Here is a 144,179-nt window from a genome sequence, read left to right on the forward strand (position 1 = left end):
AACTGTATTTTGTCTGTACTTTGTAAACTGTTCATATTTTTTTGGAACCATTGTGATACTATGAGAGCTTTGAATGATGTATTTGGTATGGGATAATGATTTTTAAAGTACGTTTGAGGTAGATGACACTTTTGACATGAGCAGGGAATTTTTTTAGGTTTTGAAATTATTGAAGGAAGCTACGACGATTTTGAGATTTGGCTGAGGTTTTATGATGTTATGATAACGATGTGTATTACGCTGTTGCGGTATGTTTATGATCAATAAGCTGATGCTGTATGAGTTATTTGATTATGCTACATATCTGTGATGATGAAATATTGAAGAAGTGTCGACGAATAAGGTAAGAAATAATGAGTAGTGGTTAGGGACGCTGATTTGTGAAAAAGGTTGTTGGAAACCAAGAATCGTACTTTAAGAGTTATGAAATGTGTGTAAATGCATGAATGTATCACAATGCCGACGAAAACGTTTTGAACACTGTTATATTCATAGGATTTTGTATCTACACATTTGCAACGAAAATTCTCGACCTCTGAAATTTTTTATATGAGACTCCCACTGTAGCGGAAACTGCTGTCGTAAATATTTCCGTAAGAAAGTTAAGTGATCACCTGCACGTAATGCGTTTTGGGCGCCCAGCTGAGAGGTAGACGTCTGACAAAAGAAAGCCATTAGGTGCAAAAAAAAAAAAAAAAAGGGAGGCCATTTCCTCGCTATTGACATTCCTTTGTAGAAAGCATCGCAAATACGACACTCTCAAACTTGAAAACATACGATTATACTGTGGAGCTCTTAATTTATGATATTTACTAAAATGCCTAATGAAACGATGAGAAACATTTCATGGCTATTGTCTTGCTTCTTGAGAGAAATGCCATATGGCTTGCTTTATGTATTTATTTACTCATTTTGTTTAATATCTAGTTTCTAGCGGCACTGCAGCATTGGTTAAAATAAAATTTTATAGATGTACTAATATAAATATTTTCTGTCTACAGATCGAGTAAATAATAATTTTTTCAAAAAAATGAGGGAGCACAAAATGACATTTACCTTCACAGGAACTGCATTCATAATTTTCTTTTCAAGTACTTGGTAACGTTTTGGTAGAATAACTTCTTGTGGTGCACCACTTTAATTACATAGACATTAAGATGTGCATATACATTTCCCTTGTCTGCATTGTTGTCTTTAGTGTACTATTTTTTCTGCTTGAGCTATGTCATATTTAGGTATTTCATTTTCTGCAGCTGTTTGCCAGGCATAGTGCTACTGAATTTTAATTTGTGTTACTCTGCTAAGCCAGTTTACTACCGATTTATTTTTCTTGTTTGTTGCTCATTGCCTCATATTAGTTGTAATATTTCAATTGCTCTGCTAATTTATGCTGCTTGCTTTGGCATTTGTATTTTTGTCATTGCTGTTTGTGTTAATTGTTTTGTGCTGCTGCATTGCCTCGTCCCTTAGTTTAGCATCTGAGCTCAGCAGATTTAAGTTAGCTTAAGAGGGGGTAGACTATATAAGAGAATGAGTTGCGATGAATTGGAAGAAACACATTGAGAAGATATAAGAAACAGATTTGGCAAAAATGAGTATTGTGCACTGAGAAATAATTATTTTGAAAGAAATATGAATAGAATACAGAAAGCAGGTATAGATAGGACTTTTTGGGAATAATGATGAATGAAGGGAGATCTCCAAGAAGAAAGTTTTGTTTGCAAAATACTGCAGTAAAACAAACCCTGTCCTTTTCTTTTGTATTATTCCGCTATATGTTTGTGTACCCTTGTGTATTTGTATTCATCCTGTCTTTATGTGTTTATCTGATACGATTTAGGTTGTAGAATTTTCCTAATACTAAGCTACATTCACTATGATGAGGAATACTATTATCCTCAAATACAATTTGCATTAATAATATGTTATTTACTTTGTAAAGATGTTTAGGCATTATTTATTCTGTTTTGTTTTAATGCTCGTGTGTGAAGTTGATGTTTCAATAATTACTCTAATCTTTTATGTATGTACTCATGTCATAATTCCTGTAACACTGATGCATAAGTTATTTCGATTCTTTTGTAAAGCCCATATTACTACAAATGTTATCTGTACTATTATGTTCTTTAATGATGTATTTTGCACCTTTGTTATTGTATTCTTATGTTATAAAATTGTAATTGACACCAGTTCATCAAATTAAGTAACTTGTAAGTTACATTTCACTGCACACGTTTCTGTTGGTCAGAGTATATGGACAATATGTGAGAAGTAGGGACTGATAGTGTTTTCACGTGTGTTAATGATTCAGCAAGGGACTGGATAACAGCATTGCTGGTTCTAAGGACAATTCCAGAAACTTCGTTAGTGCACAAGTGGTGGTTTATGGACTTGCTATATTGTCCGCAAGACTCTTCGAGGGTGATTGTGCACCTGCACATTTGCAACAGATGGCTGCTGGCTGTCTCTACAAGGACTACAGTGGGTCTGCGTCTTTGCTGACTCACCAGTACCATTATTTCTACAAGGACTACAGTGGGTCTGCACCTCTGGTGGCCCACCAATACCGTAATCTCTACCAGGTCTACAGTGGGTCTGCTCTGTGATGACCTACCTACCAATATTCTTCAAAACGTCGAATGACTCTGCTGTGGGTTTGCTATGTTGTGGCCCATTACCTGTCAGCATGTCAATAGTCAGCACTGTCTTCCCGATGGAAGGACAATACTTCTTCAAGACTGCATGGAAATCCACTACTTCTGTGTGCATTCTCTTTTACTGTTCAGACTTTGAAAAAAAAGAAAAACACTGTAATTTTACTGTGATGAATCAGGACTGTCTTTATAGACTGTGAGAAAATTTTAGCTTTTGACCAACATTGTATCAATAAGTGAGTGCATTTGATATCTTTGTTATTGTAATTATGAAAAATTTTATCAAATTATTATTGGCCACTGCCCAAAACAATTTGTAAAATTTTTTGTGGGGAGCATGGGGGCTATGTAAGTAGGCTGTTTAGGTTTTTTTATTGGTATCGCCACCTCTGTATGAAAATCACTGGCTGTGCTGTGTGGAGTCTGTGGCTGCTTTGCGTTGTTGTAATACTCGCCATTGTAGTGTTGGGCAGCTGGGCTGTTAACAGGGTGTAGCGTTGCGCAGTTGGAGGTGAGCCGCCAGCAGTGGTAGATGTGGGGAGAGAGATGGCGGAGTTTTGTAATTTGTCATGAACTGCTATATATATTATGACTATTAAGGTAAATACATTGTTTGTTCTCTATTAAAATCTTTCATTTGCTAACTATGCCTGTCAGTAGTTAGTGCCTTCCGTAGTTTGAATCTTTTATTTAGCTGGCAGTAGTGGCGCTCGCTGTATTGCTGTAGTTCCAGTAACGAAGATTTTTGTGAGGTAAGTGACTTGTGAAAGGTATAGGTTAATGTTAGTCAGGGCCATTCTTTCGTAGGGATTTTTTGAAAGTCAGATTGCGTTGCGCTAAAAATATTGTGTGTCAGGTTAAGCACAGTCATGTATAATTGTTTTAAGGGGACGTTTCAACCGTACTTAGTTCTACACGAAAAATATAATTTTAACTCAGACTAATTGTATGAAGTAATTGTTTGATAATGATAGAAGCTGAAGAAATGAACTGAACCGCTAACTAAGCAGGTGTACTAGCCATTACAACACCGCAGCAGAATGGTTAACACAGCTGCACACACCAATCTAGTGCACAAATTTCAATTTATGCTGTTAGCCCGTTTCCCACACGTCATCGGGGAATGAGAGGGTGAGGGACGGAAACATTGCTGAAGTACGGGATTTTTTTTCCTCCATAGTGGAACACAGTAGACAGATGGGGTTTGTTACAATAAATAAAGCGTACATGTAAGTTCTTACTGGTACTTTGATATTGAAAAATACTAATGTCTTCACTGTGTAACTGGTGTTGCCCCGAGGCAGCTCTGAAAGGACCTAGAACGACGGTTGTTGCTGTAACTCCAGTTGTGATTATCTGAAACATGGAATTGACATATCACACGAATACTTTCACATGTCACTTTAGTTCATGTTAGGGATTTGCAACAAAACAAGTCGAAATTATAGATAATTGAAAAAATGACCATTTTTGGACCCCACTTTTTTGACTAAATATCAATATAAAAAAAGTCGTCTACGATCAACTCATTAGAATTCGATTTGCTTAAAAGGAGACCAAAAATAGTTAAAATCGGATGAAAATTGTAGCGTGGGCGGCGACAATCGTGCGCAAAAACATGGTTTTGAGAAAAACGCGTTTAAAGTATTTATCATATAAAAAAAGGGACAAAGCTTGAAAATCACGGGATATCAGCGATGCCTGGTCCATAGGAACTATCGCCCCTGCTAGTGGATGGCCGCTTTCTGCTACTTTGACCTGATAAGACAACATTTTCGTCCTAAAAGCCCTTTTCGTCGCTGAGAGCATCGCCGCTGGCGCCTCTGTCTCCACAGAATCGTCCATTTCATCGACGTTTTTGATCTGAAGGGCATTTTCCACGTGCATTAATTCCGTGTGGCCTACAATGAATATATGCATACGCCCAAATTTGGAGCAATGTTGGCAAATTCGCTTCGGCTAAATGGTATTTTTGGAGCGTACCTTCAAATGAGAATATTGACACATACTTCCATATTTTGTGTAAAACTGTCCGAACAACGCTTCAGCAAATCAGTTTTACTCAAACCGCTAGTAATGGGGACCGTAATAAGGAAGATGAGCGAGGAACCGGTTGTCTAACGCCGGGACGTGCCGTGCGCGCTCGGCTTCAAACGCTCATAGAGTCGTTACTTTTTGGAGCTCATGCATAATATTTTGGGGAATAATTATTCAGTGTACAGGGTTATTCTAAATGATTGACCCATTTTCAAAACTTCGTATTCATTCAAGTACTAATCCAATATGAACATGTTTTATACCAATGAAAAGAAGAAGTTTCGAAGTTTTTTTAATAACGTTTGATATCAGATGGCAACCCAGTTCTAAGCGAAGAAGGGAAAACAGAAAGGTGGAAGGAGTATATAGAGGGTTTATACAAGGGCGATGTGCTTGAGGACAATGTTATGGAAATGGAAGAGGATGTAGATGAAGACGAAATGGGAGGGAAGATACTGCGTGAAGAGTTTGACAGAGCACTAAAAGACCTCAATCGAAACAAGGCCCCGGGAGTAGACAACATTCCATTAGAACTACTGATGGCCTTGGGAGAGCCAGTCATGACAAAACTCTACCATCTCGTCAGCAAGATGTATGAGACAGGCGAAATACCCTCAGACTTCAAGAAGAATATAATAATTCCAATCCCAAAGAAAGCAGACGTTGACAGATGTGAAAATTACCGAACTATCAGTTTAATAAGTCACAGCTGCAAAATACTAACGCGAATTCTTTACAGACAAATGTAAAAACTGGTAGAAGCGGACCTCGGGGAAGATCAGTTTGGATTCCGTAGAAATGTTGGAACACGTGAGGCAATACTAACCTTACGACTTATCTTAGAAGAAAGATTAAGAAAAGGCAAACCTACGTTTCTAGCATTTGTAGACTTAGAGAAAGCTTTTGACATTGTTTACTGGAATACTCTCTTTCAAATTCTGAAGGTGGCAGGGGTAAAATACAGGGAGCGAAAGGCTATTTACAATTTGTACAGAAACCAGATGGCAGTTATAAGAGTCGATGGGCATGAAAGGGAAGCAGTGGTTGGGAAGGGAGTGAGACAGGGTTGTAGCCTCTCCCCGATGTTATTCAATCTGTATATTGAGCAAGCAGTAAAGGAAACAAAAGAAAAATTCGGAGTAGGTATTAAAATTCATGGAGAAGAAGTAAAAACTTTGAGGTTCGCCGATGACATTGTAATTCTGTCAGAGACAGCAAAGGACTTGGAAGAGCAGTTGAACGGAATGGACAGTGTCTTGAAAGGAGGATATAAGATGAACATCAACAAAAGCAAAACGAGGATAATGGACTGTAGTCAAATTAAATCGGGTGATGCTGAGGGAATTAGATTAGGAAACGAGACACTTAAAGTAGTAAAGGAGTTTTGCTATTTAGGGAGTAAAATAACTGATGATGGTCGAAGTAGAGAGGATAAAAATGTAGACTGGCAATGGCAAGTAAATCGTTACTGAAGAAGAGAAATTTGTTAACGTCGAGTATAGATTTAAGTGTCAGGAAGTCGTTTCTGAAAGTATTTGTATGGAGTGTAGCCATGTATGGAAGTGAAACATGGACGATAACTAGTTTGGACAAGAAGAGAATAGAAGCTTTCGAAATGTGGTGCTACAGAAGAATGCTGAAGATACGGTGGGTAGATCACGTAACTAATGAGGAGGTATTGAATAGGATTGGGGAGAAGGGAAGTTTGTGGCACAACTTGACTAGAAGAAGGGATCGGTTGGTACGACATGTTTTGAGGCATCAAGGGATCACAAATTGAGCATTGGAGGGCAGCGTGTAGGGTAAAAATCGTAGAGGGAGACCAAGAGATGAATACACTAAGCAGATTCAGAAGGATGTAGGTTGCAGTAGGTACTGGGAGATGAAAAAGCTTGCACAGGATAGAGCAGCATGGAGAGCTGCATCAAACCAGTCTCAGGACTGAAGACCACAACAACAACATCAATTTAGTAACTTTAATAATTTGTAATTGATGAGTTTTTATTAATTATTTCATAATTAGGAATGTGATAAATGCTATAAATTTTCAATGTGCCCACCGTTGGCTGCACGGCAAACGGTAGCCAAACTCGTCCCCCCCACGCAAAAGCGTATCTGCTGTTACTGAGTGCACGGCAGCAGTGAACCGTTTCCGCAGATCGTTCAGAGTGGTTGGTAGAGGCGGGACGTAAACAGCTTCCTTCACATAACCCCACAAGATATAGTCGCAAGGTGTGAGATCAGGAGACCTCGGTGGCCAGAAGTGCAGAGCCTGGTCGTCAAGTCCCTTGCGACCGATCCAGCCCTGAGGACAGGAGTCATTCAAAAAGCCTCGTACATCACGGTTCCAATGGGGTGGAGCTGCAACCTGTTGGAAAATGAGGTCCTGTGAATCTTGCATAACTTCAGGGAACAGCCATTGTTCCAACCTGTCCAAGTACGTGGTTCCCGTTACAGTTCTTTCCGCAAAAAAAATGGTCCGTATACTTTTGTACGGCATACGGCACAGAAAATGTTGATATTCGGTGAGTCTCTTTCGTGTTTCAATGGTGAATGTGGATTTTCCAAACGCCATATGCGAACATCCTGTATGTTGACTTATCCACTAAGGTCGAACGCTGGTTCATCGCTAAAAATTACACGCTGTAGAAATACGTCATCCTCCATCTTTGCTAGCACATAACCACAAAATGCGAGACGCTTCTCTCTGTCGTTGGGATTGAGAGCCTCCACAAGTTGTAATCGGTAGGGCGTTTGAAGCAAACGGTGTCTCACAACTTTCCACGCAGTTGGTTGGGGTATTCCAGATTCCCGTCTGGATGATCTGTTAGTAGACTTACTGGGACTGCACACAAAACTTTCTCGAATCCGCCGGACTTCATCATCTGACAAAAGCGGTCGGCGTGCGCTTTTTCCTTTGCACACACACCCAGTCTCTTCAAGTTGCTTAAACCAACGGCTAAATGCTTTTGCGAACTGGTGGCTGAATACCGAAATTGGTATGAAATGCCCGCTGCACTGCAATTTGCGACTCATTTTTTGCGAACTCAAAAAGGCAAAACACCTTGTACTCCGCAGTCGCCATCTCACTCACAACTGACAGTGAAACGGAAATGACGGCGTTATTGCCGCGCGAACTCTACCTGCCGCTTCTGAAACCATCACCGCCAGTCCACCGCGGCTCGCCAAAAACTTGGAAACTTTCTCTTTTCATTGGTATAAAGATTGATCATTTCGGATTTGTACTGGAATACATAAAAATTTTTGAAAATATGGCCATCATTTAGAATAATCCTGTATCCACAGAGTGGTCCATTGATCGCGACCGGGCCAAATATCTCACGAAATAAGCGTCAAACAAAACAACTAAAAAGAAAGAAACTTGTCCAGCTTGAAGGGGGAATCCTATTTTTTAAATAGGAAACCACATTTCTTATTTCATATTCGCGTATTACGTAAAGAAATATGAATGTTTTAGTTGAACCACTTTTTTAGCTTTGTCGCTTTCTGATAGATGAGCTGTAACAGTCACAAACATATGGCTCACAATATTAGACGAACAGTTGGTAACAGGTAGGCTTTTTAAATTGAAATTCAGGACGTAGGAACGTTTGAATATTTTATTTCGGTTGTTCCAATGTGATACATGTACCTTTGTGAAAGTATCATTTCTGAGAATGCATGCTATTACAGCGTGATTACCTGTAAATACCACACTAATGCAATAAATGCTCAAAATGATGTCCGTCAACCTGAATGCATTTGGCAATACGTGTAACGACATTCCTCTCAAGACCAAGTAGTTCGCCTTCCGTAATGTTCGCACATGCATTGACAATGCGCTGACGCATGTTGTCAGGCGTTGCCGGTGGATCACGATAGCAAATATCCTTCTACTTTCCCCACAGAAAGAAATCCGGGGACGTCAGATACGGTGAACGTGTGGGCCATGGTATGGTGCTTCGGCGACCAATCCACCTGTCATGAAATATGCTATTCAATACCGCCTCAACAGCACGCGAGCTATGTGCCGGACACCCATCATATTGTAGGTATATCACCATTCTGTCATGCAGTGAAACATCTTGTAGTAACATCGGAAGAACATTACGTAGGGAATCAGCAAACGCTGCACCGTTTAGATTGTCATCGATAAAATGGGGACCAATTATCCTTCCTCCCACAATGCTGCACCATACATTAACCCGCCAAGGTCGCTGATGTTCCACTTGTCGCAGTCATCGTGGATTTTACGTTACCCAATAGTGCATATTATGCCGGTTTACATTACCGCTGTTGGTTAGTGACGCTTCGCCGCTAAATAGAACGCGCGTAAAAAATCTGTCATCGTCTCGTAATTTCTCTTGTGCCCAGTGGCAGAACTGTACACGACGTTCAAAGTCGTGCCACGCAATTCCTGGTGCATAGAAACATGGTACGGGTGCAATCGATGTTGATGTAGCATTCTCAACAGCGACGTTTTTGAGATTCCCGATTCTCGCGCAATTTGTCTGCTGCTAATGTGCGGATTAGCCGCGACAGCAGCTAAAACACCTATTTGGGTATCATAATTTGTTGCAGATCGTGGTTGACGTTTCACATGGGGCTGAACACTTCCTGTTTCCTTAAATAACGTAACTATACGGCGAACGGTCCGGACACTTGGATGATGTCGTCCAGAATACCGAGCAGCATACATAGCACACTCCCGTTGGGCATTTTCATCACAATAGCCATACATCAACATCGACCCTTTCCGCAGTTGGTAAACGGTCCATTTTAACACGGGTAATGTATCACGAAGCAAATACCGTCCTCACTGGCGGAATGTTACGTGACACCACGTACTTATACGTTTGTGACTATTACAGCATCATCTATCACAAAGCGAAAAAAGTGGTCCAACTAAAACATTCATATCTCTTTACGTACTACACGAATATGTGGTAAAAAATCGGGGTTCCTGATTTAAAAAACGCAGTTGATATCCGTTTGACCTATGACAGCGCCATCTAGCGGTCCAACCATAGCTCCATCTGGTTTGCCCCTTCAAGCTAGGCAAGTTTCGTTCTGTGTAGCTTTCTCGTTTGATGCTTATTTCATGAGATATTTGGACCACCCTGTATATTCGAATTCTGTGATAAAAAGATTTCAAGTGTTTCCGATCGTGACACTGTCGTTTACCCTGAAATTGTCAAAATAAAATAATTCGTGGTTGAAAGTGATGTGTCGACAGAAGCGCCGACACAGTGTGATTTGAGGGGACCGCAATGCCGCTCTAAGCTCACGAAGGATGGCGTGAGGTCTGAAACAGGATACGTAATGAATGCTATAAAGAAAAGTACGTAGCTGCTGGAATACTTAACTTTAATCCATCCTTGTTGTACATCGCTATTGACGATACAAGTGAGACTCTGTAGATTCAGGCAATAAACTACTAATGGCGCCTTGCTAGGTCGTAGCCATTGACTTAGCTGAAGGCTATTCTAACTATCTGCTCAGCAAATGAGCGAGGCTTCGTCAATGTGCATCGCTAGCTACGTCGTCCGTACAACTGGGGGGAGTGCTAGTCCGTCTCTCGAGACCTGCCGTGTGGTGGCGCTCGGTCTGCGATCACTGACAGTGGCGACACGCGGGTCCGACATGTAGTAATGGACCGCGGCCGATTTAAAGCTACCACCTAGCAAGTGTGGTGTCTGGCGGTGACACCACAGAAAGGGTTAAAGCCACCAAAGAACTATTAATTTTTAAAATCCCTGATTTCGTTCAGGATTTTAGTTTTCCCTTGTAATCCACTGTGAAGTCCATTTTCCCCGAGTTTACTAGAGTAAGTCGACGATGGCGTCAGCTACAGTCTACGGGTAAGGTTGCGTTCAGGTCTGTGGCAAACTGCAGAGACAGAAATCGAGGTTAAATGCTATTACGATACCGAATACGAGATAAAATTATTGTGCCACAGCGGAGAGACATAAAAATAGTGGAGAGGCGCGACGGCGTCTACAGAATGACGGCGGCGGCCGGAATGCGCTCCCGGGGTCGGCATGTGCCCCGGCTGCACAAAGCGCGCCCTGTCCTCGCGCTTTCATTAAGGAGCCGCGGTATCGTTATTTACGACGTCCTCCTGGCTATCTGCGAGGTTCGCCGGCGGAGGTCGCCTGGAAGGCTATTTCGGGCCGCGCGGAGCGCAGCTGGCGCCCGGCAGTGAGCAGTGAGCAGTGAGCGATAGCCTGCCTCAGCCACAGCAGATAAACGGTCGCGCACTGCCGCTCCACTAGTCCTCATGCGACGCTTCGTGGATGGAGGCAATGGGCGCAGGCGCGAGTGTGTGTGTGTGTGTGTGTGTGTGTGTCTGTCCTTATCTGCGCGTCCGAGGAGCATTTCGCACAGTGTGGACACCAGTAGACTACAGTGTTGCTCACAGACTGTGTCGAAAGACCAGGGATACATTGTGCTAGTCACCCACTGCCCTGGTTGTCTGTTTTGCGTAATATTTCACTACACTGTCGTATAACACCTGACACAGGACACAGTCTCAGACACTAATCGAATCACTACTTGGTCAGTTGGTTTGTTGGTTGATACTTTTTTTTTGAGGGGGGGGGGGGGGACAACAAACAGCTAGATCATCGATCCCATCGGATGCGGGTTCAAATGGTTCAATTGGCTCTAAGCACTATGGGACTTAACATCTAAGGTCATCAGTCCCCTAGACTTAGAGCTACTTAAACCTTGTAAGGTGGCGTGATCTCCTGACCTTCATTACTTACATATTACGTCCTCACAATCGTATTCTGCACATCAAGACGCTTCATTTGAACCCAAACTCGATAAGGTAGAGTCAATTTTGTAGGAATTTATGTAAGTGATATGCAAATCTAATAAGTAAATCGCAAGTGCGCACCGAGGTTGAAGAAGTCAAGGCTGGCATACACAACATGATGGCCACAGGAATTTTCATTCTAAAGAGGCAACCAGCCCGTTGGGAGGCCCATCCCTTCAGAGGGCTGAGTCAACACACGCCTACTTCAGCTGGAGCGACTGCCCAGAGAGAGGATAGCTTTTGCCAGAGTGAAGGGATAACGACCCCCAGGTTCTAGTTAAAAGCAAATTACACTACATTTTGTGGGAGTGCCCAGAAGACGCATTTTTTGAAGGACCGACTGCCTAGTTACGGAGTTCTCACAGGAGGACAGTATATGCCTAATGGAGATGCAACATATTTCCGCACTGGTCGGCTTAAACGAAACGTCATTCTCCCATTCAAAAGAGCGACGCTGACTGCTGGAATATTTCTGACGCAAAGAGCCAGAGGAGTGAATGATATACCCTTACAACTTTTCCAGAAAAAGGGGCCGTTCCATTGTCGCTGAAACGTCCCCTTTCAACAATTATACACGACTGTGCTTGAACTGACACACAATATTTTTAGCGTGACGCAATCTGACTTTCAAAATTCCCTACAAAAGAATGGCCCTGACTAACATTAAACTATACCTTTCACAAATCACTTACCTCACAAAAATCTTCGCTGCTCAAGCTACTGCAATACAGCGAGAGCCACTACTGCCAGCTAAATAAAATATTCAAACTATGGAAGGCACTAACTACTGATAGGGATAGTTAGCAAATGAAAGATATTAATAGAGAACAAACAATGTATTTACCTTGATATCATCATATATAAATATAGCAGTTCATGACAAATTTCAAAACTCCGCCATCTCTCTCCCCACATCCACCACTGCTGGCGGCTCACCTCCAACTGCGCAACGCTACGCGCTGTTCACAGCCAGCTGCCTAACACTACAATGGCGAGTATTACAACAATGCAAAGCAGCCACAGACTGCACACAGCACAGCCAGTGATTTTCATACACAGGTGGCGTTACCAATAAAAAAACCTAAACAGCCTACTTACATAGCCCCCATGCTCCCCACAAAAATTTTACAAATTGGATTGGGCAGTGGCCAATACAGATTTGAAAAAAAATTTTCATAATTACAATAACAAAGAAATCAAATGCACACACTTATTGATACAATGTTGGTCAAAAGCTAAAAATTTCTCACAGTCCATAAAGACAGTCCAGATTGTTCATCACAGTAAAAATGCAGAGTTTTTCTCAAAGTTTGAGCAGTAAAAGAAAATGCACACAGAAGTAGTGGATTTCCATGCAGTCTTGAAGAAGTAGTGTTGTCCTTCCAACGGAAAGACAGCGCTGACTCTCGACATGCACACAGGTAATGGGCTACAACAGAGCAAACCCACAGCAGAGTCATTCGACGTTTTGAAGAATATTGGTAGGTAGGTCATCACAGAGCAGACCCACTGTAGTCCTGGTAGAGAGTATGGTATTGGTGAGTCATCAAAGGTGCAGATCCAGTGCAGTCCTTGTAGAGATTGTGGTATTGGTGGGCCACCAGAGGTGCAGACCCACTGTAGTCTTTGTAGAAATAATGGTATTGGTGAGTCAGCAAAGGTGTAGACCCACTGTAGTCATTGTAGAAATAGCCAGCAGCCATCTGTTGTGACTGTGCAGGTGCACAATCACCATTGAAGAGTCTTGCGGATAATATAGCAAGTCCATAAACCACCACTTGTGCACTCATAAAGTTTTTGAAATTGTCCTTAGAACCAACAATGCTGTTATCCAGTCCCTTGCTGAATTATTAACACACGTGCAAACACTAACAGTCCCTACTTCTCACATATTGTCCATATACTATGACCAACAGAAACGTGTGCAGTGAAATGTAACTTACAAGTTAATAATATCATGAACTGGTGACAATTAGAATTTTATAACATAAGAATACAATTACAAAGGCACAAAATACATCATTAAAGAACATAACAGTACAGATAACATTTGTAGTAACACTGGCTTTACAAAAGACTAGAAATAAACAGATACATAAGTGTTACAGGAATTATGACATAAGTAAAAATATAAAATAACGAGAATAGTTTACGAAACATTAATTTCACACATGAGCATTAAAACAGAACTGAATAAATAATGCCTAAACATCTTTGCAAACAAAATAACATAGTATTTGAAAAATTCTACAACATAAATCTTCTAAGCTAAACACATAAAGACAGGAAAAAGACAAATACACAAGGGTACATAAACACATAGCGGAATAATACAAAAGGAAAGACAGGGTTCGTTTTCAGTGTAACATTTGGTACTGCAGTCCAACCCAAAACTTCATTCCATAGATCTTTCGTCTTATTTCAACATTTGTTTCCACCAAAAAAATCCAATCCAAGCATGCTTTCTGTATTCATATGTTCACATATTTCTTACCTCATTATTTATTTTCCATTATCTTACCTCATGATTTATTTCCAAGAAAATCCTACCTAAACCTGTAGTCCCTAAACCCTACTTTTTTGTTCATATCCTCTTTCAAAATACTTTTTTGGCCAAACCATTTTCTCATAGCTTCTCAATACATTTTTTCCAATTCATCACAACTCGTTCTCTTATCCAGCTTACCCCATCTTAAGCTAACTTAATTCTACTGAGCTCAGATGCATAAACTAAGGGACGAGGCAATGCAGCAGCACAAAACAATTAACACCAACAGCAATGACAAAATATTCACATTGGCCAAGCAAGCAGCAATATTACAACTAATATAACGCAATGAGCAGCAAACAATAAAAATAACTCAGTAGTAAACTGGCTTAGAAGAGTAACACAAAGTCAAATTCAGTAACACTATGCCTGGCAAACAGCAGTAACTTATACCTAAACATGACATAGCTCAAGCAGAAAAAATATTACACTAAAGATAACAATGCAGATAAGGGAAATGTATAATCACATCTTAATGTCTATGTAATTAAAGTGGTGCACCACAGCAACTTATTGTAAAAAAAAATATTACCATGAACTTGAAAAGAAAATTATGTGTCCAGTTACTGTTACTAGTCCCTTCTTATTGTTCTTTCCTTTCCAAGTGCTCCTTTTTTTAAAGAATGTGGATTACAAAATTATCATTTAATAGATCTGTTGACAGAAAGTGTTCACATTAGCAAAAGCATCTAAGTTTATTTTATAAAACTAATGCTGTAACACAGCTGGAAAACAGGTATCAAATGAAATAAGCAATTACACAAACCAAAGCATAAAAATATCATTCAATAGTCATGTGACATTTCATAAGTTAGTAGAAATTCTCTCAACTCTCTTAGAAAGACGCTTGTCATAATCAGGTGTGCAGATGTAAAAATATTTCTTGTCATTTTATTAGGCATTTCAGTAAATATCATAAATTACGAGCTCCACAGTATGCTTTCAACAAGGAAATGTCAGTAGCACGGACAATGGCCTCCCCTTTTTTTTTTTTTCTACCTGTGCCGCTGAAAGGCTAATGGCTTTTTTTCGGGCGGCTGTCGCCCAGGTGGGTGCCCGCGACGCATTACATGCAGGTGGTCACTTAACTTTCTTACGGTAATATTTACGACAGCAGTTTCTGCTACAGTGACAGTCTCACATAAAAATATTTCACAGGTCAAGAATTAGCGTTGTAAATCTGTAGAAACAAAATCCTATAAGTATAAGTGTCCAAATAAATTTTCGCCGGCATTGTGATACATTCACGCATTTACACACATTTCATAACTCTTAAAGTACGATTCTTGGTTTCCAACATCCTGTTTCACAAGTCAAGAAGCCCTACCCACTATTCATTACTCCTTACCTTATTACACATATACGTATCCATCGACACTCGTCAATATTTCGTCATTATAAATATGAAGCATAATCAAATAACTCATATAGCCTCAGCCTATTAATCATAAACATACCTCAGCAGCATAATACACATCGTCGACGTAAAAATAACATCATAACACCTCAGTCAAATCTCAAAATCGTCGTAGCTTCCTCCAATAATTAAAAAAATTCTCTGCTCGTGTCAAAAGTGTCATCTGCCTCAAACGTACTTTAAAAATCATGAATCCATACCAAATACATCATTCAAAGCTCTCCTAGTATCACAATGGTTCCGAAAAAATATGAAGAGTTCACACAGTACAGACAAAATACAGTTTCATAAGTGTGAAGTTACCCAACTGTGTATTGCGTAAACATGTGTCACTGATGTAGTAAAAAGATGTTTATCTCTCAGTTAAATGATCAGATAGCTGTGTAATTTGTGTGTTAGAGAAATATGGTACCGATGTGTAAAGTTGTATAAGCAAATACCATATTAGCTAGGGTTCCTTGTGGTTGCCACACACATGGTACACAAAGTAAGTGTGTACCCCCCTGAGGATTAATGTAATTATACCCTCAGGTGTTACAGATTACAGCAATGGAATGAAATGTATCACCGAAAACTTTCTTTGTAATTCGAAAATCTTTAAAAATAAATGTTTTAAGTACAAAATTAATCACCGAATGTGTGTCCTGTAGCACTAAATGTGAGGCTTGCTGTAAGATAATCTCTGTGGAAACATCATAGTTATCGTCCTCTGTAAGCAAAGTTCTGCTGAAGTCAATGTACTTACCTCATCATAAACAAAAGTAAAATGCTTTGGGTATAGATATCATAGTTATTATCCTTATTGTCGTGATGAGGAAAGTACTGTACTGTAACGTTTTGTTGTGCTACGGAAAAGGCTGTCTCATTGTAGCTATACCACAAAAGTTACTACTAAAACGTGTTTTACTTTCCAGAATAATACATAAAAACTGTGCAGATATAAAACAGATACACTGCAAAAGCAACAATGTAAATTGTGTCACACATTAGTAGCGTCGTGATATAATCGTGTAGCTGTCAAAGAAACCAAATAGTAAGTCATCTTTAATCTCACAGAAAGTACTTCAAATAAAGAATGTCTTTTCAACTAAACCAAAATGTTGCACTAAAATCTTGTCAGCAGTACTGGTATATGCTCTAAGTATGTGAGCCTTATAGTTGTTACGTAATCGTGCAATTAACTAGCAAGAATGCACACACACAATAACACCATGTCCTCTGTTCACTATAACAATGCATTCACAATTTCTGTTTAATTAAGTTCTCTTGGTTCTTGACTGGATATTTAACTTCAAACATTGTTGCATGTTAACAGATTCTAAGTCTGACAAAGCATACTAGTAATGTAAAGTGAAAAATTTTATAGCAAAGACTAAGTTAAAAAAACAGATTATCTCTCAATAAATGGTTTTACATGTGAAATGTGGTGCAATCTTTTACTCTTTCTAGTGCACAGAGTTTCAGCTTCAACAGAATTATCATGTGGTATATGGTACATCGGTAAAGAATGCTCAAATTTTTCTCAAGGTTAGTGTTTATGTTATTTTCCTCTGAGGCAGCCGGCGCTCGTGGCTGCCTGCGGTGGGAGTCATTGTCTGCTATCTCTTTGTTGGCGTGCGTCATTATTGGGATTAGGAGACCTAACTTCTACAAATTCACCTTGTCGAGAGGGCCCAGCCCAGTTTGAATCCCGCCACTTCTGATGAAATTCAGGTCTCTCGTTATGATTATATCGTTTGTCGTCATGTCGGTAGTTCCTGTAGTTTCTTTCTTGTCGGTTAAGTGATGGAGAATTTCTCCCTGAATTATCACTGCACGGTGGACCGTTGCGTCTGAAGTTATTCTGTCTCCCATGATAATAATAGTTCTGGTTGCCATATTGTCTGTTTCTATGAATGTCTCTGTCATATTCATTACTACGGAAATGCGACCTTTCTCTGTAACTATTACTCTGCCAGTGGTTGTCATATGGGTAGTGTCTGTTTTGGTCACGATTTACGTTGTAAGAATAGCCTTGTCGTGTCCAATTATTGTTTCTTTCCTCGCGGAATTGTGACGGATGGGACCTGTAATTGTTGTGCTACTGTTTTCGCGTTCCGCAATTGTCAGTGTCAACTTCCAATTCTTGTAACAGTCCCTGAAAAGCTTCAGTGTCGTCTTTGCAACGTCCTGCCAAAATAATATGTCGTAAATGTTCAGGCAATTTGATTAAGCAAATGCGGATGAGTTCTGAAGTGCTGTAAGGGTTTGACAGGTACTGATTCTTGTGCAACATGTCTTCAAAATATTTCACAAGACTGGAAAATTCAGATTGTTCGAAATGTTTCATCATTATGATGATATGTTGTACTCGGTCTTGTGTGGCTTGAGACCAATATGCTGAGAGGAAGGCATGGTAAAATTCTCCTTCACTGTGGCAATCGTGAATGACCGATCGCATTCTTACAGCTGGTTCATTCTCTACGTAGCCACACATAAATTCTAACCTGTGCTCCAATGACCAGTTGGGAGGAAAACAATGAGAGAATTGATGAAGCCACGCTTGTGGATGAATGTCGTTGCTGGAATTCTGAAATGTTTTGAATTTACGTGTAGTAATGAACAGCTTATAGTCGAAATCATCATGTCGGCAAGTCGCATGTCGGTCATTGTTACGTCGTTTCGGCGGTTCCATCTCAAAATTCGGCGTACCTTGCCAACTTCCTTCACAATTTCCGAAGTGCCCTGTGTTGTTATTTTGTGTCTGTTCCGTATTTCTATGTCCCTCTTCCCGTATTGGGGCGCGAGTGTCCTCTGAAACACGTAATTCTTGTACTACTTGTGCCAACTGATCTTGCACTTCCCGGATTTCTCTTTTGTACTGTGTATTGATTTGATTTTGATTTTGATTTTGTTTGAATTTTATAATTTGTTCATACTCTTCAGTGTCCGTGAAGGCTACAGGTGTTGTGTCATTCAGATCATCATCTACCTTTGTAGATAAATTAGTGAACTGATCCGAAAGTTCGGCTACTTTCTCCGATAGTGTACTTATTTCCTCAGTGTGTTTTTCTGAACCAAGTTTCAGAGTATCTACTGTGTCCTTTAAGTTTTCCTGAGTTTTTGCAAGTTGCGTAACCGAATCGATAGATGCAACTGAGTCAAATTTTGCTTGCAAGGTCTCATGATTTTCATGAACAATAGTTTGCAGTTTTTTTATGGCTGCTTCGTGATTCTGTAATGCATTTTCATGCCGCGAAAAAATAGGTTGAAAATGCTCACAAATTTGTGTTTTTACGTCATTACAGACTTTTTGACATTTCGATTCAATGTTATGTAACTCAGTAGTTAAATCTTCACGTGTTTGTTCAAGAGTTTGTTCCAATGAGTCTAACTTTTTAAGATTTTGTTCCATTGTGTCTAACTTTTGAAGCTTTTGCTGTGTTTGTCCCATTTGTTGTATTAATTGTAATAACAATGCATTGGTGTCTGAAACATGTTCCTCAGTGCTTTTTGGCAGTGAATTTGCACCGGAAACATTCACATTTTGACCAGCAGAAAATGTGTCTTGACTTATTTGAGAAAACGGTGAGGATCCAAAACCTGAATCTACAGTATTTGCGAGATCGTGTCATGTCATTTCGGCTTCCTGAGGCTGACTATTGCCGACCGATCGATCGATAATGCTTCCCTCTTCACTAATTGTTTCACTGTCCACGCCATTGTTTGACGCCCGCTCCATTTCCCTGTGCACAGTTACCAAATTACTACTTTGAACATTAGTAAATTCATTACTCGGCGGCGCTGATAATCTACGCTCGTCGTCACTATTATTTCTCAGTTTAGTTTGGAGCCTAGTGTTACGTTTTTCACACGCCATAATTGTCACAATATTTCACACGATAACACAGAAAAGCTCAATTTGAAGTGCAAAAATAGGAGAACACATTAACATAGCACTGAAAATAATATCTAGTTAATTGCAAGCGTAGCTGCGAAATACTTGGTGCAAATCTATATGCATGCCACAACTGTTTTACTGTACAACAATGAAAGGCTACAACTACAAAGGAGATTCTCTCTACAATTACGTGCTAGCAATAAATAAAAGCTACACTAAATACACAAACTACAAGAAAAAATCAGAAGATTCCAGTGAGGTATCCTGGCAGGGTCGCCATATGAAACGTCCCCTTTCAACAATTATACACGACTGTGCTTGAACTGACACACAATATTTTTAGCGCAACGCAATCTGACTTTCAAAATTCCCTACAAAAGAATGGCCCTGACTAACATTAAACTATACCTTTCACAAATCACTTACCTCACAAAAATCTTCGCTGTTCAAGCTACTGCAATACAGCGAGAGCCACTACTGCCAGCTAAATAAAAGATTCAAACTATGGAAGGCACTAACTACTGATAGGGATAGTTAGCAAATGAAATATATTAATAGAGAACAAACAATGTATTTACCTTGATATCATCATATATAAATATAGCAGTTCATGACAAATTTCAAAACTCCGCCATCTCTCTCCCCACATCCACCACTGCTGGCGGCTCACCTCCAACTGCGCAATGCTACGCGCTGTTCACAGCCAGTTGCCTAACACTACTATGGCGAGTATTACAACAATGCAAAGCAGCCACAAACTGCACACAGCACAGCCAGTGATTTTCATACAGAGGTGGCGTTACCAATAAAAAAACCTAAACAGCCTACTTACATCGCTCTTGGAGCGGGAAGACATAACGAGAGCAAGTGCACTCGTACGTGTACACAAAGAGCGAGGAACAAAGTCTCTCCTCAGTACTTCACTGGGAGAGCATCTCTGTCATTAGTGAATGAGAGTGATACTCTATATTGAGTCCCTTGCGATTAAGCGTTTGTTCACTGTGTTGGCCGCGACATTAATTGTGCGGTGTGAACACGGACAGAATACTAGTTAAATGCCTGCGAGCGAATATTGAGTGGCATTGCGGTGGACTGGTTATCTGACCAGTGTACCACGCCAATAGTTAGACTAGGGGCAGATAGGAGTTGTTGACTTCATCAAGGTGTAGGGAGAGTTTGATTGGCGAAGGTCAATCCAGATAGAAAGAGATAGTTGTGTTATTTGTCAGCAGCAAGCAATGCAGGCAGCAGTTGTCGCAGCTCACGGTATTGTGCGCTACAGCGTAAGCGAGACCCATCTCTCCTTAATAACAGTACAGTCCATTACATTTCTCATATGACAGTCTTGACTGTACCTAGAAAATTTATTCAAGTTGTGCAGGCGTGGCTCTCAGCCATTCTGCTGAGTAAATAACATTCTTAAAGAAAAGGGAGAAAAGAACCTTCCCATACTTTGTAAAATAATAGCATTTCTACCCATAAGAGGCAATCTACTGTTCCAAAAAGAACCCGGAAATTTATTAATTTATAAGAAAGAGTTTCACTTGATTTCTCAGAATTTTTTGCAATAAATAATATTTTCTGTTTGCTTAATGTTTTTCTTACACTAACTAGCAATAATCCAGTACCCAAGTATTCCACTAGTTATATAAGAATATAGAATATTTTTGTGTCTTTTCCTTAAAGTGGATGACTGCAGAAGATATTTGCTGCTGAATGTTTTTCAAGCAGTTATTGTTGGTACATTAAGAGCATCTGTCTGACTTCTGTAGTAGTGTGAGGTGGAAATTGTTTCTTGCAGGAGCCAAAGGGTACTTGTTGGATCAATCCATTGTGCAACTTGACAAAATAAAACCCACACACTCATAACCCAACTAACCCAAGCATATCACACACATCCATGCTCGAGGCAGGATTCGGACCTGCGACCATAGCAGCAGCACGGCTCCGGACTGAAACGCCTAGAACTGCACAGCACGGACTGGGGAAGGATGGGGAAGGAGGTCGACCATGCCCTTTCAAAGGAATCCTCCCGGCATTTGCCTGAAGCGTTTCACGGAAACCACAGAAAACCTAAATCAGGATGGCCGGTTGCGGGGTTTGAACCATCGTCGTCCCGTATGCGACTCCAGTGTGTTAACCGCTGTGCCATCTCGCTCGGTACTTGATCAGTAGCATTCGGACAGTCTACATCTACAATGACATCACGAAAGACATGGGATACAGGATATGCGCATATGCAGATGGCGGTAGCATTGCGTACACAGTGTATAAAAGGAGCTGCAATATGTAATGAGGTGATTCATGTGGAAAGGTTTCCTACACGATTATGGATGCAGGACGGGAATTAACAGACTTTAAATGCGGAATGTTAGTTGGAATTAAACGAGTGGGCTATTTCACATCGGAAATTGTTAGGGAATCCAACATTCCGAGACCCACAGTGTCTTGAGTGTGACGAGGACATCAAACTCCAGACATGGCGTCTGACCATGGACAACGCAGCGGCGGACGGCCGTTCACTTACCGACCGAGAACAGCGGCGATTGCGCAAAGTTGTCAACGGTAACAGGCAAGCAACACTGCGCGAAGTAATTGCAGAAATCAGTCTGGAACCTACGACGAACGTATACGTTACGGCAGTGTGGCAAAGTTTGGCGTTAATGGCGTATAGCAGCAAACAACCGAAAAGAGTGCCCTTGCTAAAAGTACGACATCGGCTGCAGCGCTTCTCCTGGGCACGTGACCATTCACTTGGGCCCGAGATGGCTGGAAAATCGTGGTCTAATCAGATGAGTCGCCGGCCGGAGTGCCCGTGCGGATCTAGGCGCTACAGTCTGGAGCCGAGCGACCGCTACGGTCGCAGGTTCGAATCCTCCCTCGGGCATGGATGTGTGTGGTGTCCTTAGGTTAGTTAGGTTTAATTAGTTCTAAGTTCTAGGTGGCTGATGACCTCAGAAGTTAAGTCGCTTAGTGGTCAGAGCCATTTGAACCATTTGAAAAGCTAGCACCGTGGTAACCTGCTTGGAGCAGGAATTGAAAGGAAAACGATGCACGTTCACGCTTGGCTATAACTTGGCAATACTTCCGCAGATACGGACGGCTGTAGAGGCAGCATGGCGCAATATTTTTGCTGGGGACTTTTGGCGACTTGGTGAGTCCATGCCACGTAGAGTTGGCTGCACTACGCCATCCAAAAGGATGTGAGACACGATGTTAGAAGGCATCGCTTGACCTTTGTCATCTATACACAGCAGAAGGCAGTTATTACAGAATTTTCCCCGTCCATTCACACGCAGAGCGCTGGGAGGACAATTACTTAAATGCCTCTGTGCTTGCTATAACTAACATGATCCTATCCTCATGATCTCTATGGGAGCGGCATGTATAGTCCAATTCTTTTATCTTGGCGGCTCGCGCATGCCCGCCCAGAAGCGGGAGATTGCTGCATTGCCAGTTGCACACGACGCACACGGCAAGAGAAGCAGCACCATAGTATAGCCTAGTTCGCAAGCTTACGTTGAGGGGGGAGCGCGCAGTTCAACAAGTAAAGCCACCACGGCCGCATTAACCCTTTCGCTGCTACAAAGACGTGCTCCCCGCATTCCGCGCTGTGCGCGGTTTTGTCACTGCACTGCTCGCCTGTGCAGACACATGGTGTTCCGACTGCTTTGACACTCTTATCATTCAATTCCACAAAAACTATTTGGCCCTAGAATTAGATTTTTACACATCTTCTTGACTGATACCTTCCCCCCATTAAATGACTTAATTTTGTTTCGATGTTCAACGCAGTTATTATGCAGCATTAAATATAGTAAACCATTGCACGAAATTTTGAAGAGTTTGCAAAGGTAAAAGTCCATAGAGTATACTTTCCAAATGGTCGATTTTAGTTGCCACAATGTTGAGAATGAAATGTGGACAAGATACCTAAATTTCATATAAAATTTACTGTATAAGAATATCTCATTTAATTTAAGTACCACATAGGTGTCGTATGTAATATTGACAAATATTCCATCTTTCGCGACTGTAACAAAAGTTTTATTTACACAGAGCACGTTTCGCTTTATTTTAAAGCACTTCAATCAATGAAATGTATGGCACATACACAATGGTACCATGTTCTCTTTCTTGTTTTTGTTCCACAGTTGCAGCAGCGAAAGGGTTGATGAAGAGACAAAGCCCTAGAAATTTCAAAAAATTGCATTGAAACGAATATAATTCGTGAAGTAAGGCACTTCGATATTCTTTTTAAATTTTTTTTAAATAATGAAAATGTTAAGCACCGCACAAGGTTTGAACTCATAACTTTTCGCGTAGACGGCAAACACCTTAACCGTTCCGCTAACACAGCAGGTGTGGCTACAGAATGTCATGAAGACTGTAACACTTTACGCAAAATACTGAGAAACACTGTTGGTATGGCTATGAATTACTCACGCTTTGTCGAAGTACAATAGGAAATAAACAATTACCACTGTTCTTTATTGCAAAAAAGCGGTTCGTGAGATTGATACACTTTTCCTTGCTATCGCCTGAATTAGGAGTCTTATTGCTTGTTTGGTTTAATCAATTAATAGAATATGAAGCAATTGGTATAAAGAATGCTTTTTCCAAACTTTCCATAAAAGGAAGTCTGCTACCAAGACATTGCTTTTGTTCTATTACTTTATTTATGACTGAACATTTCTAAAACTGAAGACACTCATCCATGCTCTGCACTGCAGTCGAGATCTGGCAACGTCGTTCTCTGTTCATTGGCTGACTGTGTTTTGTGACGTCAGATGCGCAGAAAGAACCTAAACTCGGCCGCCAACATAAATGACGCGCACTTTAGTATATTCCTAGAGTCATAATTTAAATCCGGTTCTTAAAACTTTGTAATTATTCTCCAGACAGTTTCCGTATATCTTGAAAAGACAGCCAATTCACTTCTTTAACACCTCTGTTATACTCTGCCGCGGGTCAAACAAATGTATGACCAATCGCGGTGCCGTTCTCCATATACTCGTACTCGTGTGTTCAAAATCTTCTGTCATTTTCTGGGCCCACACACTTGAATAACATTCTAGGATGGATCGCATGAGAGATTTGTAAGCAATCTCCTTTGTATATTGATTTAACTTCCACAGTATTCCACCGATATACGGAAGTCTGCCACCTGCTATATCCATGACTGACCCTATATGGTCATTCTGTTTAATGTCCCCACCAATTGTTGCACCCTGGTATTTCTATGAGTTTAGCGATTACAACTGTGACTCACAGTTATTCTGTTAAAAGAATACTAGGATTCGTCGTTTTGAAAAGTGAACAGTGTTACATTTCTAAGCATTTAAAGTAAATCGTCAATCTTTCAGTTTTATCAAGATCCCACTCAATACTTTTGCAGCTTCGTTCAAATTGTACTTCACTGTAGATAAGTACATGATTTATAAAAAGTATTACGTTATCCGCAAGGTCATTAATGTACAACATGAACATCACTAGACTCAACAATTCTACCGGGAGAACACACGAAGTTACTTCTACGTCTTCCGATCACTCTTCATCCAAGATGACTTACTGCGTTCTGTCTACCAAGAAATCCTGAATCCAGTTACAAATTTCGTCTGATACCCTATCCCATCGTAGTTTTGATAAGAAGCGTAGGTGTGATACCTAGTCAAATGCATTTCGGAAATCGGGAAGTACTGCACGAACCTGCCTGCCTTACCCATGGTTTTCAGACACCATGTGCTAAAAGTGAGAGTTTCGTTTCCCATGTTTTGTGTTCTCATGCTCGTTGGCATGGAGGATTTGATCCAAATATCTCACTATGTTTCTCCTGGCATTCTTGCTGCCAACACTACTCAAGAGCAGGGCTTTCTAAAGTGATGTTTACAGCGCTACAAATATTTTCGGAATTTCCAAATTTTTCATCCAATAAACGATCCAGAGACAAACAATAGGACCATACGTAAAGAGTGTTTGATCAGCGATCTGAAACTGAAGATGACTGATGCATTCCAAATCATATTTTCAATTCCGTTCTCTATGAGACGTCAAACCACAGTTTTCCCTCCTTCCTTTAGCCTCGTAGGAAAGGTGCTACTTCAGCAGCTAATTCTGTCCCACCGACTGCGTCCTGACAGTGTCAGCTAGAGATTCCCATAAATTTGGCACTCCACACGACCGTTCGTGATCGGCCTGTATCAACGTGTACCGCAACCTATAACCCCACGTAATATTTGGAGGGTGCTGTGGAGATATTGCTGCAGTAACAGTAATCGCCGTGCACCGTGACTTGCGCAGAGCGGAGGTGCACCTGTGGGCAACGGATCTTGTACCCCATAGCGTTGGCGTACTTCTACACGATAAGGTTGTTCGACAGTTCTTCTTGTCCGTTATTCAGTGATTGGCAATTTTTTGCACTGAGTTAGCCCACCGCTGTTAACAGTGACACTCTGCGACGGGCGATCGTTACCCACTTTCGCCCCTACAGCAGTTCATTACGGCGGTGGCTGTTTTCCCAGCAATGAGACTGTTAACGAAGGCGCTTTCATTCGGAATAGGTTTTCTGATATGTGAGTGGCTCGATGGCTTATTGAATAATGGTACCAAACACGTTGTCCTCGACGGCGGATGTTCATCAGAGACACCAGATGTACACCATGAGAGTTTTATAGCACGATCTGACGAATAGGGTGAGTAGCAATCGTCGAATGTTTGCTGATGATCTAAACTGCACAGTGATCCGTTGTCTTTGTTCCACTGTAAGGAGACACAACATGACTTGGACAGAAGGTGTGTTTGCTCTAAATGTAGGGAAATGTAAGTTAATAAGTGTGAGCAGGAAAACAGATCTGTAATGATGCAAGACCTGTCCTATACATCTTCCTACCACCACCTACTCCAGTCCGGTCATCTATCAACTATCCCATCAAAGGCAAGACTACCTGTGAAACCAGTCATGTGTTTTACAAGCTAAGCTGCAACCACTGTGCTGCATTCTACGTAAGCATGACAACCGACAAGCCGTCTGTCTGCATGAACGGCCACTGACAAACTGTGGCCAAGAAACAAGTGGACCACCCTGTAGCTGAACACGCTGTCAAACATGATACCCCTCATCTCAATGACTCCTTCACAGCTTGTGCCATATGGATCCTTCCCACCAACACAAGCTTTTCTGAGCTGCGCAGGTGGTAACTTTCCCTGCAATACATCCTACGTTCCCGTAACCCTCCTGGCCTCAACCTTCGTTAGTCACTGTCCTCACCCATCCAGCCCCTCCCTGTTCCCATTCCAGCACAACACAGCCATCATTTCACCACCACATGCAGTCATTTAATTTATTATTGTTTCTCTCCTTTCCGCTATGTACCCCCTCCCCCTTCCGCACTTTCTCTCCTGCCCTCCGTCTAAACTGGAGCACTTTACTGTCCGCCACTCCCACCATACTATCCATCCACCTCCCTGCCCCAGCCTCTTCCTTACCCCCACCCAGTCGCCACTCCCATCATGCACTGGTGCTGCTGCTCGCAGTGTGGTTTCAGCTCTCTGCGGACGTGTGTGCGGGTTGCTTTTGTCTGTGTGTGTGTGTGTGTGTGTGAGTGTGTGTGTGTGTGTGTGTGTGTGTGTGTGTGTGTGTGTCTGTGTGTGTGTCTACTGCTGACAAAGCTGGCTGTAAGCTATAATTGTGTGAATCTTTTTGTTGAGCTATCACGACTGAGCATCTCTGCTATATGGTGAGTGGCAACATTAATTCTCTGGTATTGTTACAGACCTGTAATTTTGGAATACATTATTAGCAGTGCACTGCTTGTCTTAGTCATGTAGACTACATATCTAGGAGTAAAGGTACAAATCGATATGAAACGGAAGGCCCACATAAGAACGGTATTGAAATGAAATGCGCCTGTGGCTCAGGCCTTTTAGATGAAGCCAATTGGGTGATCTGCATGCTGATGAAGGTGAAGACAACGCAACAATGAGTCTCGAGTGGAGAAATTCCCAAGCCAGCCAGGAACCGAACCTGAATCCCTTGCAAGACATACTGCACACTGGACACTCAGCCACGGGTGCGTGCAGAACGGTAGCTGGGCAGGTGAATCGTCGACTTCGGTTAATTGTGAAAACTTTAGGAAACTATAGTCCGGATTGCAGGTAAAATTTTTGGGGAGGCCGCATGCAGAAGACTATTGAGAGCCATTGCTAAGTACTGCTCGAATGTTTAGGACCCCCACCAGGATGGACTAAAGGAGGATATTGAAGGAATGCAGAGGTTTCATGCTACGAGGACTATTCAGAAAGAAGGGAACGTTTTGGCATTAGGAAAACCTAAGTACAAGAAATAATTTTATTACATACATCTGAAAGAGCGACTGGCATACTACTTTTCTACATAGTCACCAAACACATTGAGTTACTTATCATAGCGATGGACAAGCTTTGTGTGGTGTCACCGCCGGACACCACACTTGCTAGGTGGTAGCCTTTAAATCGGCCGCGGTCCGTCAGTATACGCCGGACCCGCGTGTCGCAACTATCAGTGATTGCAGACCGAGCGCCGCAACACGGCAGGTCTAGAGAGACTTCCTAGCACTCGCCCCAGTTCTACAGCCGACTTTGCTAGCGATGGTTCACTGACAAAATACGCTCTCATTTGCCGAGACGATAGTTAGCATAGCCATCAGCTACCTCATTTGCTACGACCTAGCAAGGCGCCATTACCAGTTACTATTGATGCTGTAAAACATGTACTGTCAAGAGCGATATTCACCATTTATGGATTAAAGTTAAGTATTCCACAGCTACGTACCTTTCTTGCTAGTCTAATTTCCTTGTCCTGTTCCAGACCTCACGCCAGCCTGCGTGAGCTAAAAAGCGTGCCTTTCGGTTTCCTCTCAAAACCGGGTTGGCTCTCTTGCCAATCCACAACATTTGCCGACGAGGCCACACCGCGTTCTTAACTATACTGCCCTGATTTACTTGTGTAATGGCTTCGCCACCATCTCCAGATGTACTGTCCGAATTTTATCGCTTACAGAATCAGCAGACGCAGGCCTTACTGGATGGCCTTGGACAGCTCATCCAGGGTCAACGTGCAATGCAAAACGGTGTGGCAGCCGCTGCTCCACCGCTAACACAGCCACAACATGCAGTGCACCAACTTGTCATCCTTTTGATGCGGCACTGGAAAGCTGGACGGAGTGGTCACGCCAATTTGGATTCCATCTCGCCGCCTACGGAATTCAAGGTAACGAGCGGCAGCCTTTTTATTATCTTCCGTCGGGGTGACCACGTACCATGTGATAGTCAAATTATTTCCCTGACGCGATGTAGCAACTCTGTCCTACGACGAAATTTTGTCTGCATTAGATGCATATTTCAAAGAATCAGTCAATGTAGTTGCCAAACGGTATACCTTCTTTCGTACAAAACGTATGGCAGGTCAGACTAATAGGGAGTGGGTTGCAACCTTGCAAGGCCTTACTAGGGATTGTGCTTTTGAGTGTCAATGTGGACTCCCTTATTCAGATACTATGGTGCGTGATGCAACTGCACAGAATGTTTCTGATGTTTGTATACGGGAACAGATTTTGAAACTAGTCAATCCCTCCCTTCAACAAGTGATGGACATATTGGATCGGCAGGACACACTTGACTTGCTCAGGCATCATTTGAACCTTCGCCACCCGTGTCAGGTTAACCAGACCGCCGGGCGAGCTGCACGGAACAGTAAACAGTCCTCACGCCCGGCCGCGACAAAGCCGCCTGGCTCTCAGCCACGTGTACCGTGGCGGCAAGCAAATGCAGTGCTAAAATCATGCCCACAGTGTGCTACTAGACATAGGCGTGAGAATTGTCTGTCACGCCAAGCTATTTGCTTTTACTGTAATAAAAAACGACATGTTCAAAGTGTTTACCAGAAAAAGCTCTGATCGGAAGCTCAAAACCATTCCAGGCCCTTTGCTTCGTGCCGTAATCGGAATCGAACCAAGGCTATTCAGGCTCGCGACACTTCGCCCATGGACATTCATATAGTTCATGCCACTCCGCCCAGTGCCACTCTCTCTAACAGTCACTATGTTCGTCCCACAAATATTGTGCGTCGACATCGTAGGAACTCCCGTCAAGTCGCAAGTGCTTTTGTATCAGTGTCAGTTCATGTTGCACAAGACAGTCGCTCTTGTCGTCAGCAGGACAATAAACTTTTTGTGGACTTGGAGATTAACGGCAAAGTGATACCATTCCAGCTCGATACCAGGGCTGCAGTTTCACTGCTCAATCAAGACACATTACAAACTGTTGGGCACATGTCCGTTGCGTGCCGCAAATGTTAAGTATCTATTTAGGTCATGAGCTCCCTGTGTTAGGACAGTGCAGCCTTCTTGCAACATATAAGGGACAAACAAAACTTCTTGCATTGAAACGTCCCCTTTGAACAATTATACAAGACTGTCCTTAAACTGACACACAATATTTTTAGCGCAACGCAATCTGACTTTCAAAAATCCCTACAAAAGAATGGCCCTGACTAACATTAAACTATACCTTTCAGAAATCACTTACCTCACAAAAATCTTCATTACTCGAACTATTGCAATACAGCGAGTGCCACTACTGCCAGCTAAATAAATGATTCAAACTACGGAAGGCACTAACTACTGATAGGGACAGTTAGCAAATGAAAGATATTAATAGAGAACAAACGATGTATTCACCTTAATAGTCATAATATATATAGCAGTTCATGACAAATTACAAAACTCCGCCATCTCTCTCCCCACATCCACCACTGCTAGCGGCTCACCTCCAAGTGCGCAACGATACGCACTGTTCGCAGCCAGCTGCCTAACACTACAATGGCGAGTATTACAACAATGCAAAGCAGCCACAGACTGCACACAGCACAGCCAGTGATTTTCATACAGAGGTGGCGTTACCAATAAGAAAACCTAAACAGCCTACTTACATAGCCCCCATGTTCCCCACAAAAAATTTTACAAATTGTTTTGGGCAGTGGCCAACAATGATTTGATAAAATTGTTTATAATTACAATAACAAAGATATCAAATGCACACACTTATTCATACAATGTTGGTCAAAAGCTAAAATTTTCTCACAGTCCATAAAGACAGTCCAGATTGTTCATCACAGTAAAATTCCAGTGTTTTTCTCAAAGTCTGAGCAGTAAAATAAATTGCACATGGACGTAGTAGATTTCCATGCAGTCTTGAAGAAGTAGTGTTGTCCTTCCAATGGAAAGACAGTGCTGACTCTTGACATGCAGACAAGTAATGGGCCACAACAGAGCAAACCCACAGCAGAGTCAATCGAAGTTTTGAAGAGTATTGGTAGGTCATCACAGAGCAGACCCACTGTAGTCCTGGTAGAGATTACGATATTGGTGGGCCACCAGAGGCGCAGACCCACTGCAGTCCTTGTAGAAATAATGGTACTGGTGAGTCAGCAAAGACCCAGACCCACTGTAGTCCTTGTAGAGACGGCCAGCAGCCATCTGTTGCGAATGTGCAGGTGCACAATCACCATCGAAGAGTCTTGCGGAGAATATAGCAAGTCCATAAACCACCACTTGTCCACTCACAAAAAATTTGTTTGAAATGTCCATAGAACCAGCAATGCTGTTATCCAGTCCCTTGCTGAATTATTAACACACGTGCAAACACTATCAGTCCCTACTTCTCACATATTGTCCATATACTATGACCAACAGAAAGGTGTGCAGTGAAATGTAACTTACAAGTTGCTTAATTTGATGAATTAGTGTCAATTACAATTTTATAACATAAGAATACAATTACAAAGGTACAAAGTACATCATTAAAGAACATAACAATACAGATAACAATTGTAGTACAGGCTTTACAAAAGAATCGAAATAACATATCCATCAGAGTTACAGGAATTATGACATAAGTAAATATATAAAATAATGAGAATAGTTTTCGAAACATTAATTTCACACATGAACATTGAAATAGAACAGAATTGTAAACAACTTTACAAAGAAAATAACATATTATTAATGCAATTTATATTTGAGGATAACAGTATTCCTCCTCATAGTGAATATAGCTTAGTACTAGAAAAGTTCTACAACATAAATCGTATTAGCTAAACACATAAAGACAGGAAAAACACAAATACACAAGAGTACACACACATATAGCGGAATAATACAAAAGGAAAGGACAGGGTTTGTTTTACTGCAGTATTTTGCAAACAAAACTTCCTTTACTTCTTGGAGATCTCCCTTCATTCATCATTATTCCCAAAAAGTCCTATCTATACCTGCTTTCTGTATTCTATTCATATTTCTTTCAATATAATTATTTCTCAGTGTACAATACTCATTTTGGCCCAAATCTTTTTCATATAACTTCACAACGCATTCTTTACCTATTCTCCATAGTCAGTTTCTTATATAGTCTACCCCTCTTAAGCTAACTTAAATCTACTGAGCTCAGATGCTAAACTAAGGGACGAGGCAATGCAGCAGCACAAAACAATTAACGCAAACAGCAATGAAAAAAATGGAAATTTGCAAAGCAAGCTACAGTAAATCTAAATTACCAAGCAATTCAACATTACAACTAATATGAGGCAATGCGCAGCAAACAAGAAAAATAAATCTGACTTAGCAGAGTAACACAAATTGAAATTCAGTAGCACTATGCCTGGCAACCAACAACAGAAAATGAAATAACTTATACCTAAACATAACAAAGCTCAAGCAGAAAAAATAGTACACTAAAAATGGCCATGTCTAATACCTATGTCACATCTTAATACTAGAGTGATGCATCACAATTTATTCTACAAAAGAAATTACCAAGTACTTGAAAAGAAAATTATGAATGCAGTTCCTGTGAAGGTAAATGTCGTTTTGTGCTCCCTAATTTTTTTGAAAAAAATTATTATTTACTCGACCTGTAGACAGAAAATATTTATATTAGTACATCTATAAAATTTTATTTTAACCAATGCTGCAGTGCACCTAGAAACTAGATATCAAATGAAATAAGCAACTATGTACAAAGTAAAGCATAAGAACATCATTCAGTAGTCATTAGGCATTTAATAAGTTAGTAGAAAAATCTCTCACCTGGAGAGACAGTAGTCATAATCAGGTGTATAGACACAAAAATATTTCTCGTCATTTCATTAGGCGTTTCAGTAAATCATAAATTAAGAGCTCCACAGTGTAATTACATGTTATCAAGTTCGACCGTGTCGTTTTTCCGATGCTTTCTACAAAAGAACGTCAATAGCAAGGATAATGGCCTCCCTTTTTTTTCCACCTGTGTCTCTGGAAGGCACACGCTAATGGCTTTTTTTAAGGTGACTGTCGCCCAGCTGGGTGCCCACAACGCATTACGTGCAGGTGGTCACTTAACTTTCTTACCGAAATATTTACGACACCAGTTTCCGCTACAGTGACAGTCTCATATAAAAATATTTCACAGGACAAGAATTTGGGTTACAAATCTGTAGAAACAAAATCCTATAAATATAACAGCGTCCAAAAAATTTTCGCCAGCATTGTGATACATTCATGCATATACACACATTTCGTAACTCTTAAAGTACGATTCTTGGTTTCCAACATCCTTTTTCACAAACCAGAGTCCCTAACCACTACTCATTATTCCTTACCTTATTACACATATACATATTCGTCGTCGTAAAAATAACTTCAAAACACCTCAGTCAAATCTCAAAAACGTCGTAGCTTTATGCAATAATTTCAAAACCTACAGAAAATTCTCTGCTCATTTCAATAGTGTCATCTACCTCAAACGTACTTTAAAATCATGCTCCCTTACCAAATACATCATTCAAAGCTCTCATAGTATCACAATGGTTCCGAAAAAATATGAACAGTTCACAAAGTACAGACAAAATACAATTTCATAAGTGTGAAGTTACCCAACTGTGTAATTGCGTAAACATGTGTCACAGATGTAGTAAAAAAAGTTTCTTTCTCTGTTAAATGATCAGATACCTGTGTAATTCTGTGTTAGAGAAATATGGTACCGATGTGTAAAGTTGTATAAACAAATACCATATTAGCTAGGGCTCCTTGTGCTTGCCAAACACATGATACACAAAGTAAGCATGTACCCCCCTGAGGATTAATGTAATTGTACCCTCAGGTGTTACAGATTACAGCAATGGAATGAAATGTATCACGGAAAACTTTCCTTGTAATTCAAAAATCTTGAAAAATAAATGGCTTAAGTACAAAATTAATCCCTCAGATGCGTCTCCTGTAGCGCTAAATGTGCGTCTTGCTGTAAGATAATTCTGTGGAAGTGTCGTAGTTATCGTCCTCTGTAAGCAAAGTTCTGCTAAAGTCAATATACATACCTCATCATAAACGAAAGTGAAATGCTTTGCGTATGGATACCGTAGTTATTACGTACCTTACCGTGATCAAGAAAGCACTATAATGTAACGTATTGTTGTGCTACGAAAAAGGCTGTCTCATTGTAGCTATACCACCAAAGTTACTACTAAAACATGTTTTACTTTCCAGAAGAATTCAGAAAAACTGTGCAGATATAAAACAGAAACTCCGCAATAGCAACATTGTAAATTGTCACTCATTAGTAGCGTCGTGATAAAATCGTGTAGCTGTCACATAAACTAACCACTGTCTCATCTGGTATCTCACTGAAAGTACTTTAAATCCAGAATGTATTTTCAAGTAAACCAAAATGTTGCATTAAAACCTCATTAGCAGTACCAGTATATGTTCTAAGTATGTGATCCTTATAGTCGTTACGTAATCGTGGAACTAACAAGCAAGAATGTACAAATAACAACACTGTGTCGTCTGTTCACTATAACAATGCATTCGTAATTTCTGTTTAAATAAGTTCTCTTGGTTCTTGACTGGATATTTAACTTCAAACATTGTTGCATGTTAACAGATTCTAAGTCTGACAAAGCATACTAGAAATGTGAAGTGAAAAGTTTTATGGCAAAGACTAAGTTAAACAGCAGATTATCATTCAATAAACGGTTTTACATGTGAAATGTGGTGTAAACCTTTACTCATCCTAGTACGCAGACTTTCAACTGAAAAGCAATTGTCATATTTTATACGTCGGTAAGGAATGCTAAATCTTTTCTCAAGGTTAGCGTCTGTGTTATTTTTCTCTGAGCCAGCCGGCGCAGGTGGCTGTCTGCGGTGCGAGTCTTTGTCGGTTCCTTTGTTGGTGCGCGTCGTTATTGGAATTAGGAGACCTAGCTTCTACAAATTCACGTTGTCGAAAGTGCCCTGCTCTGTTTGAATCCCGCCAGTTCTGATAAAATTCAGGTCTGTCGTTATGTCGGTAGTTTACATAGTTTCTTGTTTGTCGGTCATGTGGTGGAGAATTTCTCCCGGAATCGTAACTGCGCGCTGGACCGTTGCGTCTAAAGTTATTCTGTCTCCCTTGATAGTAATTGCTTTGGTTCCCATATTGTCCGTTTCTAAGGTAATCTCTGTCATATTCATTACTACGCAGAGGTGATCTTTCCCTGTAATTATTACTACTCTGCCAGTGGTTGTCATATGGGTGGTGTCTGTTTTGGTCACGATTTGCGTTGTAAGAATAGACTTGTCGTGTCCAGTTATTGTTTCTGTCATCACGGAATTGTGTCGGATGTGACCTGCAATTGTTGTGCTCCTGTTTCCGTGTTCCCCGATTGTCAGTGTCAATTTCCAGTTCTTGTAACAGTCCCTGAAAAGCCTCAATGTCTTCTTTGCAACATCCTGCTAAAATAATATGTCGTAAATGTTCAGGTAATTTGATTAAGCAAATGTGGATGAGTTCTGAGGGGCTGTATGGGTTTGACAGGTACTGATTCTTGTGCAACATGTCTTCAAAATATTTCACAAGACTGGAAAATTCAGATTGTTCGAAATGTTTCATCATTATGATGCCATGTTTTACTCGGTCTTGTGTAGCTTGAGACCAATATGCTGAGAGGAAGGCATGATAAAAATCTCCTTCACTGTGACAATCGTGAATGACCGATCACATTCTTACAGCTGGCTCATTCTCTAAGTAGCCACACATAAATTCTAATCTGTGTTCTAACGACCAGTTGGGAAGAAAACAATGAGAGAATTGATGGAGCCATGCTTGTGGATGAATGTCGTTGCCAGAATTCTTAAATGTCTTGAATTTACGTGTAGTAATGAACAGCTTATAGTCAAAATCATCATGTCGGCGAGTCGCATATCGGTCATTGTTAGGTCGTGTCGGCCGTTCCATCTCACATTGCCAATTTCTTTCATAACTTCCGAAATGGCCTGTGTTATTATTTTGCGGCTTTTCCGTATTTCTAAGTCCCTCTTCCCGTGTTGGAGCGCGAGTGTCCTCTGAAATACGTAATTCTTGTATTACCTGCGTCAACTGATCTTGTACTTCCAGGATTTCTCTTTTGTACTGTGTATTGATTTGATTTTGATTTTGTTTGAATTTTCTAATTTGTTCATACTCTTCTGTGTCAGTGAAGGCTACAGGTCTTGTGTCATTCAGATCATCATCTACCTTTCTAGATAAGTTAGTGACCTGATCCGAAAGTTCGGCTACTTTCTCCGATAGTGAACACATTTCCTCAGTGTGTTTTTCTGAACCAAGTTTCAGAGTGTCCATTTGTGTTGAAATCGAATCTACTGTGTCCTTCAAGTTTTCCTGAGTTTTTGCAAGTTGCGTAACCGAATCGGTAGATGCAACTGAGTCAATTTTAGCCCACAAGGTCTCATGATTTTCATGAACAATGGTTTGCAGTTCTTTTATGGCTGCTTCGTGAGTCTGTAATGCATTTTCATGCCGCGAAAAAATAGGTTGAAAATGCCCACAAATTTGTGTTTTTACGTCATTACAGACTTTTTGACATTTCGATTCAATGTTACGTAACTCAGTAGTTAAGTCTTCACGTGTTTGTTCAAGAGTTTGTTCCAATGAGTCTAACTTTTTAAGATTTTGTTCCACTGTGTCTAACTTTTTGATATTTTGTTCCACTGAGTCTAACTGTTGCTGTGTTTGTCTCTGGTGTTGTTCCATTGTGTCTAACTTTTCAAGCTTTTGTCCCATTTGTTGCATTAATTGTATTAACAATGCACTGGTGTCTGAAACATGTTCCTCAGTGCTTTTCGGCAGTGAATTTGCACCGGCAACATTCACATTTTGACAAGCGGAAAATGTGTCTTGACTCATTTGAAAGAACGGTGAGGACGCAAAACCTGAATCTACAGTATTTGCAAAATTGTGTCCTGGCATTTCGGATTCCTGAGGCGAACTGTTACCGAGCGATCGACCGATAATGCTTCCCTGTTCACTACCTGTTTCACTGTCTACGCCATTGTTTGCAGCCCGCTCCATTTCCCTGTGCACAGTTACCAAATTACTACTTTGAATGTCTGTTAATTCATTACACAGTGGTGCTGATAAGCTACGCTCGTCGTCACTATTGTTTCTCAGTTTACTTTGGAGCCTAGTGTTACGTTTTTCACACGCCATTATTGTCACAATATTTCACATGATAACACAGAAAAGCACAATTTGAAGAGCAAAAATAAGAGAACACATTAACATAACACTGAAAATAATATCTAGTTAATTGCAAGCGCAGCTGCGAAATACTTGGTGCAAATCTAAATGCATGCCACAACTGTGTACAACAATGAAAAACTACAACTACAAAGGAAATTCTCTCTATAATTAAGCGCTAGCAATAAACAAAAGCTACACTAATTACGCAAACTACAAGAAAAAATCAGAAGATTCCAGTGAGGTATCCTCGGCTAAGGGTCGACATATGAAACGTCCCCTTTGAAAAATTATACAAGACTGTCCTTAAACTGACACACAATATTTTTAGCGCAACGCAATCTGACTTTCAAAAATCCCTACAAAAGAATGGCCCTGACTAACATTAAACTATACCTTTCAGAAATCACTTACCTCACAAAAATCTTCATTACTCGAACTACTGCAATACAGCGAGTGCCACTACTGCCAGCTAAATAAAAGATTCAAACTACGGAAGGCACTAACTACTGATAGGGATAGTTAGCAAATGAAATATATTAATAGAGAACAAACAATGTATTTACCTTAATAGTCATAATATATATAGCAGTTCATGACAAATTACAAAACTCCGCCATCTCTCCCCCCACATCCACCACTGCTGGGGGCTCACCTCCAACTGCGCAACGCTACGCGCTGTTCGCAGCGAGCTGCCTAACACTACAATGGCGAGTATTACAACAATGCAAAGCAGCCACAGACTGCACACAGCACAGCCAGTGATTTTCATACAGAGGTGGCGTTACCAATAAGAAAACCTAAACAGCCTACTTACAGCATTTTACGTCCTTTGTTCTTCTTCTGCAGTGAACTTGTTTGGTTTCGATTTATTTCAGTTGTTTAACTTGTCTATAGTAAATCAGGTCCTGTCAGTGAACCAGACTGTGCCTTCAGACAGTGTTTCTCGTCTATGTGTCGAATTTGCAGACATTTTTGCACAGGGCCTCGGTTGCGCTAAGAACTATAAAGCAGATTTGGAACTGAAAGTAAACGCGCAAGCGAAATTTTTCAGAGCGCGCAATGATCCCCACGCATTGCGTGATGAGTTCGCAGAAACATTACACGATTTGGAATCACAAGGTGGAATTGAACGTGTGCAGGCTTCTCTCTGGGGTGATTTTGCAAAAACCTTCCGAAAAATTGAGACTTTGTGTGGACTTCAAGGCAACAGTGAATCCACAACTAGTGACTGCAACTTTTCCTTTAGCCCGCCCGGAATATCTTTTTGACAAACTGTGCCCGGGTAAATATTTTTCGAAGTTGGACCTAGCAGATGCGTACTTGCAAATACCGGTGGACGAAGAATCCCAGTGCGTTTTCGTGGTGAACACGCATCTTGGTTTGTATCGCTTTAAACGACTGCCATTCGGGTGTGCATCCGCCCCTGCATTGTTTCAGCAATATCTGCAAACTGTTTGTGCGTCGGTCCCTACTGCAGCAAACTATCTGGACGATATTGTGATCTCGGGAAAGACGGAAGAAGAACATTTAGCCAATCTCAGAACATTATTTCAGGTCTTGCGACAAAATGGTCTTCGCTTGCGGAAGGACAAATGTGTGTTTTTTGCTCGTGACTTACCCTATCTGGGACATGTACTCAATGCCCAAGGCATACATCCCAGTCCAGAGCACCTACATGCCATACAAGACTTGCCTTCGCCGCAGAATTTGAAGCAGCTACAGAGTGTGCTGGGAAATTAGGATTCGTATGCAGGCATCCAGACAGTCGTTTTTCTCTCGTTCCGTTTGTGAGTGGAAGAGGAAAAGGTATGACTGCTAGTGGTACAATGTACCCTCCGCCATGCACCTTCCGGTAGCTTGTGGGGTATCTACGTAGATGTTGATTTACTCCCTGTACATTACTGACAGCATGCTACATGAAGAGCTTGCACCATCTCTGATATGGAGTGTTCTGTGCTAAGGAAACTCGTATGCTTCCTTTAGCGCCACAGTCTTGACACGAAGGTTTCAGCCCTATTAATTCTGAGGTTATTTGGGACCAAAAATCCTAATGCATGCCAGAGTCCAGAGTTAACTTTTTCTTTTTCTCTGTCTATGATACGCCCGCTAGACCCGCGGGACAGAACAGGTAACAGGATTGTGGAAAGGGCCGAAGGTTGAGGTCAGTTTCTCCTTCTAATTGTCATTTATTGTGATTTAATAACCTTTGCAACCAAAGCAGCACATAGCCAGATCTTTACCGAATGCAACTCTTTCACGGCTGAAGGCTTCCAAACAATAAATCTTAACAAATCAAGATAAAAATCTAATTAAGATAGCAATAAAATAATTTTAAAAAACACCAAACATATGCAAAGTTCAATACAAATGGCTGAGGGCCACAATTAATTTTCAAAATTTTAAAATATATTACCATAATCTTTTAAAGGCAGAAAGCCGCAATGTTTAAGCTTGAAAGTTAAATTTAAAAATTAATTTTGACAAATTTTTAAGAAAAAAAGTAACCATAAGCCTTTAATTTAAAGTAGCTGACAACAGATGATTAAACACCGTTGGCAGTCAGAAGCCTCGAGGGAGGTCGGTCTGCCCTCTTTCACTCAGGGGAGGCAGGTGGTGAGCCCAACTATACTCGATCAGGAGGAACCCAACCAGGGGACAGCCACGGACCGACCGACACAACAACTTGCTTCCCATCAATCAGTACATGTGAACTCAAACCGGAAAGGTTACAAACGTGATAATCCACAATGGAGTACGTATTAGCTGTCAAAATTCCACACCATGTTGGACAGCGACAACAGGTGAGGAAAGGACGCTTCCTGAAATTACGGTAGCGACCAGGGTAGGTAACCGGAACACTAACGGCCTGTAGGCAGAAAATTCCGCTGGTACACTTGAATTTGAAACACAGTAATATAGTTAACTTCACTCAAAAAAACACTGCCTGAATTTTACGTCAGTGCCCAGGGCAGGTAACCAGAACACTAACGGGCACAAGACAGAAAATTCCACTGGTGCACTCAAATTGTAGTCAACCAAAATAGTTAATTGCATGGCATGACGGCTAAATTTCAGCAGTAGAAACACTCAGTGTTGCTCTCAGGAAAACCTCCCCGGCAGCAAACCACCGAAAAGAATCACCACAAAATGAATGGACGTGGCTTGTGTGGTTGAAACCACTAATTAACTTTGACGTCCTGGGTCGGTGAACCACGAAGCTCGTAGCGATCGGACAGCTCCACACACGCTCCGACACTGTGCAGGGGCTGCCAGCGGCCCCAGCCGACTGCACCGCACGGAGATAACTTCCCTCATCCGCAACAACCAACCGACTCCTCCAGACCCCCTAGCCGCAAACTATATGCACCAAACCAAAGACGGTACACAGCGCAAACATCGATATACATCACTGCTGCCACACGTAGAAGGAAGAAGGACCACAATGTAACCGCAACAAGGGTGGGAAACCAAACGCAGATAGACAGCGAAGTTCACGAAAACGCGTAGTTGGGAATAAGCACGGCTCAGTCTGAGTATGCTGAAATCGTAAGTAGCATAACTGGGTTATGAAAATCAATTGAATGCCAAAGTAACAGGAATTTCTCTATTAAGAATTAGCTGGAGTCTGTCGAGGATTGAAAGCTTTGTCGAGATTCTTGCCTATCTACCACGCTTTCACCCCTGCTAGCTCCTAAGAGTGATCTACCCCTGACACACGATTATTTATTTAACAATCACACACACACCTCCAGATTCGTTATTATTCTGGGGCTTGCTACGCAGCTACTGAAATATCTGCATTCTCCATCTGACTGACGTCGTTTCATTCATTTAAAACACCGTGTTTCTTGCTTACCGGGGGATGTTTCTTGTGGTCGCATATTTTACGAAACTTTTGACCTTAGGTACTGGCTACCTTTGTCCTGTTTCCTATTTATGGCATTACACACATGACACACATTTTTAATTTTGAATTCTTTCACATGTATACGATGGTGTTCTTCATACGATATATATTCGAATGAACCGCCAGACATCTTTACACCAGCGCAATGATTTTTATGGGAAACAAAGAGATCCAATCTATTCCGGTAATCGAAATGGAAACGTAGTTCGGAAAAGCAGAGTTCGTTCTAGCGACCCGGTACGGTATGCACTTTGAACCTGCTAGGAATTTGGAAAAGAGGGCGCACTATACTGCAGAGGGAAGTCTTCATTCTGGGTGTCACATACTACAAGCGCAGGGCTGTTTTCACGCGCTGGAGCTGGTTTTCGCCAATCAGAGCGCTCAACGTCACACATGAACTGTTCGCCGTTGCCAAAGTGCCACAACAACAGCTCATTTCGCTTCCAGTTCCTTGTCCAGCTTTCTTTCTTCATGTGTTTGGATACCCCTTTATTTCGTATTTCATCACACATGATAACCGCACCAAAAAGGACACACAAACACACACAACGATGCTAACGAAACAGAAATTTCTTGCACAGCACTAAGCAAACACTACAAGACGCTATTCTCCGTCTCATACATAGTTATTTTACTCACAGAGATCTGCTTACTTTAGATGAGCTTCACACGACCGTGAATGAAACCTAATTTTTGAAGGCTACAATAATCACTGTCGCATGTGCGTGATAAAAGTCATAAAGACAATATACTCGTCCGCCGTACAGGTACACCGTTGTGTAGTGGTTAGCGTATGCAGACCTGACGTGTAGATCATAGGTTGGAAACTCGTGACTCTATTATATTTACTCAGTTAAATAGTTTAAATGTAATTCTTTTATTTTCAATACTTTGCCGCATCATTTCCATCATCTTATTGACCTTTCTATTTGTCCTTATTCTTCTTCCTATCGTTTTTCTCTCTCCGAATCTGCCCGTATCGCCTATAATCTGCAGCCAAGCGCCAACCAGGACTGCTTATCGGTTCGCAACGCGGCAGCTAGTTCCAGGTAGCTAATGATTGCGAGAAATTACAGTTTGCTTTTACCACTGAAACTGAAATATTTCTGTCTCAGTTTGCTCGTAGACGTTAGCTTTAATCGCCGTAAACAAAGGAATCGTGATTTTTTTGTTCTGTCGAATATATTTGACTGCCGTTTTCGCAAATATAATGCACATTCCGAGGTTGTAGTTAGGTTAGGACACGAATCTTAGTTCAGGGCTACAAAACGTGTCGCCTGACGTAGTTCACTTAACATTACTGCCGACATAGTGTATCACATTTCCATTCGTAGCTCGCGACAGCCACTTACATCATTGCTCCGAGTTACACGTCAACAGCATTTGTGAAGCGAACCGCCGTTGCTTTTGTGTCGCCTATAAACGAGCCGTAACCGGCGGCTGATGTGGCAACACTGCAGCGCCAAGTGACAGACGTCAACTGTCAGGTAATTTTAATCGGACTGTAGGTATGTCATTCTCCTTGATACACTACTGGCCATTAAAATTGCTACACCAAGAAGAAATGCAGATGATAAACGGGTATTCATCGGACAAATATATTATACTAGAACTGACATGTGATTACATTTTCACGCAATTTGGGTGCATAGATCCTGAGAAATCAGTACCCAAAACAACCACCTCTGGCCGTAATAACGGCCTTGATACGCCTGGGCATTGAGTCAAACAGAGATTGGATGGCGAGTACAGGTACAGCTGCCCATGCAGCTTCAACACAATACCACAGTTCATCAAGAGTTGTGACTGGCGTATTTTGACGTGCCAGTTGCTAGGCCACAAAAGACCAGGCCTTTTCAATTGGTGAGAGATCTGGAGAATATGCTGGCCAGGGTAGTAGTCGAACATTTTCTGTATCCAGAAAGGCCAGTACAGGACCTGCAACATGCGGTCGTGCATTATGCTACTGAAATGTTGGGTTTCGCAGGGATCGAATGAAGGATAGAGCCACGGGTCGTAACACATGTGAAATGTAACGTCCACTGTTCAAAGTGCCGTCAATACGAACAAGAGGTGACCGAGACGTGTAACCAATGGCACCCCATATCATCACGCCGGGTTATACGCCAGTATGGCGATGACGAATACACGCTTCCAATGTGCCTTCACCGCGATGTCACCATACACGGATGCGACCATCATGATGCTGTAAACAGAATCTGGATTCATCCGAAAGACTGACGTTTCGCCATTCGTGCATCCAGGTTCGTCGTTGAGTACACCATCGCAGAAGCTCCTGCCTGTGATGCAGTGTCAAGGGTAACCGCAACCATGGTCTCCGAGCTGATAGTCCATGCTGCCGCAAACGTCGAACTGTTCGTGCAGATGGTTTTTGTCTTGCAAACGTCCCCATCTGTTGACTAAGGGATCGAGACGTGGCTGCACGGTCCGTTACAGCCGTGCGGATAAGATGCCTGTCATCTCGACTGATAGTGAAACGAGGCCGTTGGGATCCAGCACGGCGTTCCGTATTACCCTCCTGAACCCACCGATTCCATGTTCCGCTAACAGTCATTAGATCTCGACCAACGCGAGCAGCAATGTCGCCATACGATAAACCGCAATCGCGATAGGCTACAATCCGACCTTTATCGAAGTCGGAAACGTGATGGTACGCATTTCTCCTCCTTACACGAGGCATCACAACAACGTTTCACCAGGCAACGCCGGTCAACTGCTGTTTGTGTATGAGAAATCGGTTGGAAACTTTCCTCATGTCAGCACGTTGTAGGTGTCGCCACCGGCGCCAGCCTTGTGTGAATGCTCTGAAAAGCTAATAATTTGCATATCACAGCCTCTTCTTCCTGTCGCTTAATTTTCGCGTCTGTAACACGTGGTGTAGAAATTTTAATGGCCAGTAGTGTAGAAAAACAATGGTTTGTGTTTGCCTCACGATATAGCACATGCATCCTACCGTAATAAAGTGCGTTTATAGATTTTATTGTTCTTCTGAATAACGAGCCCACTTTACCTTTTATGTTTTAGTAAACGTTCTTGTGATTTATGATTCCAATTATAGTCACGCTGTAATTAAAAATACCATGCAAACGGACAAGTGAATTAGACTCAATATGCTGCAACTGCACATGGAAACGAGAGACTCAAATTTTATATATCTGTTCACTATGGATTGGGTGTTACCATACTGGTGGACTGGAATATATGAGCAAACATGATGTGTTTATTGTTGTGGTGTGGTTTGATGCAGCTCTCCACGGTATATATCCCACCATTACCAATTTAACTATCAACGATGACTCAGATTGAGCCCTGTCATCCGAATCGTACTTGTATTCTAGTTTTGCCTTAATTTTCTTTTCTCCCCAGTTCGATGAAGTATCTCTTCACTAGTTATCTAATCTACCCATCTAACCTACAATATTCTTCTGCAGCACCACAACGAAAGAGCTTCTGTTCTCTCTATATGTGCTGTATATCTTCGACTTTTTCCATTCTCCATCTGCGTATAAAGCTTATCTCGAGGCAAATACTTCCAACTACAGACTACAAAGGAGTTAACCAGATTTGACAGAAATCGGTAAATGTGTTGCACAGACAAACAAATCATTTAAGTTTCGGAAAAATTCTATGATTCATTCAAGGAAGAGAGGTTCACAAGTTGAGCAAGTCAATAACGTGCTGTGCCATCTCTGGCTCTTGTGGAGGAAGTTATTCGGCGTGGCATTGACTGACAGAGTTGCTGCGTGTCCTCGTGAGGGATGTCGTGCCAAATTATGTCCAATGTGAGTGTTATATCGTCAAAATACCGAAATGGGTGGAGGGTCCTATCCGTAATGCTGCAAATGTTCTGAATTGGGGAGAAATTGGCGATCTTGCTGGACAAGGTAGTGTTTGGCAAGCCGAAGACAAATATAGAAACCCTCGCCCTGTTCGGGCAGTTATCATTTTACTGAAATACAGGACCAAGATAGCTTGCCACGAAGGAAGGAGTTCTGCTGTGAGAAGAAATGGCACACCGGACCATAACTACTCGTTCTCTTTGCCGTGTGGCGGGCGACACGCAATAGGTATTTCCGCACACATCTTCAACCTGAAATCTCATGGACTGAAGTAGATCTGTTTTCAGTGATGAGTGTCGCTTCGAATTGAGCCCGAGTGACTACAGAAGACATGTCTGGAGACGCCCCAGTGGCTCGACAACCAGGAATGATGGTCTGGGATGTCATTTCTTTTCATAGCAGGACCCATTTGGTTGCCATCCGCTTCACCCTTACAGCACACCGGTACGTCAAAGGTATTCTACGCCTCGGTTTTTTGCTCTTCACGGCAAGCCATCCTGGGCTTACACTTAAGCAAAATAACGGCCACCCGCATATGGTGAGGGTTTCTACTCCTTGTCTTCATACTTGACGAACCCTACCTTGGCCAGCAAAATCGCCGGGCCTTAACCCAATTGAGAACGTTTGGAGAATTATGGGCGGGGCCCTCAAACCATCTCGGGATTTTGACGACCTAATTCTCCAATTGCACAGATTTGGCACCATATTCATCAGGAAGACATCCAACGGCTCTATGAATCAATGCCAGTATTTTAGAATATTGCTACGCGGTGTGGGATCCTTACCAGGTAGAACTGACAGAGTACATCGAAAAATTTCAAAGAAAGGCAGCACGTTTTATACTATCGCGAAATATGGGAGAGAGGTCACAGAAATGATACAGGATTTGGGCTGGACATCATTAAAAGAAAGGCGTTTTTCGTTGCGACGGAACCTTCTCGCGAAATTTCAATCACCATCTTTCTCCTCCGAATGCGAAAATGTTTTGTTGACACCGACCTACATAGGTAGAAACGATCACCACGACAAAATAAGGGAAATGAGAGCTCGCACAGAGAGATATAGGTGTTCATTCTTTCCACGCGGTATACGAGATTGGAATAATAGAGAATTGTGAAGGTGGTTCGATAAACCCTCTGCCAGGCACTTAAATGTGATTTTCAAAGTATCCATGTATATGTAGATGCGAAATAGTTGCTTGCATAAGGGTCGGAGGTGCATTAAGGCGTTACTGATACGCAAAATTTCTGAAGCCCTTACTCTTAAATAGATCGTAAATTTTCTGATAATATTATCATTTGTTTGGTTGTACATGTACATCACACGTACCGATATCCATCCCATTCGGATAATTCCTACGTGGGACGCCTTTTGTTTTGTCTTGGAGTGTGTGATACAGTAAATAAAAGTGGGGCCCTCGTAATTACGGTACATCTTCTTACAGGAAAACGTCGCGTTTCACCACGTCTCCCACTGTTACTGAGCGTGTAGTATTTAACTGTCGATGCGAATTATTTCCTTTGTCTGAGCCCTTTGTGCTGCGCCTCGGCCTACTCACCGCTCTTAGAGGTTCTCCACAAACAGCGCTCTCGCATTCCGAGAAGCTGACTACCGCGCGGTCCTTCTGCAGAAACGTATCCGCTCTATTTTGGGCCGAAGTCAACCGCAAAACGTGGCGCCTGGCGAAATCCGGTTCCTCTGGCGACTTGCTTAAGCGTCTCAGAATCGACAAAAGAAATGACACTCTGGCACGTGACGTGTTCCTTCGCTAGAGTTCATACATGTACATCCATATATACAGCAAGGAAGCCGCTGTGCAGTACATATCGGGAAGTACTTTGTACGTAATGGGGTATTTTATGTCCCATTCTGTACGCCTGTGGATTGAGTGAAAAATTATAGTGTTTCGCGTTAGAACGGGCGGTCCTAGACAGGGGCTTCCGATTCGTTTCATATTTGTCAGGTCGCTTGTGTGCAACTTGAAACCTAAAATTAAAGAGTGTAAGATAATTTGGCTCAATACTCCACCCCTCCGTATTTGAAAAATCAACCCCTAAACTTCATTGCGCGTAGTCGACTCGAAACTGACGGGCTCGATAGATACCTGAAAACCGGACATTTTCGTCATAAATATCTAGCGACTGAAAACGCATAGTTTCCTAAAACTCGAAAAATGATCCTGTTACGACTGTCTCTTACGGACCCATCAGATAAACTTCCTTCAATGAAAGCGCCGCTGGTGTGACGACAAGGAATATTTACTGCGCAAGAAACGACATGTGTTTGATTCCCAAGTACATTCTGGCCTTGTTTTTGATTTATACTTTTTTCGTGTCGAAAGCGGTATGTATAGTAGGGTTAATAAGGTAATCAATAAGGAATAATAACAAGGTAGGCAAATAAATTTTTCAGACCACTTGCGTTAGCAAAGAATTACATTATTAGTCCTGGCTGTCTTAACGTGCCTTTCCGCTTTCTCTATTATACGCCCTCACTTTCCTTCGGAAGACTACGTGAATATTAAATTACAGTGCTTCAAAAGATAAATGCCTTTCATAAGCTGCAAATTAAGCTTTTCTATTATCTTGCGCGCCCAGACACGTTTCGGCTTAGTTACAAGGCAACTTCAGTGGAAGTTCTGAAACATGACACGATTTTTCGTTTGCAGTTATAGGCTACCGTTTGCACATATACGTTATAGAATAAAAACACTTCACTGAAGTTTTCGTATTAAAATGGAAAAGCACTTACGGTCAGTCTCTAATTCATTATTTTTAAGTCAAACAGCTTTCTCTCGTGTGACAAACTGGTTAGTTTGCAGTTTTCATTTGGCCACTGTTTTAAAAGTGTAGCTCTTTAACTAGCATTTTCTGTGTGTAGAATGTCATTCCTTCCTCTGAGTGTTGCCAACTTTCTCTGGTTTTGCTTTCAATTGTTTTTCCTCCGAATATATGCGTGCTAATGTAAGTTCTGTGCGTGTGTGTACCTTTTTCCACACACACGCATTCATATAATTGGGTCAAAAATAGAGTTTGCGATAATTTTTTAGAATTACTCTTTGTTGCACGACCCATCAGGGTAAACAGTGAATAGTTAGTCATATTCACTTGGTCATTTAATAGTATCTTTCTTTCAGTCTTCTTTTCTAGTACATGTGGTAAATTTCTTGTAAGATGAGGAGGTATCTTTCATTATTTATTCTAACTACTTTCATGTCTTTCTCTCTTGTAGCAAGTTTGTGATTATTTTCTCTTAAATCTGCAAGCTGTCACTTGCTTTAGTCATAAATATATGTCTGAGTGAAGCTACTCATACACCACAACAAAAAATTAAAAATGTGAATAGCAGATGGAGTATGACTGAGACCAGTGGCGTATTTAAGTTTACAAAATAATGACTAGTTTTAGAAAACCTTCTGTAACTACAACTAGGTGATAAATCTTCTACAAAATGACAAACACAAATCAGATAAGGCAAGTTAATTGATAGGCAAAGCATACAGTGAGGTGGAAGCTACTCAAATTTTTCCTGTGGATCCTCAGGTCTTTGACATACACCCCTGACTCTGAATACAATATTTGAATTGTTAAAAGGTCATGCAGACATTTGATTAACCCATTCACACCGAACCTGAGGTCAGAGAAGATTTGTTTCCCTAACCACAATACATTTTCGTTGAGCATTGGTCATTCTCTGCCTCAGAGACTTGTAACCCCTGCTCAAGCATTCACAGCGATTCAGTCCTCTATGGAGACGAATAACACGAAATTCCATCCAAGCATTCAGAAAATTTAGGCAAATCAAGTGGGTGTTCTGGTGACATGTGCCATCTGTTACCCTTATTTCATAGTAAGGTGTCTTTCCGTTCTTTTAATACAATGGTATAGATGGCGTTACAGGAAACTATATTTAAATAACACATGAAACATGGTGAGACTTTATGCAAATGGCGAAGAACAAAATAAAATTGTTTGAATATTAGTGTGCTTGATGTGTGTAATCTTTTGCCAATCTTAAATTTTCGGTGAGGGTACTGAGGTAAGTACTGAGGTAAGTACATATCTGAAAATAGTGTCCCTCACGACAAAACATAGTAAGACAGAAAAGTGAAAAATTACATTTTAACCTAAAGAAATAAATACAGCATGGCACGAAAAATTAAGAATTTTAGAAAAAAACACAAAATATATTTTAAGTCTCTTACTGCTCCCTTCTCAAGGGTCTTTAGGGTGTCCAGAAATTAACTTCACATTAGTCATATGTTGGTCATGGCAGCTGTAGGGGCTAGTGGGTGCTAAGAGAAGGGTTGCCTCTGTACGTAACGTCATCAGCAGTGGCAGGAGTGACTTTGGCAAGACCAGTCTCCTGTTTGCGGCAGCAACAGGTAGGCATCTGGGCTATTGGCAGTCAAGAGATGGGGCAGCAGTTGGCAAACAGTCACTCTTGGTGAAGACGGTCCTCCAGCAGCAGTTGTCTGTGTTGTGGCGAGTGCTCTTTAGTCTGCCTTTTTCTTTGTTCTTTTTTTTTTTTTTTTTTTTAGGCAGCAGCGTTGCCTTCAGTGCCTTCAGGTCTGCTCTCTCGATACTCTTGTGTCAAACAGCAGTGGTCGCATGACTCCGTTGGATGCTGGCTGCAGGTGAGGCTCCCCTGCTGACACTCTTGAGCGCCTGAAATTGCTTTCTCTCTTCATTGGCATGAGTGAAAGGGATGAGCGTGGCTTTGTGTGCATGCCTCTATCGCCTGTGAGCCACCTCAATGTAGTCACATCCGTCGGCTGCCTGCCCTAGCGCCTCAGGGGAGAGAAATGGGCGATGGGTCGCCTAGAGCTGGCAACTGCTCACTTGGCCGTGTGGTGACATCACATCAGCTGATCGCTTATGAGGCGGATGGTCATGTGGTGATGTCACACCATTACCTGCGTGCTCTGCAGCTCGCCCATCAGGCGAGGTCATGCCACATCATAACAGCCCCACAACATGCGTTGTGATGTCTGCCGCCAGCCCAGTCTCCAGCCATGGCCAGCCAAGGGTCTGCTTCTCGTTCACTGTTCGGAATGCCATAGCCTTGTGCGCAAATTTTAGTGTCGTATTCTTGCAATGAATGCTTACAAGAACAAGAAAATATGAACTGTTTGTAGCTGCAACTTTACAATCTTATTAACGCGAAAACATGGAACTTGCCTTGCTGCTACCTTTTACACTACTGGCCATTAAAATTGCTATACCACGAAGATGACGTGCTACAGACGCGAAATTTAAGCGACAGGAAGAAGATGTGGTGATATGCAAATGATTAGCTTTTCAGAGCATTCACACTAGATTGGCGCCGGTGGCGACACCTACAACGTGCTCACATGAGCAAAGATTCCAACCGATTTCTCATACACAAACAGCAGTTGACTGGCGTTGCCTGGTGAAACGTTGTTGTGGTGTCTCGTGTAAGGAGGACAAATGCGTACCATCACGTTCCCGTCTTTGATAAAGGTCGGATTGTAGCCCATCGCGATTGCGGTTTATCGTATCGAGACATTGCTGCTCGCATTGGCCGAGATCCAATGACTGTTAGCAGAACATGGAATCGGTGGGTTCAGGGGGGTAATACGGAACGCCGTGCTGGATCCGAACGGCCTCGTATCACTAGCAGTCGAGATGACAGGCATCTTATCAGGATGGCTGTATCGGATCGTGCAGCTACAACTCGATCCCTGAGTCAATAGATGGGGACTTTTGCAAGGCAACAACTATTTGCACGAACAGTTCGACGACGTTTTCAGCAGCATGGACTATCACCTCGGAGACCGTGGCTGCGGTTACCCTTGACGCTGCATCACAGACAGGAGCGCCTGCGATGCTGTACTCGACGAGGAAACTGATTGCACGAATGGCAAAACGTCATATTTTCGGATGAAACCAGGTGCTGTTTACAGAATCATGATGGTCGCATCCGAGTTTGGCGACATCGCGGTGAACGCACATTTGAATCGTGTATTCCTCATCGCCATACTGGCGTAACACCCGGCGTGATGGTATGGTGTGCCATTGGTTACACGTACCCTTTATTCAATCCCTGCGAAACCCTACATTTCAGCAGGATAATGCACGACCGCATGTTGCAGGTCCTGTACGGGCCTTTCTGGATACAGAAAATGTCCCACTGCTGCCCTGGCCAGCACATTCTCCAGATCTCTCACCAACTGAAAACGTCTGGTCAATGGTGGCCGAGAAACTGGCTCGTCACAATACGCCAGTCACTACTTTTATGGTATCGTGTTGAAGCTGCATGGGCAGCTGTACCTGTACACGCCATCCAAGCTCTGTTTGACTCAAAGCCCAAGCGTATCACGGCCGTTAATACGATCAGACGTGGTTGTTCTGAGTACTGATTTCTCAGGATCTATGCACTCAAATTGCGTGAAAATGTGATGACATGTCAGTTGTAGTAAAATATATTTGTCCAATAAATACCCGTTTATCATCTGCATTTCTTTTTGGTGTAGCAATTTTAATGGTCAGTAGTGTATATAAACTATGTTACCACTAATGCTCTTTAAAAATGCAATGCCTTACAGATCCTTTGGATTTTAATAAACGTCGATAATTAACTGCTCATCTAAAAGACATAAACGAGTCATTTTCTAGGGGTGAAGTCATCTAGCTGTAGCGTATGTCAGTGTTTGTTAGTTTCGAAACGCAACTCTTGCACCCCAATGGACTAAGCCGGCACAGCTTCCACATTCATAAATTAAGCACTCTCCTTTGCACCATGAAACATTTACTTCTAATTATCCATTACCAAGTCCAGCTACCTCTGAATCTTTCTATTTTACGGTAATCTGGCTTTTGGTACTTCTCCTGATGCCAGCTTATTGGATGGTGACGCTGATACGGCCAGCTGGCGCAGAATCTGGGTCAAACCCCACTCGCCGCTATCTGTACAATCCTTACTGCGCTGTCAGGATGTATCAGATTTCGGCACGAATGCACCTTTCCCTCTGAAACTGAACTACAGCTCTCTCAAAAATCTACACACAGATATCATCAAATGCCAGCTGCTGTAAAGACATAGCCGGCAGTGTGGCCGAGCGTTTCTAGGCGCTTCAGTCTGGGACCGCGTGACCGCTATGGTCGCAGGTTCGAATTCTGCCTCGTGCATGGATGTGTGTCATAGGTTAGTTGGGTTTAAGTAGTTCTAGGGGCTGATGACCTCAGATGTTAAGTCACATAGTGCTCAGAGCCATTTTGTAAAGATATAAAATGTCGGTTTTTATAATTTATAGCGCATAAGGATTTGTGATTATCTTCCGTTTTTATCCGGTCCCATTCACCATATCTTTCCTCTTCCTCTAAAAACAATCAAAAGACCACAATGCAAATATCATCATATTATTAGTGTGACGATCCATAAGCCATAAACACGCTCGTAAAAGTACCACCTGCGAAAAAATATCGCACCATAGGCAACTATCCATAAGCGTAATCGCGACTCGGAAACCACCAATAATGGATAACCCTAATATAGCCACACCGAAGAGAAAAAAGAAACCATAAACAAATTAACCATACACGAACGCGAACAAGCCTCGAGCGTGGACAACCTATGCCCATCTCGCAAGACACCCCCATTGGTGTCGGTGGAGTGATAAAACTAACGCCAAGACCCGCTACTGGATCGCAAATCAACTTTTCTGGAATCACCATTTCCTCCTAGCTACAAATGGTGCAACAGACTGAGCATTCGCCCCACTGGTATTGCCCAAGATATCAACAGAAGAAACGAAACCGTTACTACATCCCAACATGAATACTGAGTAGAATTGTGTCTCCAAGATTTGGCCAATTATTTCTCAATAAAAAATTCAGTTTTCACGCTGTTCCAACACATACCTTTTCAGAGACTTGAAGAACTAATAGTATGGCAACGCAGAGTTCTAAACAACCCAAGCTCTCCTGTGAACTTTGTAGAGCATCTGTGAAGTTTGGAAAGTAGGAGACGAGGTTCTGGCAGAAGCAGAGCTGTGAGGACGGGGTGTGAGTCGTACTTGGGTAGCTCAGTTGGTAGAGTTGCCCGCGAAAGGCAAAGGTCCCGAGTTCGAGTCTCGGTCCGGCAGACAGTTTTAATCTGCCATGAAGTTTCATATCAGCACACACTCCGCTGCAGAGTGAAAATCTCATTCTTGAATCATCCCCGGTGTGTTTCGAATTACATCACACGCAGCCACAACTCTGGCAGCTAGTTCCTTCTCTGTATCCACTAGGATCTCATACACAAGTGACTTTAGAAATGGTTCAAATGGCTCTAAGCACAAGGGACTTAACATCTGGGGTCATCAGTCCCCTAGACTACTTAAACCTAAGTAACCTAAGGGCATCACACACATCCATGCCCGAGGCAGGATTCGAACCTGCGACCGTAGCAGCAGCGCGGTTCCGGACTGAAGGGCCTAGAACCGCTCGGCCACAGCGGCCGGCTGACTTTAGAGATCCCTATGGGAAATAATGAACAGGATTCAGGTCAGGTGACCCCCGCACTCCTTGGAATAGGACCTCCCCTTCCCATTCAGCGACCAGGGAATGTAGTACCGGTGCTGCTCCATCGTCTTGTACTGTATCTCTCTTAATGGCACTGAGTAACGAATGAATGGGTCTGTCGTTGATTCGTAGCATATTCTGTCATGGGACAATGTAAATACGATACAACAGAGCCGCCTTATGGACAAGTAAACAAAAAAACCTGCATCATACAGGTAAACAGACTCTTCCTCCTCGTTTCCTTGCAGGATATAAAGAACGCACATGTAAATAAACAGCACAGTACGTGTAAACTTCTACGAATGTTAATTGTAAATAAGCTGGAAAGCAGTAATGCTATAGAAAGCGGTAGACAAGTTTACTTCAATGAAACTTCCTAGCAGATTAGTTTACTTCTATGTTCCTTAAGCTGGTTTATCCGTCCCCACTTTCCCTATCTCAAGTTGTTCAGTGGAGGAGCATTCCCTATGTCCTGTTACAATTTTGCACGTTGTTACGGAAACACCCTGTATGTATATTCTGATGGTATACGCCCTTATAGTACAAAAAATGAGCTCTCAACACCCGAAAATTAGATTCACTATGGATTTTGAAGAAGACAACCGTATAGATTACTTAGATTTAACACTAATAAAGAAAGATGGGAAGCATGAATTTAGCATATTCAGAAAACATACGTGTACAGATTTAGTTATCAATGAGCGCTCTTGTGACCCACCGCGATACAGATGGGCATATTTTACTTCGATGGTATACAGGCTACTAGGATTTACGCTAATAAGGGGAGGTCGCCAATTGTGAAATTCAGATTCGATTCATACTGCGCATAATAAAAGCTCATGGCCTGAGGTGTAGTGTGGCAAAGCACCAAGATGCACTTCTCAGCCTTTGTCGAGAAAATCGACAGTTAAAAGAAACCGTTGCCGTGAAATACTCTCTACGATTAATACTTTTCTACAGCGTCGTGGCGCAGCGGTAAGCGCTCGGGTTCGTAATCCGAAGGTCGCCGGATCGAATCTCGCGCCACGCAACTTTTTTTTATTATTTGTTTTTTGTAATACAAATGTACACACACACACACACACACACACACACACACACACACACACACAAACAAAGGCTGTCCTGGGACGTATTCGTATACGGCACAATATTCAATCACGACGTCTGGACGAGTCTTGCCACTTGTTTTCGTATGCCTCCAAGAGTCCACAGGTACGTTTGGACCCAGAGTACAGAAGACAGTCGACGAGTACGCCAAGAAGTATACCAACGTTGTTATTACATCCTCCAAATCCGGTAAACTAAGAACGGGTTCGTTTATGGACTTCTTGCGTAATGCTTTGCAACCATACGTACAAAAGAAAGAATTTCTCCTTCTGATCGACTCTTGGGATGGGCAAATGAACCGGCATTATACGATGAGATGTTCCAGGACGGTAAGAAGTTACCAACGTGCACTATAAAAGTCATTCCTGCAAAGTGCACTCCTCTCGTCCAACCGTGTGACGTGTATTTTTACCGGCAGGTAAAAGATTTGATCAAGCGCCTTGAAAATTGTACTTTTTTAATCGAGCGAAACCGTGACCAACTCCAGAGACGATTGTATAAAAATCCAATCCATCGTCCACCACCAATTGTCTTCTCCGATTTTTGCCGATATGATACGATACGCGTGGTGTGCATCAAACCTGACGAACGATGGAACAACTTTTCAGACTGTCAATCAGGTGTGTTTCCCAACAGATAATCTAAAAAACAATTGTTCTTGTAAAAACGCATCGTTTATCAGATGTGCTCGATGTCGTTTTCTGCTTTCCATGTTTCTATGGTAACTATCACTCTGGTCCGTGCGATACTCCAGCTCCTTCTGATCACTAATTGTTAATTATGTGCGAGTGTATACCAAACTTTTCAATAAACTGCATCCACTTGAATATTATTTGTGATATTATGTTTTATTTCAAGTATTATTTTTCCACGACAAACGACTTTCAACAACTTATTATATGCATAATTGTTGCAACTGATTGCCGGGAATTATATATATATATATATATATATATATATATATATATGCGGGTGTGTGTACATTTGAATTACAAAAAAAGAAATAATAAAAAAAGGTTGCATGCCGCGAGACTCGATCCGGCGACATTCAGATTACGAACCCGAGCGCTTACCGCTGCGCCACGACGCTGTAGGAAATAAGTAATCGTAGAGAGTATATCACCGCAACGGTTTCTTTTAACTGTCGATTTTCTCGGCAACGGCTGAGAAGTGCATCTTGGTGCTTTGCCACATTACACCTCTGGCCATGAGCTTTTATTATGCGCAGTATGAAGGGAATCTGAATTTCACAATTGGCGGCCTCCCCTTGTAAGTCAACAGGAAATAGAAAAGGAACCAAGTTTTTTAAAACAAGTGGCCGTAGCGAACGGATATACGTGTAAGCAGGTGATGCATATTTATAATAAGATAAAGAAGAGACAAATGAAACAAACAGAATGCAGTCAAGTTGCAGTTAAGAGGAACAACAAGAAAAAATACGTGGCTCTCACTTACAGTGGAAGAATTACAGATAAGACTGAAAGATGCTTTTGCAAATCCGACTTTAAAATAGGGTTCCGAACAAACAACACGCTAAAATTGAAGCTCCGGCACAAAATATGTAATAGTAGGAATAAATTTCAGAATTCAGGTGCATATAAGATCAAATCTGATGACTGCAGTAAACAATATATAGGGCAGACTGGTAGGAACTTTGAGACCAGATTCAGGGAGCACACCTGCTCTCAAAACAAAACAGCGTTTGGGGCGCATATATCAGCCTTGAAGCACTCATTCTCGAACATTGAACAAAATTTAGACATCCTGCATAGGGCTCATAAGGGACGGTTTCTTAACGCTTTGGAAGAAATTGAAATACACGCCCACAAAAAGAAAGATCCGGATTTAATCCTCAGCGAGCAAAGAGAGTTCAATCATAACGCCTATTTTAGTATTTATGACGTCTTCCTGAGACGACAACTGTTGCGTGTGGGGGTCCAAGCCGAGGGATGAGAGATGGTGCAGGGTGGGGAAGCTGGAAGACGCGTGCAGCGCCTGGCGTCGTTGACGGGGCCCTCCTGCGCTGCCCTCTTGCCCACGGCGATGGACGTCAGACGACTGGGCGGATCGCGACATAACACCGAAATGGCGGGAACCACGGAAGCAGACCATGGAGGAAAACAAGTCTACACCAGCGCCATGAATATAGAAATCGCCCTTTGTTTTTATATGGTATAAAAATGATAATTTTACTGCGTATTTTAATATTGACAAGCACAGATTTTAACCTTGACATCTACAGATTTTAATTAAGTATTTTCAGAGATAAAAGTAAATTACAAAAATCTCTTAATACAGTATGTGCGTATGTAATGTAACAAATGCACCAGATGCCACCTGTCGGTAATAGTTTTATAATTAATATAAATGACGTGCATTCTGCCAACCAAATTTATGTGACGCAGCCTGTGAAGGCTGCTGCGTATGGACTGGTTACCCCTGTAACCGAAATTGAAGATACGTTCTGGTACATTTGATACTGACTGGATAGGATGAAAACGGTTTGCATTTGTGAAACAGTAAATTAGTGTCGTTATCGTTACCGTTCTGAAGATGGTTCTAGAGGAACCGAAACCGGTCATGTGAATAAACATTTTTTTGCAAAAGACGAATTATAAATAACAATGGCTTATACTTGTTGTTTGCACTAATGACGTTAGCTTGGGACACGTGTCAGTTGTGGATCCTTAATTTCATCGATAAAAATCTTAACAAAAGCCGCACAGGCTGTACTTTTATACGTTTGGGCAGGCAAGAGAGGAAAAAGTTGGGCGTGTCTGGCTAAAGTCGGACACCTGGCAACCCTATGTCTGTAAGTTTTCTGCGGAAACTGTGTGAGACGCGACAGTTTACCAGTCGAGTAGGATGTCAGAGAAGAGACACGTGATCAGATAATGAAAAGTATGTGGAACCTCTGTGCTCACCCAGTGGACAATAAAAACTCTCGCTTCCCCTTCGCGTTTAAACCGCTTTAACGCCGGTGACCGGCTGCTTTCGCGAGCGGGGTGTACACGTTGTGTAGCGGCGAGAGAGGGTAGGTCAAACAAGTCAGCAGCGGTCCCCTCCACCTCCCCAGCGGTGAGTCAGGGAGCTGATGCGGTGCTGTTTGCGCATTATGGCCCGACATCTGTCGAGCGGTGGCCCGCCGGCTGCTGTAAGAGGCTGCTGAGGTTCCCACGGGGCCACAATGGACATTCCCCGGACACCTGGCATTCCAGCCTCCACAAACGCTGCCGCCCAGACAGATGGCGCAGCCTCGCACCCCGACCACGACCGCAGTCCCGCATTCTGTGGCCGAGGCCTCTCTGACGTCCTGAGAGACTTCCCACGTCTAGGAACGCACTTCTTCACGATATCGACTGACCAGTATCGCCTATGCAAGACTTCTTGTTTCAATTTTTTTCTGGAACTATCGCACTTTCTACGAAAAGGAATGTAACGAAACGCAAACGCAAATAATGACATTTGTTGTTGCTTCAGAGCGAAGTAGTTTCTTCTAGGTGCGTGCCGAAACACTTCTCCTCGTGGCCAGGATACATTGTGGTTGTGGTCTTCAGTTCTAAGACTGGTTTGATGCAGCTCCCCATACCACTCTGCCTTGTGTAGGCCTGTTCATCTCCAAATAACTGCAGCAGCCAGCACCCATTGGAATCTTTTTGTTTTTACTGTACTCATCTCTTGTTCTCTCTCTGCAAATTTGTATCACCAAGACTTCCCTTCAACACTAAACTGACGATTCTTGATGTTTCAGAATGTGTCGAAACAACTGATCCCTTGTTTTAGTCCCGTTATGCCACAAATTCCTTTTTTCCCCGTTCTCATCAGTACCTCTTCATTAGTTATGTGATCTACATAACTAATCTTTAGCATTCTTTTCTCGCGGTTCCCCCTACTTCTTCGACCTTATGACTGCCGACTGGTTTTTGTATAAGTTATATATATCCTATCGCCCCCTCTACTTTACCTCTGATACATTCAGCATTTCAAATACTATATTCCAGTCAGTATTGTCAAAAGCTTTCTCTAGGTCTACCAAGCTATAAACATAAATTTGCCTTCTATATTTGTAACGTAAGTCGTACAGTCAGTATTACCTCGTCCGTTCCAAGATTTCTCCTTGACATTCCTCCTCTTGTTACACCTTGCGACTGAAAATGATACACGGATAAGCTTACTTTTTGAGGAGGAAAGAAGGGGAAAGAAAGTAAATGCTTGGAAGAGCAGATTAGCTCTTTCAGAAATGTGTGTTACATCAGTCCAGAACAGTCATGAATACATTGTCTGCAGAAATATGAAACACATAATTGAAAACTGGCTATCCTCACGTTATGGGCAATGGAAGGAGTGGCAACACAAACAGAACATGAAGATTCGAGTGGTATTGTGTTTCTACATGATCTAATGTTGTCGGAGAATGGGAATGGAGGGGTACAAGGAAGATTAAATGAATAAAAAGCAGTTGTGGGACACCCCACACATTGAAACTGAATGTAAAGAAGTGGAAAGGAATCGTGACTATGTGGAATAAGTTGTGAGTAGTAATGCATGTAAGTATCAGAAGCCAAGCCCCAAACAATTTTTAGTACCAGGAGAGCATAACAGAAGACAGCAGCCGGAATTATAGGGAGATTACTGAGAGGGAAGGCAAGCACATGGGTTCCTGCAAAGTGTAAGAAGAATGATCTAAGGCAAATATGTATCACGAGTAGTCATGGAGATTTTATACTCAACATATTACCCTTCAAAACTGATCTGTGGGCAATGAAAAAAAGGCAGGTTGAGCAAGATACAGACTTCCAAGACTAAAGTTTTGGGAAGCAGGATAGGAGGGGTGCAGACAGAAAGAAATGAGACTATAAGAGAAATAACGAAAAAGAAGTTCAACCAACAGGCCATAGAAAAGACAACATTAAGGTGGTACAGGCTTGGTAACAGGAATCGGAGTTGGCAAGATACCGAGACTGAATTAAAGATAGAAGGCAAAAGGCGTAGAGGAAGACCGAGAGACGGATGACTCGCTGGAGCGAAGGAATTTGTGATGAAGAAAGGAGAAGACTGGAACAGTGTGGAGAGTGTGATAAACCTTTTGCATTTCTTTAATGTTTTCGTCTTCTTTAAAGGCAAAGAGAGAAAATGAAGCGGTAGCCCATCATAGAGCCTATACCTACCATCATGTATTTTTGATTTTCAGTTGTTAAAAAAGAGGGGAGATTTTCTTGTACCAGTAGGGGGAAGGAAGGATCCGCGCTCAGCTAGTGAACGAGTGAAAAGCACGCCATTTTGGGGTCGCTATGAATAAGTGAGGAGTATGTATTTCATATGTGGACCGTTTAGAAAAATACAGTATTGTTTTTGTTGTGTACATAGTTCCGCGTAGTCAGCGTGTACACAACTTTCCCACTAGAGTGCGCCCTGCTAAGCACAACAGCGCAGGCGCAGCGCTCGTCCGTCTCTGCACTACGAGATGGCGCTGCCTTAGAGACGGACCAAATCCTGCTTCCGCCGATCTGCGTATTAATATGTAACGCAGCCAATGAGATTCCTGCTAACGTAGAACCTTTTCTCCTCCCGAATCACACTCGCGCAGTGAAACCTGAACGCGCGAGGTATTATAACGAGTGTACAGACCTCCGATTAGTCAGTCTGCATTTTTCTGCACCGGTCTGTACCAGTCTGCATCAGTCTGTACCAGTCTATAGTCAAGTTTCACTCTGCATCTAATAAGATTATCATATTCCTGTACATAGCCATGAAGAGAAATGTATAGACACTTTGTCAAGTATCATATGTGAGAATATGATTAATGTACCAAGACCAAAGGATCTTCAGATTGTCAGTTGTAAATAGCATCCAGAATCAAGTTACGTAAGGTTTATGCTTGTTACTATTTTAATAAATGTGTGTGAAAATTAATCAAGTTCTGTTTAAAGTCAAATAATCTGTTGGTGTGTGTACTGAAGGTCTTACAGTACGCTCACCACAGTTTTATTAACAGAAAGGTCATGTGAGTTGTTATTTCAAATAGTACGATAGTTACAAGAACTGAAGGCCACCTGTGTACTTTGGAACATTACGAAGATGCGATAAGCTCAATGGGAACACGGTCAAGACTCCTAAGGTGAACACAGCGACCAAACGTAGCATTATAAAGAAGGGTAAGCACAAAGCTACAGCAGAGAAAGAAACTACTTCCCCCTGCAAAATAATATGAACTAATACGAACATATTTCCAGGCATATCTCAGCTTATTGTGCTTGTCATTAATGCCAAAGAATTAATCTCATTAATTCAATAAATTTTAAAAAGCCACGCATTCCAACATTTTATCATCATTTATTCCATTATTTTATTATATTACAAAATGGCGACCGTGACAGGACGTTGTTCGGTCGGAAATAAGTCTCTTTATTTAGGGAGACAGTATAAGAGGGAAGATCAGTGGGAGGACAGGGGAAGATGGAGAGGCTTATGTTTCAACCAGACTTGCCAACAGCGCGCGGCAGACCCAGACCGTCACCCACATACGTGCTAGCTAAGTCCGACAGCATTTAACTTCAGTGATCTGACGTGAACTGCTGTTACCAATGCAGCAAGGCCGTTGTTTCTGAAAGTCCGAAAGACAGCGATAAGCTTTGTTCCGGCACGAATATCAAGAACATAACCATAGAGAAGGCTGTGGGACGACGTCAGCCAATAGTCCGCTGAGTAGGACCGCGCCACGAGAGGAGCGGCCTCTACAAGAAGAGAATATAACCACCGCTCCTTCCAGCCTCGACCGCACAGTAGTAGATCAGCACCAGCAGACCGGCACAGTACTTGGCGGGACTAGCAGAGAGGCCTAGACGAGCAGTGATAATAACGATAGCAGTGACTTACGAGCGCGTGTGATTGTTTACATGGACATTGTACACTACTGGCCATAAAAATTGCTACACCACGAACATGACGTGCTACAGGAATTTAAAGGACAGGAAGAAGATGCTGTGATATGCCAATGATTAGCTTTCCAGAGCATTCACATGAGTTTGCCGCCGGTGGCGACACCTACAACGTGCTGACATGAGAAAAGTTTCCAACCGATTTCTCATACACAAACAGCAGTTGACCTAAGTTGCCTGGTGAAACATTGTTGTGATGCCTCGAGTAAGGAGGAGAAATGCGTACCATCACGTTTCCGACTTTCATAAATGTCGGATTGTAGCCTATCGCGATTGCGGTTTATCGTATCGCGACATTGCCTATCGCGTTGGTCGAGTTCCAATGACTGTTAGCAGAATATAGAATCGGTGGCTTCAGGAGGCCAATATGGAAGGCCGTGCTGGATCCCAACGGCCTCGTATCACTAGCAGTCGAGATGACAGGCGTCTTATCCGCATGGCTGTAACGGATCGTGCAGCCACGTCTCGATCCCTGAGTCAACGTTGGGGACGTTGGGGACGTTTGCAAGACTACAACCATCTACACGAACAGTTCGACGACGTTTGCAGCATCATGGACTATCAGCTTCGAGACGTGGCTGCGGTTACCCTTGACACTGCATCACAGACAGGAGCGCCTGCGATGGTGTACTCAACGACGAACCTGAGTGCACGAATGGCAAAACGTCATTTTTTCGGATGAACCCAGGTTCTGTTTACAGTATCATGATGGTCGCATCCGTCTCTGGCGACATCTAGGTGAACGCACACTGGAAGCCTGTATTCGTCATCGCCATACTGGCATATCACCCGGCGTGATTGTATGGGGTGCCATTGGTTACACGTCTCGGTCACCTCTTGTTCGCATTGACGGCACTTTGAATAGAGGACGTTACATTTCCGATGTGATACGACCCGTGGCTCTACCCTTCTTCGATCCCTGCGAAACCCTACATTTCAGCAGGATAATGCGCGATCGCATGTTGCAGGTCCTGTACGGGCCTTTCTGGATACAGAAAATTTTCGACTGCTTCCCTGGCCAGCACATTCTCCAGGTCTCTCACCAATCGAAAACGTCTGGTCAATGGTGGCAGAGCAACTGGCTCGTCACAATATGCCAGTCACTACTGTTGATTAACTGTGGTATCGTGTTGAAGCTGTATGGGCAGATGTACCTGTACACGCTATCCAAACTCTATTTGACTCAATGCCCAGGCGTATCAAGGCCGTTATTACGGCCAGTGGTGGTTGTTCTGGGTACTGATTTCTCAGGAACTATGCACACAAATTGCGTGAAAATGTAATCACATGTCAGTTCTAGTATAATATATTCGTCCGAAGAATTCCCGTTCATCATCTGCTTTTCTTCTTGGTGTAGCAATTTTAATGGCCAGTAGTATATATAGTGAAGGCCTGACTGTTTGCATGTCACTCATCGCTTGCGACACGCTCTTATAAATACAGACCTGAGTATTAAGAATCTGCTTTATTGAAATAAAAACTGTTATTGTGATTTGCTGGAACTGAAGATTGGATATCCGAGAAAGCAGCATCCTTTAGGCACTCGACGAGAGGAGAGTGTGCAGGACCCCGCAAGCTTCACGTGCACTGCCTCTGGGCCTGCAGTGCTGTGATCTTCTGCTGAAGCATTCCACTTTCTTAGACACAGCAACATCCATCAAGTGCTCACACCATTTTTCATCAGCAGGAATGTATTTTTTTTTCCTTCATTAAAAATAGCGAAAACAGTCTCGCGACAAGGTGAAATTTTAATCCACTCATAGAGCAGGTATGGAAACACTGGAATGTCAGTGTGGTGGCGTTCGAAAATGGTGTTGGTGGCGTAACAGTTTTAATTTTCATCAGTTCAGACTTACATATATCAAGGAATATGAAATTCAAACTTCAGAATAGCATTTCCTACTGGGCAGTCGAAAGGGCCTATAAAACTACCTTGGGGAAGCGCGTGGCAAGAACAAACACATACATTTTTCCGTATGAGCTCTGATTTCCCTTATTTTATCACGATGATCGTTTCTCCCTGTGTAGGTCGGCGTCAAAAAAATATTTTCGCATTCGGGGGAGAAAGTTTGTGATTGGAATTTCGTGAGAAGATTCCGTCGCAACTAAAACCGCCTTTCTTTTAATGATGTCCAGTCCAAATCCAGTGTCATTTCTGTGACACTCTCTCCCATATTTCGTCATAATACAAAAGGTTCTGCCCTTCTTTGAACTTTTTCAAAATACTCCATAAGTCCCATCTGATAAGGGTCCCACACCGCGCAGCAGTATTCTAATAGAGGCCGGACAAACGTAGTTTAGGCACTCTCCTTAGTAGATCCGTTACATTTTCTAAGTGTCTTGCTAATACAATTCAATCTTTGGTTAGCCTTCCCAACATTTTCTACGTGTTCCTTCCGTTTAAGTTGATCGTAATTGTAATTCCTAGCTATTTAGTTGAATTTATGGCCTTTAGATATGACTGATTTATCGTGTAACCGAAGTTTAACGGATTCCTTTTAGTACTCATGTGGATGACCTTTCACTTTTCATTATTTAGGATCAGGTGCCAATTCTCGCACCATACAGATATCTTTTCTAAATCGTTTTGCAATTTATTTTCATCTTCTAATGCCTTCATTAGTCGATAAACCACAGCGTCATCTGCAAACAACCTAAGACTGCTACTCAGATTGTCTCCCAAAACGTTTATGTAGATAAGGAACTGCAAAGGGCCTATAACACTACTTCGGGGAACGACAGAAATCACTTATGTTTTACTCTACGACTTTCAGTCAATTACTACGAACTGTGACCTCTCTGACAGGAAATAACAAATCCAGTCACATAACTGAGATGATATTCCATAATCATGCATTTTCACTACGAGCAGCTTGTGTGGTACAGTGTCGAAAGCCTTCCGGAAATCCAGAAATACGGAACCGACCTGAAATCCCTTGTCAATAGCACTCAACACTTCATGTGAATAAAGAGTTAGTTTTGTTTCACAAGAACGATGTTTTCTAAACCCATGTTGACTGTGTGTCAATAGACCGTTTTCTTCGAGGTTATTCATAATGTTCTAACACAATATATGTTCTAAAATCCTGCTGCATATCGACGTTAACAATATGGGCCTGTAATTTAGTGGATTACTCCTACTACCTTTCTTGAATATTGGTGTGACCTGTGCAACTTTCCAGTCTTTGGGAACGGATATAAATATAATTTCCTACTGTGCAATGAAATTGCATGGTAATTTGCCCCAGGAGAAGAAAGAGATATGAAAAATACATTTACTTTTAAAGGCAGTCGAAACATACCTCACAATTAATGCATATTACAAATTTAAAAATTAAGTAGAAGTTAATAAAATAGTGACAGTCAAAAAACCTCTGTTAGCTTACAATAAGCAATGCTTTTTACTGGAAGCCTAGTCACTCAAGACCTGTAATTTGTTTTACCTGTCTCATGACCGCCGTGAGCACAATATCTCAGCCATTACGAGTAGTTGCAGGACTCAATTCCTCAGTCAGGCAGGAAAGACGGTACGGATATGTAAGAGAGGGATACCAGCATGACTGTGGTCCGCATGTCATCTGCAACTATGAGTGGTGCACGCAATTACTTCATTGTGGGCTCCAAACATATTCTAAAAATGCATGTATGTATGTGTGTATGTTCCACATCTCCTCCTTAACCATTGGACTGATTTCAACCAAACTTGGTACACATATTCCTTACACTTGGAGAGGGGGAGGCGGAAATTGGCAGAGAAAGGAAAGAGAATGAAAAGGACGGTAAGATGGGATGGGGGGGGGGGGGCAGAAGGAGGGGGCGAGAGTGTGGTGAGGAGGAGATGGACAGATGGGAAGAAGAAAGTGGACCACCAGGAGCTCAGATAGTAACCAGTAAATAGTGAATAAATATTGCACATCTAAGAAAAATAAATTATTCCAAGTATGTATGGACATGAAAAAGTTGTACACAGCATATAAACCAAATGAGTTAGGTCATTTACTAGTACGTTGCCCGCAGGTTCGGGAGGATAGAGGTTCAGTCTCCGCCTGGCCATTTTTATTTAGGTTTTCTGTTGTTTTCCTAGATCAGGTGTGGCGAACGTCGTGATGAATCCTTTAACAAGGCCACGTCCGAACACCTGTCGTCTGTTCGTTAAACACATGTGTGTAATTTTTTAAAACTTGGATGCTACAGAAGAATACTGAATATTAGATGCACCGATCGGGTAGCTATCGAGCAGGTACTTACAGGAATTCGGGGAAAGAAAATTTTTTGAACAACTTGATTAAATGCGGGATCAGTTGACAGGACAGATCATGAGCGCCAATGTTTGTTCTTGTATTAAGCTGTGAAATCCCATTTCATTCAACACTTTGAGAAAGAGTTGAGAAATTTGTGATATTACATCTACTTATATCCTCCGCTGGTGTAAACTATATGGCGGAGGGTGCATCCTACCAGTATTTGGGATTTGCTGTCTTACTCCCGTAGTGCTCTGAGCGAGGCTAAAACGTGTACATGACTCTGTAAGCGCCCTCATCTCTTCATTTTATTCTCACTATCGTGATACGAGACATACAGCAGTAGCAACAGAATTGTTCTTCAATCTTCCTCGATTTCTCAGCATTTTCTACAGCACTGAAGAGTACAGAAATTATTCATCTTGACGCAGATCTGCTACTTTGTTAAAATACATCTGTGATGTCTTTCATGTAACTGACATTTATTTTTTCGTGGGATTTGTCGTTGGTATCATGGGCGTATTTGAAAGGAAGCCACAATATTCGTCCGTTGAACATTAGACAGGGAAATGATTTACATTCCAACAACATTTTGGTCAGTTGATTCGGGTGAGGGAACCAAACTGCGAGGTCATCGTTTCGACCGGATAAGGGAAGGTTGGAGAAGAAAGTCGGTGGTGTCCTTTGCCTGAAGCGATTTAGGGAAATCACGGAAAACCTAAATCTAGATGGCTGAACACGGGTTTGAACCGTCGTCCTCCCAAATGCGAGTCCAGTGTGCTAGCCAATGCGCCACCCCGCTCGTTCGAACAACGTTTGTAAACAGAGATACGTAGGACTGTGGAGGTTCCATTTACAAGTTGCTAACCAAGATTAATAACAGAAATGTCCAATAAATATCAAGCGGTAGTTGGGAGTGGTAGCTTCAATCCTCTTTCTGTTGCACTGTACCACTCACATGTTTACATTACTGCAAGTAATTTACTTTGACTCTGTACGAAATTTTCTATGCTTACAGAACGATCGCCAGCACAATGTACAGATACTTTCCATACGAAACTTTCTCTTCCGATGTATTATTTGACCAATAATTCAAGAATGTTTATAAGAACTACATTAGATACCACCTACTGCCGAACGGTCAATCCTGCGCAGATGGGACAGGCAGCAGATTCCCTGGTTCGTATTGGTAGTATGCGGAGGACACAAACGAGGAAAAATATGCCGCATTCGTCCCAGTACAATCGTCAAGTACCGCAATCAGTCGAGCCCAGTTGGAATGTAATGTTTCCCAACGCTTTCTTGTTGAAAGTTTCCAAGAAGCTAGTTACCAACGTGTTTCGTCTAGGTAAAGCAGCTCTCGAAATCTTTATGATTTTAACATTTTATGTACAAATTAGTTTTACGCTCTTCCGACGTATCATTTGTGACGTAAAACTATGCAGCTATAGTTGCATGAATATTAGGTTGCTTGAAAAATAATACATAACATTTCAATTTCGTTCAGGATTACGTGTGCATCCTTTGATTGTTTTGCGCACCCCAGAAACAATGAAAATGCCACCTTGTATTGAAAATTCACCCACTGTAATCATCTGATCTATGATTAGGTAGCTTTGATTCAAAGGATCTCAAACAAGTTGAGAATATAAATGACCAAATAATATTATTATCATGGTTGAGAGCCAGTTCGTAATTTTTGAATCGCAGCTTCCAGAGGTGATTGACACAATAACCACGGCGGTCATTGTGAGAGAAGAGGTCACTGTACTCGTACGAAGAGGTATGGCCAAAGAGGTGTTTGACCTCTCCACAGGTGGTGACAGAGGGAGGGCTGGGGGGGGGGGGGGGGCGTGTTGCCCCGTCTGAATGAGCTCTCACCACTGCTGGACCGCCTGCAGTCTGTGGCCCCTTTCAGGGAACCTACAATGGCTTTTGTACTGCTGAGCAAGCGGAACTGTGCGTTCTGACAGAAGAAACAGTCTAATTGCAGCTGCTTTTACTGAAATTTGTTCTTGTATCAGCTAGTGGAGAGAGAAATAAACAAGGAGAGAAAAAGAAACTTCATGCAAAACATCTTCAACTTTTGTAGTCCTGTCTGATTCAGTTGCGTGTAATATTACGGTATATTGATAATATTTATTTATGGGCAAACACAACATTCCCAGAATACAAGAGAACTTACAAACACACACAATGACAACACCACACAGAAAAGAACCAGTTCGTACAGCATGACCTACACACGTATACTAATACACAGAGTTGCAAACATCCTGAAGAACAGGGATTCCAAATAGCATATAAGTCTGGGCAAACCCTTCAATTACACCTAAGCCAACCAGCTACCAAGAGCAGCAAGTTCCAACAATTAGGAATATATAAATTTGAATGTCAAAGTTGTGATGGAGTATACATAGCCATGACATTTGCAGAACATTTAAAACACCATAACCACCATCCTACAAACATGGAACAAGAAATGAAAATAATGAGAATAAGTAACCACGACACACATCTTATACAAGTGCAAGAAAACTTCCACATTCAGAAAGCCATCGCTGAAAACAAACATGTGATAAATGAACAAACACACATCAGCACAGGTTCCCTACTGCACTTAATAAAAGAAATAATAAGATAAAAATAAAAAAAATAAAAAAATAAAGAAACCAATCGTTCCTCTCACACATACAGAGGGAAGAAAACTCTTGCACTTCCCCTTCTGGACAAACCCACACACACACACACACACACACACACACACACACACACAAACACACAAACACAAACACTGCCTACAAAAAAGGTTAAAATAAAATAAAAAAATAAAATTATATCACACACGCACGCACGCACACACACACACACACACACAAATGCATACACGAACAGATCATAGATACTTCAATAATGACACTCGAAAGTTTGGCAATAACATTCGATCTTTCGCAAAAACATCTGACAGTCGGCAACAGAAACCAAAACATTACATCGAAACAAGTGTTCAGTTTACAGTGCTGTGAAATTGGGGAAAAAACCACAAATTGCCGTTTATAAGAAGTAGAACAACACCAAAAATGCAAGAGGAGCATAATATGCAGGAAGTCGTCCACGTAACTTGTAAGTACAGTTCAAACCATTTCTACTCAATAGGAAATACCAACCACCAGAACTGCTTATAAGCTATAGGTACAGTGACCAAAATGTAAATTAAATAGCAAACATATGTACATATTCCAGGCCACTGATGATGCCTTGCAGAAAATAAAGGCGAAACGCGTTTGGCACTAAAATTGTGTTTTATTCAGTTGCTGGCAGACGATCCACAAGTAAAAATTATCAATATACCATAATTCGTGCAAAACACTTCGTTTATTCCTCCAAAATTATTTCAGCGATAAGAAACCACCAGTGGGGACTTTTAATATATGCTAGAACATATGCAGTGTAGATTGTTACACAGTGGAACACGTTAATTTTTAATTACTGATTTGATTAGTTTTAGCTTACGTTCAGTACAGCACGGTACCTTTCATTTATCTTCCCCAATGTCATTGTTTCATTACATGTTGTGTGTTTCTCATATGGCATGTCATTTCCATCAAGAGTGCCTCTTATTCATTAAATTTATTTTTGACCTTAAATAACGTTGTAGTTGTTGTTGTGGTCTTCAGTCCTGAGACTGGTTTGATGCAGCTCTCCATGATACTCTATCCTGTGCAAGCTTCTTCATCTCCCAATATGTACTGCAGCCTACATCCTTCTGAATCTGTTTAGTGCATTCATCTCTTGGTCTTCCTCTATGATTTTTACCCTCCACACTGCCCTCCAATACTAAATTGGTGATCCCTTGATGCCTCAGAACATGTCCTACCAACCGATCCCTTCTCCTTGTCAAGCTCTGCCGCAAACTCCTCTTCTCCCCAATCCTATTCAATACTTCCTCATTAGTTATGTGATCTGTCCATCTAATCTTCAGCATTCTTCTGTAGCACCATATTTCAAAGGCCTCTATACTCTTCTTGTCCAAACTATTTATCGTCCACGTTTCACTTCCATACATGGCTACACTCCATACAAATACTTTCAGAAACGACTTCGTGACATTTAAATCTATACTCGATGTTAACAAGTTTCTCTTCTTCAGAAACGCTTTCCTTGCCATTGCCAGTCTACATTTTAGATCCTCTCTACTTCGACCATCATCAGTTATTTTGCTCCCCAAATAGCAAAACTCCTTTACTGCTTTAAGTGTTTCATTTTCTAATCTAATTCCCTCAGCATCACCCGACTTAATTCGACTACATTCCATTATCCTTTTTTTGCTTTTATTGATGTTCATCTTATATCCTCCCTTCAAGACACTATCCATTCCGTTCAACTGCTCTTCCAAGTCCTTTGCTGTCTCTGACAGAATTACAATGTCATCGGCGAACCTCAAGGTTTTTATTTCTTCTCTATGGATTTTAATGCCTACTACGAATTTTTCTTTTGTTTCCTTTACTGCTTGCTCAATATACGGATTGAATAACATCGGGGAGAGGCTACAACCCTGTCTCACTCCCTCCCCAACCACTGCATCCCTTTCATGTCCCTCGACTCTTATAACTGCCAACTGGTTTCTGTACAAATTGTAAATAGCCTTTCGCTCCCTATATTTTAACCCTGCCACCTTCAGAATTTGAAAGAGATTATTCCAGTCAACATTGTCAAAAGCTTTCTCCAAGTCTACAAATGCTAGAAACGTAGGTTTCCCTTTTCTTAATCTAGCTTCTAAGATAAGTCGTAGGGTCAGTATTGCCTCACGTTTTCCCATATTTCTACGGAATCCAAACTGATCTTCCCCGAGGTCGGCTTCTACCAGTTTTTCCATTCTTCTGTACAGAATTCGCGTTAGTATTTTGCAACCGCGACTTATTAAACTGACAGTTTGGTAACTTTCACATCTGTCAACGCCTGCTTTCTTTGGGATTGGAATTATTATATTCTTCTTGAAGTCTGAGGGTATTTCGCCTGTCTCATACATCTTGCTCACCTGATGGTAGAGTTTTGTCAGGACTGGCTCTCCCAAGGCTGTCAGTAGTTCTAATGGAATGTTGTCTACTCCCAGGGCCTTGTTTCGACTTAGGTCTTTCAGTGCTTTATCAAATTCTTCACGCAGTGTCACATCTCCCATTTCATCTTCATCTACATCCTCTTCCATTTCCATAATATTGTCCTCAAGAACATCGGCCTTGTATAGTCCCTCTATATACTCCTTCCACCTTTCTGCTTTCCCTTCTTTGCTTAGAACTGGGTTTCCATCTGAGCTCTTGATATTCATACAAGTGGTTCTCTTTTCTCCAAAGGTCTCTTTAATTTTCCTGTAGGCAGTATCTATCTTACCCCTAGTGAGGTAAGCCTCTACATCCTTACATTTACCCTCTAGCCATGCCTGCTCAGCCACTTTGCACTTCCTGTCAATCTCATTTTTGAGACGTTTGTATTACTTTTTGCCTGCTTCATTTACTGCATTTTTATATTTTCTCCTTTCATCAATTAAATTCAGTATTTCTTCTGTCACCCAAGGATTTCTATTAGCCCTCGTCTTTTTACCTACTTGATCCTCTGCTGCCTTCACCACTTCATCCCTCAAAGCTATCCATTCTTCTTCTACTGTATTTCTTTCCCCCATTCTTGTCAATTGTTCCTTTATGCTCTTCCTGAAACTCTCTACAACCTCTGGTTCTTTCAGTTTATCGAGGTCCCATCTCCTCAAATTCCCACCTTTTTGCAGTTTCTTCAGTTTTAATGTACAGTTCATAACCAAGAGATTGTGGTCAGAGTCCACATCTGCCCGTGGAAATGTCTTACAATTTAAAACCCGGTTCCTAAATCTCTGTCTTACCATTATATAATCTATCTGATATCTTCTAGTATCTCCAGGGTTCTTCCATGTATACAACCTTCTTTCATGATTCTTGAACCAAGTGTTAGCTATGATTAAGTTATGTTCTGCTCAAAATGCTTCCAGGCGGTTTCCTCTTTCATTTCTTAGCCCCAATCCATATTCACCTACTATGTTTCCCTCTCTCCCTTTTCCTACTCTCGAATTCCAATCACCCATGACTATTAAATTTTCGTCTCCCTTCACTACCTGAATAATTTCTTTTATCTCATCATACATTTCATCAATTTCTTCGTCATCTGCAGAGCTAGTTGGCATATGAACTTGTACAATTGTTGTAGGCGTGGGTTTCGTGTCTATCTTGGCCACAATAATGCGTTCTCTATGTTGTTTGTAGTAGCGTTACACACCAAAAATGTAGCGTTACACACCAAAAATATAGCGTTACACACCAAAAATGTGACTTTACGGCTGTAATTTGATGATTCGACGAATCCTAAGAGAGAAGAAGCTGTGTTAATTTATTTGCTGTTCTCTATTTACTTTCCGACTGCTTTAAAAATACGTTTCTGTGTATGAGATGGGCTAGAGATTGCTCTGCACTTCCATGTCATATTAAGTACTCGTCTGGCCATCTATTTATATATTAGACCAGTTTGTAATGTGCGGTGCTACTAAACGAGAAAACAGGATTAAAATGTATTTATTTAGTGCACTCACATCTACAGGTCATTTTTCTGTTCCCGGAAACGGCGTTGGTGAACACTGTTTCACTAGAAGCGACAAAAGTCGTCGACAATAGTTCATCTGTTACTCCATCTCGTTTTTGTCATGTATGCCGTGGGAATTTGGATGGCGGGAATGACTGTGGAGAATTGTGTTTACCAGACGTCGACAGGTGATATGGGAGCAGAGTATGAATCTGAAATCTGAATCAGCGCGCGCGCGCGCACGTGTGTGTGTATCTAAATAATGTTCTGTGTCATTTGTCAGTTGCGTTGTGGAAGTGAGGAGTGTCTTGTTACAGAGTGTACCTTGGTCTTTTATTAGTTTTTACCTTCAGATAATGCTATTTGCATGTATCAGCGTTCTTAAAATGTTATCTTCGATGCAGCGAACTGCTGTGTAGGCCTGTTCCTGTCTTTGTCGGGTGCTGGTCATTATTCACTAAATGAGCTACAATAGTGAAATGTGAACTGTCTGTCTTCACAGTTCTTATGTGTTATGAGTACTTTATTCTAAAAAGCCTGCGTGTTTGTTCTATATAGTAATACTGGAAAGTATTCAGATGATACTACTGCTGAAAGGTTCAAAGAAAACTTGAGATTGATTTCAAACACGTACCCGACTCATACGACTATAGTTGGTGGTGACTTTAATTTATCCTTGATATGTTGGCGAAAATACATGTTTCATTCCGGAGGTACACATAAAACATCATCCTAAATTGTGCTTAACGCATTTTCTGAAAATTATTTCGAGCAGTTAGTTCATGAGCCAACGCGAATGGTAAACGGCTGTGGAAACACACTTGACCTCTTAGCAACAAATAATCCTGAGTTCATAACGAGCATCAAAACGGATAAGGGATTAGTGAACACAGGGTTGTCCTAGCGAGACTGAATATTGTAACACTAAATCCTCCAAAAATAAATGGAAAACATACCTATTCAAAAAAGCAGTTAAAATTCACTTGACGCCTTCCTGAGAGACGATCTCCACTCCTTCAAAACTAACAATGAAATTGTATACCACATGTGGCTTGAATTCAAAGAAATAGTATCGGCAGCAGTTGAGAGATTTATACCGAATAAATTAACACACGACGGAGCTGATCCTGCTTGGTACACAAAACGCATCAGAACACTGTTGCACAAACAACGAAATAAACATGCCAAATTTAAACACACGCAAAATCCCCAAGATTGGCGATTTTTTTTCAGAAGCTCGAAATTTAGTGCGGACTTCAACATGAGACGTTTATAGTAGTTTCCAACAACGAAACATTGTCTCGAAACCTGGCAGAAAATCCAAAGAGATTCTGGTCTTATGTGAAGCATGTTAGCGGCAAGACACAATCAACGCCTTTTCTGCACGATAGCAATGGAGATACTATGGAAGACAGTGCTGCCAAAGCAGAGTTACTACACTCAGCCTTACGAAATACCTTCACAAAAGAGGACGAAGTAAATATTCTATAATTCGAACAAAGAATAGCTACCAAAATCTGTAACGTAAAAGTAAAAATCATCAGACTAGTGAAGCAACTTAAATCACTTAACAAAAGCAAATCTTCCGGTCCAGACTGTATACCAATTAGACTCCTTTCAGAGTATGCTGATGCAATAGCTCCATACTTAACAGTCATATACAACCGTTCGCTCGACGAAAGATCCGTACCCAAAGACAGGAAAGCTGCACAGGTCACTCCAACAAACAAGAAAGGTAGTAACAGCTAATCAATTAAATTACAGGTCCGTGTCATTGACGTCGATATGCAGGAAGATTTGGGAACATATATTGTGTTCGAACATTATGAATTACCTCGAAGGAAACGATCTATTGACAAACAGTCAACACGGATTTAGAAAACGTCGTTCTTGTGAAACACAACTAGCTCTTTACTCGCATGAAGTGTTGAGTGCTATTGACAAGGGATTTCAAATTGATATCGTGTTTCTGGATTTCCGGAAGGCTTTTAAAACTGTACCACACAAGTGTGTTGTAATGAAATTGCATGTTTATGCAGTTATGTGACTGGATTCGTGATTTCCTGTCACAGAGATCACAGTTCGTAGTAATTGATGGAAAGTCATCGAGTAAAACAGAAGTGATTTCTGGCGTTCCCCAAGGTAGTGTTAAAGGCTCTTTGCTGTTCCTTATCTATAGAAACGATTTGGGAGGCAATCTGAGTACCAGTCTTAGGTCGTTTGCAGATGGCACTGTCGTTTATCGACTAATGAAGTCATTAGAAGATCAAAAGAAAGTGCAAACGATTTAGAAATAGATATCTGAATGGTGAGAAAATTGGCAACTGATACTGAACAACGTAAAGTGAGAGGTAATCCACATGAGTACTAAAAGGAAACAGTTAAACTTCGGTTACACGATAAATCAGTCAAATCTAAAGGCCGTAAATTCAATTAAATACCTAGGAATGACAATTACGAACAACTTAAATTGGAAGGAACACGTAGAAAATGTTGTGGGCAAGGCTAACCAAAGTTTGAGTTGTATTAGCAGGACACTTAGAAAATGTAACAGATCGACTAAGGAGAGTGCTTACACTACACTTGTCCGTTCTCTATTAGAATGCCGTTGCGCGGTGTGGGATCCTAATCAGGTGGGACTGATGGAGTACATCGAAAAAGTTCAAAGAAGGGCAGCACGTTTTGTATTATGACGAAATAGGGGAGAGAGTGTCACTGAAATGATACATGATTTGGGGTGGACGTCATTAAAACAAGGGCGTTTTTCGTTACGGAGCAATATTCTCCCGAAATTCCAATCACCAACTTTGTCCTCCGAATGCGAAAACATTTTGTTGACGCCGACCTACACAGGGAGAAACGATCACCGTGATAAAATAAGGGAAATCAGAGCTCGTACGGAAAGATATAGGTGTTCATTCTTCCAGCGTGCTGTACGAGATGGGAATAATGGAGAATTGTGAAGTGGTTCGATGAATCCTCTGCCAGACAAAAAATGGTTCAAATGGCACTGAGCACTATGGGACTCAACTGCTGTGGTCATCAGTCCCCTAGAACTTAGAACTACTTAAACCTAACTAACCTAAGGACATCACATACATCCATGCCCGAGGCAGGACTCGAACCTGCGACCGTAGCAACAACGCGACTCCGGACTGGAGCGCTTAGAACCGCACGGCCACCGCGGCCGGCTCCTCTGCCAGGCACTTAAATGTGATTTGTAGAGCATCCTTGTAGATTCAGATGTATATTTCACATTATTATACAGTAGACTCTTGCTAATCCGTCCATTCGTTGCTCATACGGTTGTAGGATTAGCGGAAGTGCCAGACTGATGAGTGGGTCGCAAATTTAGTGTACACACGTAGGCGTTGTTTTATTAAATCCAAAGATACTCTTTTTCGAAGGAGAATTAGTATTGAGTGTGTACGTACACAGTAGTATCACTCAGTATGAAACATTTCCCAAATTTTAACTGTTGCAAAATGATATCCGATGACAGTACTGTATGTAAGCACAACGGCTTTACAAGCTATACGTCGGTATTGCATGTTTCTGGTTGTTGCATAATGTACTCTAGGAAGATGTCTGTAGCTGCAGCACTAGGAGTGTGAGATATCTTCATGTTCGCTCAACCTATGTCCTTTTCTTCGTCAGGTTCATCATATCTTTCCTATACGACTTTGATTACCTCTTCGTCTGTTAATTTTTTGGTCATCAATAGTTGCTCGTCTAAAATTGTGCTCAGCAGCAATGGCTTTCTGCGAGGAACTTATTTCTCATTTCGAGATCCTTTTGGAAGCCGTGATACCGAGCCATATAGAAAACCACAATTTCAAACATGTGTAGCATTGTTTAATATTGTAAGTAACTAAGAACTTGGTTGCACACGAGAATTCGTTTTTGTATGCGTCATTTCTCCTTGATCGACTAGAGGATGATTGTGGTCCGCATACTGAGAGGCCGGATTAGCGACAGTTTATTGTATTTCGGCGCTGCTAAATATTCCGCAGTTTGTACTTAATTTCTTTATTGCATTGTCTGTTCAAGGTGAACCCACAAACCCCATATTGCTTTTCTGCAGACACTTATCAAACAGGAGAAGACATTAACAGTGTAATAACAGGCAAGGAAGTAACAAATTTTAATGTTAATTGCTGTGATTGCTCTCTTGAAGGTATGTGCGGTAGTACTTTTTGTATTTTGAGGCTACCCAGTCCAGATCGGTGGACACGAAATCCGTAATTCCGAAACGGTCGTGTTTGGCTCCACCAACCACCGTACCCGTATTGTCCTTCGCGCAGAAGGTCGCATAATAAACAGGCTGTCCAAGAAGGAATTTTCAGTATTCAGGGGTATGGCAGAAATGATAATTTGAAGCAAAAAACGTCATATGGACATATGCCCTATTCCGAATGGTTTCCTAGAGAGAACAAATTTGATGTACACTGTAATTTATTTTCTTCATTATTCGATACATTATCAGGTGTACAAAAGTACACACGTACGACACTTAGTAAACATTACAACATGCATTTTGCAAATTATGAACAGAAAAAAACGTATTTTTAACAAGCAATATCGTGCACGTCACATCTGTTCTGCAGTTCCCAATAAACGTCCGAACATCGCATCGTCAACTTCAGTGCATTTTGCACTCTTGTGAGAACAGTTGTGCTACCTGTTCGAGTGCCATGCACGTTCCCTGATGAGGGTAGCAGCGTCCATGACGCCACAAAGAAGTTTATATCCCGTATTCAACTTTCGTGTGTACACTTCAGACTTCAGCTAATCTCATACACAAAAACTAATTGTGTAAGGTCTGGCGATATTGGTGGCCAGTTATTTGAACTACCGCGACCAATGCTGCGATTAGTGTAGTGGCGGCTGAGATGTTCTTCACATGTCTGGTAAAATGCATTCTATCTCAGGAACCACTGAGAATAGGGCATATGTACGTTTGATGGTCTTTGCGTCAAATGAGCGTTCCTGTCTTATTCCTGAATACTGACCATTCTTCCTGGGACATCTTGTATTTGAGGAGACGAGACTCCTGCTCTTTGGCGAATAACAAGTGCACATGAGGGTTGCCATTCTCATTTTAACACTTTGTTCCAATCGGCTCAGCCCAAACTCTTACACTTTCGTGAGTAGCTTCACAATATTAAAAACAAATTCTTACATTTGTCACAAATGGTCATATTTCTTGGCCACCAGGTGCCCCTCCAGACCTTCTCCCTTTCGATTTCTGCTGTCTGGCATTTGAAAGATGGAGTCTACAAAGAAAAAGTAAACACAGGAATCGAACTATTGGTTCGGACTATGAATAGCGTGGCTCTTAAAAAAATAAAAAGAACGCTTAGCGAATTTCAGCAGTTACACGTGACGTGCTGTTGTCAAGAGAAGTCGATAGTACATGAAATCACTTTGAATTTAATTATTTGTCTTTGTTTAACATCTTCTGTGAACATACCTTTAAGTCGCTTTCGAGCAACTGCCCTGTTTATAACATCTCAATTCCTGAAAGTGTTTGTGCGCTCTTTCTTTCTGCCATTGTCTGCGACAGGGTCTTAGGGAAAGGTGGCGTTCTTCAACCTGGAGCTCGGAGGGGGCTGGTATCTTCCTAATCCTCCTAAATTGGTTGTGGCCGTAGCCTGCATGGCTGGCCTACAGGACGAGAGATTTCTCCTCTTCGGCCAGTGTTTCCTGCATACGTTGCAGAAAAATTTCTTAAAGTCCTGCCAGAAGGCAGCACCATAGCGATGCTCTGTTCGTGGGAGCAGCAAATGAGCAATTAGAGGGCTACATTCTCCTCCTGATACTGGTTGGCTGCAGCGCCGAAAGGTTAAGGGGCTCCGGAACGCCCTATACTTGCAATGTTAAAATAACGCTTATAAATTACATCTTTCCTCACAAAGTATTTGAGGTAGGAAGTTGAACTTTTTACAGATTATTTATTGGAATATGGGCTACAACTTAACACAGGGATTTTACACTATTTTAGTTCAGTTATTAAAGATGATTTTTTTTTTCAATTGTAATGAAAATTCACAACATTTTTTTGCAATTTTTTATTTATATATTCAGAAATATACAGTTTTTTGGAAAAAGGCTGTGTTAAATTATGCAGAAGGTACTGTGTAACATTTACTGAAAGTTTGAAACAAATATGTTTGGAAGATCCTTAGAAAACATGTAATTAGTATGAGAAAATAAAAGTTTTGGGAATCGAGCGACAAAGATTGGATTAACTCTTTAGTGCATTCCAGGTCCATAGGATGGATTATCTTCATCCTCTGCAAACTCCTCCTCCAACTTCCTCTTGTTCCTCCTCCTGTTTACTCTTGCTTGTATTTCTAGACTCTTTACAGCCCTGTCTGCAGCCCGAAGGCGTTCCTTGTCTAAAGCAAGCATCGCTCGTTGTTGTGTTCGTAGATTTTGCTACCATTTTCTTCAGTTGCAGTTACTGAAACACTGTTCCAAAAGGTGGTCATGTATGAACACTTATCACATTTCAGTTGTATTTCACTAGCAAGTCCTACGTGCTTTATTATGGAGAGTTCCAGACCAACTTCACTACAATGAATACATCTTACACAGTTTGAAAAAATTCCTTTGAGAACCGACATATCAAATATTTCATTCACATCCGATTCGCCCATAAAACATCCATAGTTTTCACTCATTGAACCAAGCTTCTTCTGTGAAGTATTTTCTTTCCCACTTTGACTGCTATGGGCAGGTGTACTTGAGAGGTTAGGTTCACTCACTTGGTTATCATCTTTATTGTTTACAGTAATAACACATACTTTGGCTTTCCAACATTTCTCCTTTTCTTAAAAGCCTTCAGAGAATTTCTAATAACTTTACTTTTACTCATTATTATACTTCAACAAAACAGTGACTCAAGAAACAGAATTAAATACGAATATTTTCGAGATAACGACAGAGTAAATAAACATGAAACAATCAACAATCACACCAGCGATATATATTGAACCATCACAAGTTAGCCACAACACATACTTTATCTCACATCACTAAAATGTACCTGATGAACACGGACGTTAATAATAACACCATTTGACAGCAGTTTAACGCCCATGTAGAACACATTTCAAAAAAAATTTATAAATAGTTGTAGTCTTCGGAATTGAATAAATTATAATAGTCTGCAGATTCAGAAAACGCAAAAAAGTAAAAATTGAACTTTTCATGGTTTTGAGCCTTTCCGGAGCCCCTTAAGTAATTTCGTTGAGCGATCTGGAGCTTGCCATGTCATCTGCACTGTGGGGTGTAATTTCTGTTTTCAGCTGGTCGTCATTTCGGAAGCCGAGAGTCAGTGATGCGTCGTGACCAGCTAGCTTGCTTTTCTTGCGCGGAAACACTACGAAGCATTCGAAACTGTGTTCCCGATGCGCAGGCGTCTAAATCTGCAAAGGACTTCCCTGTTTCTGTCGGCGGGTGTTGCACACCGGTGAGGGCGGACTTGTTCTGTAAAAAGAGATCTCAGAGTACAGGGCGGACTCTTTAGCTGGCTGCAGGTAGTGCTGATCAAAAGTGACATACTAGGCTACGGTGATTTGAAGGCAATAATCTTGATTTGTTTCCTCGTGAACTTGAAATCAATGATTTTGTGCAAGTACCCCCTGGCCGACTTTGAGCTGTACTGCCGCTTTGTTGTAATTATCATTGGCGGAAGTTGTTAGTGGCCACGTGGAGGCAGCTAAGGAACTGCCAGCGGAATTCGAGTACAGGGGCGGATCTCGAAATCTCCCCTGAAAGTGGTTAAACTGCTCTACTGTTTTTACACTCCTTGACAGCTGAGATGGAACAGACACATTGTAGGACGGGAATAATGGAAGCCAATGATAGATGACATGAAACACAGTACATACGTAACAGAGGTGAGGTGTCACGCTTATAACGAACAAGGTACAGATTTCACCACTTGGGAAGGTAGGATGCCAGACATACATTTGACTCGCGTCAGACTCCCAGCATAAAGGGCGATATCGGACTCCTAGTAAGGAATGTTCCTTCCATGGGCAATAATATACATATTGCAGCTGCTGCTCATGTTGGCTATCAAGCTTGTGGGATATGGTCACTCACCGCTCAAGGCGTTTTTCAGTTCTTGCAGAGTTAGGGGAACGGGTGTTAGTTGAGAAATATTTCTGCCAAGAGCATCCCAGAAATTCTCAATGAAGTTTAGGTCCGGGGACTACGCAGGCCATTCCGTACGCTCAATATCTCCACTTCAGAGTGTGTTCGACATCTCAGCGGTGCTGTGGGGCTGGCTATTGTCGCTCATAAACATGAAGTCGAGACTTACTAAACCACTAAACAGACAGACATAATCAAGATTAATCTCTACATCTACATCTACATCTACATCCATACTCCGCAAGCCACCTGACGGTGTGTGGCGGACAGTACCTTGAGTACCTCTATCGGTTCTCCCTTCTATTCCAGTCTCGTATTGTTCGTGGAAAGAAGGACTGACGGTATGCCTCTGTGTGGGCTCTAATCTCTCTGATTTTATCCTCATGGTCTCTTCGCGAAATATACGTAGGAGGGAGCAATATACTGCTTGACTCCTCGGTGAAGGTATGTTCTCGAAACTTCAACAAAAGCCCGTACCGAGCTACTGAGCGTCTTTCCTGCAGAGTCTTCCTCTGGAGTTTATCTATCATCTCCGTAACGCTTTCGCGACTGCTAAATGATCCTGTAACGAAGGGCGCAGCTGTCCGTTGGATCTTCTCTATCTCTTCTATCAACCCTCTCTGGTACGGATCCCACACTGCTGAGCAATATTCAAGCAGTGGGCGAAGAAGCGTACTGTTACCTACTTCCTTTGTTTTCGGATTGTATTTCCTTAGGATTCTTCCAATGAACCTCAGTCTGGCATCTGCTTTACCGATGATTAATTTTATTTGGTAATTCCATTTTAAATCACTCCTAATGTGTACTCCCAGATAATTTATGGATTTAACTGCTTCCAGTTGCTGACCTGCTACATTGTAGCTAAATGATAAGGGATCTATCTTTCTATGTATTCGCAGCACATTACACTTGTCTACATTGAGATTCAATTGCCATTCCCTGTACCATGCGTCAATTCATTGCAGATCTTCCTGCATTACAGTACAATTTTCCATTGTTACAACCTCTCGATATACCACAGCATCATCCGCAAAAAGCCTCAGTGAACTACTTATGTCATCCACAAGGTCATTTATGTATATTGTGAATAGCAACGGTCCTACGACACTCTCCTGCGGCAAACCTGAAATCACTCTTACTTCGGAGGACTTCTCTCCATTGAGAATGACATGCTGCGTTCTGTTATCTAGGAACTCTTTAATCCAATCACACAATTGGTCTGATAGTCCGTATGCTCTTACTTTGTCCATTAAACGACTGTGGGGATCTGTATCGAACGTCTTGTGGAAGTCAAGAAACACTTCATCTACCTGGGTACCCGTGTCTATGGCCCTCTGAGTCTCGTGGACGAATAGCGCAGTGTGGGATCCGTACCAGATAGGGTTGGTAGAAGAGATAGAGGAGATCCAACGGAGAGCAGCGCGCTTCGTTACAGGATCATTTAGTAATCTCGAAAGCGTTACGGAGATGATAGACTCCAGTGGAAGACTCTGCAATATCGCGGTGTTCTAACAGTGCCTCGTACAAAACTACGCGGCGGTGTTCGGTCATTGAGCATACCGCCTGCCCACACAAAAATGCCATAAGACCCAGGCCATCCCAGTGACGTACAAGAACATTCCGTGGTGTGTAACGCGTTTTCCTCTCTCTCCATACTCGTGGTGGTCAGAAGCACTCGTCACAGTGGTACAGGATTCGTCGGAGAACATCACTCTGGACCTCTGTTGGTGACCCCAACCAACATGCCACGGGCACCGAATAATTCTTTTTCAACGAAAGTGTGGTTGCCGTGCGATACGTATATCAGGCATCCAAGCATACGAATCAGCCTGATTTAATGACCACGAAGTGGTTCTGGCAGAGACACGTGTACCGTTAGGCGTTGTGAGGGCTGCAGCAATTTGCCTAGGAGTGATATGTATGTTCCTTTTCGCCACAAGAGCTACATATCGATCCTTTTGCGATGCGGTGGTCCGTCTCAGACCACCGGCGTGCTTTCTCATAGCATTTCCGCCTTCAGCAATCTTTTTCAATCGAGAGATAACACATTTGCGCACATCCATTGTTGTAGCCAAAGTAGTGACACATCGACCGGCTTCGCGCCCCCCATCTGCTCGTACATGATCGCAAACACCCAAACGATGTCTTCAGACACGTTTCCGTACCACACGGAATGTCGCACTAATCGTTTCCATAACAACTTTCGTCAGGCACCGCACTGCATGCACTCTTGAATGCATGAGCGTTCTGGCACAGGTTTCGCCGCAGTTAACACGACCCGCCGTCCGGATTTCCTTTTAGTATCATTAGGCGGGTGCTCCGCAGCAGCGGCCGGTTGTTCCTTAGCAAGTGCCAGTTGTTTCTTAGCAACTAAAACGGTTCAAATGGTTCTGAGCAATATGGGACTTAACATCTGAGGTCATCAGTACCCCAGAACTTCGAACTACTTAAACCTAACTAACCAAAGGACAGCACACACATCCATGTCTGAGGCAGGATTCGAACCTTCGACCGTAGCGATCGCGCGGCTCCAGACTGAAGCGCCTAGAACCGCTCGGCCACATCGGGCCAGTTCTTACAAGGGAACATCCCCATCGCACCCCCCTCAGATTTAGTTATAAGTTGGCACAGTGGACATGCCTTGAAAAACTAAACAGAGACCAATCGAGAAAACAGGAAGAAGTTGTGTGGAACTATGAAAAAAAAAAAGCAAAATATACAAACTGAGTAGTCCATGCACACGACAGGCAACATCAAGGCTAATGTCAGCACAGGAGCGCCGTGGTCCCGTGGTTAGGGTGAGCAGCTGCCAAGCCAGAGGTCCTTGGTTCAAGTTTTCCCTCAAGTGAAAAGTTTAATTTTTTATTTTCAGACAACTATTATCTGTCCGTCCGATGTGATCACTTTTTTTTGGGAGTGGTTAGCACATCCACAAGAAAACCTAAATCGGGCAAGGTAGAAGAATCTTTTTACCCATTCGCCAAGTGTACAAGGTAGGTGGGTCGACAACATATTCATGTCATGTGACGCACATGCCGTCACCAGTGTCGAATAGAATACATCGGACGTGTTTTGCTGTGGAGGAATCGGTTGACCTATGACCTTGCGATCAAATGTATTCGGTTACCATTGGAGAGGCATGTCCTTTCGTCTACTAATCGCACGGTTTTGCGGTGCGGTCGCAAAACACAGACACTAAACTTATTACAGTGAACAGAGACGTTAATGAACGAACGGACAGATAATAACTTTGCGAAAATAAAAAAAGTAAAATTGTTACGCGAGGGAAGATTTGAACAAAGGACCTCTCATTCCGCAGTTGCTCACGCTAACCACGGGACCACGGCGCTCCTAATCTTACATTGCCCTTATAACTAAATCTGAGGGGGGTGCGATGGGGAGGTTCCCTTGTTAGCAACTGCCAAGCAGTGTAGATAGATACAGATATAACACACGGAAAAATGCAACATTAGCAAAGATCAGTACCTACATAATAGCAACGATAAACTGAACTGCCTGTAACCATACAATATCGATGGGTTATCTGTGAAATAAGCTGTCACGAAAATATTGATACGAAGAATATAAGCCGTCAATTGCATAAAATAATAAGTCAGATAGGGTGATAACCAACCATAGTTTCTGCAATAGCGCCAAAGGTACGCAATTAACAAGCAAATAGACGGTGACAGCAACACCGATATCGCATGGTCGTCAGAAACATGAGACGTACGTAAAAATGTATAATAACGAGATCCATTTAATAATTGCCTATAAAATTAGAAACAGTGTACCTAAATTATATACCATTTACTTACAGAAAACCTGATGATGGCAATTTAGCAGAAATAACACAATATGTATATTGAGCAAGCAGTAAAGGAAACAAAAGAAAAATTCGGAGTAGGAATTAAAATCCACAGAGAAGAAATAAAAATTTTGAGGTTCGCCGATGACATTGTAATTCTGTCAGAGAGAGCGAAGGACCTGGAAGAACAGCTGAACGGAATGGACAGTGTCTTGAAAGGAGGAGATAAGATGAATATCAACGAGGATAATGCAATGTAGTCAAATTAAATAGGGTGATGCTGAGGGTATTAGATTAGGAACTGAGACGCTTCAAAATAGTAAATGAGTTTTGCTATTTGGGGAGCAAAATAACTAACGATGGTCGAAGTAGAGAGGATATAAGATATAAGATGGCAATGGCAAGAAAAGCGTTTCTGAAGAAGAGAAATTTGTTAACATCGAGTATAGATTTAAGTGTCAAGAAGTCGTTTCTGAAAGTATTTGTATGGACTGTAGCCGTGTATGGAAGTGAAACGTGGACGATAAATAGTTAGACAAAAAGAGGATAGAAGCTTTCGAAATGTGGTCCTACAGAAGGATGCTGGAGATAAGGTAGGTAGATCACATAACTAATGAGAAAGTACTGAATAGAATTGGGGAAAAGAGAAATTTGTGGCACAACTTGACTAGAAGAAGGGAACGATTAGTAGGACATATTCTGAGGCATCAAGGGATCAGCAATTTAATATTGGAGGGCAGCGCGGAGGGTAAAAATCGTAGAGGGAGACCAAGAGATGAATACTCCAAACAGATTCAGAAGGATGTGGGTTGCAGTAGGTACTGGGAGATGAAGAAGCTTGCACAGGATAGAGTAGCATGGAGAGCTGCATCAAACCAGTCTCAGGACTGAAGACCACAACAACAACAACAGGTCTATTGTAGAAAGGAATCAAACTTGACAATGTCCTTGGACTTAGAATTATGCAATGTGCTTAAAAGAAATATACTACTCATGGGGCACAGTAGAATATAAATTGTTTGGCCGTGCGGTTCTAGGCGCTTCAGTCTGGAACCGCGTGACCGCTAGGGTCGCAGGTTCGAATCCTGCCTCGGGCATGGATGTGTGTGATGTCCTTAGGTTAGTTAGGTTTAAGTAGTTCTAAGTTTTAGGGGACTGATGACCACAGATGTTAAGTCCCATAGTGCTCAGAGCCATTTGAACCATTTTGTTATAAATTGTTTTGTACAAATTAGTCTACACTGCCACCTCATGAAATATTTACCGTTTCTGCTGAAATGGATGCCAAATGAGTAATGAAGACGATGATAATGATGACTCTGAATCGATTCAAAATTGTCATTATGTTTCGCAAAATCTTTGACTTTACTATTCCGACAAATAGTGGATCTGCCGATTCCACACCCGAGTCTGTACTGTGCGAATGGAATGGGCAGCGTACCGGTATTACCACTTCTTGGACTGAAATATTTCCTCGATTCAATAGGCAGCTCTACTAACCAGCCTGGGTTTATGAATCTCTCAGGAGTCGCCCTTCTGCTATAGACAGTGCAGACGTGGGCACAGTATCGTAAAACATCGCTCAGCCCGGAGTCGTCAATTCAGCTACCGGTGTTACTGGGCCCCCATCAGACCGTGGGCCGTGGCGGAGGGAAGCCGGCAGCGCAGCTCTGCATAACGGTGACTTACAGCGGCCGCTTAGGGCTGCGGACATTATAGTCATTTAAATCGGCCAAAGTACACAAGTGGGCAGCGGCTGCCGGCAGACGGACTGCGCAGCCCGGGGCGCCCTGCGGAATCACGGCCATTACGCCGCACCACAGCCATTTGCAAAGCAAATGTCCACCGCGCTCCTTTGCATACGTCCCGTCGTCTTATTTGTGCAGCCCATTCCACTTCCTTTCTGGAGAGATGAGTGGGGCCGGTTCTGGGTCTTTAAGAACCACTCGGCGGGCCTCGCAGAATTTATGTCACTTCCTGCAATTTTATGAGCGCTCGGGGCAACGGTGCCCGTGTGCGAACGACCCGCTGATGAAGACACGTCTTAAACAAACACCATTTCCGTCTGACACGCCGCGACACACTGGTCTGTCAACGGCAGGCCGTGCTGCTGCTGGCGAAGGGGGCGCAGCATCATTCCACGTAATCTAACCACTGTCCGCCTGCTTAGCCGAGTGGTTACGTGCTTGGTTCCCATGCAGCGGGCATGGGTTCGATTCCCGACCGGGTTGGAGACTTTCTCCGGCCGGGGACTGGGTGTTGTGTTGATCATTTCATCGTCATCACGAGTACGCGAGTTGCTAATGTGGCGTCGGCTGAAATAAGACCCACACTTGGCGGCCGAACTTCCCCGGATGGGGCCTCCCGGCCAGTAATGCCATACGATTATTTCATCTAACCACACCCCTCTTTCTTCGTTTAATTTCGCTTCATTGAAACGTTTCACACGTGTCACGCCGTTCTGAAATACTGTATTATATGATTCTTATTATTATCATTATTATTATTATTATTATTATTATTATTATTATTATCAGCTTTTTACCTCGCCCGTGTACCCATATGTGACACATGTTGCGCATATATTTATCTGAATCTCTGTTGTTTTACGACATATAACCCAGGATGGTACGTTAATTTTATCGGCTGTACTCAACCGTGACGAATATACAGGGTGGCCCATTGATCGTGACTATGCCAAATATCTCACGAAATAAGCGTCAAACGAAAAAACTACAAAGAACGACACTTGTCTAGCTTGAAGGGGGAAACCAGATGGCGCTATGGTTGGCCCGCTAGATGGCGCTGCCATAGGTCAAACGGATATCAACTGCGTTTTTTAAAAATAGGAACCTCCATTTTTTGTTACATATTCGTGTAGTACGTAAAGAAATATGAATGTTTTAGTTGAACCACTTTTTTCGCTTTGTGACAGATGGCGCACAGGTACACAGGTAACCTGCCAAACATAAGCCTAATAGTTTGGCTGTATCCAAGGCCTTCCCCTTGTAAGTAGGACAATATTACATACTGAAATCGGTGGCAGTCCGTAACCAGAGATCCATTATTATGTCTTCTACCATGTATTTGCTTCCAATATCAATATAGTCACGCGTGTCAGTTTTCACTACTAATTTTGATATAGCCTAAATCCACATTCACATATATTACAAAAATTGATTTACAGGTATGCATGTATGTATTTTCAAATCTCATCCTAAACTACTGGACTGGTATCAACCAGACTTCGTACACATATCATTTACTGTCTGTCAAGAATCACTGTGTGGTTTAGAACCGCTTATTTAGCAAAGCTGAGGGGCTAAAGAACCAGTGTAGCCCACGACCACCGAATGTCCATATTTTCTCCAGACAGTATTTAAGAATGAGGGCTCTTAGTTACTTGAAACAAATATTACGCATAATTTTAAGCCCGTAAGAAACTTTTTCGCGCTGACAACCAAAAAAATGCCGGAAGGAAGAAAAAGTTTATCGGTTATTGCATTTTCGCTGTTCATACAGTAAAACGGCCGCATGAAGCATTACGTTTTAATTTACGATTCTTTGCTCCTGACTCTATTCACAACAGAATTTACAGCCAGTAGCCGCTTATACTGTTACATGTAACTGCAAAATAGTTCAAGAGATATAACATCAAATACTGATATTCTTGAAAAACTGCGGCATTATGGATGACGTTTTAATGTATTATTTCTTTACTGCTAAATCTGTTTGCAACACATTTCGCAGATAGTACCACATTTGCTGCTAAATATACCTGCAAAGATACATCATTGTACAAAACAAAGTTCTGGAGATACAACGTCACAAACATCGAGTTACGAGAAAATAAAAGTAGAGGGTGAAATCCTCTAGAGAAGTATATAAATATGTGTGAAATATGTCAGATATATGTGAAACATATTTGGCATGTGCATACGTGTTCAAAGTCACGGGTAAAGAGCTAATCCTAAGCCCCTGAAACGATTGCAACCTAATTTCGTACGCATATTAATTACAACATCGAAAGAAATATTGTGGCGTTTAGAACAGCCAGCTTTCTCGTGAGATAGGGGTGATAACCCAAAGAGAAGGGAGGAGGAGTAGACGGACAGACCACGAGGGTGAAGAAGGAGATGGACACAGATACTGGGGGAGGAGAATGTGCACAGGGTGAGAGGGAGGGGTAAAGAATAGAGAGACAAGAGAGGAAGGGGTGGACAGGAAAGGAGAAGATGGACAGAGATAGGGGAGACGAAAAGATGTGCGGAGAGAGGGTCAGGAGAGGATGGACAAAGAGAGGTGGATGAGGAAATAGAGAAAGGGTAGAGGGGCAGACGAGCAGAGAGAGGAGGAGGAGCAGATGGACAAAGAGATTGGGCAGGAGGAGATGGAATTAGGTAGGGGGTGCTGGAGATGACAGAGTGGGGAGGAGCAGAGGGACAGAGGTCCTAGAGGCAGACGGACAGAGAGAGGGGAGGAGTATATAGACGGAGAGAGGGGTAGGAGGAGATGGAGAGATGGGTAGGAGGATATTAAAAGAATGAACAGTGTGTGGGAGTGGAGGAGACGGACAGAGGGAGGGGATGGAGGAGATGGATAGAGAAGGGGGAACAAAGAGCTGGACTAATAAATAGATGATTAGAATAAATATATACCCTGGCAACAACGTTTACTCACCTGTTATTTGTATAATTTCATCGAGTACAAAGTGATAGTGTGCATAACGTTGTCAAAGAAACAAATCTTCTCTGAGGGGATAAAAAAAATTGGAAACATTGATGTAGAGTGTACTAATAGACTATGAATGATAGCTTCTTAGTAGTGCAGCGAAGCTCCTCTTTTGTATTCACACCTCCTATTGCTGGAAACATAACTCACATAGCACAGATAATTAGAAGAAATAGGTCTGACAGACGAATGGAAAAACTAGTGGAAGCTGACCTCGGGGAAGTACAGTTTGGATTCTGTAGAAATATGGGAACACTTGAGGCAATACTGACCGTAAGACATATCTTAGAAGCTAGATTAAGGAAAGGGAAACCTACGTATCTAGCATTTGTAGACTTTGAGAAAGTTTTTGACAATGTTGACTGGAATGCTCTCTTTCAAATTCTGAAGGTGGCAGGGGTAAAATACAGGGAGCGAAAAGCGAAAAGCTATTTACAATTTGTATAGAAACCAAATGGCAGTGATAAGAGTTGAGGGGCATGAAAGGGGAGCAGTGGTTTGGAAGGGAGTGAGACAGGGTTGTAGCCTCTCCCCGATGTTATTCAATCTGTATATTGAGCAAGCAGTGAAGGAAACAAAAGAAAAATTCTGAGTGGGTATTAAAATCCATGGAGAAAAAATTAAAACTCTGAGGTTCGCCGATGACATTGTAATTCTGTCAGAGACAGCAAAGGACTTGGAAGAGCAGTTGAACGGAATGGATAGTGTCTTGAAAGGAGGACATAAGATGAACATCAACAACAGCAAAACGAGGATAATGGAATGTAGTAGAATTAAATTGGGTGATACTGAGGGTATTAGATTAGGAAATGAGACACTTAAAGTAGTAAAGCAGTTTTGCTATTTGGGGAGCAAAATAACTGATGATGGTCAAAGTAAAGAGGATATAAAATGTAGACTGGCAATGGTAAGGAAAGCGTTTCTGAAGAAGAGAAATTTGTTAACATCGAGTATAGATTTAAGTATCAGGAAGTCGTTTCTGAAAGTATTTGTATGGAGTGTAGCCACGTATGGAAGTGAAACATGGACAATAAATAGGTTAGACAAGAAGAGAATAGAAGCTTTCGAAATGTGGTGCTACAGAAGAATGCTGAATATTAGATGGGTAGATCACATAACTAATGAGGAGGTATTGAATAGAATTGGGGAGAAGAGGAGTTTGTGGCACAACTTGACTAGAAGAAGGGATCGATTGATAGGACATGTTCTGAGGCATCAAGTGATCACCAAATTAGTATTAGAGGGCAGCGTGGAGGGTAAAAATCGTAGAGGGAGACCAAGAGATGAATACACCAAACAGATTCAGAAGGATGTAGGTTGCAGTAGGTACTGGGAGATGAAGAAGCTTGCACAGGATAGAGTAACATGGAGAGCTGCATCAAACCAGTCCCAGGACTGAAGACCACAACAACAACAACAGACTATCTGTCGTATGTTTATTTATTTAAAAAGTCACGACGATTTAGAGGTGCTGCAGGGTGGACACACGCCGGTGTCTGAGGCGGTGCGCGCCCTCCGGAGCAGAGCTGGCGGTCGTCGGCCCTCGGAGCTGGCCCTCAGGGCTGGGTGGGCATGAAGGCGAGGCCCTTCTCCTTGAGCAGCTCCACCGCCTCCGTGTGCAGCAGCTCCGCCAGCGCCAGGCGCCTCTCCTGCGGAAGAAGGAAGTCAACAGCCCCGACCTTACACATCCTGATCGATAATTGTGATAAAAGAAAAGGAAAGAAAACGGGATGGGAAAGAGATTGAAAGAAAACAATAGCTTCCAGTCACACAGCGCATTGCGCCAATGCTACGGCGAGAGTTGAAAGTTTGTGCCGGGCTGGGACTAGAACTCGTATGCTCCGCTTCTCTAGGACAGCTGCCTTAAGATCGTCATGTATTCAGATACTCTTCCCGCCGGACCAAAATTCCCAACTTGTCGCACGCCGCACCGCAGCGACACCTGGTCCTTACTCGAAGTTTCTGATTCCCATAGGAGTTTGGAACTGGCTGTGTGTATGCACTGAAACATTTTCATCAAACGGCCGTTGCGCCCATAGAATTATAGATACGAGTCGTCTCTTTTCTGTCGCATGCATCTTACAGAACAGACACAACTCATATTTGTAACTTACTCATCCTTTTCATTCGTCGGAATCATGCTCCTTGGTTAGCACCCTGGAATCACTATTAAAACTGAATGAAGTCCACAGTCTATCGATATCGAAACAGCCCTATTATTAACTTTTTAATTTTAACACACTTTTATTAAGTCACCTTCTTGTCTGTCTTTGTGTTCAGTACACATTTTGCACTTGAATTTAAACTAGCTCCCGATAATGTGAAATTTTAAACGAAGTTCAGCACTTGATGACAATGCAACATTAACTCGCATTCTTGACAGTGTGTTCATTGGGAGTGGGGGTGAAAAAATTTGTTGACACCTGAGACCTTGGTTGCCCTGCAAGACCGGCGTGTCGTGCATGTAGTATCAAAATGCATTCCAGGTAGTATGCGAGCGTACGGGCTTGGCTGAATAGAGAGATAGGGGGAAGATGAGTTGAACAGAGAGGGGGAGGCGGAGTTGTGTGCAGTATATTACATAAGCACACTCGGGTGAAGCCGTGAGTTAACTGCTAGTATACATATAAATAAATATATAAATAAAATATATAATCTCATCAAAAATTTTAAAATCCATTGAGAATTTCCATGTACACAAGATTAAGAAACCGAAAATAGCTATTGAAATAAAAATAAATTCTTAATAGAACATCATTTTAAATTGGACTAAGCCCCACACAGCCTCCTAACCATATACTTTTGCTTGTGAGCTTTGAATAGCTACGAAAATACATGGAAGAGTTATTACGAAATACGTAGGGCGAATGCAACAGATAATAGTTAGGAGTGAACTATTTGCGCATAAATTATGTACTGAATCCGCCCTGCGGTTCTCGTTATAAGTATTACAAGTATCGTCTCAGCGTTTATAAACTCACAAGCACAAGTTGTAAGGACTATCTGTATAGTGTGCTGTGAGAAAGTACTTTATACTATTTCGTCCGATTTAAAATCGTTTCATATTAAAATTATTTTTTTATTTATTTTTACGTCTATTGTGACGTCTCTGTTACAATTTTATATTACAGTAGTTCCTACAAGATTGATTGCCTTCAGATCTATGAAATTTCCTGAGCAATCCGTCGTGTCCGTACAGCCACTGCACGGCTGAATATTTTGCTGTGTATATCGTGTATGAGCACGTCAAGTTGCTTACGTAACATCTTAGATCTGAAGATCATCAGCTTCGATCAAAACTAGTCATACCATAAAATAAACCTTCACATCTGTGAAACATAATCACTGATGTGTCGACAGAAGTGCCGACACAGTGTGATTTGAGGGGACCGCAATGCACGCTATAAACACACGAAGGATGGCGTGAGGTCTGAAACAGGATACGTAATGAATGCTATCAAGAAAAGTACGTAGCTTTTGGAATACTTAACTTTAATCCATCCTTGTTGTACATCGCTATTGACGATACAAGTGAGACTCTGTAGATTCAGGCAATAAACTACTAATGGCGCCTTGCTAGGTCGTAGCCATTGACTTAGCTGAAGGCTATTCTAACTATCTGCTCTGCAAATGAGCGAGGCTTTGTCAGTGTGCATCGCTAGCTACGTCATCCGTACAACTGGGGCGAGTGCTATTCCGTATCTCGAGACCTGCCTTGCGGTGGCGCTCGGTCTGCGATCACACAGTGGCGACACGCGGGTCCGACTTGTACTAATGGACCGCGGCCGATTTAAAACTACCACCTAGCAAGTGTGGTGTCTGGCGGTGACACCACAATCACCACGTCTCTAACTGATCCTCATCCTCGTCCATCTTCTCATACGCAATGCGTGAGGATAAAAACGCTATCTTCAATATTTAGTAGCCTTAGAGCCAAACTAAAAGTATAACTGGTAGTCAAATGAAAACAAGACAGACGGAAAAATATTAGGTAAATTGTTTTTGTTTCAACAGCGATCGCCATTACTGTTAATACAGTTATACCACTGTTAGACAAGGCGGTCAGTGCATTAAAGGAAAAGTGTTCGTGGTATGCCTACGGAACCGCGATTGTACACAAGTGTGCACCTCTTCGTCCGAAGCAAATCGACGGTCACGAATGTCTTTCTTCGGGGCTCCAGAAATACGGAAACTGCATGGTGAGAGATCGGGACTGTATGGAGTATGGGCAACGGTTTCCCAGTAACATTTGCAACATTGATAGTTGTGAATTGGGAAATTTATCTCCTCTGACCCGGTCAGTTCAAAGTGAATAATGCCGAAGGCAGTGGGAGTTGTATCTCGTATGGGGACTTGAAGGTAATGGACTGGTGAAAGTTCATTGAAAGTTTTCTCGTCTACTCTGAGTCGCTCGGTGCCCAAGTCCGTATTAGAAAAGTACCCTGCAGAAAGATCATTCATACTCTCCAAGATGTAAGAGGCGTTACAACACATCCCATATCAAGGCAAAGAGAATACAGTGATCAGCCAAAATTTTATGCCCACCTAGCTGATAACCTGTTGGTCCACCTTACGAACACAGTACAGCAGCGATTCGCCAGGCATGAATCCGACACGTCCGTGGTTGGTTTCCAGAGATATGTGGCACCAGATGTTTATACAAAGGCCACATAACTGTCATAAATTATATGCCGGTGGTTTGTGGGAGGGGAGCTGATGCCCGATAACATCCTAGATATGTTCCATCGGGTTCAGATCAGGTGTCTGTGATGGTGAAGACATTAATACACTACTGTCCATCAAAATTGCTACACCACGAAGATGACGTGCTACAGACGCGAAATTTAAGCGACAGGAAGAAGATGCTGTGATATGAAAATGATTAGCTTTTCGAAGCATTCACGCAAGGTTGGCGCAGGTGGCGACAGCTACAACGTGCTGACATGAGCAAAGTTTCCAACCGATTTATCATACACAAACAGCAGTTGACCAGCGTTGCCTGGTGAAACGTTGTTGTGATGCCTCGTGTAAGGAGGAGAAATGCGTACCATCACGTTTCCGACTTTGATAAAGGTCGGATTGTAGCCTATCGAGATTGCGGTTTATCGTATCGCGACATTGCTGCTCGCGTTGGTCGAGATCCAATGTCTGTTAGCAGAATATGGAATCGGTGGGTTCAGGAGGTTAATTCGGAACGCCATGATGGATCCCAACGGCCTCGAATCTCTAGCAGTGTATATGACAGGCATTTTACCCAGATGGCTGTAACTGATAGTGCAGCCACGTCTCGATCCCTGTGTCAACAGATGGGGACATTTGCAAGACAACAACCATCTGCACGAACAGTTCGACGTTTGCAGCAGCATGGACTATCAGCTCGGAGACCATGGCTGCGGTTACCCTTGACGCTGCATCACAGACAGGAGCGAATGCTGTGGTGTACTCAACGACGAACTTGGCTACACGAATGGCAGAACGTCATTTTTTCGGGTGAATCCAAGTTCTGTTTACAGCATCATGATGGTCGCATCCGTGTTTGGCGACATCGCGGTGAACGCACATTGGAAGCGTGTATTCGTCATCGCCATACTGGCGTATCACCCGGCGTGATGGTATGGGGTGCCATTGGTTACACGTCTCGGTCACCTCTTGTTCGCATTGATGGCACTTTGAACAGTGGACGTTACATTTCAGATGTGTTACGACCCGTGGCTCTACCCTTCATTCGATCCCTGCGAAACCCTACATTTCAGCAGGATAATGCACGACCGCATGTTGCAGTTCGTGTACGGGCATTTCTGGTACAGAAAATGTTCGACTGATGCCCTGGTTAGCTTATTCTCCAGATCTCTCAGCAATTGAAAACGCTGGTCAATGGTGGCCGAGCAACTGGCTCGTCACAATACGCCAGTCACTACTCTTGATGAACTGTGGTATCGTGCTGAAGCTGCATGGGCAGCTGTGCCTGTACACACCATCTAAGCTCTGTTTGACTCAATGCCCAGGCGTATCAAGGCCGTTATTACGGCCAGAGGTGGTTGTTCTGGGTAATGATTTCTCAGGATGTATGCACCTAAACTGCGTGAAAATGTAATCACATGTCAGTTCTAGTATATTATATTTGACCAATGAATACCCGTTTATCATATGCATTTCTTCTTGGTGTAGCAATTTTAATGGCCAGTACTGTATCATCCCACTATCTTACTCCTCAAGCGACTGTAGCATACTTGTGGCCTTGTGACATGGACAGTTACCAAGGTGGACGATGCCATCACAGTTGGAGAAGACGACAAGATGAAGGGATTCAGGTGATCCGCAATGGTACTGACATCGTCTACAGCTGTCTTGCTGTCTTCGATTACTGACACAGTCCCCACGGAAGCTCGGGGGATGTCCCCTATAGCATAACGTTGCCCCAGCAGCCTGCGTCCACGGAGCAGTTGATGTTTCGACCAACCGTTCTCCTGTTCAAGGATACTGACCCGGTGTAACAAGAAACGTTAATCTTCTGTCCAGACACCACGTTTCCATTGCTCCATAGTCCAATCCCAGTTTACCGTTGTGCACTGAAATCGTGATTAAAGATGTCGTTGGGTCTGCATGGGAACAAGTAGTAATCATCTACTGTGGAGACTCGTCGTCAAAGATATGTATTAAATGGTGTGCTCCAGAGCCCTTGTAACTGCACCAGCATTGTACTCTGCTGCTGGATGTGTCACAGATTTCGGCCTCCGACGTCCAGGTGCCCTGATGAAGTGTGAACGTCCAACACCTTGTAGCCTCTTCGTGATTTTGTCGTGTTTCAACCACGTTCCATAGATGCTCATGACAGTAGTACACCAACAGCCGACCAGCTTCACTGATTCCGAGATGCCCGTACCCGAGCGCCGGGCCGTAACGATCTGCTCCTTGTCACTGTCGCTTATGCCATTGAATTTACGCATTTTCGGCTCGTATGGTCGCTAGAAATGATTCCCTATCCGTTTCTGCTCCATTCATATACTTTCCTTAGTGTGCCCGCAACACCTCCAGGCGTCATTCAATCTCCCGGTGGGCAGTGGTCATAATGTTTTGGGTCATCAGTGTATATGCTGCTGAGTCCAGGACATGTTGGGGTATGAGGGAAAGACGCAGCCCACAGCAAAACTAACGAAGCACGTGGAGACACCGTAGTGATTGTGTGTGCCGTTCTCCTGCAAGCTAGCATCTTATTGACCAGAATGAGATTTTCACTCTGCAGCGGAATGTGCGCTGATATGAAACTTCCTGGCAGATTAAAACTGTGTGCCCGACCGAGACTCGAACTCGGGACCTTTGCCTTACGCGGGGAAGTGCTCTACCATCTGAGCTACCCAAGCACGACTCACGCCCGGTACTTACAGCTTTACTTCTGCCAGTACCTCGTCTCCTACCTTCCAAACTTTACAGAAGCTCTCCTGCGAACCTTACAGGGCGTGAGTCGTGCTTCGGTAGCTCAGATGGTAGAGCACTTGCCCCGAAAGGCAAAGGTCCCGAGTTCGAGTCTCGGTCGGGCACACAGTTTTAATTTAGCATCTTATTGTCGGAGAGAAGGATCAGCGACATTTGGTAGACAAATGGTCGTAGACGGTAAACAACAATCTGCGGGCAGTGACATTGCCCACCCAGGCGATGTGAACCTCACGCCATCCACACTGATGGAAGAAAGCAATATTCACCAGATTGAGAGTGGGAAGAGAAATGTGGAAGCACAAAATTATAAATAATATAGTATTCAGGGCTTGCATGGAAGCTAAACATGCATATATAAATATATTGGAGACATGTAAAACACAGTTTGTCTGCATCTTTCAGCTGATTTATCATAAAATCACATCTTCGACTGCTCAGTTTTCTCGCTGATCGGGTGAAGAATCGCACCGATAATTCGAGGTCTCAGTATTAAGTGGAAGTAACGGTAAGTCCCAGAAAGACAAGATGAAAGGACTGCGACAAAGACGTTTCAACACACGCGATCACAATTACACTACGTGAACAAACTATACGAAAAATCACATAACTACGATCACTGGCGTTTTTTTCTCGAAACTCTATGAAGTATGTACCACTGATCACACGGCGAGGAGTGTGCCGGGCTGGTGCTTACCTTGAGGTGGAAGTGCCTGGCCAGGCGGATCTCGTTCCGAAGCCAGTACTCCTCGGGCCGCATACCGACAGACCGCCGGGGATCCTGCCAGACGCTCATCTTCGGGTCCAGCACGTCGAGACGGTGCTGGCTGCCAACAGAACGGACACCCTAAGAAAGCACAGCACTGTCTCATGCTGCCCCTTTTATCTGTTACTCCCAAGCCGGAAAAGTTCCGGAAGTCAGTGTTGACGAAGCGGACTTCAAAAAGTAATCGGTAAGACTGCACCACTAGGTTCGAGATGTTCAGAAGAGGTTAAAGGAAATTTCGTAATATTAGCCACATGAAGTTGTAAGTAGGCTGTTTAGGTTTTTATGTTGGTGTCGTCACGTAGCGCTCTGTATGAAAATCACTGACTGTAATGTGTGCAGTCTGTGGCTGGTTTGCATTGTTAGACTATTCACTATTGTAGTGTCGGGCAGTTGGATGTGAACAGCGCGTAGCGTTGCGCAGTTGTAGGTGAGCCGCCAGCAGTGGTGGATGTCGGGAGAGAGATGGCAGAATTTTTGAGAGCGGACGATCTGGACGTGTGTCTATCAGAAAGAGTAAATTTGTTATATACATATATATATATATATATATATATATATATATATATATATAGGGTGAGTCACCTAACGTTACCGCATCAAATACTGACGAACCGATTCCACAGACCGAACGTGAGGAGAGGGGATAGTGTAACTGTTTAATACAAACCATACAAAAATGCACAGAAGTATGTTTTTTAACACAAACCTACGTTTTTTTAAATGGAACCACGTTAGTTTTGGTAGCACATCTGAACATATAAACAAATACGTAATCAGTGCCGTTTGTTGCATTGTAAAATGTTAATTAGATCCGCAGATATTGTAACCTAAAGTTGACGCTTTAAACCTCCGACGTTCACTTGCGTGTTGTAACAAACGCGGGCCACGGTCGGCGAGCAGCATCTGCAGGGACATGTTTACGATGACGACCGTGTTTACGAGAGTGGCTGTAGTGCACTGTTGTGGTTTGGTCTAGCTGTCGCAGTGTCCGCATGTAGCGCTTGCTGCTATTGTTATTCTGCATTCGTCTCCGCACGCAGACCAACTGTAGTACACCGTGTTACCAGACGTCTGTGATAGTGTAGTGTTGTAGTATCTGTGACCATGGTGTATTCGAACTCTGAAAAGGCGGAGATGATACTCATCTACGGCGAGTGTCGACGAAATGCAGCTGAAGCCTGCAGGGTGTATGCAGAACGGTACCCGGTCAGAGAGCATCCAACGTGCCGCACATTGCAAAACATCTACCGCCAACTGTATGCAACAGGTATGGTCGTAGCACGCAAACAGGTTCGTAACAGGTCCGTGACAGGAGAAGCGGGTGCAGTTGGTGTGTTAGCTGCTGTTGCCATGAACCCACACATGAGTACACGGGACACTGCGAGAGCCGCTGGACTGAGTCAAAGTAGTGTCATGCGCATACTGCATCGTCACCGCTTTCACCCGTTTCATGTGTCGCTACATCAGCAATTACATGGTGATGACTTTGATCATCGAGTGCAATTCTGTCAATGGGCATTAACAGAGAATGCGTTGCAGTTCTACCTGTTTACCGATGAAGCGGGTTTCACAAACCACGGGGCAGTGAATCTACGGAACATGCATTACCGGTCCGTGAACAATCCTCGCTGGCTCAGACAGGTAGAGCGACAGCGACCGTGGACTGTAAATGTATGGTGCGGAATCATTGGCGACCACCTCATTGGTCCTCACTTCATTGCAGGGGCTCAAACAGCTGGAACATACATCGCGTTTCTACAGAATGATCTTCCAGCGTTGCTCGAAAATGTCCCACTGGAAACGCGTCGACGTATGTGGTATCAGCATGATGGTGCACCTGCACATTCCGCAATTAACACTAGGCTGACCCTTTACAGGATGTTCGACGGGCGTTTCATAGGACGTGGAGGACGCATAAATTGGCCAGCCCGTTCTCCTGATCTTACACCTCTGGACTTCTTTCTGCGGCGTACGTTAAAGGAGAATGTGTACCGTGATGTGCCTACAACCCCAGAGGATATGAAACAATGTATTGTGGCAGCCTTCGGCGATATTACACCAGATGTACTGCGGCGTGTACGACATTCATTACGCCAGAGATTGCAGTTGTGTGCAGCAAATGATGGTCACCACATTGAACATCTATTGGCCGGACATGTCGGGACACACTCTATTCCACTCCGTAATTGAAAACGGAAACCACGTGTGTACGTGTACCTCACCCCTCATGGTAATGTACATGCGTCAGTGAAAAAGACCAATAAAAAGGCGTTAGCATGCGGACGTAATGCGCTGTTCCAGTCTATTCTGTACCTAAGGTCCATCACCGTTCCCTTTGGATCCCTACGTAATTCGGTGCTCTCCGATACACACGATCGAACAGCGGAGGAGTGGTACTCAAGCGTCAACTTTAGGTTACAATATCTCCGGATGTAATTAACATTTTACAATGCAACAAACGGCACTGATTACGTATTTGTTTATATGTTCAGATGTGCTACCAAAACTAACGTGGTTCCATTTAAAAAAAACGTAGGTTTGTGTTAAAAAACATACTTCCGTGCATGTTGTAATGGTTTGTATTAACCAATTACACTAGCCCCTCTCCTCACGTTCGGTCTGTGGAATCGATTCGTCAGTATTTGATGTGGTTTACAAAATATATCCAGCGGTAATGTTAGGTGACTCACCCTGTATAATGACTTTTGAACATTATTAAGGTAAATACATTGTTTGTTCCCTATCAAAATCTTTCATTTGCTATGCCTATCAATAGTTAGTGCCTTCCGTAGTTAGAATCTATTATTTACCTGGCAGTATTGGTGCTCGTTGTATTGCAGTAGTTCGAGTAACGAAGATTTTTGTGAGGTAAGTGATTCATGAAAGGTATAGGTTATTGTCAGTCACGGCCATTCTTTTGTAGGGATTTTTGAAAGTCAGATTGCGTAGCGCTAAAAATTTGTGTGTCAGTTTAGTGTTGATCAGAATAAGTAAAGAGAGAAATCTCTGAGTACGTTCAGTTTTGCACAGCTGTTTGAAAATCAAATAACGTAAGGGGGTTTACCAGCGCAATCATTCATAAAATCTTCTAAGGGGACGTTTCATATGTCGACCCTTAGTCGAGGATACCTCACTGGAATCCTCTGATTTTTCTTGTAGTTTGTGTAATTAGTGTAGCTATTGTTTACTGCTAGCGCGTAATTATAGAGAGAATTTCCTTTCTAGTTGTAGTTTTTCATTGTTGTACAGCAAAACAGTTGTGTAATGGATGTAGATTTGTACCAAGTGTGGTGTCACCCCCAGACACCACACTTGCTAGGTGGTAGCTTAAATCGGCCGCGGTCCATTTAGTACATGTCGGACCCGCGTGTCGCCACTGTGTGATCGCAGACCGAGCGCCACCACAAGGCAGGTCTCGAGATACGATATAGCACTCGCCCCAGTTGTACGACGACTTTGCTAGCGACTACACTGACGAAGCCTTCCTCTCATTTGCCGAGAGACAGTTAGAATAGCCTTCAGCTAAGTCCATGGCTACGACCTAGCAAGGCGCCATTAGCCTTACATAGTTGGATAGTTATCGTAGGAAATGTCTCAATAAGAAGGACGATGTATACAACAAGGATAGAATAAAAGATAAGTATTCGAGAAGCTGCATACTTTTCTTATGAGAATTCACTACTTATCCTGTTCCAGAATTCACGCCCGTCTGCGTTAGATAGCGTGCATTTAGGCCTCCTCTATCTACAAGGTGTTGGCACATTTACCAACACATCACCAAGTATTTCGCAGCTGCGCATGCAATTAACGAGGTATTATTTTCAGTGCTATGCTAATGTGTTTTCTTGTTTTTGCTCTTCAAATTGTGCTTTTCTTGTTATCGTGTGAAATACGTCATAATTATTGTGTGTGAAAAACGTAACACTAGGCTCCAAAGTAAATTGAGAAATGATAGTGACGACGATTGTAGCTTATCAGCACCACCGTGTAATGAATTAACAGACATTCCACGTAGTAATTTGGTAATTGTGCATAGGGAAATAGAGCGGGCGGCAAATAATGGTGTAGAAAGTGAAACAATTACTGAACAGGGAAGAATTATCGATCGATCGGTCGGCAACAGTTCGCCTCAATCTTGCAAATACTGTAGATTCAGGTTTTGGGTCCTCACTGTTTTCTCAAATAAGTCAAGACATTTTCTACTTGTCAAAATCTGAATGTTGCCGGTGCAAATGCACTGCCAAAAAGCATAGAGGAACAGATTCCAGACACTAATACATTATTATTGCAATTAATGCAACAAATGAAACAAAATCAGAGACAAACACAGCAACAGTTAGACACAATGGAACAAAATCTTCAGAAGTTAGACACAAAGGAACAAAATCTTCAATAGTTAGACACCACGCTTGAACAAACATGTGAAGGTTTAACTGCTGAGTTACTTAAAATCGAATCGAAATGTCAAAAAGTTTGTAATGACGTAAAAACACAAATTTGTGAACTTTTTCAACCTATTTTTTCGCGTTATGAAAATGCATTACAGAATCACGAAGCATCCATAAAAGAACTGCAAACTATTATTCATGAAAATCACGACACCTTGCAAGCTAAAATTGACTCAATTGCATCTACCGATTCAGTTACGCAACTTGCAAAAACTCAGGAAAACAGAAATGACAGAGTAGATACGTTTTCAACACAAATGGACACTCTGAAACTTGGTTCAGAAAAACACACTGAGGAAATCAGTTCACTATCGGAGAAAGTAGCTGAACTTTCTGATCAGTTCACTAACTTATCTACAAAGGTAGATGACGATCTGAAAGACACAAGACCGGTAGCCTTCACTGACACAGAAGAGTATGAACAAATTAGAAAATTCAAACAAAATGAGAATCAAATCAATGCACAGTACAAAAGAGAAATCCGGGAAGCACAAGATCAGTTGACAGAGGTAATACAAGAATTACATATTTCAGAGGACACTCGCGCTCCAATACGGGAAGAGCGACATAGAAATACGAAACAGCGACAAAATAATAACACAGGGCACTTCGGAAATTATGACAGAAATTGGCAAGGTACACCGAATTTTGAGATGGAAACGCCGAAACGACGTAACAATGACCAACATTGCATCAATAAGTGTGTGCATTTAATATCTTTGTTATTGTAATTATGAAAAATTTTATCAAATCATTATTGGCCACTGCCCAAAACAATTTGTAAAATTTTTTGTGGGGAGCAAGGGGGCTATGTAAGTAGGCTGTTTAGATTTTTATGTTGGTAACGTCACGTAGCGCTCTGTATGAAAATCAATGACTGTGCTGTGTGCAGTCTGTGGCTGGTTTGCATTGTTAGAATATTCGCTATTGTGGTGTTGGGCAGTTGGCTGTTAACAGCGCGTAGCGTTGCGCAGTTGGAGGTGAGCCGCCAACAGTGGTGGATGTGGGGAGAGAGATGGCGGAATTTTGAGAGCGGGTGATCTGGACGTGTGTCCGCCACAAACAGTAAATTTGTAAGACTGGATGTCATGAACTGATATATATATATATATATATATATAATGACTTTTGAACACTATTAACTTAAATACATTGTTTGTTCTCTATTAAAATCTTTCATTTGCTGACTGTGCCTATTAGTAGTTAGTGACTTCAGTAGTTAGAATCTTTTATTTATCGCCGGCCGAAGTGGCCGTGCGGTTAAAGGCGCTGCAGTCTGGAACCGCAAGACCGCTACGGTCGCAGGTTCGAATCCTGCCTCGGGCATGGATGTTTGTGATGTCCTTAGGTTAGTTAGGTTTAACTAGTTCTAAGTTCTAGGGGACTAATGACCTCAGCAGTTGAGTCCCATAGTGCTCAGAGCCATTTGAACCATTTTTTTTATTTATCTGGCAGTATTGGCGCTCGCTGTATTGCAGTAGTTCGAGTAACGAAGATTTTTGTGAGGTAAGTGATTCATCAAAGGTATAGGTTACTGTCAGTCACGACCATTCTTTTGTAGGGATTTTTGAAAGTCAGAATGCGTAGCGCTAAAACTTTGTGTGACAGTTTAGTGTTGATTAGAATAAGTAAAGAGAGAAATGTCTGAGTACGTTCAGTTTTGCTCAGCTGTTCGAAAATCGAATAACGTAGAGGTTTATCAGCACAGTAATTCATCAATTTTTCAATGGGGATGTTTCAAAGTATGTAGTATGCTGCCAGCTGTCGAGAATTTTGCATGTATTAGACAGCCTTGGCGGTTGTTTGTACTGCCTGAAACACCCAGGAAGGGGAACAGCATACCAGACTTCACGGGATTAGAGGGTAAGTGATGTTATTTCAGGTATCAGAGAATCGAGTCCAGTTTACAAGGAACTTGCCAGTATGACGTCCCACCCCCTATGGACTCTATGTATGCACTGATTCGGCTGAGGAGACTGTCACCAAACCCTTGCATCCTCTTCGGAGCCAAGCTGACCCACAACTGCTGTAACGGGTCCCTGACGTCCAGAATACTGGCACTGGGTCGGAACAGGCAACCGATTTCGTCCCAGACATGTTCTGTCAGCGACAGATCTAGGGATCCTCTTAGCCACAGGAGTATCTCGACACTGGTCGGGCCGTTCATACAGGCACGTGCCATGTGTGGCACAAAGTTTGCGCTGCTGAAAACTTGCACTACGGTACTGTAGCGTGAGTGGTAACAGCTGGCGATGCAGGATATCCGTGACACGCCGTTGTGCTGTCACAGTTCCCCAGCTGTCAGCTGAGGTCATACCTGATAGCCCCTCACCTCCAGCACTCTGGAAAGATGTCATCTCTCCCTATATTGCCGCCATAATCGCCGAAGATAGTCATCCGCGCTAGTGCAGAACCGCAACTCACCGCTGAACACAATGCGATGCAACTGCTCAGCAGTCCATGCTTCCGGGTCGCGAAACTACTCCGAACGCAGCCCTTTGTGTTGTGGTGTCAATGGCAGCCTACATAAGGGATGGTAGCCCCTAGACCGGCTGCTATTAGTCTGGGGCCAACTATGCGGGATTACAGAGAACGTTCACATCTACATCTACATCCATACTCCGTAAGCCACCTGACGGTGTGTGGCGGACGGTACCCTGAGTATCTCTATCGGCTCTCCCTTCTATTCCAGTCTCGTATTGTTCGTGGAAAGAAGGATTGTCGGTATGCTTCTGTGTGGGCTCTAATCTCTGTGATTTTATCCTCATGGTCTCTTCGCGACATATACGTAGGAGGGATCAATATACTGCTTGACTCCTCGGTGAAGGTATGTTCTCGAAACTTTTAACAAAAGCCCGTACCGAGCTACTGAGCGTCTCTCCTGCAGAGTCTTCCACTGGAGTTTATCTATCATCTCCGTAACGCTTTCGCCATTACTAAATGATCCTGTAACGAAGCGCGCTGCTCTCCGTTGGATCTTCTCTATCTCTTCTATCAACCCTATCTGGTACGGATCCCACACTGCTGGGCAGTATTCAAGCAGTGGGCGAACAAGCGTACTGTAACTTACTGCTTTTGTTTTCGGATTGCATTTCCTTAGGATTCTTCCAATGAATCTCAGTCGGGCATCTGCTTTACCGACGATCAACTTTATATGATCATTCCATTTTAAATGTTGTGGGGAGTCCCTTTCTTACGGCCATTCTCCCTTATATTTCTCAGACGTGCTCGATCAGAACCTTGATGAGGAATATGTCCACCGTCACGTTGCCATGCAGTCCAACATCGGGCAACTGTCACATCGGAATGCCTCACGAACCTGGTTACTGCACGATTCGACCAGCCGGCGAAATAGAGGCCCACAGTGAAACCCCCTTTCAGACTCTAGTAAGATCCTGATAAGTCTGTCTCACACCCGTACATATCAGTGACCTTCACGGTGATCACTCAACGTCTCACGCTGTTCGCTCCCTTTATAACGGGTGTTTCCGTAAGAGCGGACAAAAATATAACCGGACATCGAGAATCCTCCACTGAATAATTTGAGGTAGGCAACCTGAGGTCGGAGAAGTCATCTTAAGGAGATATGAAAGTAAACTTGTCTACCGCGTTGTATTGCATTACTGTTTTCCACCTTATTTAAAAGTAAAATGTGTACAAGCTTACACGTACTGTGCTGTTTATTTATTCGCTGCAAGGAAACAAGGAGGAAGAGCCTGATTACCAGGAAGTCACGATGCATATTTTTTTTAAAGTTTGCTTGTCCATAATTTACTTGTCCTATGACACGGCGTCCCAGGAGGGTTGGAACGTAAATAGTGGCTACTATTTATTCAAAACCGATACAAAAGAGCTCCATGTTTGCACCTGTTACTGTCCTTCAAAGTAGTCACCAGCGTTGTGTAGAACCCGTTGCCAGCGATGTGGAAGGCGTGGTGTACCGTTAGCAGAGCCTGCTCTGTTGATGGTGCGAATGGAGCGGTCTACTGCCTGTCGAATCTCTGGAACAGTTCTAAAGCGAATGCCACGACATGGTTCCTTCATCTTCGCAATCAAATCAAAGTCACAAGGACTTAAGTCCGGGGAGTATGGTGCACGGTACAGCACTTCCAAGTACCAGCGGCCGAACAGAGTAGCCACAGTCTGCGTTGTTTGTGCCCCCGCATCGTCGTGCAAAATGATAAGTGGGTTGCGCAGAAAGTGTCGCCGCTTCTTTTGCAAAGCTGGTCGCCGGTGATGCTCCAGAAACGAACAGTAATACGACTTTAGTAATTCTGACTATGATTCGGTTCCGAAGATGAAGGAACCATGTCGTGCCATTCGCTTCAGAACTTTACCAGAGATTCGACAGGCAGTAGACCGCTCCATTCGCACCATCAACAGAAAAGGCTCTGCTGACGGTATACGACGCCTTCCACATCGCTGTTAACGGGTTATACACTACGTTGGTGACTACTTTGAAGGACAGTAACAGGTACAAACATATAACTCTTTTGTATCGGTTGTGAATAAATAGCTGTCACTATTTAAGTTCCAACCATCGTATAAATCAACGACAGACCCATTCGTTACTCAGTGCTATTCAGAAACGTACAGTACAATACGAAGGAACAGTAACGATACAGTTTCCAGGAACTCACTGACATCCACTTTCTCATGGAGAAGTACCTTGCATTGCTCTCTCTGCTGAAAGGCTGCACAGGAACGACTTCCTAACAGAGATCATCCGTCATGACGAGTGTTTATTCCTGTCGACCGACGAAGGCGGGAGACAGGTTCATTGGAAAGAAGAAACGAGAGACCTGGCAACACGAGGACCATTTGCACACCCGATTTTGGAGAGGAGGTGCTGGAACGCGTTGCAGCGAACCCCCGTACAAGTACTCGTCGTATTGCACGTGAAATGGTAGCTGCACATACTAGCGTGTGGAGAGTACTCAGCGAACAACAGTTACTCCCGTATCACCCGCAACGAGTCCATGCAACGCTTGTGACTGACTTTGCACCATGGGCCGCATTGTGTCAGTGGTTGTTCCAGCAATGGACTGATCGACCAGGTTTCCTCCAGATCGTTCTGCTTACTGACGAGGCCCCATTTGGTCTTGATGGCAATTCGAACAGCAAGAATAACCATGTCTGGGATGAGGAGAAAGCTCACGCTGTAGTAGAGTCACACCACCATGTACGTTTTGCTGTGAATGTCATAACTGGCAATGTGGTCGACAATCTCACTGGGCCATGTCTTCTACCTAGCGGTCTGAATGGATATCTGTACTTGAGATTCGTGCAAAGAGTTCCATGTTGTTGGAGAACGTACCCTTGGCTGTCAGTGAGAGGATGTGGATACAACATGACGATGCATCGCCTCACTTCAGTACGGATGTCCGTAGCCATCTCAGTGCTGTATTTTATGCTCGCTAGATTGTAAGAGGAGGTTCTATTCCATGGCCCGCGAGTTCACCTGAATTCAAACGCCCTGATTATTTCCTTTGGAGATGCGTATGAGGCGCCAGTGGATAGCGAGATGGAATTAGTTGCCAGAATTGTAGCTGCCCGTGATGTGATTCGAAACCAGGGATATTTGTCAGGATACGTCAGAGTCTTATTCGCCGACGTGATGCTTGCATTCAGGTTGATGGCCGTCAGTTTTAGTACATTTTCTAAGATACAGTACAGATGGTACGTTCATTGTGTCAATGATGGTATTTGCAGTTAACGGTAACTAATGTAAATAAAAAAGTACAATGTAATGTGATTTTATTCCTATTATGTCCTTAAACTGGCTTCTCCCACCCCATGTTCTCTGCCTTAAATTGTACAGTGGAGCATCCTGTATGTCTTGATAAATTTTTGCACGCTGTTATGGAAACACCCCGTGCTCTACTAGCCCATGTAACAACAGTAAACACGAACAACGCTTATGCACTCTGGTGCCGTTCAACCTATCACAGGGAACTGTGAGTCCAATAATTTGCACTCCAGTTTGTAGTGAGCACCTGTACAAAGTTACATTGACATACGACCACGTCTTCTGGGTGTTTAACATCCTTGTCAGGCAGTATATTTCTAATAAAAATGGATGAGACAGCTTGTATTTAAATTTTGTTATAACGACGGAATGAACTGCAGTTAAGTTTTGGGAATGTCAAGCGTTGTTTTCGTGTGTTTCCGATGTTTTTGAGTGTTATAAGTGATCCAAAAAAGGCTGTGAAGACGTCGAAGATGACTGGCACACTGGACACCCCAGCACAACATCAACCGATCAGATCGTGGAAGAAATGAAGGAAATGATTATAAACGATCGCAGAGTCACAATCGGAGAATCCGCTGATACTGTTGGTACATTAGCTGGATCATGTTACGAATATTTTCTAAGTTGTTTAAGTTTGAAAAGTGTGACGGTAATATATTTTCGAAAATCGTTAAATTTCAAACAATAACAGCGACGAATGCTAGTTGTTCAGAAGTCACTACATGAAGCGAGCATGGATCAAAAATACGGAAACGTGTCCATAACAGGTGATGAAACTTTAGTTTAGGGATATGACGTCGAAACTGAGTCTCGATCGCGCCACTGTAAGCATTCTGTAGCACCGAGACTTCAAAAACTCGACAACTGCTGTCGAATATGAAGCGTGGCCTGACTGTCGTCTTCGATTTCAGCGGCACAGTACTGGATGAGTTCTCGCCACAAAGTCGAACGATCAGAGCATAGTGCCATGGATCAGTCCAATACCATTCGTGAAAAGCAATCCGAAAAGATGTCCTGATTCGTGGTGAAACGAATCACGTGCACCACACGGCAGTGATGCACTTGCTCACACCTCGTTGCTTGTTCGTGAATTTTGGGCCATAAGCAGTACAGTAATGACGCCCTAGCCTCCATATTCGCCAGACCTGAGTCCATGAGATTTTTCCCGGTTACCAAAAGTAAAGAAGACCTTAAAGGCTCAAAATGGCTCTGAGCACTATGGGACTCAACTGCTGAGGTCATAACTCCCCCTAGAACTTAGAACTACTTAAACCTAACTAACCTAAGGACAACACACACATCCATGCCCGAGGCAGGATTCGAACCTGCGACCGTAGCGGTCGCGCGGTTCCAGACTGTAGCGCCAGAACCGCTCGAAGACCTTAAAGGACCATAGTTTCACAAGCACAGATGGGATTATAAACGCATCGCTGAGAGAACTAAAAGCAGTCCCAAAGACAATTCCAAAATTGTGTCGTACATTTGAAAATCGACGGTATAAGCCTATAGCATCTAGTTGTGATTAATTTTAAGGGGATAACGTTGATGTAAACGAGGAAATAAAGTTACTTCCGAATGTAAAAATACCGCTATTTAATTCACAAACCTCGTCCAGTTTCTGGTATGTGATTGTCGGAAGGTGGTCAAACAGTCATTGAAGTCGACCATTTTAAGTTCTTATGACGGAGGCTATGTGAAAAACTTTCCTGAAAAATAATATGTTCCAGATCTTGTGCAATAACAGAACACAACTACCGGCGATACAAAAATAATCTCCACTGTCTCTAACTCTGACAAATGCATAGGCTCATTTATTTTGCACAATCTCACTGTATTACCTTCTATGGTGGTTTTCGGGCAACTCTGAACCCTCAGTAATAATACAGTTAGTAGAGAAAAGAGGGTCAAACTGATCTGAGGCGTGAGTTGGCGAACTTCGTGTAAGCCGTTATTCAATTTTCTCTCAACAGTAACTCTGGCATCCCTGTATATAAACACCATTACGGAATTATTTGTTGGTGATATTGCGACATTCACTCATCGAATACTGAGCGGTAATTCGATTTACACTTCGACTGTACTATTCAGCGAGAATCATTCCAATAGGCATCCAGCATAACTGAAATAAACCGTGAGTTATATACTCAAAGCCTTTAGAATCTAGATTGAAATATTTCCTGGCGCCACACACCTCCTATTCCGTACAGTGATTCCTCTCAATAGTTTAGAATTTTTGCCTCTGATGAATGTGTTATGTATTCATACAGATTTTCACAAAGAAAGATAGTTTTATTAATTCTTAAATTATTTTTTTTTTCATTAACTCTGAAAATTATGTACTGAGTCGTACCATGATCAATTCAGCAACCATCGGATGGCCTGTTCTCAAGGATGGATAACATAATAGATAAATAAACTGATTAATTAAAACATATCTACAGTACGTGTGTCACACCTGGGTGCACAGAATTTACAGGCCTCAGAAAACAAGTACGCAAAGCGAGGAAAAATTATCAAAGAAATTTGTATGACACAGTGTAAGGTGTCAGGCAAATCCAACACCTTCCATGAAAACCCTGACATGATAAGCAAATCCGGTAGTATGTCACATAGCTCCGAATAAATCCTGACATTAAATTAACCAAATTAATACGATCAACGAGTGAGCAAATGGAATACCACAGACTAACACAAGAACGCCTAAACGCATGTCATACCTTCCCACCGTGAAACAGACGCAGTACCGAGGGAAGAAACGAGAACAGAAGCCGAGAGCAGAACCGTGTTAAGCTAGAAGGCCCTACGATAAGGGACGGACACCCACGTGCCAGCCAACCGCCAGAACCACCCCCCAGCCCATGTTAAAAGATAGAGCCCTCCAGAAGAACAGTATAGATCTTACAATAACACTAAAAGGTCCACACCAGCTGCAAGTTTTTGCGTGAGACTTTTTCACGTCTCTGTTACGTTGCAAACGTTAGAAACATTGCCCCACCACGAAAAGTATAACGTTTGTCATTGGATGGACAGAATTTTTGTAGGCAGAGCTTAAGGTTAACATTGAGACCCTGACTGGTCAGATGAAAACACAGCCAGATAGTATTTTTTAAACCAACTTCGGTAAATTGTAGTAAGGAGAAGTTAGAGGAGAGTTGCTTCCGAGACGGCGAGGTGCGTGGAGCTGTGCCGCCCGCCGCCCCCTGACGAACACCGACAAGGTAATGAACGCACGCGATGCCCCATTTTTGAGTGCATAAGGCTTCACTCAGAGCTGCAGAAGTCCCATCTGTTTATCAATAGTGCATTTTATAAACAATTTTTTGTGAGTAGAATAAAATTTCCAATGGTAAACTGCTTTTTCGACGTTATTTTACCAGCTAACTTAAAATAGGAAAGCCATGAACCCCTTCCACTAAATTTAGTTAGTATTAAGATTCTTTTACAGGGAGTGCAGTGGAGCTGATGCTGAAATCATTAAGTGTTTGATTATATCATCGCTAGTCTCACTGAATTTTTCTGAACTCTACATGTCATGTGTGGTCTGGCGTCTCCTTACCAGCAACAGGTCCCAGGTTCAAACTAGTCAATTCCCTAAAAAACACTCTCAGAGCGTCGTTGCGCTAAAGTGGTAGGGAGACACGACTTAGAAGAAACAAACACCACGCAAAATGTTAGAACCTACGTAGGGAGAAACGATCACCATTAAAAAGGGAAATCAGGGCTCGAACGGAAAGATATAGGTGGTCATTCTTTCCGCGCTCTATACGAGATTAGAATAGTAGAGAATTGTGAAGGTTCGATGAACCATCTGCCAGGCACTTTAAAGTGATTTTTAGAGAATCCATGTAGATGTGGATCTAGATGAACCAATAATACTCACGATTAATGATAACTTGATCTTTTGTTTTGATTATGTCACAAATAAACAATTGGTTTAAATGTCTGTAATTTTTGTTATGTGTGAATTTCTTAGTTGTTAGACTCTTCCTACGCTGGGCGATCTTTTCTGACAATAATCAAACTTCAATATTTAAAGAATGCATTTCTTTAAAGTAAAACCCTCCTCTGTCATTCTTAGTATAGTTTAAAACAAAAACTTTGAACATAGCTGCTAAGGTTCAGTGACTGTGTCAGAATTATATTGGAACAAATAAGCTCTCGGTCACAAATATTAAGTCAAAAACTGGCCTGGTTTCGACGCTACTATGAGCGTCGTCTTCAGAATTGGACTAACTGAACTAAAACATTAGGTATATAGTACATTAATAAAATTAAAGTTTGTACTGACTCGAAAAGATGCAGTATTTACAAGTCACATATTAAAAAAGATATCAGCCAGAAAGGCGACGTCATGAACATTTGTCAGATGGCGAGCCGCTAAGGGCTGCTCGTACTGTGGACAAGGGTTTTATCGTGTATGCATTGCACCTTACGTAACACTTAGCCACAGATTGTTTCTGCCAAGCAAAGAAAAACTAAGTAATGAGAAGATTTTTTTTCTTTAAAAGCTGCATTTGCTGATGTCAATTTGATTTCGAGAACGTCAGCACACGAGACACTGAATATCATTCAGAGCAAGAGACAAGTTACTTTTCTTTCGTGGCAGGTGTCACTTCGCATTAATGTGAGCAAACAGCACGTAGTCAGAATTTACAGGTGTTACGGTAGGTAAGCAGGTTCATTTACAGTGAAGGTCACCTTAAACAATTATTTTCTTCCGAGCTGCGCAGTATTTTATTTTGAGAATAATTCAAGTGAGCCATTGCACTTCATATTACGTAATTTTCGTAACGAACTTAAGTACTGAGTTTCTGTTAAATAGTTTTCACTAACTACACACTTAGTTTGTTTTGGAATCTAATTAGATTCATTTTCATTATTTCAAATTGAGCATTTCACTTGCATTAGAGTTTTGTTTCACAACACTGTTCACAAGCGCGCCACAGGTCCAACCAACAGTCAGTATTGCTTAGCAATTGACACGTTACAAGAGGAGAAAGTTTTTGAACACGAATATTCAGTACTTTATATAATAGTAAATTACATAGAAAGCTTATAAAGGCTATTACAGTAGGTGATGTAGACTGGAGAGGTTTGTTCCTGAAAACTGGTCAGTAGATCCCTAGAGCTCACTACAAAATTATTGCAATATTTTTTGGACATGAGTAAGGAACTTTAAATTAATTTTACTGGTTTTCTTTTAGTTTTAGTACTGTTACGGTACAAGGATTACAAATTTCCTTTCAGATCTGAAGTTACAGAAGCCGAGAAAATGCTTTCTGTTATAAGAAGATAACTCTCCGGGATAGAATTTACCTGTTCCTTGACGCTACTCGGAATTTAGGTCTAAAAGTTTTGTTTGCATGGGTAGTGCCCACTGACACACTCGCGTCACAAACTCGAAACTAGTGGTAATTCACAACGAACGCAGACGTTTTACGTTGGGAAATTAAATTTAACACGATATGACACTTATAATATGAGCAGAATATGCAATTACGCGACCGCGATCGAATTAGTAGCAAACCTATGTTTATGTCGCTACAACAAATTTTCGAACTCTTCCTTAGAACAAACTGGCCAACGAGCGGAAATAGGTTGCAGTATTTCACGAATCATATCTCTAAGTTTAAGGGTAAACGCTTCTTCAAGCAAGATAATACTGATAAAACGCAGGTTACAACCACCAATTTGCCACGAAAAACATTTTCCTGAAAATGTGCAAGAAAACTTTAATTATGCATATGTACAAGAAAACTAGGTGGAACGATTGTGTAAACGAGCATGCTTCAACAGAAAATGTATAGAATTGACGTATACTAATAACAGATAGTTGTATAGAACTAGCGTCCATCTAGTAAACGTTCTAAAATGCAGAATTTATCATCTTATCCACAAGTTTGGAAGAACTCTATTAAAAAATAGAATTTAGTATTTCGAAGTGTATTTATATGACACAAGTGATCTCGCTCACAAAAAAGAGTAAACAAACAGAAATGCGTGTGTAAATAATAAGAGGATTGCCCAGTTCTTGCTCTTAGTGGATTTAGTGATAAATGAGAATGCCAAAATGAGTACTGTCTCTTCAGATGAATGCCGAAGTCTCAGTATCATACTTAAAACGCAGATAATCGCGCATATCCTTCTCATCTTGATGTTTACTACAGGTTTCGTAAATTCATAGTGTGCAAGAGCCCTAGTGCAAAATATGGCACTTATGCAGTTTAGCAGGTACGGAAAAAATTTATCAATTTTCTTCAAAATTTGATCGATTATAGTCAAATTTGATACGCTGATTACGAATACGATATTTATTTTCGCCCCAGTCAATTATTTACATCAAAAAAATTGTTTTAAATTTTTTTTAAATTTTTTTATTTTTCAATATTTTGTCGATATAGTGAATTCTGATGCGCTGATTTCGAATATAACATCCATTTTCATTTTCCCTCTGCCCGATAAGCGCGGCGCTGCCGATGACGCAACATTGCGTAATACACTAACTAATCAGTATTTTCAAATCATAGGCGGCCGCTGCCGCGGCCGCATTCCTAAAAAAAAACTCCCAACCTAACCTCAAGTGGGCTACGCTACAGATCACTTTATTTATGAAAATACAAAGTACAATCACCAACAAACTTTACATATTCACCCACAAAGCTCTCCAAGCCAGATACATTTGGAATGAAAAATTTTTTCCGTACCTGCTAAACTGCATAAATTGATCTGTAGCGTAGCGCACTTGAGGTTAGGTTGGGAGTTTTTTTTTTGGAATGCGGCCGCGGCAGCGGCCGCCTATGATTTGAAAATACTGATTAGTTAGTGTATTATGCAATGTTGTGTCATCGGCAGCGCCGCGCTTATCGGGCAGAGGGATAACTTGGCTGAGCACGTTCGTTTAGTGTATCCCGAAGCAGCACAGTGATTACGTTTTATTTTTATTTTGCTAAATTTAGTTAAAAGTTTGTTAATTTTGCACTGGCGTTTGATGAGCAAGAGTATTGATTGTGGTTAATTAGTAAAAATACGTACCTACCGTTCCGTTAAAATGAACGTATACTGTAATCGACAAAATATTGAAAAATAAAAAAAAAATAAAAAAATTTAAAAAAATTTAAAACAATTTTTTTGATGTAAATAATTGACTGGGGCGAAAATAAATATCGTATTCGTAATCAGCGTTTGAAAAAAAATGAAAAATTTTTTCCGTACCTGCTAAACTGCATAAGTGCCCAAAATATTACTATACCGAACATTGTGAGTATTATATGAAGTTTCTACGCCCTCATTTATTACCGGAATCAGTTGGGATACATTTTTAGAGCAAGAACGTCAACTTCTGAGACACTACTCTTGTTTCGCAAATACGAATCTAAAAACATAAGATGAACTGAAGATAAGCCTTAACATAAATAATGGAAGTTTCTGAACGTAACTAAAATGATTTCATGTGACCGACATACAGTGGCAGAAAACAACATCCTCTGGTTACACACAAACCTGAAAAAAATGCCGGCCGAAGTGGCCGTGCGGTTAAAGGCGCTGCAGTCTGGAACCGCAAGACCGCTACGGTCGCAGGTTCGAATCCTGCCTCGGGCATGGATGTTTGTGATGTCCTTAGGTTAGTTAGGTTTAACTAGTTCTAAGTTCTAGGGGACTAATGACCTCAGCAGTTGAGTCCCATAGTGCTCAGAGCCATTTTTTGAGCCAAACATGAAAATATGGAACCACAACCGTAATCTCCACGATGCCTAGATTCAAGGCCGAAACTTAACTGTGAATGTTTCGTTGGAATGGTAACATCTAAGTGTAATCTCATGAAATTTACGCTACAAATGTGGGAAACATTTTCTACTTACAACTCTGCACATAAGTCGATAACGTTTGGCGTGTCACCTTCCATGACGACAAACCTTCCGTACTATCTTATTCACAGACACAAACTGACTAGAATGAAGAGGCTAGTTCTTGCTGCACTACGCTTTCGACAATATTTTCAGACTTTAATGCATTTCCAACTTATTATTAGTGTTCTTAGTGTTTATTTATTCCTTGACTCCTTCTGCTGTATATGCGATGTATCTTTGGACAGAAATAAACTGTTTACACAAACATATATCTTTATTTTTTATTTCGGCTCCTGACGCTGAAATACCACCATGGTAATATTAATTATTTGACAATGTGAGGTTTATACATGTAAACTTTTATATGTTACGCTCGGTATTTGATATGCTTAGAATTTTGCATTCACTGACAGTTTTAGTACGTAATCTCACTTTGATGAAACGAAGTAAAATACAATTTGTTCTCACAGTTGGACGGGGTACGGCTGAAGAGTACTGAAAGGACGAGTGAATGTTGCTTTCCAGACCAATAAACATATGAGTTGCAGGGCAACAAGGATATTCTGTGTCCTCCTTGATGTAAACACTTCGTTTGTTCTTCTCAAATATGGCAGTGGGCATTCACTGTTTTCCACTTTCTTTCCATTACATGTCATTAAACTGTTATGTGTTGCGTTCTCTCACAAAGCACCTGACTTGATTGCCGTAAATGTATTTCATAACAAACTTTGAAATCTTTATGACTGTGCGTTAAACTATTGGTAATCACTCTAATGGAACGGCGTGTGTGTTCCACTGATGGTCTGGCGATTACGTCTACCAGTCGACTTCAACTTTTGTGAACCTCACTGATATACACCGTTTAACTGACAGGTGCAGACAGTTGAGCTAGTGTGGCTATTAGTGAAACGAAATCGACTTGTTATAAATGGAATCTCTGACACATCATCAAACTACTTAGTCACGTTCGAGCAGTTTTGTAACGAAAAACTCTTTCTACGATTTCCGCTGCCGCCAACTTCAGGAGCTCATGCAGTGGTAGAATTTAAGCGTTTCACAATGATGAGTGGCATACGTAGAATGAAATGATTTGGGATAGGGGCAGACTATGTTCAACATGTACAGAAACATGTAGGACATGGAAGCTAATCAGTGGTTGAGAAGGAAGTGAGACAGAGTTGCAGTCAGTCCGTCTTGTAATTCAACCTGTCCATAGTGCAAGCAATGAAGAAAACCGAGGAGAAATTTGGGAAAGGAATAAAAAATCACGGTGAACAAAGAAAAACTTTAATTATTTCTGATGACACTGTAATTTTGTCACTGAAGCCAAAAGGATTTGGAGTATCAGTTCAACGACATGGATAGTGTACTGAAAAGTAGTTGTGGGGTTAAAATCAACAGAAGTGTAGCGATGGTCGTTGGGATCAATCAAATTAAATCAGGCGATTATGAGGGAAATGGATTAGCGAATGAGTCATTGAAAGCAGTAGATGAGCTCTGCTTTTTGGGCAGCAAACTAACTATGACCAACGTACAGACGATGTAAAATGCAGGTTGGAAATAGCAAGGATTGCTTTTCTGTGAAAGACATATTTTTTGTCACGAAATAGAAATGTAACTGTCTGAAAATCTAATCAGAAACTATTTCTCTGGTGTGTAGGCTTATTTGGAAGCGAAACATGTAATATAAATAACAGAGACAAAAAGAGAATAACAGTTTCTAAAATAAGATGTTACAGACAATGCTGAAGGGAACATCGAGTGAGTAATGAGTGGGACTAAAAAAGCCTTACTGCACATCAAGACCAACAGAGAGAACAGGTTGAAAGTGGCATCAAGAAATAATTTAAGGCCGGCCACTGTGACCGAGCGGTTCTAGGCGCTTCAGCTCAGAACCGCGCTGCTGCTACGATCGCAGGTTCGAATCCTGCCTCGGTCATGGATGTGTGTGATGTTGTTGGGTTTAAGTAGTTCTACATCTAGGGGACTGATGACCTCAAATGTTAAGTCCAATAGTGGTTAGAGCCATTTTTGAATAATTAAATTGTCAGTAATTATGCAGAGATGACGAGACTTACGTAAGGTAGACAACCACAGAGATTTGCATCAATGGGGTCTCCTGACGTAAGACCACAGAAGCAGCAATACTTTGCCTAATAATGACCCGACTCATTGCAGAGACCAAGAAATACACACACTCCACCAGAGTTCTGCCACAGAGGTATACTAGTAGCGGTATGCAACTCGTTGGAAAGTAAACAGTTTGGGGTATTCGTCTGTAACCTCTCTGTATGTATCATCCGCTTCCACCCACAACTATGTGAACGGCCGCCGTCCGGTTAAAGTTGTAGCACAGTCCGACATTAATGGCTTCCTTCGTGGCAGAATCGCATTGGACCGATGCATGTTACAAGACCATAATTCTATGTTTGCTTGTAAGACTGTGTGTCAGCAACCTATGAATTTCTCAAATTTCGATGTTTTAATCTGGAGGTTGGCGCAGTTTTTCGACACTATGAACGCACGAGAATAACAAATGAGCAGTCACTAGTAGTATAACAAATCGCAATAACCCTAGCACCAAGATTTGTTTTGCTGGAGGTAGCATATCTTTTTTTTCTTAGTTGGTTGGAAAATAGGTTACTGTCGTTGGATTTTTTTTATCTTGTTATGTCATATTAACGATTTTTAGGTTACGTCTGTCAAGGAGTAAGTGTATTAATGGCAAATTTAGCTTCGCAAGATGCGTTTCGCTTTAATTTATTGAGGCGTCTTTAGTGGGCTGAAATATTCCTTACATTCAGCATTTTTACATCATATACTGTGCCACTGTCAGTTTAAGCTTCATCTTGAGACAGTTGAACATTTGCGTGTTTTCTTTTTCTGGACAGTCGTAGCGTCACGACGTTGTAATTTGCTCGACTGTGTGTTAATTCAAGATCGTCCCCTTCTTCCTCAATATATTAGATAATTTCTCTTCAACGTGATGTAAAAGTAACAACCATTGCCACCTATAAGTGGGCTGTGAAAGTATCTCAGTTTTTGTATTGCATAACCTCTTGCATGTTTATGATGTTTACCCCTACCTGCAAAAGTCAATTAAGATCCGGACACGCCTTTAAGACGCAAGATGAAATTACTATGCCCAACGGAATAACTAACGCGAAGAACTTACTGTCTTAGATATGAATCCTCGAGTGGGGAATTAGACAGCATTAAATTTTGTATTTTGGAAGGCGTCAACAGAAACAAGTCTTAAATGAACGTATTAATTTATTCAATTGAAAACGTACACTAAACTCATCTGACTATGAAAGAACTTAAGCTGATATTACGAGCTATGCCCTAGATGAATTATATCAAGTGAAAGCTCTGGTTTTCAGCGTTGCTTGAAGGTAAAAGAGGATGTGCCTTTTAGAGGGATCCGACAGTGTAAAAATTACTCACGAGCTTTTATCTAAAGGGATACCATGACAGTTGGCCTCACAGAGTGGTGAACGCATGCATATTCTATAGCAATGCTGAACTTGATACATATAACCACTATAATCTGAGCAGATGCAGACGAAGGGTTGTCCTGCGATGGTGGTTTGCTAACAATGCTCACCGTAAATAAACGTCATGAGACGTACAGGACGGTGCCTTCACGGATGCGTCTTTGCAGTACAGTGCTAGTGTCGAGCTTCCGCCAACATGAACTCTGGACCCTAGATTAGATTAGATTAGATTAGTTTCTCGTTCCATAGATCCATGTTGAGGAGATCCTCGTGGATGTGGAACATGTCATTTTTTTGAGCTGAAATAACAATACCAATAGTATGAATATATGGAATATATGGAATATATTGGAAATAGCAAGGATTGCTTTTCTGTGAAAGACATATTTTTTGTCACGAAATAGAAATGTAACTGTCTGAAAATCTAATCAGAAACTATTTCTCTGGTGTGTAGGCTTATTTGGAAGCGAAACATGTAATATAAATAACAGAGACAAAAAGAGAATAACAGTTTCTAAAATAAGATGTTACAGACAATGCTGAAGGGAACATCGAGTGAGTAATGAGTGGGACTAAAAAAGCCTTACTGCACATCAAGACCAACAGAGAGAACAGGTTGAAAGTGGCATCAAGAAATAATTTAAGGCCGGCCACTGTGACCGAGCGGTTCTAGGCGCTTCAGCTCAGAACCGCGCTGCTGCTACGATCGCAGGTTCGAATCCTGCCTCGGTCATGGATGTGTGTGATGTTGTTGGGTTTAAGTAGTTCTACATCTAGGGGACTGATGACCTCAAATGTTAAGTCCAATAGTGGTTAGAGCCATTTTTGAATAATTAAATTGTCAGTAATTATGCAGAGATGACGAGACTTACGTAAGGTAGACAACCACAGAGATTTGCATCAATGGGGTCTCCTGACGTAAGACCACAGAAGCAGCAATACTTTGCCTAATAATGACCCGACTCATTGCAGAGACCAAGAAATACACACACTCCACCAGAGTTCTGCCACAGAGGTATACTAGTAGCGGTATGCAACTCGTTGGAAAGTAAACAGTTTGGGGTATTCGTCTGTAACCTCTCTGTATGTATCATCCGCTTCCACCCACAACTATATGAACGGCCGCCGTCCGGTTAAAGTTGTAGCACAGTCCGACATTAATGGCTTCCTTCGTGGCAGAATCGCATTGGACCGATGCATGTTACAAGACCATAATTCTATGTTTGCTTGTAAGACTGTGTGTCAGCAACCTATGAATTTCTCAAATTTCGATGTTTTAATCTGGAGGTTGGCGCAGTTTTTCGACACTATGAACGCACGAGAATAACAAATGAGCAGTCACTAGTAGTATAACAAATCGCAATAACCCTAGCACCAAGATTTGTTTTGCTGGAGGTAGCATATCTTTTTTTTCTTAGTTGGTTGGAAAATAGGTTACTGTCGTTGGATTTTTTTTATCTTGTTATGTCATATTAACGATTTTTAGGTTACGTCTGTCAAGGAGTAAGTGTATTAATGGCAAATTTAGCTTCGCAAGATGCGTTTCGCTTTAATTTATTGAGGCGTCTTTAGTGGGCTGAAATATTCCTTACATTCAGCATTTTTACATCATATACTGTGCCACTGTCAGTTTAAGCTTCATCTTGAGACAGTTGAACATTTGCGTGTTTTCTTTTTCTGGACAGTCGTAGCGTCACGACGTTGTAATTTGCTCGACTGTGTGTTAATTCAAGATCGTCCCCTTCTTCCTCAATATATTAGATAATTTCTCTTCAACGTGATGTAAAAGTAACAACCATTGCCACCTATAAGTGGGCTGTGAAAGTATCTCAGTTTTTGTATTGCATAACCTCTTGCATGTTTATGATGTTTACCCCTACCTGCAAAAGTCAATTAAGATCCGGACACGCCTTTAAGACGCAAGATGAAATTACTATGCCCAACGGAATAACTAACGCGAAGAACTTACTGTCTTAGATATGAATCCTCGAGTGGGGAATTAGACAGCATTAAATTTTGTATTTTGGAAGGCGTCAACAGAAACAAGTCTTAAATGAACGTATTAATTTATTCAATTGAAAACGTACACTAAACTCATCTGACTATGAAAGAACTTAAGCTGATATTACGAGCTATGCCCTAGATGAATTATATCAAGTGAAAGCTCTGGTTTTCAGCGTTGCTTGAAGGTAAAAGAGGATGTGCCTTTTAGAGGGATCCGACAGTGTAAAAATTACTCACGAGCTTTTATCTAAAGGGATACCATGACAGTTGGCCTCACAGAGTGATGAACGCATGCATATTCTATAGCAATGCTGAACTTGATACATATAACCACTATAATCTGAGCAGATGCAGACGAAGGGTTGTCCTGCGATGGTGGTTTGCTAACAATGCTCACCGTAAATAAACGTCATGAGACGTACAGGACGGTGCCTTCACGGATGCGTCTTTGCAGTACAGTGCTAGTGTCGAGCTTCCGCCAACATGAACTCTGGACCCTAGATTAGATTAGATTAGATTAGTTTCTCGTTCCATAGATCCATGTTGAGGAGATCCTCGTGGACGTGGAACATGTCATTTTTTTGAGCTGAAATAACTATACCAATAGTATGAATATATACAATACATTTCTATTAAAAAATTCGTCAATGGAGTAAAAGGAGTTGGCCACTAGTAACTCTTTCAAGATCCTGAAATAACAATACCAATAGTATGAATATATACAATACATTTCTATTAAAAAATTCGTCAATGGAGTAAAAGGAGTTGGCCACTAGTAACTCTTTCAAGATCCTTTTAAACTCTTCTTTATTTGTAACTAAATTTTTTATGTTTGCTGGCAAATTATTGAAGATGAGTATTCTTGAGTAGTGGACCCCTTTTTGAACTAAAGTAAGTGCTTTCAAGTCCTTGTGCAGATCATTTTTGTTCCTGGTATTGTATGTATGAACTGAGCTGTTTGTTGGAAAAAGAGATATATTATTTAGGTCAAATTTCATTAAGGAGGAAATATACTGAGAGGCAGTAGTTAGTATACCCAGTTCTTTGAAGAGGTTTCTACGGGACGTCCGTGAATTTACTCCACAAATAATACGTATTACACGCTTTTGGACTCTGAAAACTTTTGTTTGACTTGAAGAGTTACCCCAAAATATTATACCATATGACATTATGGAATGAAAGTAGGCGAAGTACGCAAGCTTTTCCATTTTTATGTCGCCTATGTCTGATAACAGTCGAATTGCAAATACAGATTTGTTAAGGCGTTTCTACAGTTCTGTGGTGTGCTCCTCCCAACTGAATTTATTATCAAGTTGTAATTCCAGGAATTTAAGACTGTCAACTTCTTCTATCTGCTCTTCTTCATACTTTATGCATATGCTGGGTGGAAACCTTTTACAGGTTCTGAATTGCATATAGTGAGTCTTTTACGAAGTTTAATGTCAGTGAGTTGGATTTAAACCATTTATTAATATCCATGAAAATATCATTAGCAGGTCTTTCTAGAACTACACTCGACATACTATTTATTGCAATACTTGTGTCATCTGCAAACAAAACGAACTCTGCTTCTGGCAGTGTAACTGATGAGAGATCATTAATGTACACAAGAAAAAGCAATGGCCCTAAAATGGATCCTTGTGGGACACCACATGTAATTTCTTCCCATTCTGATGATCACTGATGACTTAATTCACTAGTCCCTTGCACTGACACCCTTTGTTTCCTGTTAGTGAGGTACGACTTGAACCATTTTGCAGCACTGCCCGTGACACCATAGAATTCTAATTTATTTAAATGGCTGTTGTGGTTCACACAATCAAATGCCTTTGACAAACCACAGAAAAAAACCTGCTGCTTGTAATTTTTTTATTTAATGAATTAAGTACATTTTCACTGTAGGTGTAGACAGCCTTCTCGATATCAGAACCTAGTCGGCTGCTAAGGTATATATATCGTAGATGCAGACGTCTCCCCTTTTCCGGATGAACTCTGTTTTTCTAGCTGAATCCTACATCCTTCCAAATAGAATATACCCGCCAGTCGCAGAATAAAAACATTGAGCCGGCCCTCTTGGACGAAAATCACACCAAGAAAATGCTTAGTGTTAAAATGACATTGATTTCCGATTCACCCTTCTTTACTGCCTCTGCTCCGTTTTCGTGACGTCACAAATACTTCTACCGAACCCTCGTATACGAACCCAGGAATTAGCCTCGCATCATAGATCCTCTGGAAGTAAAACTGCACACGAGGCTAGGTTCTTCTTTTTCTGTGAGCCGTGTTTCGTTAGGAAAGCATAAGACTGTTTTGTGCTGAAGACGATCTTCAGAGCATAGGAAAGCGCTAGTCTTCTTCTAATGAAGTCCTTCCCTCGGCCGCAGGTCTTGGGACAACTCATAACATCCCTGGGGGTCGCCGTCGAAGCGACAGCCATGGAAATAACAGAGGCTACCTGCCCGTGGAGATACAACAGACCACTGTTTTTGTTATGTCGGACACTGTTTCGGCTGTCACAGATCCAGCGTTCTGCCCTGTTCCCAAAAGCTCTTAAAAAGTAACAAGAAAAGAAGACCCGCAACAAGTTAAATGTAGTTAAGGTATAACGTTATTCAGAAGTCAGTACGTACAGTCATTGCAGTCGAATTAGCTTTTATGAAACATAATTATCATATTCCACCTCTTCGTTTCCTGTAAGTTTCGTTTCACTCTCATGTTAAGTGAAAAGGACATGCAAAATGGCTTGCTGCATTTCGGTATTGTCTGTGTAAAATAAATTAACTAGCTTAGGGCCCGCTGTTTCGCTCGCGTGGACTGTAAGGAGTGCAGAGATTTTTTTTTATTGAATTGAATTTTCATGTTGTTCACAATTTGCAACTCCTCCTAATATTTTCACGCTAATTAAGGCCATATATATATGGTCTTTTCCGAATGTAATTCAGACCATAAGGCAAGTCTGGTAGCTGCAGTCCAAAGTTTTGTTAATCATGCCTTCTGCGTTCTTTTCGAGATATTCCCATGGCAACTTTCACCCCCTAACAAATATTTCTTTATATCTAACCGAGAAGTGAAATACCGGTACCCATTTTCGTACATTTAACTTAAAATTTTTTTAATGTAACGAGATGCTTTCTTAAAAATTTTCTTCCCCTGTTGCACTCCCTTAGGGGGTTGAATTTCCAGAAACATTGAAACACGTGTTCTTTTATTTTTAATCAACATGTACAATACTAACTGCCACAGATGTACACTTAAAAATCCTTTAGCAATTCTTTAGTGGCTACTTCTTTTTAAAAAAAGTTTAAGCCTCTAATTTCCCCCTTAGTGGTTGAATTTCCAAAAATGCTGAAACATGTATTTTTTATTTTCTGACTGAGACCCCAAATACCATTTTTGGTAGTTCTAGCTTCAGAATTCCCTTAATACCAAGATACTTCCAAAAATACGTTCATCCCCTGTCTCACCCTCTTGTGAGTAGAATTTTGGACAGTCCCTTCTTAAACGACGCCGACAGTGTAAAATTCGCACCATCTTCATCATCATCATCTTGGACAGTTTCCAGCCACTGGCTGGGTCTGTCGGGAACACAAGCCTCTTCATCGTGTTCTGTCTTTCCACCATTCCCCCTCTTCCACCTTCGTCCAGTTCTCTCCTCTTCTCGTCACACATTCCTTCATTCCCTTCACCCATCTATCTCTTGGTCTTCCACCGGGCCTCTTCCCCTCCAGTTGCAGATCAAACATCCTCTTTGGAATTCTTCCCTCATCCATTCTCTTCATGTGTCCATACCACTGCAGTCTTGATTTTTCTATCCTGTCCTGTACTGGCTCCTCCTTTAGTCTTTCCGTCACATACACATTTCGCAATCTGTCTCGTCTTGTTACACTCAACCTGCTCCTCTGGAACTTCATTTCACTAGCCTGTATTCTACTTTTGTCGCTTTTGTGCATTACCCATGTCTCACTTCCGTATGCCAATATGGGGACAAAGTAGGTTCGGTATATAATTCCCTTGGATTTCTGTGGCACCTCCTTGCTCCAAATAAGCCCCCTAATGCATTTGTAGAACTGCCCTGCTTTTCTGCACCTTTCATTTATTTCCATTGCGTTTCCCCCCTTACTTTCAATCATGCTTCCCAGGTACTTGAAGTTCTCTACCACTTGTAGTTTTTCCCCTCCACAAGTTATATCCACATTTGGCCTATTCTTCTTCCTTGTTTTGACAATTATTTCACTTTTCTTTGCAGAGAAATGCATTCCATATTGTGCTGCCGTTGCCTCCCATACATCTAACTGCTCTTGCACCTCCTTCTCGCAATTTCCCCATAACATCAGGTCATCGGCAAAAAGCACTGCTTTCATTTTATGATCTCCAATTGCATCTGATACTTGCTGTAGGATTTCATCCATAACAATAATAAACAATAGAGGCGAAAGTGCACTTCCCTGTCGCAGCCCATTTTCCAGCTTGAACCATGCAGTACGTTCCCTCCCCACTTTCACACAACTCTCACTTCCCTTGTACATTTTTCTGATTTCAAATTTCTATCCTTAGCGATTTGGGCTGGGCTATAACGAGTCAGTCATTCAGTACATTGCCTCTTATATATGAAGATTTCTTTTGTGAATTTTCAGTCCTACATTTATAACTGTTTTGTTAAAGATAAAATGATATGCAAATAGCAGAATGTAGAAGAGCGAAGACAATATTTATCTGCTAACGCGTTGTTAACTCTGCAGAAAGGGTTGCACAACGTAGGGGGCAAAAACGTTATTTTTTGTTGAGCAAGGAGAAGTGTAATAAGTCACTAATCAGCAGTAGGAATGATTAGCAGTGCTCACAGCGAAGTATTTTGTGTGGTTATGCCATGGTGTTTAGCGAAACCAGTATAGGATGCCGTAAACAGGGTGCCACTACGTTTTTAGAAGATGGAGGTAACCCCTAAATGCCAGGAAGTGTTAGCCATAAAATTACACAAGAAACCCTGTGAGGGAGAAGTAAATGTCAATCTGTCACTGAAAATTATAATACTTACTTCAGCAATCCATACGTCGAGTAATACAGAACTTTTAAGGAGCATCTATAGCCATTTCTTGGACGATTTTAATTTTGAAAATAATCTGTCTTGAGTGGCAAAAACCTAATTACAGTTCAGAGTTCTTACCTGTCATAAGAAAATTAGATTCGTGGTGAAATATGTGAATTGATACTGAGAGACGTAACTGCTACAATGAAATAAAATGATACGTTTTTATGAAATGGTTCTGGGCACTACGGGACTTAACATCTGTGGTCATCAGTCCACTATAACTTAGAACTATTTAAACATAACTAACCTAAGGGCATCACACACATCCATGCCCGAGGCAGTATTCGAACCTGCGTATCTAGTGGTTGTGCTGTTCCAGACTGAAGCGCCTAGAACCGCTCGGTCACGTCGGCGGGCGGTACGTTTTTTGTAGCGTCTGTTCGTTGACGCTGTTTGGCACTGAAATTAGTTTTTAAAGGACGATATTTTCGCATCAAGAAAGAATTCCATGTTTAAAAGGCATCACAGTCATTTACCGTGTTGCATTATAGCTGTACAGCATTTTACATGTTACGTATTTCCCGAAATTTTTAGTGTTACTGTTGTGCATGCTTTATGATAATGTAGTGTACGTGACTTTGTGTGTGTTCGAATAATTCCCTGTGGTTTTGTCAAGTTATTTGTTTCGTAAATGATGTGTTGATAACTTTTATTATAAATCATTGACCACATCTCATGCAGCCTTGATTGTCATTTTAAAAATTCACACATAATACAAGTACTATGTTGCATAATAAAATCCTGTAGTTGCGTTACAGCTGGTAAAAACTGCTGATGTAAAATGCAGATCTTCGTTAATTGTGGAGCATTAGCTTCTGACGATGAGGAATAAATAAACCACTGAATGCTCAAGTTTTCATTTATAACCAACGGGGCCGGAAAACCCAGAGAATTCAGTAGAACAGCGGGAAACCACTTTCTCCTCATTAATTCAACAATAACTCACATGTGGACGACCAAAAACGAAGTGTTCGGATTAAAAATGGTGTGAGACAGGGATGTAGACTTTCGCCCCTACTGTTAGATCTGTACATCGAAGAAGCAGCAATGGAAATGAAAGGTTTAGGATTGGAATTAAAAGTCAAGGTGAAAGAATGTCAATGATACGATTCTCTGATGACATTGCTATGCTGAGCGAAAGTGAAGAAGAATTGACTAATGACCTCAGCAGTTGAGTCCCATGGTGCTCAGAGCCATTTGAAGAAGAATTACGTGATCAGCTGAATGGAATGAACAGTCTAATGAGTACAGAATACGGACTGAGGGTAAATCGAAAAAAGACGAAAATAACGAAACGTAACAGAAATGAGAAGAGCGAGAAACTTAACATCAGGATTGACGGTCATGAAGTACATGAATTTAAGAAATTTCGCTACTAGCCAGCAAAATAAGGAATGACGGACGAAACAAGGATATCAAAACCAGACTAGCACTGTCAAAAACGGCATTCCTGGCTAAGAGAACTTTACTGGTATGAAACATAGGCCTTGATATGAGGAAGAATTTCTGAGAATGTACGTTTGGTGCACAGGATTGTATGGTAGTGAAACATGAGCTGCGGGAAAACCGGGACATAAGAGAATCAAAGTATTTGAGATATGGTGCTGCAGACTAATGTTGAAACTTAGGTGGACTGATAAATTAAGGAACGAGGAAGTTCTGTGTACAATCGGAGAGGAAAGGTATATGAGGAAAACACTAACAAGGGGAAGGGACAGGATGATGGGACATCTGTTAAGACATCAGGAAATGATTTCCATGGTACTACAGGGAGCTGTAAAGGGCAAAAACTGTAGAGGAAGACAGAGACTACAATGCAACCAGCAAATAATTGAGGACGTAGGTTGCAAGTGCTACTCTGAGAAGAAGAGGTTGGCACAGGAGAGGAATTTGTGGCGGGCCGCATCAAATCAGCCAGAAGACCGACGACTCAAAAAAATAAAAAAATAAAATAAAATAAAAATAAAAAAGGTAACGTCCAAGTTGTTAACGAGATGGCTACACTTCAAAGGAGGAAACCTTCATTCACGAAACGCCAACAATAGAAAGCAGTTCTTATTCCCCATGCAAAGTGGAGCAGTGAAGAGATGAGTCGGTGAAGAGTTCAGAGGTGGCTGAAACCCACTGGGAAGGGCGTCTAGGAGAAGAAGCGACACTTTGGGCGGGGAGGGGGGGGGGGGAGGGTGGGTGTAGGCATTCGTTTCTCCCCTGCGGTGTGTGTTGGTGAGCCCGCCTGGCGGCTTGTGCCGTAATCCAATCTCCTGCCAGCGAGATTACATCACTTTCAGGCCGCCGTTTACGGTCCTTTATAACAAGCGGCGCAGAAGATAGTGTTACGCAGATGTCAACACACACTAGAGATGCAAATTTCGCTTTATAACTCAATTAGCTGAGGCTTTAAGAGCGACCATTTGCCCTGTCTCCAAACTAAATGCTCCTCCATCGACAGAGGTTTCAAGCTAGCGAGTCGGCGTTCCAGTGCTGGGCCGCTTTGAAATTAACGTACGCCCGAAAGATATGCAAACAAGAACCAGGAGTGGCTCTCACTTTAATAACGAAATAACTGCAGTAATTGGGTAGGACCTTCTTTATCTTTTATGACGGTTAAAGGTATGCAAATGCTGTGGAGGAGTACGAACGGAAAATAAAACTTTTCAGATAATTTTCTTAGTGCTACTAATTTTTTCGTTCAATATCTTGAAATTTCATTATCATCGCCGTCTTCCAATCACGTATCAGGCAAGACTACTTGTTTTTCTCTCATTAAGTTCTGAAAAGCTACATCTCTTCTGCCGTTTGGTTGGTATAAGGGGCAGCCAAAAAAGCGGAACACCCGCCACAACAAGACTATGGAATCGTTCCATTCAAAGGTAACCACCACACATGTCAAGACATTTATCCCACTGGGAAACGAGACAATCAATTCGTTTTTCGTAGAACGCGGTCGGACGCTGACGGTAGTGAAACATGGGATGCGGTAAAACAGGAACAGAGGAGAATCGAAGTATTTGAGATATGGTGCTACAAACTAATGTTGACACTTAGGTGGACTGATAAGGTAAGGAATGAGTAAGTTCTGCGCACAAACGGAGAGGAAAGATATATGTTGATAAAATAGCGACACATCGATATTTTTTCCATAAAGCATAGATTCCCCCGATGTATTGATATCCAAATTGCAATACTGAACGCCGATACCTTTATTTTATATTATGTTTTCGCACATTGTTCGCTAAATATTTGAAGTTGTTCTTTTTAAATTGTAGTAAAACATAATTTTATTACTGTGTGAAGGAATCTTACTACTTGCTCAGCTTTCATCAGGTCCTACCTTTCTCTGTGAATGTATTAAGAATGTATAAGTAGCGCAAAAGATGTAGTTCGATGATACTGGCTGTGTCGGGCTGAATGGAATAACAAGATTTCAGATGCGAAGAAATAGCACACCAGTTGCATTCATAAGCAAACGCAACTGGTGTACTGTTTCTTCACATCGGCATTCTGCAAAACCCGTTCCTGAAAATGAATGTCTAAATGACAAGATTGGTATTCGCGGTGGACAGAAATGTGTGAGGGGAAATACTGACTTAATCGGCGCTACCGATAGAAACTGCAACGTTTAGCTTCACCACGCAACTTTGACACTACAACCGCTAGGCCGCTGGCATTGGGGGAAAAAAAGAAAAAGAAAGGGGGGGGGGGGGAAGTCGACGTTACGTGTTCCGGAAAAATCGGATATGAGCCGAAACCGAACGACTGACCCATTGGACACCTTTTATTGTGCCACTTACATGCATTACCATTGTTAGCAAAGTGGTTAACGCCAAACGTAAAGGTGCACCGTGTTCGTTTAAATTCTTGCTCCAAGAAGGATAAGCAGACTGCTAGCTTGCTGATTTACAGAACATATAATAATAAATCGTTCTTAAATATACAGCTCTAAAACCGGCAGTATATTTACAATGTGCACCCGATATTGTTATTGGCCGGTACGTCGATATTCTTTCCGTCGATATATCGGTATTTCACCTTTTTCGATATACCGAGAGCCGATAGAGTTATTCTTTTAAAACTTGATTTCCCGGTTTCCCGATATTTTTAAAAATATCAACATTCCTAATCCTCAACTGTCTGCAGTCTTGCACTCCCTCGTCCGACTGAAACCGACGACCACGCATGTCTCTCTTCAGGTCGCCAACAATGTGAAAATCGCAGGGTGGAAGATATGGTCTGAACGGAGGATGGTGGAGTGTTCCCAACGCAACCACTTTCGTCGGATTGGTGCTGAGCGCTAGGTAAAACGGCAAAGGCAGCAGTGGAAGCATCCCACATCTCCTCTGCCAAAGAAATCCACGGCTAATGAAACAAGTTCCTGCAAGGTAATGATGACCTTCAACGACTGCAGGGGCCCTCAGCTTGTCGAGCTCCTTGAGCGTGGGTCCACAGACAATACGCAGCGCTGTGAAGACATATTGCAGACACTGAGACGCACCGTAAAGTCAGAGCGCCCAGGAATGTTGTTGTACGAAGCATGAACAGATTGTCTCGTCTCCCAGTGAGATAAATGTCTTAACACGTGTGGTAATTACAGAACCATACAATAGTCCATTTGTGGCGGGAGTTCGATGTTCATTTGATTGATTCTCGTACTCCAGTAGCGTTTTTCGTATTCTGCTGTTTCTGCTGTTTTCTGTGCGTCTGATCATTTCCGTCTTTATTCACTTGCAGCGTTAATTAATAGCTATAAAATTGTTCCTTTCGGAAACGCTCACAACTAATGTTAGCACTTTGAAACTAGGCCTGAGCATACACCAATGAGCGAAAAGTTTGACTACGAGTTGGCTAGAGTGCTGCTCCACCTTTTGAAATGAATACAAAAGCGATTGTGCAAAGTACGTAAATTACGGGCCGGTGGTTTGAAGGAGCGAATCTGGCGACAGATATCGTCCCAGATGTGCACCGTCGGGTTCAGAGTAGGAAAATTCGGTGGCCAAGACATCAACGTGAGTTCACTACCATACTCGCCAAACCATTGCACTACGATTTTGGCCTACCGATGCGGACAGGGCCGGCCGGTGTAGCCGAGCGGTTCTAGGTGCTTCAGTCTGGAACCGCGCGATCCCTAGGGTCGCAGGTTCGAATCCTGTCCTTAGGTTAGTTAGGTTAAGTAGTTCTAAGTTATAGGGGACTGATGACCTCCGATGTTAAGTCCCATAGTGCTCAGAGCAATTTGAACCATTTTTGATGCGGACAGTTATCTTTCAGGAAGATGCAGTCGATGTCAGGAAAGACATCAAGCATGAAGGGAAATATGATATATGATGCCTGCAATAACGTTCACATAGTCCACAGCTGTCAACGTGCTTCTGATTGCTACCACAGGTCCCATGGAACCCATATGGGGAAGTCACATTGCGTAATACTGTCTAAGATTAAAAAAAAGACTCACCACGAAGGAATTATTCGCATCGAACGGAAATCTCTAGATGTGATCTACCTATACAAACGAACAAATGATTACAATTTCACAAAAATTGGATAATTTATTCACATGAAAGAGCTTCACAGATTAAGCAAGTCAATAACGTGTTGGTACACCTCTGGCCCTTATGCAGTCAGGTACTTGGCATTGAATGATAGAGGTGCTGTATATTCTCTTGGGAATATCTTGCCAAATTCAGTCAGGCTGGAATCCCACCTGCGTACGGGGAATAGCCGGATATTTCCCCGGCCTGGAATATCACTGACTGGAGTAGAACTGTCCCGGTTAGAACTGAGCCCCGCTGACCAGTGAAGACGTGTCTGGAGACGCCCTGGATAGTGGTGGGATATCAACAGGGCTGTTGCTCGTCATACCGACCGACAGTCAGTAGTGTTTGTCTGGTCATTTCATAGCAGGACACCTTTGGTTGACGTCCGCGGCACCCTTCCAGCCCTTTCAGCACAGCGGTGTGTCGAGGATATTCCAGCCCCGTTTTGTTACCCTTCATGCCAAGCCATCCTGGGCTAATATTGCAGCTTGATAATGACCACAGCTAGAGTTCTGCTGTTTGACTTCGTACTTGCGAAACTCGTCCTTGCCCAACATGGCCGCCACATCCCTCCCAAATGCAGATCTTGTGGAGCATTATGGACACAGTTCTCTAACCATCACTGGATTTTGACAATCTAACCCTCCAATTGGACCGAATTTGGCACGGTATACGAGTACCTCAAAAGTATATGCAATAACTCTGTAAATCAGTGCCAAACTGAATAACTGCTTGCATAAGAGCGAGAGCTGGACCAGCGCTTTATTCGCACCATTTGTGGAGCTCTTTCTCTTGAAGAAAACATCCAATTTTTCTGAAATTGTAATCATTTGTATGTTTGTATGTGTCTATGACATCTACCGCGATTACTGTCCGATATGGATAATTACTTCGTGGTGGGTCGTTTTTTTTGTCTTAGTATGTACTTTTCCGTGGGAGGGCGCTTCTTTCGAGTGGCCATTTGCCTGGTTGACGGAGTATCGGAGCACGAGCATCGAAGTGGTGTCGCAAGAAACGTGATTCATCTGACGCACTGACAGGTTTCCATTCATCCGCGATGCATGGTCTCGCGTCCACTTCAGGCATAATTTACGATGTCCTTGGGTCAGTATGGGAACATTTACAAGGAGAAGTCCCCAGCGACGCGATCTACTTTTTGAAACTATCTATACGATGATGTAGGTTGAGATCACCAGTGTCACACACTGCAGCCATTCACCCTGGTTGAGCCTCGTGTGCGAGTAACTGACAAAAGCAAAATTCGGATTTTTCTGTGACACTCAATTCCAGCATAAAAGTTCTACAAAGTGGTTCGACTGCATGGCACTGTGGCTCAGCGTGTTCGGTCAGAGGGCTGGCTGTCCTCTGTAATAAAAGTCAGTGAGTGAATGGATCAGCGATGAACTTAAAACGAGTATCGCGGGACGTCCACCTCGAACAAATGCAATGAATATTAAAGAACAATACGAGATCAACAAAAAAAGTGTAGTGGATATGATAACAGCTTCACGTACAAAAGGTTGTCGGTACGAAACTCGTCAGACATACAAATGTTTATGTATTTTTAAATCGTTATCGAAAATGCTTCGATCATTATTTTCAATCAACTAATTGGTTTCAACGTATTTTTTTTATTTCTATTCCTTTTTCACATCATATTAATCACCGTATAAACTTTTTCATTTGTTTTTTTTCTTTATATCATTCTTTTTCCAATCTGAATTTTTGCGAATATGAATTTAATTATATTTGTCTGTTATAATATTTAATTATTTTAATGTTTCGACCTGTTAGTTGGAAAACAAAAGACGAAATAACCTATTTATATTTCTGAAATGATGTGAAAAATGTATTTTTGTTACCAGATGTGCAATATTTTTTGCATGTTAATCGTCATACAAACATTTAAAACATAATCAAAATACCTACTGCACTATGGACAACATAGAGCTGACGATAATTTTAATGAGATTGGGGTTTATAAACAAATCTAAATTCAAGAAAAATGAGAAATAGATATCATGAATGAGAGAATGTGAACGGAAAAACAGAGTCATAACATAAAAGAAATTAAATCTAAATTAATGCATAAAATTAATTAAAAAGAGATGAACAAAGGTTTCAATCGGAGAAAGAATGATAGGAAAAAAATTAGAGCAAATGAAGAAGTTGATTTAATAAAAATAACGATCGACGGAATTTCGATAACGATTTAAAAATGAAAGACAGTTATGCACCTGACGAGATTGTAGTCGAAAACCTCCTGCATGTGAAACTGTTATCTTATTCATTTCACCACGCATACAGTATACAGCAGGGCTTTTTTAATGCTATTGAGTACCACATATAATTCCGAATTTTTCTTTCGTCAGTTGTATTGTATTGTACTGTATGTTAACCAGCGACCTAGAAACGACGGAGAGGCTCCGTCCCCGCCGCAGCCGCAGTGGCCCACGACCCCACGACGACTACCGCAGTCCACTTCACCCCTCCGCCGCCCCACACCGAACCCAGGGTTATTGTGCGGTTCGGCTCCGGTGGATCCCCCCAGGGAACGTCTCACACCAGAGGAGTGTAACCCTATGTTTGCATGGTTAAGTAATGGTGGTGTACGCGTACGTGGAGAACTTGTTTGCGCAGCAATCGCCGACATAGTGTAACTGAGGCGGAATACGGGGAACCATCCCGCGTTCAGTGAGGCAGATGGAAAACTGCCTAAAAACCATCCACAGACTGGCCAGTTCACCGGACCTCGACACAAATCCGCTTGGCGGATTCGTGCAGGGGACCAGGCGCTCCTTCGTTAGACCGCACGGCCAACCGGGCGGGCTTCGTCAGTTACTCGCAAACGAAGGTCCCACCAGGGTAATTGGCTACAGTGTGTGATACCTGGGATCTTAACCTAGACAGTTCCAAAAAGTCGATCGCACCGCTGGAAACCTCTCCTTATTAGGTGTCTGACGTGGAGTCCCGTCTTCAACAATGTGTACTCCCAAACACTTGTGCCGACACTAGCTCTGTACTGTGTCGTAAGACCTGTCACAGGACGCCACCTGTCCCGCTCACTAGAGCGGCAAGGCTCCGACCTGCAGGTTCTGTGATGCGGCCTGGACGGCCAGTATCTTGTCGCCCACTTGTGGTTCCGTCGCCCTTCAACTACTCTCCACAGATGCTGTCGACATCAACACGGGAACCGCCAATTACTTCGGTCGTTTCTGAAAGGAGGTTCGTACGTGCTGGACAATGAGTACCTGACCTCTTCTAAAATCGTTTATGCCAGTGGATTCTGTTCCGCTTACACATATTTCTTACAACGTAACGCCCCCAGGCGGCATTCAGTGTCAATGTGAGCAGCAGTCGTAACGTTTTGGTTTATCAGTATCAATTATAATGAGACAAAAATGAGTTATCTAAAATGATATTTTCACTCTGAAGCGGAGTGTGTGCTGATATGAAACTGCCTGGCAGATTAAAACTGTATGTCGGACCGAGACTCGAACTCGGGACCTTTGCCTCTCGGGGGCAAGTGCTCTACCATCTGAGCTACCCAAGCACGACTCACGACCTGCTCTCATAGTTTTACTTCTGCCTGTACCTCGTCTCCTATCTTCCAAACGTTACAGAAGCTCTCCTGTGATCCTTGCAGAACTAGCACTCCTGAAAGAAAGGATATTGCGGAGACATGGCTCAACCACAGCCTGGGGGATGTTTCCAGAATGAGATTTTCACTCTGCAGCGGAGTGTGCGCCGATATAAAACTTCCAGGCACATTAAAACCGTGTGCCGGACCGAGACTCGAACTCGGGACCTTTGCCTTTCGCGGGAAGGTGCTCTCTCATTCTGGAAACATCCCTCAGGCTGTGGCTAAGCCATGTCTCCGTAATATCCTTTCTTTCAGGAGTGCTAGTTCTGCAAGGTTCACAGGAGAGCTTCTGTAAAGTTTGGAAGGTAGAAGACGAGGTACAGGCAGAAATAAAGCTGCGAGAACGGGTCGTGAGACGTGCTTGGGTAGCTAAAATGGTAGAGCACTTGCCCACGAAAGACAAGGTCCCGAGTTCGAGTCTAGGTCCGGCACACAGTTTTAATGTGTCAGGAAGTTTCAAAAATAAATTACACTCAACGAGTGAAAAATAAAATAGTAAATGTGTGATTATTATTAAAGTGCAGCTACTTGCGGAGTTACAGTGTGGGCTGTAACTATCGTACGACAGTGGAACTGGGCAGGTACGCTAATATGTTATTGCAGGACTGATGTACGCTGGAGGAAATTAGTTCCTGTTTCGATTTCCAGGAGCAATTCTGTCGCAGTACGCAGCCTGTATGATGGTATGAAATTCACGCTGTCATCTGACAAATCACGACGTACGTGAACAGCATGGCTATCGAGAAGAGAGACCGTGTGCTATTAGTGAAATTGTTTTTATATAAACGGCAGGAAACTGGAAGGTCTGAAGGGAGGCCCAATCTCATTAACCACTAGACCCCTGTCATACTTTTTTCCTTCATTATCATATCCAAATTATTGACTTGCTTGATGAAATCAAATGACTTTTCGTAACTTTTTCTCTCCTTTCCGATGACGTATTAGGATTTACAAATATTTGGACTCTCCTCGAGATTTCATTCGATATACCTCCAACGGCGGAAGGGGCAGTTTGACCCACTATTATTTCTTTTCTGATTATATGTAAATTATCCAACAATGAAGCAGCAACAGTCAGCAGCTATGAAGAGTAATTGCTGCTCATTCTGACAACTTGCACGTTTAAAATTACAGCCTACCACAGTTTATGTCGTGTTACTCAGGTAATAATCTTTGTCTGCGAAGCAAGTTTCGACTTTCTTGTAGATAATTCCTAAGTTCAATCGGAAATTGACTTCACTGCTGAAGATGATGATTATGTACCTGCAACAAATTAACCTGAGGACATTGTGAACGAGGAGCGATTAGCGAAGGAGGATAGATCTCCTATCGATATAAATCCGTCGAGACGATAGCAGCGTTACCTGGCGGGATATGACCATTTGTCAGATACACGTAGGGTGCTTGTAGTATCAGTGAGCACGCAGTCCGTGTGTAAAATGGTGAAGGAACTCGATCTGAGTTTCACAGAGGAAGACTGTGATGGCCCAGAAGCCCTGCACGCGCATACCGAGGAGTGCTGTGGTGAGTGTCTTCAACACGTGGTGGAACGAATGTGAAACCACGTCCAGACGTCGGGCAGCTTCGACTAATTACACATGTTGGACGTCGTATGGTGGGCAGTCTGGTAAAAAACAGTACAGGTGGCGAACTGTGGCGGAACTAACATCTGACTTTAGTGCTGGGCAGAGTACAAGTGTCTCTGAACAAACAGTGCACCGAATACTCCTAATGGTGGGGTTACGGATCCGAGGACCCACACATCAGCCAGTGATAGCACCACGACACGAGCAACTACGACTAAAATGGGCACACGACCATGAGCACTGGAAGTTGGCGCTGTGCCAGAGCATTGCATGGTCTGATGAATCCCGACGCCTTCTTCATCATACCGATGGGACGGGGCGAAACCGTCGTTTTTCGGGTAACAGGTACTTGACCCCTCTCCTGAAGCACGGAGACAAGCTGGCGGCGGTTCCATTATGCTCTGGAGAACATTCACCTGGGCATCCATGGGTCCAGTGGAGCTCGTGCGAGGCACCATGGAGGCCAAGTAGTATCGTACACTGGTTGCAGACAACGTACGCCCCGTCATAATGGTCGCGTTTGCCGATGGCAATGGCATTTTTCAATAAAACAATGCGCCATGTGACAAGGTCAGCAGCCTGATGGAGTGGTTCGAGGAACACAGCGGCGAGTTCCAATTGACGTGCTGGCCCCCAACTCGCCAGATCTAAACCCGATCGAACACATCTAATATGTAATTGAACGTGGTCTCAGAGCTCATCGCCACCCCGGGAACTTAAGGGAATTAGGCGACTAGTGTGTGCATTTGTGGTGCCAACTCCCTCCAGTGACCTACCGAGGATTCTTTGCTTCCATTTCATGTCACGTCGCCGCTGTTACCCTTGTCAGAGGTGGACATGCCGGCTGTTAGATAGGTGGTCATAATGTTCTCGCTGAACAGTGTACATATCAGGCCCGCATCGTATAGTTTCTGAGACACCGAAAGATTGGAGAACTAGATATATTGTAGATAAACGTGAGGAGGAAAACTGTGGCAATGTCAGTGGTCAGGATGTATATGGTGGTGTGCATAGAGGTCTCAGTGAAGTCTCTGTGGACCTTGATTCGAGATGCACTTATTGCAAAACATTTTAGTTGTTATCAAGAGAAGAGAAACCGTGTGTCTGCTAACTTTGACGAGATGTGTTGGTCTGTGCAGACTATATGTTCCTTTCTTGTGTTGTATGAGCCTTTCCTCGCGAAATACAGGTGAGTCGGCTGCTCCTACCGATGTTGTTTCATGCAACCCGCATTGTTGTATCGGGCCTTCAAAAATCACGCGTGAGGTTATCATATTCTCTCGCTCACTATGCGCAAACTATTAGTCCTACAGAAAAATGAACAGTGCCTTTGTGTAAGAAATTTGATGTTATTAAACATTGTGTGGGGATATGTTTTCGCTGGAGGCGACAGTTTTACTGTTATTCATGAGAAACGTACAAAACTGGCCTTCAATCGCAGCTTCACCTCGACGTTCATGCCTCTCCAGTTAGGATTTTTGGTTTGATGTTCGTGGCACTGCCTCCCAACACTGTACAAAAATTTCCGACAACGCGAACTGCTCCCGATATTTGACCTTCCTCTATCTTTATGTCATTAATATTATCAGTGTGAACGTGCGCGTGAGGGTAATTAAAGGAAAACGACTTTTGTTAACATTGACCTAAAACTAATTACGTTTGCAATTAGATCCATACTTACGCCTGACTTGTACATTAGTTTTGTGCTCAGAAGGCCAGACGAATACAAGGATGTAATTGTTGATTTTATGCTGTTAAAATTCCCGAAACTGTTAGGAAAAATGTACACAAACGTCAAATGTACAATTTGTAAGTGCTCGACTAAGTCGTGGGGTAATACGGCCACTCAATGAAGATCAAGAAAGGTCGAAATTGGGAAATAATTAGTGCAACCGCAAATTTTAGTACAATGGTAAGAGGGAATGCCAATAGCAAAATATTAAAAATTCTGTCCACTGGAAAGGGGGGGGGGGGGTGAATGTAGGAATGGGGGTGCGTTGGAAGGTCGCTTTTGACGTTTTTCGAGAATAACTCGGAAACTAAGAGCTCCAGCGGAAGTACTCCGGTACAAAATTAAACTACTTTAAATTTCCCACGCAAAGGATCTGTTCACTTTTTCTATAGGACTAATAGTTTGCGGGTAGCAAGCGACAGAGTATGAAAATCCTGCACGAGTGTTTTGAAGGCCATGTATAACATTGCGGGTTGCATAAAACGACATCGGTGGGGGCAGCTGAATCGTCCTGTACAGTACATTATCATTTTCTACAGAATCTCAAGATGGAAAATCGATCAAAATATTTATTTTTCTCTCCCTGTAACTGAAAGACATTTTTTTAATTATGTGGGTTATGACGGTAAAAAAAAAAAAAAACATGTACCAGAGTACAGTGAACAAGCCATTACTGATAATGACACCGTACGTATTAACGGAAATTCACTAAAGTGAGCGAAACTGTCAAACACTTCTTGAAAGATTTGGAGAACAGCGTTATTGAGCCGATGTCACGAAGATTCATAGCTTTGGATGTAGTCATTTGGCAGCTTCATTACTTCACACACCGTTATCGTACACATGGTAAGCGTTTAACCAACTGGCCGACTGTTTTTAGAAACATCTATTGCCCCAAATTTTCCCGTTCTACAAGATGTATGCTGTAACTAAACCGATACTAATGGCTATCCTGACTGTACGGATAATTTAGCCGGTTTTCTCTCGGTCCCTAGGCCTTCTCAGCGCTCAACAGAGGCGCAGAGAACAGTTGTAAGCCCGTCGCGACAGGAGAAAGATTACGCTCGTCACAGGTTGGTCTCCGCGGGAAGACTCCATTACGTTCACAATGGTGCTCCATCGTCATTCAAGTCGGCAGTGTCCACTGGCGCGTGGTTTAATGAGACGTACAATAACGAAAGGAAGACGGACACTGGAAAGTGCGGCGAAATTAGATGAATTACCGTACGTATTCATTCGTGATGCCTCCTTGCAAACAGGTCCCGAAAGAGGCTTCGCAGAATATGATTGCTTTCATTAAGTGGGAGTGGCTGTTAACGTTTGGACGTGTGGGGAGATTGTTCAACTGAATAGCGGTGAATGTACGCTCAGCTTATACGTCTTTCGTGTCAACTACGGTACAGCCCGTATCATTGTAGCAGACACTGCTGCAGACGACGCACAATACAATAAGAGGCCACTTGTGCGAACACCTCATCACGGAGCTTATTTGCTGAGTTACCAGTAACACACTGCATTTAGTTCTGTTTTTATTCGTAGCAGCTATAGAACTCTATCAGGTCTGTGGTGCTGGTGGTGACGTGGCGATCTTCCGTCATGCGGCTGTGCTACCGGCCACCGGAGATAAAATAAACAAATTAATCCTTTGTGCACAGTCCACGCAGTAGACTTTTCGTGAAAACGACGGAATATAGTCATAACAAGAGTAATTGAATTATCGATGTAATTTAACTATCAGTCTCTTTTATGTAACGGTTACAGTACAGATAAATCGCAAGATTATCGCAACTATTGTCGGTTGACAGTTCGACGATATTCGGTGGTCGTGAAACGTAGTCGTCTTGTTATCTCTCCTTGCCATTTACGTCAGTATTATCGCTGTTTTCTGTACGTCTTCGCAACGGCGACTGCACATGGTCCACAGACTTTCTGACTCTCGCTGGCTGCTGTATCCCCAATGGGACAGCTACATAATCACTTTTTTCCGCATTTTCATTTCATTTTCAACACTGCCGTAGCTTTCACATTCTCTCTAACTTTCCTCTAACTTGCGTTTTCTATGATTCCGAGCATATTTGCAAGTCATACGAACCCACCCGGATGGCATGGGTGTTAAAGAGCAGGATGGGAAGGTGCGCCGACACCACATAAAATCCTTTCGGTGGATTAACAACGACCGTCAGTATGCTGCCCACTGCGGATACGGCTTTTAGGCGGTTTTCCACGTCCCACAAAGTGAATACTGGGAAGGTTCATACATGACTAACACTTCACACAAACAGTTGGAGTACATGCAACCATTAACCATTCCAGGTGGGAGCAGGTGCGGGGGGGGGGGGGGGGGGGGTGATAGGAAGAGGGCGTCCGCAGTCCCTGTTAAAAATATCTGTACCAAATCATTTAATAACCACGCTGGCCCATCGTTCATACAGGATGAAAGCACAATATATCAATCAATATGTACAAATCAGCCATAATATTATGACCACCTACCAAATAGCTGGTCTGTTCACATCTGGCACAGATAATAATGGCGATTTATCGTGGCATGGAAGCAATGAGGCCTTCGTAGGTCGATGGAGGAAGTTGACACCACATCTGCACACCAAGTTATGAAATTCCCGCAAATTCCGAGGAGGGGAACGATGAACTCTGACGGCATGTTCAATCACAAACCAGATGTGTTCGATTTGGTTCGGATCTGATGAGCAAGTGGGAGGGGGGCGGCACATCAATTGGAACTCGTCACTGTGTTCCTCGAACCAATCCATCACACTTCTGACCTAGTGACGTAGCGCATTATGCAGTAGAAAAATGCCACTGCCGTCGAGAAACATGATCGTCATATAGGGGTATACGTGGTCTACAACCAGCGTACGATACTCTTTGGTCGCCATGGTACCTTGCACGAGCACCACTGGACCCACTGATTCCCATGTGAATATTCCCCAGATCATAATGGAGCCGCCACCTGCTTGTCTCCTTCCTGCAGTGCAGGTGTTGGGGCCTGTTCCCCTGGAAGACTACGGATTCGCGTCATCCTATTGCCACGATGAAGAAGGTGTCGGGATTCATCAGACCGTGCAACGTTCTGCCACTGCGCCAACTTCCAGAGACGATGGAAACGTGCCCATTTCAGTCGTAGTTGACGATGTCGTAGTGCTAACATTGGCACATGTAGGGGTCATCTGTTGTGGAGGTCCGTCGTTAGGAGTGTTCGGTGCACTGTGTGTTCAGACACACTTGTACTCTCCCCAGCATTAATGTCTGATGATAGTTCCACCACAGTTCGCCGCCTGTCCTGTTTTACCGGTCTGCCTACGACGTCTGACATTTGCAGTGAGGAATGGTCACCCAACTCCATGACGTTTGGAAGTGGTTTCACATCGGTTTCGCCGTGTGTTGAATCGTTCACCACAGCAGTGCTCAAACACCCGACAAGCCGTGCAGTTTCCGAAACGCTCGTCCCGAACCTCCCGGCCTTCACAATCTGTCCTCGGTGAAACTCACATAGAGCTCACGCTTTTCCCATTCTACAAACGGACTGCACGCTCACTGAAGCTACAAGCATCGTGCGTGTGCGTGTGTCTGATTAGCAGTCATTCCTCGCCAGCTAACGCTGCTATCGCATCGACGGGTTTATATCGATAGTAGGTCGGTGGTCATAAAGTTCTGGTTGACCAGTGTGTATAGAATACGACACACGACGAAGAAATTATCCGAATGGGAAGGAAATCGGTAGATGTTATGTTACAGGCACAGAGAAACGAATCATTACCGTTTCAGAAAAATTGGATGATTTATTCAAGAAAAGAAATTCACAAATGGACAAGCCAAATAATATGTTGGTCCACTTTCGGTCATTTTACAAGCAATGCTTCGGATTGTCATTGATTGACATAGTTTTAGCTGTCCTCCATGCCAAATTCTGTCTAATCGGTGGGATAGATCGTCAAAATCCCTAGCTGATAAAAGGGCCTTGCCCAAAGTGCTCCAAACGCTCTCAGTCAGAGAAAAATCTGGCGACCTCCCTGACCACGATACGGTTTTTAACATTGCCCTGTCTTTTTTCACAGTCTCCCTTACAGTAACATACTTCGTTGGTCTACAACAGAGATGGGACAGCAATGTGTACAGAAGACATAGCAAGGGACTGGTAACACTGGGACAGACACATCGGTAACCGAACTGAAAGCAGATTTGACCGCCATCTTCTTTCTGCTGCACAGTAGAGTTGACTGAGATGTGGTGTTTTGAGTGTCCATCGTAAGTTTTTGATTAGTGGTTAATAAAAGACAAGAAGCCATAGTAATGTAGGCAGATGAACACCCCTCAAGAAGACAGTCATTTCATTCGAACAATGTATGTGAATATTTGAATTTCTTCATGTGAATAGCACACCGACAAACGAAGTGAATGTTCCCTCATAATAATAATAATAATAATAATAATGATTATAAAACATCCAACATTCTTCACTTTATGTTTTTTTTCATCTTTTTTCCTTTGTAGAAATACTTATCCCCAAGCTATGCATAGCACAATACTAACACCTCTTCCTCTTTCTGAGCTCAACATCTCACTCATGATTATGGAGGAATGCTGACTCAATTTTTCAGGACAGCAAATAGGAAGCTGCGGTACAGAAAATGGCCCAGAGATGACCAATGTGTGTGTGTGTGTGTGTGTGTGTGTGTGTGTGTGTGTGTGTGTGTGAGTGTGTGTGTATGTGTGTGTGTGCTTATGTGTGTAGTGAGTGAAGTGTTATGAAACGATGTGTTATAGTCTTTGCAGTGACTGGTAGTGAGATTTGAGTGAACAGTGTGGCATTACATTATTTAATAAGTTGTTTGTACAAAAATGTACAGTAAATCTAATGATTGTCTCTAGCTAGAAGTCTGTAAATATATGTGATATATGTGTATACGAATTAGCTTAATTTAAACTGATCTAAACTTGTAGATACTTTGACATGCCCTATATCCTTGTAAAAAGAGATCTACAGATGAATAAAGATACTACTACTAATACTACAACCCTTTTCTTTCTTCTCAGGTTGCCTACACCACACGACAAGACAGTACAGTACAACTTTGATATCTATTGTGTACATGAGTTAAATAGTTTTATGTTAGCACTGTAGCCTGCAGATGAGGCTTATGCCTCGAAACATGTTACTGCATTAAATAATTTGAGCAACTCAACAAATTTTCCAACTTGTAATAGTCTCTGATAAACCTTTCCATGTGACAAGGTCCCAGCCCCACGACACGTTTAAATATTCTTTCAGCAGCAAAGGAGGTATCTACTATTCGTAAAGGCATGCCGGTTGCCTCTACTTGTTATCGTTTCTCTGAGATTACGTACATGTTTTGACCCTCCTTGTTCGTCTCCGTACAAAACAAGCAGTGGGTCATATAACACTGAATGTGGCGGTTGATAAAGTTGACGTATAGATAAAATAATATAGCAGCATCTAATCGGCAACTGCGACGCAATATTGTAGTCACGTTATCGTTCGCGCTTTAAGCGAATTGTAATTGATAACCCATTCTGTTTATTTCCAGCATCTCATAAAATGAAACTTCCTGGCAGATTAACTTAACTTATAAAATGACCGGTCTTCGTTGTACTCCTTTTCGAGATATCTCTGAGAATCCGGAACAATCAGAGGCGAATCAGACCAGTGGATCTCAGCGGAGTCTGACATCTCGCGACACGAATTTTAATTGAGGACAGGAAACCGCAGGGACGCCTGGCTGGCGACCGCTGCGTTCTGCTCACGAGCTGAATCCCGGTCGAGGGCACTCTGGCTCACCAAGGTTCGACGCGCGTGCACGTCTCTTCGCGCTGACCGCACCCACGTGTTCGATAAGGCGGCAAGCAATAACTAGGGACAGGAAAATTTCGCAAAAATGTAACGCGAAATTAGCTGTTTCTGGCGAACGTAACGCGAAATCGGCGATTTTTAAGAGATATGGCAAAATTTGTAATTTTTCTGTATAAAAATGTTACAAATCCGAGGACGAGACTGTAT

The sequence above is a fragment of the Schistocerca piceifrons genome, chromosome 3, assembly GCF_021461385.2.
Source record: "Schistocerca piceifrons isolate TAMUIC-IGC-003096 chromosome 3, iqSchPice1.1, whole genome shotgun sequence".
NCBI classification, from domain to species: Eukaryota; Metazoa; Arthropoda; class Insecta; order Orthoptera; family Acrididae; genus Schistocerca; species Schistocerca piceifrons.